Source organism: Dasypus novemcinctus, chromosome 10, assembly GCF_030445035.2.
Source record: "Dasypus novemcinctus isolate mDasNov1 chromosome 10, mDasNov1.1.hap2, whole genome shotgun sequence".
In the NCBI taxonomy this organism is placed as follows: Eukaryota; Metazoa; Chordata; class Mammalia; order Cingulata; family Dasypodidae; genus Dasypus; species Dasypus novemcinctus.
This window is the reverse complement of record NC_080682.1, coordinates 12779480-12915680: the sequence shown is the minus strand read 5'-3', so window position 1 is coordinate 12915680 and position 136201 is coordinate 12779480. Positions and strand designations below refer to the sequence as shown.

At 59.9% G+C, this 136201-nt stretch overlaps 5 protein-coding genes across 39 annotated transcripts; 3 read left to right on the top strand and 2 right to left on the bottom strand.

Moving 5' to 3' along the window:
* Positions 1-36770: 36770 nt before the first annotated feature.
* On the top strand, positions 36771-63920 carry DAGLA (diacylglycerol lipase alpha). Its single transcript, XM_071217988.1, is given in 21 exon segments — positions 36771-37003; positions 38018-38156; positions 38544-38755; positions 40108-40209; positions 40640-40778; positions 43615-43702; positions 45649-45783; positions 46312-46389; positions 48144-48268; positions 51502-51655; positions 52165-52248; positions 52359-52436; positions 52845-52925; positions 54622-54744; positions 54746-54765; positions 55130-55198; positions 55510-55582; positions 56735-56931; positions 57586-57715; positions 58223-58410; positions 60474-63920. Coding segments are annotated over 20 exon segments (3147 nt in total). The 5' UTR covers positions 36771-37003; positions 38018-38061; the 3' UTR covers positions 61450-63920.
* Positions 63921-68718: 4798 nt separating this feature from the next.
* MYRF (myelin regulatory factor) lies at positions 68719-101417 on the top strand. 28 transcript variants are annotated; one of them, XM_071217985.1, is made up of 27 exons: positions 68719-68871; positions 80910-81054; positions 81232-81489; positions 83710-83771; positions 84602-84887; positions 85844-86094; positions 86211-86334; positions 87942-88137; positions 89732-89808; positions 89940-90050; positions 90365-90455; positions 90801-91001; positions 91298-91409; positions 91880-91989; positions 92644-92804; positions 92878-92950; positions 93217-93305; positions 93568-93636; positions 93973-94053; positions 94231-94319; positions 94440-94631; positions 94781-95014; positions 96488-96575; positions 96789-96863; positions 97281-97386; positions 98687-98761; positions 98940-101417. In XM_071217985.1, exons 3-27 carry the CDS (start codon positions 81410-81412, stop codon positions 99018-99020), a joined length of 3114 nt encoding a protein of 1037 aa, XP_071074086.1. In that variant the 5' UTR covers positions 68719-68871; positions 80910-81054; positions 81232-81409; the 3' UTR covers positions 99021-101417. The 28 variants fall into 28 exon arrangements, 24 of the variants coding, with proteins under 24 accessions (XP_071074086.1, XP_058161317.1, XP_058161315.1 ...); XM_058305334.2 differs by having other exon boundaries at positions 68722-68871; positions 80910-80997; positions 94234-94319; XM_058305332.1 differs by having other exon boundaries at positions 68725-68871; positions 80910-80997; positions 94234-94319; positions 96473-96575.
* Positions 101418-102762: 1345 nt separating this feature from the next.
* On the bottom strand, positions 102763-105796 carry TMEM258 (transmembrane protein 258). The gene is made up of 4 exons (XM_004483036.4): positions 105674-105796; positions 104067-104176; positions 103379-103515; positions 102763-102876 (listed from the first exon to the last, which is right to left on the bottom strand). The coding sequence occupies exons 1-3, from the start codon at positions 105779-105781 to the stop codon at positions 103389-103391; spliced, it is 345 nt and encodes a 114-aa protein (XP_004483093.2). The 5' UTR covers positions 105782-105796; the 3' UTR covers positions 102763-102876; positions 103379-103388.
* Positions 105797-105862: 66 nt separating this feature from the next.
* FEN1 (flap structure-specific endonuclease 1) lies at positions 105863-111211 on the top strand. The gene is made up of 2 exons (XM_004483035.4): positions 105863-106148; positions 109315-111211. The coding sequence occupies exon 2, from the start codon at positions 109336-109338 to the stop codon at positions 110473-110475; it is 1140 nt and encodes a 379-aa protein (XP_004483092.1). The 5' UTR covers positions 105863-106148; positions 109315-109335; the 3' UTR covers positions 110476-111211.
* Positions 107688-125662, bottom strand: FADS1 (fatty acid desaturase 1). Of its 8 annotated transcripts, none has more exons than XM_058305350.2 (12): positions 125318-125641; positions 123402-123512; positions 122415-122612; positions 121633-121734; positions 121419-121547; positions 117563-117623; positions 116122-116198; positions 115177-115274; positions 114880-114976; positions 114518-114597; positions 114285-114427; positions 107688-107808 (listed from the first exon to the last, which is right to left on the bottom strand). In XM_058305350.2, exons 1-11 carry the CDS (start codon positions 125522-125524, stop codon positions 114331-114333), a joined length of 1257 nt encoding a protein of 418 aa, XP_058161333.1. In that variant the 5' UTR covers positions 125525-125641; the 3' UTR covers positions 107688-107808; positions 114285-114330. The 8 variants fall into 8 exon arrangements, with proteins under 8 accessions (XP_058161333.1, XP_058161329.1, XP_071074088.1 ...); XM_058305346.2 differs by having other exon boundaries at positions 114285-114410; positions 125318-125618; XM_071217987.1 differs by having other exon boundaries at positions 114285-114410; positions 122415-122716; positions 125318-125596.
* Between the last annotated feature and the right edge of the window lie 10539 nt (positions 125663-136201).

The window sequence follows — 136201 nt, the reverse complement described above, 5'->3', positions numbered from 1 at the left end:
AGAATTGGAAGGGACAGGGACATGACCTTGGAGATGCTGGACTTGAAGAATAGTGGCCTCGTGACATCAAGTCTGGAGGGACCTGACAGGGGATACCAGAACGAATTAGGAAAGGACAACTGTGAACCTCAGATGAACGGAGAGAAGGATAGGAGCATGTGCGCATCTGTGCACGGGGCAGCCAAGGATGGAAGAGAGTAGGTGCTCTTTGGAGTAACAGTGCAGGTCATAATTTCTCCTTCTCTGGGCACTTCTTCCCATTTGGAGGGGTGGGCCACCACATTTGTATTATGTGATGCCTTCTGCCCTGGCTATAGCCGATTCTCTGTGACTCAGACTAGACCTATAAGATTCTTTCTTCTGGGAATCCAATAAGAATCTTTGAACCAAGAGATATGAGTCTGACCCTTTTGAGCATGATTAATTGCAACGATCTAGAAAGACGGTCCCTAAACTGCTACTGCTGAAGTTAGTCCTCGAAGCCTCCCCTAATCTCTGTCCTTCTTGAGACTTGGGGCCTCAATTCTTCCTTGACTCCCCCGAGATATCCCAGTGTTGGTTTTTTCCCTACAAGTTTCCTTAAAAAAATGTAAAACCTAAGCTGGCTAGAGTTTGCCTTCAAAATAACCCTAGCTAAAACAGAGCTCCTCCCAAAAGGAGCTCCCACCCACTTGCCCAGAAAGGAAGGCTGTGCTGGACTCGGAGTCCCACTTAAAACCCAATTACCCGGGTAATTTTCCTTCCGAGTCTCCACCTCAAGCCCTCTTCCCCCCTTGTGCAGAGCTCCTGCTGTTCCAGCTGTGGTTCCTGCTGGCACTGAACTGCAGCCCCTCACCCTTCTTTCTTTCCTCTTTATTTTTTTAAATTTAAGTCATTGTCTATCCATGGTTGATATGCCACAATTAGAGATTCAATTCTTTAATTTATTCTATTTTTTTTTAAGATTTATTTTTTATTTATTTCTCTCCCTTTCCCCCCCTCCCCAGTTGTCTGTTTTCTGTGGCCATTCGCTGTGTGCTCTTCTGTGTCCATTTGCATTCTTGTCAGCAGCACCCGGAATCTGCCTCTCTTTTAGTTGCATCATCTTGCTGCTTCAGCTCTCGGTGTGTGCGGCACCATTCTCCGGCAGGCTGCACTTTCTTTCACGATGGGCGGCTCTCCTTACAGGGCGCACTCCTTGCGTGTGGGGCTCCCCTACAGGCGGGACACCCTTGCGTGGCACGACACTCCTTGTGCGTATCAACACTGCGCATGGGCCAGCTCCACGGGGGTCAAGGAGGCCTGAGGTCTGAACTCTGGACCTCCCATATGGTAGGCGGATGCCCTATCATTTGAGACAAATCCGCTTCCCTCACCCTGCTTTCCAGGACCGAGGAAACATCTAGGAGGCATTTCCCCTGCCGGGACCACCACATCCCTCTTCTTTCCTCTGGTGGATTTCTACTCACCCTTTGAAACCAGCTGGGTCATCACGTTCTCCAGACCCGACTCCCCCTCGCCCGCCAGGGCGTGCTTCCAGACCCTTCTAAGAGCCCTGCCAGCCTTCTCTGCCTAGGCCCTGCACCGCCAGGGCCCCCTGCAGTAATTGCACATTTCCGCATCTGGCTTCCCCAGAAGACTAAGCGCCTTGAGGGCAGGGCCTGGGCTCGGTTTTGCTTGTGCCCACTAGCCCCACCGCTCCCCACAGCACACGACACTGGACAGCGTAGTGCTCCCTGCAGAGAGCAGCTCTCAGGGAAGGTGTGTTAAGTGACTGATGGATTGAATGAATGGGCGTGTGTGATGCGGGATAAGAAGGGCTTTTTTCTTCCCTCACCGGAAAGAGAGCGCAGCTAAATTCAAAACTGACCAAGCACCCCTGTGGAGGCAGGAACGGAGTAGGCCACTGTTGCGGGAGGGGGAGACCCAGATGACAAAGACGTGCTCCCACCCCTCAAGGAGAGCTGTCACCCCGAGGAGGTGGAAAGCATCCCTCTCTATACTCCCCCGAAATGAACCAGTTCTTCTGTGATCCCACTTGCTTTTTTTCCTCTCCCACGCCAAGCCCGGTCACGCGGGGCCTGAGGGAGGGGAACTCGGGCGGCTCCCTTCCCCGCAGGCAGCGCGGCCCCTCCTGCCCATCGCCGCCGCCCACGGAGCCCCAGCCGCGGCCCGAACCCGCCGCCCCCACGAGCCCGGCCCGCGCAGGCGACAGGCTCGGCTCGCTCGGGCCTCGGCGCCGCTCCCCTCCCTGGCACCAGGGGGCGCTGCCGCCCCACGGCCGTCGCCATGGTCACCGCTGGCGGCGGAGTGGGGTTTACGTAAAGGACGCAGCGTCCCCTGGGGGGCGGAGGCGGCCTTCGCGCCGGCGCCGGCGCCCTGCGGAAGCGGTGTTAGTGAATCTGGGCCTTGGGGAGCCCAGGATGGAGGTGGCGGTCGCGGCGGCGGCGGCGGCGGGCCGGGCCCTGCGGCGGACAGGAGGTAAGGGGGACCTCGGGCGCGGCGGGCCGGGCCCCGGGCGCGGGCGCGGCGCGAGCGGCGCGGCGGGCTGGGCAGTGCCCTGGGCGCGCGGGGGCCGGCCCGACGGGTCCGCGGGCGGAGGTGCGGCTGCCACGCGCGCCCATGGCAGCTGTGAGGTCCGTGGTGCCTCTGACACCTACGCAGGGATAGCGACACCCGTGGCACGGGCGTGGGCAACGTGGGTCCGGCCCGGGCAGCGTGGCTTCCCTGGCATGGGTGTCAGAAGACTCCCCCCACCTCGGAGTGGTGGCGGCGGGTGCAGCTCTCTGTCCAGGTCGGTGATGAGCACGGCGCTGGGGCTGGGGCGCCAATCGCCAGCTTGTGGGGGCATGGTGGTGCTGCGGGCATGGGTGTAAAGAAGTGCTCTTGGCTTGGGTGTTGGGATGGTTCTGGCCTTGACATGGTCTGGGTGATGGCACCGGAGGCTTGAGAAAATTGGTGTTCCCGGCGTGACTGTGAGAAACGGCCTTGGCACTGCCTGGTGCCAGGGGCTGCCTGGCACTGGGAGGGGAGAATCAGTGGCCCTCCAACCATGGCGGACAGGAGGGGCGAATGGCTCATCCTCCCGCCCTGGCAATGATGAGGGGCACCGCCTCTGTCCTGGGGACCCACCTGGTGGATATACTGGAGCCCGAGGTGGGCAGAAGGCTGGGGAAAAGGTGGTGTCCTTTTTACGGGCACAAAAGAGAGAGGCCAGGGGATGGTTCTACTGCGAGGGACCAGATGGTGACCCAGACAGAGACCTCGGCAGGTACTAGCAATTTCCCAGGTTCATGGATTCATCCAGCTTTGAGGAAGAAGGGAGGACTAGAAGGTTCTCAGTGGTGTCACTGCCCCGAACTTGTGTCCTGTGCAGGACTGAGAGGTGACGGGTGTGGTGCATCAAGTATCTGTCCCCAGGCCTTCGCCTGGGGTTGATGGGTTGCTGCAGGGGGTCTGGGAGTTGCCTCTATATTTGAGACTTGGAATTGGAAGCCTTTGGGCCTAGAGAATGGTTGGGTTGGGTTGGGGGGTGCTTGAAAGAAGAGTCTGCAGCCACTGGATGGGTTAGGACTGCACCTGTCCCCATCCATCCTTCAGGAAGCTTTGGACAAGGGTCTCGCTCAGCATCACACGGCGTTGTGCTTCTCAGAAGAGGAATTTACAGACTCCCTGCCCCCCCAAAACAAGTCTTAGGATGTGGGTGAAATGGTCAGTTCTCTGTGGACCTCTTGGAGAGGAATCAGAGCTAGAAGAATAAAAGGGGGTGAGCTTGGGCTGGGTCTGGGGAAGGCATTTAGGAGTCCAGAAAGGTGACATTGAGGGTGTCGGAGATCAGCGTGGCAGGTGGGAGCGAATCTACCAAGGCGGTTGGTTGGAGATGCTGCCAAAGTTCCTTAAAGCCGGGGTCTGGCTGAGCACGTTTGGAGCCAGACAACTTGGACTCCAGTCTTGACTTTGTGACCTTCAGCAGGTGCCTTAACCTCTCACACCTGCATCACACTGGGGGGGGGGGTGGGGGTGGGACTGGAGTTGGGTTGATACTTGTAGGAGGAAGAAAGGAGATGGTGTGCCTGGAAACCCTCTGTGAGCAGTGAAAGCCTCTACGAAGATCAGGGATTCACCTAAAGTATAAGTCCAGGGTAGGGGGTGACAGGAAATGGGGGCACAGAGTGTGATTGGGGAGGTCAACGGCCTGTCATCGGGAATTAGAGACCCCGACAGGAACGCTCCCGAAGAGGGGGAAGGTGAGATCTGTTGACTCTCTGAGTCACCTGCTGGGCTGGAACCAGGCCCCAGGTCTCCCGAGGACGGTCCTGAGCCTGGCTGCGGCAGCGGAGGAGCCCTGCCTCGGTGGCTCGCCGGGGAGCCCTTGCTGCGGCTGCAGACGTGCCCAGTCGTCTGGGAGGTGTCTGGGGCTGGCAGATCTGGGGTACCTGTGTGGGAAGGAGGCTTGGAAGGCGTGTGTGTGTATGTGTGTGTGTGCTCTCAGGAATTTCCTTCAGCTCCAGCTTCTGAGAAAGGGGCTGGGAAGCAGTTGCACCAGCATTTTGGGGGCGGTGGCCGGAAGAAAGTGAAGTGGGTCAGAGTGTCCACAGCGTGGGCACGGGGCTGGGTGGTCCTTGAAGGGAGGTTGAGGCTGGATGGCACAGGGCCTGGGAGCACTGGGGGACACCCTCAGGCACATGGGCACCCTCAGAGGGATTGTCGAGGGGGGACCCATGTGGCAGGAATTTGTCCTCCCCCCGCCTCGCATCTCTCCTGTGGAAAGACCTTTCCGGGTTACTTTGTTTTTTGCTACCAGGGGCCTATTACCTGACAAAGACTGCAGAGTCCCCACCAGCAAACCCCCAAGGCTGGGAGGCTTTTTGTTGGAGGGCTGTTGCTCAAGCATTCCCTGGTTGTCTGCCTTAGCCTGAAACCCTTTTCCCAAGCTTGCTCCCGGCAGAAAGTTTTCCCCATTGTCGGGTCTGCAGTGTCAGGCCACATGGGTAGAAGGAGGACATAGCCCTGCCCTGCCCAGGGTGGTGAGCTGACTTTTCCATGTCGTGGGATTCTCCCTGTTCCAGTGGCTGCCGCCTGGGCACTGCCTGACATGGCAAGTGCTTCCCAGGCCGGTCCCAGGGATGCCCGAGGCCAATCTGGCACACTCTCTGCAGAGCCTTTACCGGCCACCCCCGGGGAATTGCGTAGCACCTCAGCTCCGGCCTCGAAAGCTCTCTCCAGGGCAGAGTCCATTACAAATGGAACCTCCAGCCTTCCTGTTGTGAATATTTAGTATTCAGGCCCCCTTGGCTCACCCTCCACACCTCCGCCTGTTTGTTCTGATTTGTGGCTCAGCCTTGTGGTTTGGGCTTCCAGGAGCCCTTTTCAGCCACCCCTTGCCATCTGCTTGGGCTGCTGGGACTCTGCATAGCAGGTGGGGCAGATCAGAAGCCACCAAGAGGAGGGGGTGGTCTGTGTTCCCAAAGAGCAGAGCTGAGCTTTCCTTGGGGCCGTCGGAGTTTGAGGCAGTAGGGAGCCCAGCCGGGCAGCACCCCGGCGTAGATGCTGATGGGGAGCAGATTCCAGCGGCGGGGGGGGGGGGTGGCACGGCTAGTACTGTCTGAGTGGAAATCACGGGCCCCTGGCTCTCTGGAGCTGAGGTTTTTCAGCTCTGGCCCTCACTGCGACCCCCATTTGCTTTGTCCATGTTTGTCCAAAAAGTTGCTTTACTCAGGTCCTGGCAACCTTCCTACCTTCAGCTTCCTCATAAGTCGTGGTGCCCACTGCTCTGCTCCAGGGGTGCCAGGGAATCGGGCATCTCCGGACCGGAGCTGAGCGTACCAGTCTAGATGGTCATGGCAGAAGGCACAGCCTGCCGGTGGAAGCTCTCCTACTTCTCTACAGCCCCTCTCCCTGGGACCAGAGGGGGACCCCAGGACTTAATCACCAGCTGGCCAGCACTCCCCCTGAGCTCCATTTCTCATTGCAATAGCTTTACGTTACACTCCTGTGGACTGGGCAAGTCGCTCTGGGAGAAATATCAATGAGCGTGTGGTCAGAGAAAGATAAATCTCTCTGAACTGTGGATCTCAGGACTTTGCAGGATGTGGGTACCACCCCAGCGAGCAGGGCTGAGCACTGCTGCTCTTGATTTTCTTTTTTTGCTTTCTGATGCTGGATCTCTTTGGATTGGCTAGGGAAGTGTGTGAGTAAAGATGGGGGGGTGGGTAGACGTGGAAGACCCAGAAAACGGCCTTACCGGTGGAGACCTCTGCCACCGAGGATGAGGATGAGCGAGGGCGGGTCTGGGGCAGTGACACAGAGGGGAGCGGCATGGACGTGAGTGAGGATGCCGCTTTCGAGGGGCATTTGCAGGAGCGCCCGATCCTCTGCCGGTTGGGCCGAGCAGGGCTGCGGGGCCGCCCGGTTTGCATGCGTGCAGAGCCACGTGTGCCCAGAGCGTCTCCGTGGGAAGTGCGGGCTGAGGGGGTGTGCAGCTCCTGGTGGCTGGGAACTTGTGGGCTCCTGTGTCTGGCTGGCCTGGTGTCGGTGGGTGTGTGGAGCGAGAGAGCCGCAGGGGGCAGGGAGGAGCCTGCCCGCCCTGGGAGGGTGGGAGGGGGGTTAACATCTTCATGTGATTCCTTCGGAGGAGCCTCTGCTTTCTCCGTATTCCTCCAAGGAAGCCCAGGCCGAAGGCGTGGCTCTCCAGTGCCTGAGTGTAAGCGCTCCCCGCAGGCGTCACGCACGCGCCTGCTTCCGTGTTTCTCCTCGCGCCGACCCCAGCGGGCAGCTGGGGACAGTCCACCCGGACAACAGAAGACAGCGACAGAGCCCGTGGGTGTGATGAGTTTGGGTCCTGGAGTCCAACAGACCTAGGTTTGACTCATGGCACCCGTCTATGCCTCGGTTTCCTCATCTTTTAGATGAGGACAGTCAAACCTTCCCCAGGGTGGTTGTAAGAACTCCACGAGGACGTCACGAGGTAGCGAGGTCGTGATGGAAGCAAGCGCTCGGATGTGTTTGCTGCTGCGGTTGGAGTCCTTTCCCTGGAAAAGCGGCCACAGCTTCTCTGCCCATCGGCCCTGGAAAGGCACCCTCCATCACGGTCCGCTTCCGGGTGAGAAGTTGCTCCCTCCTCCCCTTTGGGAAGGATTGAACCTTGTACATCGGTCAGCAGTGTCCTGCATAGGAATATTACCCTTGTCCCCAGGGAATGTTCCCCCTCTGACTCAATCCATCGTGCTTTCTTGAGCACCTACTATGTGTCATGCCTGGGCTGGGCCCAGGGAGGGCCTTGAAGATGAATCGGATCCGCCAGAGCTTGTGAGAGGTAGCGCCTGCTCTCGAGGTGGTCACGGTCTGTTGAGAAGATGTGAGGTGGACATACACTTCTGCACGGCACTATGGGGAGGGGGGCACAGTTGACTTCAACCAGGGAGATCAGGGAAGCTGGGGCAGCTGTGGAGCTGCTAGGAGTCAAACTTGGGAAGGTGGTTATAGAGGAAACAGCAGCAAGGGGGGACGTGGTTTGGGAAAGTGAGGGGCTGCCTGTTTGCAGCCTGGTTGAGTATATGTATGGTGCAGAAAAGGGAAGTGATGAAAGCTGGGGTTGCAAAAGTGAGTTGGCCCTGGGTCCCTGAGGGCCACAACTGTAGGGCTGAAGGTTTGGTCTCCAGTCTGTGGAAAACCTGGGCGGTTGCTGAAGTGCCCTAAACAAGGCTTGCACCACCCCCAGGCAGAGGCTTCTGGCGGCAGGTGCCAGGGACCCGAGGAACTGAAGGGGGCAAGCCGGCATCAAGGGCAGGTGCCCGGGTCTGGAGGGCTTGGCAGGGGCCGTGCTGGGGAGGGAGGGGGAGAGACACGCAGGAGACCTGTGGGGGAGGGTCGGTAGAAAGCGCGAGACTTGTCCATCTGGCGAAGTGGGCTTGGGCCTGGGGAAGGGCAGGAAATAAGACCCAGAATCAGAGCTGGGCCCGGAGTCCCCGCCCGTGGTGAGTCTCCCACACTTGACGTTCAGCTGGTTTGACTCCCGTCTGTGCCAGGCCGAGAGTGTGAGAGCGAGCCCTTCAGGAGTCCCCCAGGAGGCCGTTTCTCCAGCCTGCGAGGCTCTTCTCAGCCCCCAGGACCCACCGAGGGGCTCCAGTGTTCCTAGCACTTATTTCCAGGCATTTGATCATTTTCTCACCAAATTACCCCTTGAAATTTTGCCTGCCTGAGTTCAGCCCAGGAGGTTACTATTCTGGGAAGTTTCATCAAAAACCCTTTCAGCGTTTGAGAGTTTTCTGAGCTGGGGGGGGGCGTGTGGGAGGAGAACGGGGCTTATCTTCACCTACATTTTGGGGGCTGCTCCTGAGAACCAGTTCCTACACCTGGAGCCGCTCCTGGCACAGAGAGGCAGCCTGTGCGTCCGGGTGGGCCGGGCCTGCGCGAGGCGAGGCAGGTGCGGTCCCCGCTCCGTCCCCAGGAGGCCTCTGTCGCTGCCTCTCCTGGAGCAATTTAATTAATTTATGATTGATGTCCCTGGACTTACTTGAGGTTAATTTATTATTGATGTCCCTTCTTTATATACAAGCCACCCCGCACCTCCCCCACGCATGGCTGCTCCCACGCGGCTGGGCCTGCGGAAGGGTAAGCTCTGTGGCCGCCCCTCTGTCACACTCCCCACCTGCAGGTCCCAGAGCCCTAGGCTTGGCTTTTATCAAACTCTCTCAGGTTTCAGAGTCAGGGAGGGCAGCATGGTGTCTGTCCCCCGGAGGCTTTTCCAACATCATTTTCCCCTGCTCAGCGGCAAAACAACAGTAATGCTAACAAGTACTTCCCATTTTTCCAATGTCAAGGAACTGAAATGGACACAGGCTAGAGAGGAGGCGCTCATTCAGTCCTGGCAGCAGCCCTGGGTAGAAAACCCCAGCCCTGTCTTACAGGTGGAGACAGATTGAGTTACCTGCACAAGGACACACAGCAGTCAGGTGGGAGCCAGGATTTGAACCCAGAATGGTTTCATTTCCGTCTCCCTCACCGACGGCCCTCTCATCTTCCAGCCCTGCCTGTCCTGCAAGTGCCACGGAGACCCCCGCCCTCTTTCTTTGTGCTGCACTCCCCTCTCCCCGCACTCTTTTCTCCGAACTCCAGGACTGGCTTATCCCACTCGAGGGTAGGGGTGGCAGTAGAGGACAGAGCACTGGCTCTCCTCTGAGGCCGTGTGTGCTGGTAAATGTCCGAGGCGCGTTTCCCTCACTCATCCTTAGCCTTACCGAAGAAGAGAAGGGCACAATAACATGTGTGGAGCACAGGCTGCTATGCCCGGCCCTGTCTTTTCATACGTGACCCCGGTCAGCCCTCCTAAGCACCCCAAGAGGCAGGTGGTATTCACTCCTTTTCTAGACGAGGTTTAGAAACACATTCCAGGTCACTCGGATGATAAGTGGCTGAGCCAGGCCTTGAGCCCCAGCGGCCTCGAGACACAGGGTGCTTGTCTCATTCGTCCCTGTCATTGCCCTTGCTCCCACCTCCTTGGGCCTGGCCCTTTATGGAACACTGGATGCCCCTGCCCCTTTCTCCTGCATGGCCTGCACTATTAACCTGTGAGAGGGCCTGGCTTGCTGTGGGCGTAGGTGATTTTAGGGAGACAAAAAGGAACGTGCCAAGTGCTGGGCCTGGATTCTCTTCTGGGCTCTGCTGGGCAACTTCAGAGAAGTCACTGGGCCTTTCCGTGCCTCAGTTTCCCCATTTGTCCTAGTAGCAGCAATCATGTTTCTCTTCTACTGGTTGTTCCCATGCTCAAAGGCAATCCTGAATGGGAAAGGGCTTTGGGGAAAACCTGGTGCTAATCTGCAGTTAGAATTGCTTGTGTATAAAATTCAAGAGCTGGCCTGAAGTCCAGGAATATGTAAGGCTGGACTTGTAAAACCACCCTAGAGCGGCAGATGAATTCCATTGCTTGTAACTGGCAGGAACCTGCCCAAGGACCCTGCGTGGCCAAGAGTGGGGCAGGAGGCCCCGAAGGTGGGTACCAGTCCCCCCGTCTGGTTTCTCGGTTAGCCGAGCAATGCCTGGGGCCTTGTGGATGGTCCTGCCCCTGCCAGGTCCCTTTGGTTGCATGGAAGGGCAAGAGGCCTACCCGGGGTTCTGGGCCCTGCTTCTGCACACGTGGGCAGCCTAACTAGGTCGACTCAGGCTAGGTTTGGTGAGAAAGGAGGATAGCTTGACTAGCAGCTGCCCAGACCTCCCCTCACCCCTCAAAAGATGCAGAAAGCCCGGTGAAGAGGTGAGCCCCACGCCTGTTCCGGAAAGCACAGAGACTGTCAGCCTGTCGGTGGCAGGGTTCCCAGGGCGTTGCCAGAAATCCTCTGCTTTCTCCTCAGCCTCACTCCCAGGACGCTTCAGCGCCTGGCTGGGGCCAGGGAAGACGGTGAGCGCTGCCAGGGCTCCTCTGGACCTTGAAGGGGCAGGGCGCCCCGACCAGCCGGGGGCGAGGCAGGCCTGGCGGGCGTTGGAAGTCTGTGGCCAGGCTGCCGTTAGGTGACGTTCTGTTTCAGTTCCCAAATTCCCGCCTTCTGCAGGCCGGGATTACATCAGACTGGCAGGCACGCCCTTTAGCCACCTCGCCCTGCGTCTAGGCTCCCCCACTGCCCTGGGCCAGCTGCTCCGCCACAGTTCAGGGCAGCTGCAGTATCACAGGGTGGCCCTGACTCTGGCAACAGAGGGGAACACCCTGGCCCTTTTGGCTCCCAGCTGGCACCTGCTCACTTTGCCTACCCAGACCGCGTGCTCACCGAGGCAGTGCCAGCCTTTCATCCCTTGGTTGTCCACTTCTAGGTTGTCCTCTCTCAATTCAGCATAGCCTAGGCCTCCAAACCTGAGCTTTAACGCTGAGATGGGGCCACACTTGAGTGGGTGGTCACTTAACCTCTCCACGCCTCAGTTTCCTCACCTGTAAAACGGGGGTTATAATGGGACACGGCACATCGGGCTGTTGTCAGGATCAAGTGAGATGCTACAGGTGAAGTTTTCGCCGGTGCCAGGAATGTCGGCAGGTGTTCAGTCAACGGTAGCGACTATTACCAGCCATGGTCGTTACAGCTCTCGCTTGCCCTCTGCCAGCCCAGGCGTGTGCAGAGGCTGACGGGACCTCCCATCCCCGAGGCTGTGTCTCCTCTGCAGCCGGGCCACCCTTCGGGCTTCACACCCTTCAGAGCTGCCCAGGGCCCACCATCCCCCTGGCATCTCCCCCTACGCCTGCCCAGCCCTCTCGGAGTCTCCCTCCCCACACCCAGTTCCTTTTGCTCTGTCCGTTTTGGTTTCCTTCCCTTTGGCATCCCTTCTACCCGGCCGCCTTTTCTTTGTCTACCTTTTCCTCTCCTGAGGCCTGTGGAGGAAGCCAGTTTCTTCCTCAGGACCCTCTGACCCCTCTGTGCAAAGGGGCGGCCCCTCGGCTCGTCCGGCTCCCCCGTGGTTCTGTGGGACGGCAGCCTGGCGGTGAGACCGTCCGTCCCATGAGTGGAGGTCATGACTTGGCCTCACGGCCAAGAACGCCACCAGCCTTGACAGGTCCGGAGCCTGTCAGTCCAGGCAGCCGCAGCCGTGGCTGGAGAAGGTGGCCGGTGCTGCCAAGGGAGCCGGGCCCGTGGCCACGGTGCATCCAGCCCGGGGGACCCGCAGCCCCGTGGAGCTAGAGGCGCGGGTCCCAGCAGATCCTCTCCAGGTCCAAGGACGTGAAGGAGGAGGACCCTTCCTGCCTTGAGGCCAGTGTCAAGCCCGGCGTTCCAGGGAGCCAGAAAGCCAGCTGCATCGGGAGTCTCCTTCCTCCTGGGAGCTCAAGGAATTTTTTTTAAGAGGTTGTTTCAGTTTCATACCTTTGAAAAGAACTCGGTCTTCCTCCAACACCTTCTCTGGGACTGAGGCCAGGCTACTGAGCAACACTGGTTTTGCCAGTTGTCATTTCCTATCCTCCTGTTCTTTGGGGGACATTTATTGAGCGCCTACTGTGTGCTTAGCTTTGCCTCTGGAGCTGGGTCTCGTAAGAGGAAAGTTAGCGCTCTTTCCTCAGGGAGTTCCCGGTTAGTGACTGACACATAAACAGACGTCACAGATCTGACAGCAGCAGCAGTGACGACAAACACTCTGTCGTGAGTCCTGCCTGCCAGGCCCTGTTCTGCGAGCTTTATGCGCAGTGCCTCGTTTCATACAGAGAAGAGTGGCAGTTTCCACAAAGGGGGGCCCCCGCTCACGGCACTGCTAGGAAGGGGGCGCGTGTGCTTTCCCGACAGGTACAGGTCGAGGAGAACCGAGGGAACTTGCTAGAGGTCACAGCCTCACAGCTGGTGTGCTGGGGCTCAGACACCCCCGACTCGAGGTGTTCATTCTTGCTCTCCCCACCTAGCATCAGGTTTGGGGGCCCTGTGAGCCCCCCATTGCCAAGAGGAGCAGCCTCTCCCGCTCCACGCAGCCCTCGCTGTACCCCACATGTGGGTCTGTTGGGGGCTGGCAGCCGCCTTGCCACCTGCAGTTTTCCAACACGGCCCTCCTTGGACCCCCCACCCTGCCGGCCGTGGCAGGTGGCCTTCCGGCTCACAGGTTTGTTCTCATCTGCCACACCCCTGCGGGTGACGCCTGGCCATTTCGGATAGTTCTCCTTGCCGCCCGCCTGCTCTGCCGCACACGTTAATAAAGGGGTGAATGGAGGGCCTGGGCACCTTGGGAGCCGCCTTCTCCACTTCTTGGCCCCTATAGGGAGCCTGCACTCTCTCCCTCCCCCAGGTGAGCCCCATTCAGCAAGCTGCAGGCAGCGGTAACTAAGCCCAGCGCCCAGCCCTCCGCTGCTCCGGGCTTTGTAAGAGCCTAGCCTCAGCGGTGTAATGAACTCCCATCATAAAGCAGCTGGAGCAGTGCATCCTGGGATGTATAAATTATAGGTGCCCTCTGAAGTTGTAATTGGAAATGGCAGCAACTGGAAGCTTGAAAGAGGCAGGCCTGGTCGGGCCAAGCGCAGCTATTCTCCTCTTCCTTTCAAAAGGCTCACAGAACTGAGTCTGGCTGCAAAAGAAAGAATGTCCTCAGTCAAACGAGCTCCTGGTTCCGCCGCCCCGGCTCCCACTTCCTGCCCCCGGCTGTGTCTGCAGAGCCAGAGGCCTCAGAGGTGGGACCCCCACCCGGCCCTGTGCTTTGGCTGCAGGCTGCAGGCCGCAGACCGAGCAGTCGTGAGGGAATGGATGCGGGCGCAGATTCTGCCTTGCTTCCCGGGGCCTCCACTCCCCTGAGTCCCCGTGGTCTCATCTGTAAAGGAGAGAGAGTCCCCCTTGAGGAGCCCATGTGAGGCGATCATAGGTTCCTGGCCCTGCCTCAGATCCACTGATTCGGAATTTCCTGGTGGGGGGCCTGGGAATCTGCATGCGTCGATCTCCTGCCCATTCAGGTTTGAGCATTCCTGGGAATCACTGCCTTAGAGGCTGTGGAGAAGGCAGAGCACCCTCCCAACCTCACCCCCCCACACACACACCTTGTGCATGAAGCTCTGCCCCTGCCGGGGGGAAGGGGGTGGAGAGCCCTAGGCCAGGAGTCAGGGTCCCAGCCTCTGGCACAGTCCTGCTCCCAAAAGCCTGATGTCCCCTAGCTGCTCTGCCTTGGGCACAGCCGCGGGGATTTGCTCACAGTTGGAGGAGGGAGACAATCGAATGCTCACCAGTAGGAACTGGTAGAATAAGCTCACGTACATCGTGTACCCGGACGACTCCACAACAGTGAGGAAAGATGATGGTGGGGCAGTGTTTAATGAAGAGAAAAGCTCACCTTCTCTAGTTAAGCGAGAAAACAAAAGCAGTAGGTCTCAGAATGATCCCGTGTTTGGACAGAGGAAGAAAAAAAAGTAGGAAGATGGTACTGGTTACTAGTAACTTTCCTGGCGGGATCAGTGGTAATTTCTGTTTTCTATAGAGAATGTGCATTTTGTGATAATAGGGAAAAAATTAGTCTCTAGAAAAGTGCTTAGCCCAGGGCCGCCAGGTCCTAGAGTGCTCACCTGCCTATGGCTTGAGGCTGCCCCCAGCCAGCGGGGCGCCCCTCCTGTCACCTCCCCCCTGCCTTCAGTGCCGCCTGATGGCCACTGTCCTTCACATCTGCCCTGAGTCTTCTCTGGCAAGGGCAAGGGCACCTCCTCTTTTTCTTTTTTTAAAAAATTTCTATTGTAACATATGTAAAAAAGTCCCCATTTTAACCATTTTGAAGTGTCCAACTCAGTGGGATAAGTCACCATCACAATATTGTGCTACCTTCACCCACATCTATTACCAGAACAAAAATTCAGTACCCACTAAAGAAATACCCTCCACCTTCCTCCCCTGTCCCCTGGTAACCTCTAATCTCCTTTCTGTCTCTGTGAGTTTGCTTATCCTGTAATAGATATTTCTATCAGTGGAGTTATACAATACCCTTCCATGCCTGGCTTCTTTCACTTAGCATAATATCTTTGAGCTTCACTCGGGGTGTGGCATGTATCAGCACTTCAGTCCTTTTTGTGCCTGAGTAATATTCCATGGTACGGACAGACCACATTTTGTTTATCCGTTCATTGGTTGATGGGCACTTGGGATGGTTTCACCTTTTGACTGCTGTGAATAATGCTGCGATGAACATTGATGTACAAATATCTGTCCGAGGGATGTATACCTGGGAGTGGACTTGCTGGGTCATATGATAATTTTATACTTAACTTTCTGGGAACTGCCAAACTGTTTTGCACATGGATTGCACAGTTTTACATTCCCACCAACAGTACACGAGCACCTCCTCCATTTTCCATAAGAGGAAAGAGTGGGTAGGGCAGAGCTGAGAGACAGACGCCTACCAGCTTGCAAGCCTCTGGGGCTGAGTTCAGAGATTTCATCTGGGCATCACGTCGGTGCCTAGACCGAACTTCCAGAATCTAGGCACATACAAAGTGCTCAGATGTAATGGTTGAGTGATGAGGCTTGGCATTCAGCCAAGGACAGGGCAAAGCCCTGTAGCTGTGTGATCTTGGGTGGGTCGCTGTATCTCTCTGGGCTTTGGGTCCTCATTGCTAAAATTTGGGGAATTGGAGAGGCTTGAACTCTGATTCCCGAGGGCCCTTCCACCTGTGACCTTTTGGGGAGTCGCGTGCCTTCCCACTCCTGCCCCCTCGCCCGTTTTCTAAGCAACTCTTGCTGCCCAAGAGGACCCCACCTGTCTGTTCCAGCTGCCAAGTGAGTTTGTGCAGGAACAGCTGCTCAGGGCAGGGCCTTCCAGGCAAGGGCTTGGTGTAGGAGCAGTACTGTCCCAACCAGCCAGGCCTCCACATGTGTGGCAGGAGGAAGGGAGGCCAGTGGGGCTGTGGCCCTGGACTCTCCCCACTGCTCAGGAGCCCCTGGATCTGCTACTGTCAAGCCTTTGTGCCACCTGTGGTTAGGGGTTGGCTTTTCATCTCCTGGCCAAAGCCAGCTTTATCTGGTGTCCCCTGCTGGGACCTTTGCTTCCTCCAGCCCCCAGCGGCCCTGGCTCTCAGTGCTCTTTGGGCTGCTTTCTCATTGCGTGGCTCAGCAGGGAGGGAGGGTGGGAGCAAATCCATTCAAGCCACTTGTTTTAAAGTCATTTAAGTAAACCCTTGGGATTTGTGTGGCCACATGTTTTCAGTCTTCTTTCAAAGTAATTGATGGGTTTCTGGGTGTCTCCGGCCACAACTTTCTTGCCTGGGAAGCGCAACAGGTCTGTTCTTTCAGGAAGAGCCATGGAGTGGAGGGGGTGCCCCCCCGCCCCCATGCTGCATGGTCAAAGCTGTACGGGCTGACCAGCCTGTCTGCCCTCGCCTGGGGGATCTCCGTACCAGAGGGCTCTTGACACCCCTGGGAACACCAAGTGGGCATCTCTGCCTGTGATGCCGTGGAGGCGGCCCCCCGTGCCCGCTCGGTGCAGTCACATGATGTTTTTCCTGGGTCTGGGAGCCTGCAGAAGCTGCACCTTTTCCAAGCAAACCAGAGGCAGGAGCTGGGAGCTTGTAGCAATGCTCAGCCCAGAGCTTGCAAGGGCAGAGGGGTGGGCAGAGGGGGAGAGGAGAAGAAGCCTTGTTTCCCCCCATTATCTACCTGTGGTGAACTCCTATTCATCCTTCCAAACCCCGTTCAGCCACCCTGGCACCACCGCTCTTGCTGGACAGTGAGTGAGTTCCGTTTTGTTCTCTACCATGAGCAGTCCAGAGGATGGGGCTTAACAACTCTATAGTCCTTTTCCCAGAAGCTCCTTCATAAGTCCTGTTGAATGGAATGGAAGCTTCCTCTGGAAATTCAGTCCCTAGATTGCTCTCCTGCCCTGGTCTTGGACCCCTCCTATGCTTTCTCTGCAGAGCCCTGGCCACAGGGGCAGGGGTGGGGGTGGGTTGAGAGCACTGTCACCTCACTACCCCCACCTGCCCTCCAGAAGATGGCCTTACCTGGGCAGGTGAGCCCCACAGCCGCCCGGCAGCCTCTTGCCTGCTCTGCTTCCTCTCCTGTCCCCTCAGACAGCCAAGGCGGCCGCTCACGCCAACCGGTCTGGCAGGTTTTAGGGAGCTGGCCGCATTTCTTGAGAGGGATGTCCTGCTGTAGAGGCTTTGTGCCCCGGGGCCTAGCCTCTTTGTCTTTGCCCCCTCCTCCCCTCTCTGTGGCAGGGCGCTACTCCTGGCCTGCACCTGTGCCTGGGTTCCCTCCCCATCCTGGCCTTCCTGGGGTTCAGGGCAGGATGCAGTGGGGTGCAAGGTCCAGGCGGCACAGGAACCCTGGGGCAGGGGTCAAGGGGCAGGGACCCGCAGGACACCCTGCCCGGTGAGACCCTGGCAAGCAGGCGCCAGGCAGCAGCCTGCGGGGTCCTGGGGACCACTCTGCCACCGACGCACCAGCGATGAGGGAACAGAGGTGCAGAACTGGCAGCCATGTGCCCGGGGCCCCCCTACAGGTCCCGGGGCCCCCCTTCGGGGCCCCCCCGCACCGTGCCTCCTCCTCGCCCCACCCACCAGACCCGCGCTCGGAGCAGGAAGTGGGGGTGGGGGAGCCCTCCGTTGGGAGGGGCAGGGCGCCCCGCTACGCTACGTAGGTGTCAGCAGAACTGTCACCCGGCAGTGGGCGCCGGAGCCGGGATTTCCCTGGCTGACTCACCTCGGCCTGGCTGAGCCTCAGCCTCGGCAGGAGCTATTTAGGAAGGTGTCTGGGTAGTGAGAGCGGCTCACACATCTGTCGGGGCGATGGAGCCCCGAGCTCGGGGTTGGCCTAGGCAGGCTGTGGGCAGGAGCCCCCCCATGGAGCTCTTGGGCCGCCCTCCCTGGCAGACTCCGAGGCCAAGCGCTGCTGGCACGGCACCCCTTCTCCAAGCACTGGGGGTGCCGTGAGGGCTGAGCCCAGCCAGGGCTGCTCCCCGAAAGATCCCTGACGAGGAAGTGCCTGCCCTCCCCTCCCCTGGCCAGAAGAGGGGCGAGCACAGAGAAGCCATTGACTGCCCTGATCCCCAGGCACTCGAGGCAGGGCGACTCGGGGAGGCGGGCTGGGAGGGGCAGGAAGCAAGGGTCAGCCCAGGACTCCACCAGGGACCAAGGACCCCTGGGAGAAAGGGAGCGTTGTAGACCCTCCCCCCAGGAACAGTCACAGAAGCCTGTCCCGGGGGTCCATTGCTGCCCCCGCGTCTTGTGAGGGGTTAGTGGGGTGGGGGGCGGGCCCGCTGGGGAGGGCGTCGCCAGCTGGCTCCCCCCAGTCAGAGCAGGCAGTGGCAGGCACGTCAGCGGGGTGGTGCTGTGGCAGCCGGGGTGTGTGGGGGGGCTGGGGGAGGACGGAGGAGACAGAAATGTGGAGCGCGGCTTGTGAGCAGGCCTGTGGGGGCGGTGGCAGCAGAGCCGCGTGGGGCGAGCCGGGGATGGGGGTGCGGAATGGGATGTGCAGTTCTGGAAGGTTGGCCCCAGAGGCCTCGCTTTTGCCAGTAGGAAGGAGGGCTGCCACCTGACCTCATGGGTTTGAGTGGCAGGGGATGGGGCCCCGGGAGGCCAGCGGCCACGGCTTAGGGCAGAGGGGGACATTCCAGACTTGTCACCTCCCCCCCACCCGCCCGCCTTGCTCCGTGAGAAATGCAGCGGTTTCTGCCGGTCAGGTGCCGCCTTGCAGCTCTGGTGTCAGACATGCTGGCACCCAGCTCCTCGGGCACGTCCAGCCCCCACCAGCCACGGCCCCAGCCACGCAAATCCTTTTGTGGGCAGGCGCAAGGCAAGGTGACTGGGGAAGGAATGTGATCTGCGTGCCCAGCCCTGCCCTGGCCCTCAGCTCCTCCTGCTGCTGCGGGCAGGAATTCTGAGGCTGCACCGGCCACCACAGAACTGGGGGCGCAGGGGGGGGGGTGCCCCCAAGGCAGAGCCAGCCCCACCTCAGCCCTCTTTAAAGGAAATGCGTAATGCTGGCTTGGGGCTCAGCCTCCAGCGTGGGCAGGCCAGGCGTTGCGGAGGGTGAGGATGGAGTGTGCCGGGCCTGGGGCCTGCGCCCTGCCTGCTGCCCACCTCGGGGTGGCCTGGGGCAGGCCTCCGCATCCATGGCTTGGCTCGTGTCTGCACCTGGGCTGGCATCTTGGCCTCAGGTCTGCTGAGAATCACGAAGTCAGGCCAGGGCGGCCGAAGGGTCGGGGTGGGCAGGCGCCCCTTATTGCAGGGCCTCTGTGGGCTTGGCTGAGCCGCCGGCTCCCATCTGCAGAGGGGCGGCCCAGCCCCGCGCAAGTTGGCTGGGAGACCTTAGAGCTGAGGAGCGCGTGTTCTCCAAGCATCTTGTTCACAGCAGATGGCCGCCACAACTCCCTTTCTCCTGCAGTTCCGGGTGCACTTCCCTTCCCTGTGCTCCCGCCGCCTGTTAACTTTGGTTTCTGCTTTTGGAGGTGGGAGGCCGCCTGCAAGTCCCAAAGCCGTCTCCAGCTGTAGGTGAGGCTCAGTGCTCGGAGCCTGGACCGTGCCCCCACTGCCTCGTCGGGGATGCTCGGGCAGCCTGGGTTCCCACACACTGTCTCCAAGTCCCTGTAGACAAACGTGCAGCAGCGGGATCTGAGAGGGGCAAGGGAACAGGGCCCTGGGACCCTGACGCATTTTGAGCAGCCCCCGGGCATCAGGTGCCGTGCTGGGTGCCAAGGACACAGATAGAGGGAGTGCAGCCCTGCCCTCTAGGAGCTCCCGGCTGACTGGGGAGCCACAGTACCCACGGCAGGAATGGAGCGGCTCTGAGTCTGGGGGCCAGGCCCAAGCAGCCCCAGCTAATGTGCAGCACTGGGCTGTCCTTCGCAGCCGGCCGGCCCTGCAGCTCCAGCTTGGATGGCCGGGCTGGCCGTAGCCACCACGGAGGGGCTGAGGGCTGTGGTGCTGACGCCCACGGGGCCCCCGCCTCGCTCTGCGACCTGCCCTGGGCCCGCCCCACCCCCATGTGGACATCGCTGTGCCCAAGGTTCCCCCACTCGCCCAAGGTCACCCAGCCAGGACGTGGCCAAGCCGGTCGGCCTGACCCTCTCCAGCTTCCCTCCTCTCCTGCTGGCCCACTTACCCTGTCCCCAGGAGAAGGCTTGGGGTTGGGGCGGGGCAGCACCCAACCATAGGAGCCCCAGGCCTCCCCTCTTGCTGCCCCTTCACATTCGTCTTGGAGGGGCAGTGGGAAGGCCAAGTCATTCACCTCGGGGCCCCTCTACATGCTGTGGACCACGCGCTGGTGGGCCCCAGCGGGCAGCTGTACGGCAGCGGGCCAGTGCAGCGGGGCCCCGCGGTGTTTGCTTTGCCCAGCCCTGCGTCTGCTTGGGCCGCTCGCACCTGGCGGCCTGTTTGCCCAAGGATTTGCCCTTCTGGAAGGTGGGTGGGGCTGGGCGAAGGTGGCAGGGGGGTGGTCTGTGCTTCTGGGCATCCAGCCTTCTGCCTAGCCCAGGAGAGGCTGCACTGCCCCCGAGTGCCACACCCCGCAGGCCGCCTGGCTGCCCCCGCAGTGCCTGGCCTCACCCACACGCAGCAAGTGGCTTTGGGGCCTGGGCCAGCATGCCTGGCGTGCCAGGGCGGCCGCGGCAGCCGGACTGTCGGTGCGGAGCAGGAGGGGCCCGCGGAGCCCTAGGCTTGGGGCACTGGCCCGGCTGTGGGGGCGAGGGGCATCATCAATGGGACTTTTGTCTGGCCAGGGGGCCAGGAAGCACATGACCCACGCCAGGAGCCTCCACACAGTTAGAGCTGCGCCCCGCTTTCCTGGAGCAGCTGGGCCTTCCTCCCAGGGAGGCGCCCTCGCCTTCCTCCTTCAGATGAATCAGCCCCGGGGACTTGAACTGATTTCTCCTCCAGCCCCGCGGCCCGCCCGCCTGCCCGCTCGGCGGGGCCTTCCAGCCTCCTCTCCTGGCCTGGCAGTGTTCTCCCCTGCGCAGGCAGAGCCACCGGCAGGGACTGTGGCGGCGGCCCCCCGGGAGGCTGTGGCCCCTGTCCCCAGGCTGGAGGGGACAGTTTAGGTGAACAGAGACGGGATGGGTCTGGCACCCCAGGGAAGAGAGAGCCCGAACGGTCCCACAATTGGGACCCTGAGGAGGAGCCCGCATTTGCTGGGTAGGGGGTCCAGGCGCCTCCCGGTCTGACGGCCTGCCTGTGGCCAACCTCACAGAGCCAAGAGGAGGCCGGCGAGGACACAGGGATCAGAGGGCAGCCAGGGCTTGTTCCTGCTCGGGTTTGCTGACGTTTCCATGTGGGCGCAGCCGCAGGAGGTTGTCCTGGCCATGTGCTGGGGGTGGGGAGGGGCCTGGCAGCCTCTGGCTCCTGGAGGGGGCTGGCCCAGGCACTTAGCCGTCTCCCTCCCAATCACCACCTCTCGGTCCGGAGTGGGGCAGGCATGGGTGTGCTGGGCTCTGGTGCTTTGGAACTTGTGTAGGTCACTTGGCTGCCAGGCCCTGCACAGTCCCCACTGCTGGCCAGGGAGCCCCGGCCCAGGGTGCCGGCAGGGGTGGACCCTGAGTGTGCCCAGGCCCTGGGGCAGTTGACCCTGCAGCTCCCTGGTCCCCAGGCAGCAATGAGGATGACGGCAGCCATGGCTCAGGTGTTCCTTGCTGGCAGGAAGGCCCTGCCCGAGCACTTGGCTGTCGCTCCTCCCAGGAGTGCTGCAAGGCTGGTGCTCTTGTATCCCCTTTTACAGGTATGGAAACTGATGTCCAGGCAGCACTTTTAACCAGCCTTGCTCAGGGGCCCTTTTACCCGTCTTGGGAGCTCAAAGAGGTTGCAACTTGCCTACACCTGTGAGGTGGCCAAGCCCAGCCTCAGGCCTGGATCCTCTGACCCCAAGCCTCTTGTTTCCCACTCTGCCCCTGTAGCAAGCAGAAGTGCTAACAGACAAGTGCATTTGCACATAATTAATCTCATCTTGGATCCCTTTGGCCTTTTCTCTCCAAGGAGAGATGTCATGGGTCCTCCCAAAGCCCCGGAAGAGTGGAAAGGAGGCCCCGCTGCCGATGAAGGTGACAGACTGGCATGGGGGTGCTGCCTCGGTGGGCTCATGGAGACTAGAATCCACCTTCCTGCCTAACCAGGCCCCGGCCCCTTCCAGGCACAGCCCCTGCCCCTGGCCCACAGGCCCTCCTGGGTGGGTGTCTCTGAGCCTCCTGTTCTTTTCCTCTGGTCTCCTCTGGATTGTGCAGGTGTGAACAGAGAAAGGAGAGAAGCTGGGGCCATCCAGTTGAGCCGCCCTGTGGGGGTGTAGAAGCCCCAGGCTCGGACACAGAGGGACGTAATCATACTGCCGAGCCTTACCTTTAAGAAGCCTCCATTAGATCTTGCAGAGTCTCCTCAGATTCCTGGGAAGTTGACAGTGAGCGACCTGGGTCCTGGGCTGAGAGGCAGCGGGAGGCGGCGGGAGGCTCCAGGAACGGGCCCTTGACCGGCTTCTCCCAGGCCGAGACACACCAGGGTCACGCTGTGGGCCACTGACCCGAGGCTTTGGACTCAGGTCGGGCTCACTTGCACAGTGTGCCCCTAAAATGCTGGGCCCTGGCGGAGCGATCCCAGCCTACCCACCTCCAGGGCACAGGAGAATCAGAGGAGAAATGTGGGGACAGAGGGCCCTGGAAGAGTGATGTGAGCCGAATCCCTGCATCCTCAGGGCTTTGTGTCCCTGAGCCAGGAATGCAAAACCTTTAGAAATTGAGCATTCTGGGAAGGGGGGAATAAGGGGCTAGAGCAAATCCTAGGAAAAGTGGAGATCATCTGGTCAACCCCCTCATTTTCTGGCTGAAGACACCAAGGCTCTAAGGGGAAGCCCTCTCCTCAGGTCCTCCCTTTCCTTCTCGCGTATATCCGGGGATCCTCGGCTGAGCCCCCACTTGGCCCTGGGCTGCCACCCGCTGTGGTCCCACAGGAAGCCTGTGTCGCCAAGAGAGGGCTCAAGTGGCCTGGCTCCCTCCCTCTGAGCTCTTCCCCAAGAGGTACTCCCATACTCCCAAGGGAGGAGGATACCCCAAGTCCCCCTTCCTGAGGTGCACGGGGAGGACAGGGTGCACGGATTGGGAGTGGGAGAGGGGCTGGGCTGTGGGCGCAGCCAGACCTCCCGGATACCTGGTCACGGTCCTGGCCCCGCTGCACCCCACTGCACCCCGCTGCCCGCTGGGCCGCCTTGGGCACATCTCACACACCCCTTCTACCACAGTTTCCGCATCAGTGAAACGAAGAGGCCTCGTTTCTGCTCTGCCTCGCCCACAGGGTGGATGCCGGTGCCAGGGGAAGCCCGCTGTGGTTGTGGCCGCAGGAGAGCAGCTGGGCATCGGGCTCTGGGCCCCGGGTGGTTGGTTATCAGTGCCCTGGGCTGGAGGCTCAGCACCACACCAGCTCCTGCCCATCTGCCTTCTATCCCTCAGGGCTTCCTTTCTGCTCCATTGGGCCTGGGGCAGCACGGACTCGGTGGGTTCCTGCCAGGTGCCAGGTCCTGTGCTGGGTGCTGGGGGCCGGGCAGGGGAGAGGACAGGCACGTCCCCTCCCTGGGGAGCCATAGCCTAGTGGGCGGATATTAACAAATGAATGAACAGGAGGTGTTCGATGGTAGAAAGTGCTGCGAGGAGAACATGGCAGAGGGACTGGCGGCCTCCGAGGTCGGGCAGGCAGATCCGAGGAGGGGGCGTTGGCGCTAGGAGCCGAATGACACGAGGGGGCAGCCGTGCAGCAGTGGTTGTGGGTGGGGGAGAGCAAGGGCAAAGGCCTGGAGGTAGGACAGGCCTGTTTGAGGGACCGAGAGACGGCCAGCGTGTCTGGAGGGCAGTGAGCAAGGGCAGCACGGGGGGAGCTGCAGGCAGGCCGGCGGGGGCCAGGTCCTGCAGGGCTGGGCGGCCAGCAGGAGGGGCAGTTTGTCCTAAGTGGGATGAGTTGTGAAATGGGTGGGGGGAGGGATGACTGGCTCTGTGACTGATGGGCCGATGGACGGAGGGATGGTTTGTCCAGCACACAAAAGACATCCTCCCTTCTGGCCGCCGTTTGCTTGTGGGTGTGGGTTTACATCAGCTCTGAGGTCCCCTGCTGGGTTAAGGCACGTGGTCGTATTTGTGGTTGGAGCTGGGTGGCAGGAAGGAGGAACTGAATGCTCAGGGGAAAGGCCTGGAGCTTCAGGCACGTTGTTGGGAGTCCTCAGTTGTGGGAGCAGAGCTCCAGTGACCGCCCTGAGAGGCGTGTGGTCTAGTGACTGCTGTCCCCCCTTGGTTCCCCTGGAGACCGCCCAGCGCCTAGGGGAGTTCGGGAGCACGTGCTCACCAGAGGTCAGGCCCGGGCTGAGCTGAAACTCTTGGGGGTGCATCCATTGTGCTGGCCTAACCTTGGGTGGGGACCGGTGGCCCTGGGTCCCCGTGCCCATGGCGTTCCTCCCGGAGAGGCGTGGGAGCAGGGAGCTCCGCCCTGTGCCCCAGGAGGAAGGAAGTGGCCCCAGAGGCCACCCGTCTCCAGGGCACCTAGGGTAGGTGCCAATGCTGATGTCCCCCGCAGTCCCCACCCCGGCTCGGCAGATGTGCCCTCCACCCCTTTAGTTGCCCAAGCCTGATGTCCCCACCTGGGCCACCCGCTTGTCTCTGCCCTCAGCCCCACCTGGGCCCGTGGCTCCCCGCTGCTCATTCAGGTTCTGGGAGCTGGCGCCCGAGACCCTGCACAGGCAGCCGGCCGGCCTCCCCATGTGCCCCTGCCCTTCCGGGCCTCTGTCCTGGTGGCCTGCTGCCTGCGGTGGCTCCTCTGCTGTCAGCTCCCACTGCAGGCCCTGAGGCAGCGGCCCTCAGCTCTGAGCTCAGGCTCCGAGGGCACCCCCCGCCCACCAGCACGCATGGAGTTCTTGCTGCATGTGCGCTCGGGGCTGGGGGCTCTTGGGGCTGGCACTGCGTCGGTTTTATTGGTTGCTGTGTCCTGGCACAGAGTAGGCAGGCTGATTGTTGGGTGGATAGAAAGTGGCTGCGGGCTGGGAGGTTGTTATAGCCAGCCTCCACCCATGCTCCAGCCTGTTCTCCTCCCAGCCTGCCCTGCTCTCTCTAAGCCGGAAGCCTGGGCCCAAACCCGGCCTCCTGTGAGGGTGTCTCAGGACGGGCCACGCGAGCCCGGGGCTGGAGGGAAGGGCTCCCTCCCGGGGCTGCGGCCGAGCGGGAGAAGGGCACTGTCACAGCTCCTCGAACACCTGCCGCAGCCTTTCGGCAGGCCCCTGGCAAAGTAGAGTATGTCTCAAGGAGGCCTCCAGGGTGAGGAGTTTAGAAACCGGGCTGGACCACGAGCTACAGAAGGAACCGTAGGGAGGAGGCAAGGTGGGAGGGGCACGAGTGCGCAGGCTGTGCAGAGCCTGAGGCCGGAGGCTGCGGCGTGTACCTGGCGCGCCGTATGTCCTCCTTGCGGGCTGGCCCGGCCCTCGCTCTCCAGGAACCTGGCCTTGCTCGGAATTTGGGGTCTGGAAGCCACAGCTGCCGTCCTCAGGGCCAGGCTCTCCCAGGCCTGCTGCGGAGGGGGTGGGCGCGCAGGCTGCAAGGACGTTCTGTCAGGCAGCCCCGGTCAGGGAACGGGCGGGGAGGGGGCACCCAGGAGGCCTCCGCGCCCGCGATTCTAGGTCACCTCCTGCCACATCCAGAGACAGGAGCGGTATTTATAGCACCCGGCGGCCACCGAGGAGGGAGCCGGCAGCACGCGCCAGTGATGCAGGCCCGCGGCCCCGCCCGCCTCCCCCAGGGCTGCGCTCACGGCAACCCCCCCACCGGCCCCTCCCAGCGAAGGCCGGGGCCTGCAGGGGATGCCAGCCGCCGTCACGCTACCTCCCCAGGCCCCATAGGAGCCGAGGTGCCAGCCCTGCCTGGCAGGACCCTGCCTGGCTGGACAGCCCCCACAGGCAGCACGTTAGCACTCGGCATGGCCCTGCAGGTCCCCTCGGATGTCCCTGTCAGCCCCTTCATTAAAAGGCTCATGCCCTGGAGTCGCCGGCAGCTGTGCTGCCCTCCCTCCGGCTGGCAGGCGTCAGCGGGCGCCTGCCTTGTCGCTGCTGTGGGCGGCTAACGGGGCCAGCACACCAGCCCCGGGGTGGCAGGGAGGAGACCCTGCGAAACCCCCGTTACCTCCCCACTGTGTCCTTGTCACACGGGCGGGGCTGCCGCTCAGGGCTGGGGCTGTGCCACGCCGCCGGCCACACCTCCCTGCTGCCACACCGAGAGGGCAGGCTGGGAGGCAGGGGCCACAGAGTGACCGCACCACGAGGCGGGGGCCCCACGCTCCTGAGGCCCAGTCCTCCGGGAAGGAAAGCGGTGCCGGACTCCGCAGTCAGCGTCGCCAGGCGGCGCCCCTGCTCTCCCCCAGCCTTTGTCCCCCACCCCACAGATAGAAAGTGGGCCCTCGAGCTCTGTGCAGGCGCGGCGCAGGCGGCTGACTCGTTCTTGACAGCCTGACGGAACTGTCCCCTCGCTGCAGGCCTGTGCTCCCCTCCTCGGCACTCCCCCACCTCCCGTCCACACATTGCCCCATGCCTTGGGGCTTATCCTGGGTGCCAGGAGGGAAGCAGGGAGAAGGCCAAGGTCTCCTCCTCGGGGGCCTCCGTGAAACAGAGAAGGCGCGACCCTCACTGACCAGTCGCAGGCTGACCCACCCAGGGCAGGGGTTGGGGGCCAACTGGGGACAGACGCCCCAAGGGGGGCTCTCAGCTCTGGGGGGCGGGGCCTGGGGTAAGTGGGGCCGCGTGGAGGAGGAGGAACTGCCTGGGCTGAGCAGTGGGGACACGTGGATGTGGACGGGGCAGGTGGCAGGCTGGCCTGTGCGGTGGAGGTGTAGTGTCCGTGGTGGGCGGGCAGGGGGCAGCAGTTGGGGGGCAGCAGTTGGGGGCCAGCTTTGGAGCTCATGGCTAGGAGTTTTTGTTTTAGTTAAAGGGCATTTAGGAGCCCCGATGGGCTCTGGAGAGGGGTCGACAGCGAAAAGTGGATGTGCCTGCGGCGAAGGCACCTCTGCAGCCCCTCCCTCTCTCCGTCCTCCCAGCAGCCCTGGGAGGGAGGTGCTGTTCTCATCGTGCCCCATTCACGGGAGAGGAAACAGTGGGGGGTGTTAGGAAACACCCAAGTTGCACAACTGGCCAGATGGGAGTGAGATTAGAGCTGGGTGGTCTGGCGCCCACTTCCACGTTCCCTGCCAGGTGGTGCCAGTTGGGCAGGGCAGCGCAGGAGGGGACCCTGGTGTCCCGGCAATGGAGGGGAAGTGATGCAGCAAGTGCCGTGAAGGCAGGCCCTGCGGTGCGGGGACCGTGCAAGGTGGCTCCTGCTCCCCAGTCTTTAGGAAGGTGCTTGGGATCTGCTCCAGATGTTCCTGCCGGTTTCCCTCTTTAAACTGCTATCGGGTTCCTGGATACGGTTCCGGGGAAGCTGGATTATTGTAAAGCAAGTCTTGGTTTAAATGCCGCCGCTCATCCTGTCACTCAGCCACCGGCCGACGATGACTGACCACCCACCCTGTGCCAACATTGCAGGCAGAGAGGAAGAGTGGGGGTCTGCCCCGAGGAGTCCCCGTCCAGCGCAGTCACCTGAAAGCCAGCCTGACCGGCCCTCAGCCAAGAGTGTAGATAGCCATAGGGCCTCCTGGCCGACGTTCCTGAGAGGTGACGGATCCCGCGGCAGGTGACTCACCCTGGAAAGCGGCACCTGTGGTGGACTTTGTGGGTCTGTCCCAGAGCACACTCGTGTCGACAGAGGCACCGACCGGGCCCGAGGCCCTGCCCGAGTCCCTGCCCAGCCTTAGCAGGCCTCCCGAGGCCCCTCCCCTTCTCGGAAGCCTGGGTGCTTGAGCTTGGGTCCGGCTTTGTCACACCTAGAAGGTGGGAGTGGGGAGGGCTGAAGGACAGCAGAGCGGGCCACAGGCCCTGGAGTCCCTTTGGCCCCCCTGGCTTGAGCACCTGCATGGAGCCCCCAGAACTCTCCTCTCGGCTGTCCTACAAGTAGAACTCTAGATGTCAAGGCCAGAATGGACCCTGGAGCGCATCCCGTCCGGAGGCTTTCAAACACTTCTTAAGTGCCACGGCCATCTAGTTCAAACACAGTGTCACAGGGCACCCCCGTATGGGAATCAGGAAAGCTGCTGACTGACGGGCATCTGCAGGCCCCGAGGTTGCCAGCTGCGACCCCTCCCCTCATAGCGGAAACGCAGCTTACGGAGCCCCCACGGTGTCCTCGCTAGACACGAGAGGAGGGCCACCGAGGGGAGGGGACCAGCCCAAGGCCTGGGTGCCACTGGCTGGCAGCAGATGCCACCTCCCCCGGGGCAGAGGAAGCTGGTCCTTCCTGTCGCAGGGAGTTCTGCAGACCTCCTCCCTCCCTGGGGAAGGAGCTCACGTTACGCAGTCACCCGATCCCTGCCTGTTTCCGCAATGCCCAGGGACTGGCCGTCGCGAAACCCAATAGCCTCGATGTCAGGCCTGTGCCCTAGCTGGCTGCGCTGCCTGGGGTGGGGCGGGGCGGCACCTCCCAGGACTGGTGGCCATGAAGCCTCATGGGTGCACCCGCAGAGGCCAGAGCCCAAGGCCCAGCCCCAGACCGAGGAGGTACACGGGGAGGGGGGCTGTCCCCAGAAGGGAGGTGTCGGGCTAAATGTGCCCACTTAGCATCCTCATTAGCGGTCTCCTCAGGGGCTCCCTAATGAAGTGGAAGGTGCTAATTCCTCTCTTAGGTGTTGCCAGCACCCTAAGCTGAGAGTCTTCTCTGAGGAGGCTCCGGGAAGCGAGACCGGAACGCTGGGATTCCATCTGGGAGCTGGTGAACTGCCTGTGGGGCGGGGGGATGGTCAGGGGAGCGTGTCAGCTAGTGACTCCTAAGAGAGCAGACCCCCGGCGTGCGGGGCAGGGGGTGGGGCTGGGAGGGACACTGACCTTGAACCATGGGCCGCCACTCCTCCGGGCGTCCTGAGTTGAGCCTGCAGTTGGACGCCCTGACGCTCAGAGACACAGATGGACAGACAGCAGCGTGGCCCGGCCTCGGCGTGCCCGTGGCCTTGGACTAAGTGCTCTGGCCCCCATCTGCCCCGTGGGGTGGTGATTCCCACCCCCCCTGGCTTGCCGGGGACTGAGCAAGCTGGCACCCAGCAAAGCCTCAGCATGGCCGGGTGGCCCAGGAGCTGCCACCATCTCCACCTGAGAAGTTAGCTCAGGGAATTGCACAGGTTGGCAGGCCGAGGGCCAGCCCTGGCCAGCTGGGTCGCTGGGGATAGAAAGCAAGGCCTTTCCATTGGGAGGGTTGACTTTGGCTGCGGAGAGATTGGCACATCCAGGGGCCAGGGCTCAGGCAGTGAGGAAAAGGTCCTGAGCGTGTCCAGGAGACGCTTCATCAACAGTAACGACAGCAGCTAGTGCTCCTGACGGGCCGTGTGCTTTGCATGCATCGTCTCAGCGCATCCTTGACTTCCGTGAAGTGGCTGCCTTCATTGCCCCATTTTGCAGATGAGGAAACTGAGGCTCTGAGAAGTGAGGGTCCCAGACAGCTAGAATGATGGAGCCAAGATTCAGGCCCAGGGCTGCCCCTCTCCAGGGCCAGCGGGAAGGCAGCGGCTGGCTCCCTGGCTGGCTCCACCCTCTAGATCTGGCTGCACGGTGCAGGGAGGGCTCCGGGGAGAGCGGAGGAAAGCCGAGGCGGGGTGGGGGGGAGGCCACAGGGTGGTATGGAAAGGCCTCCAGAACTGACCAGAGGCGGGTGCCCCCCACCTGCCTGTCCTGCCCCAGACAGGCGGGAGGATGGGGCCCAGGGGCCCCCATGGCAGAAGCAAGCCAGCCCAGCCAGGGGAGGCCTGGAGGCCAGGGCCGCCGCGCCGCGCCGACGACAGAGGCCAGCAGGCCTGCCTCTCCGGGGCACTCCAGGCTCCTCTGCCCAGGCACCAGTGTGAGGGTGGGACAAGGGCCCATTCCTAGTTTTAGGCAAATAAATGGTTTCCAAGGAAGAGTTCAGAAATAAAACCTGAGCTGGCCAGAACCCGGGGAGCCCCTTCCTCTACTGGAAAACAAATCCAGTCTTGCCTAGGACAGTCCCTGTGGACAGAGCAGCCCCTGGTGCTCAACTCCAGGGGGGACAGGACCGGGGGTAGGGTCTGTGTGGAGGGGGGTGGGGGTGGGAAGCGGCCCCGGCTGCCAGGGAAGGGTCCTGCCAGCCCCCGGGCCCTCCCTCCTCGATCCCCAGCAGCCAGCCGCCTTCCAGAACAACCAGCAGGAACTGAAAGGCCCCACTTGATTCCCAGGGAGTTGGCTGATATCAGTGTCGGGGCCAGTGGCAGATGGCAAATTCTGCTGATTGTAGACGAGTGGAAAATAATTAGCGTGAGAACAAGAAGCTGGAGCCTCCGTGATGAATGGAGCCCTGACCAGGGCACGGCAGGGGGGCCTGAGAGCGTGAACCCCGGAGCCTTGCTGCCCGGCTCTGCCGCTCACTGGCTCTGTGACCCAGGGCAAGTCACTGAAGCTCTTTGGGCCTCAGTTTCCTCATCTGTGAAGTGGGGAGAAGAATAGCACTGACCTCCTAGACCTGTTGAAAGGATTAAATTAAACGAGTTAATGTTCATGAACTGTCTGCACTCGTCTCTGGCATATAGTAAGCACTGGATTCCAATTTTAAAAAGCAAACACAGAGCGAGTGACTGTTGATGCTGCCGGGTGCAGCCCAGGACGGCCACAGATGTTGCCCCGAGAATCGTGGCTGCTCCTCACCCTCCTTTCCCAAAACTCTGGCCTCTAAGCATGTGGACGTGGAGAAACACCAGCAGGCAGACCCGGCTTCAATGCCCGACCTGGCCACTCATTCGCTGGAGCCCTTGGCACTGTTGTTTAGCCCCTCGGAGCCTCAGTTTCCCCGACTGTGACCTGACCAAGCCATTCCTGTCTCACCGGGTTGAGGCGAGGCCCGCTGGGTGGCCGGCACGTTGGGAGGGGTGTAGGAGGTGCCTCCCCAGGTCCTGCAAGGCCTCACGGCAGGGACGGCCAGGACGGTATCGCCGGGACCCTGGGGCTGGGCAGGGGACAAGCGGCGGTAGCTGCCCACGCCCGTCCCCGGCCGCACAGGCCCCTGGTGAGCTAGTCCCGAGGCCTGGGCGTGCGAGGCCCCGCGCTGGGCAGGCCGGCCTCCGCCTTCTGCTCCGGCACAGCTGACGTGTGAAAAGCAACAGCTTTCAGGCCCCCACGTGGGGCTGCACACGCCCGGGCACAGGCTGGTGGCGCATGCGGCCCCCCGGCCCACACGTGCGTTCTGGGTCTCCTCCCTCGCCGCCGCCCCCTTCCCGTGCCTCCGCGGCCCCCAGTGGAGGGTGTGGGTCTCTGCGTCCACGTGTGCCTGAGGATAAGAAGGTGGACCGACAGGCTCAGGTCAGCTCTGCCGTCTGCTGATCTTCGGGCAGGTGATTGAACAGCTCTGAGCTCAGTTCTCTTCCTGCACAGAGCTGGGGTCCTGTGCCCCGCAGCCTGGCGAGGGTGCGGTAAGATGACATGCGGTTTCCAGCTTGGGCTCCCTCCCGGCTCCACCAACCAGGAACTCCCCAGAGCTCCGTTTTCCTCATCTGCAGAGGGGGACAGGTACCCACGCTCTCCCATGTTTGTGGTGCTCTCCCATGAGTCTGGAGCCAGATGCAGATCTGGAGGGGTCTTTCTGGAGTGTCAGGGCACAGGGAGGCCTGAAGCCAGCCCCGTGATAAAAGCCAGGCTTCTTCAGAACCCTGATCCTGCTTCTCTCAGGAGAGATTAAGGGGAGGGCTCTGGAGCCAGGCTGAGTGACCTTGGGCAAGTCACTTCACCTCATCAGATCTGCTGTGAGGATTAAACGAATGACCTTGGCAAAGGACCTGGGACATGGCAGGCAACTCATAAATGTCAGACGAAGCAAAACGACCCAGTCCTTGACTTAGAGGTGGATCGAGCGTTCCTTGTCCCCCCACTATCCTGCAGCCACCCTATAACTTCACAGTTACCAGGTAGCGCCTCCCCCTGCAGGTGTGCTCGCGTTTAAACCTGGTAAGTGAACTCAGAGGAGTTAACTCACTACCCACAGTTGCTCTGTTGAAAGGCAGAGTGGCTGGAATCTGAAGAGCCACAGAGCCCGTGCTCTGGACCCCTCTAGAGAGCAGGAGCCGCCTCTCAGCCTAGCCAGGCGGGGGAGGCCCGTTGGCAAGTCCACCCACGCCGCGGTGGAGCCTCTCAGGGTACCGCTCATCCTACAGGCGGCCCGGGGCCCCACCTCACTGCAGTCAGTCCCCCCAAAGTAAATGACTCCCTCCAGATTAGCCAAGCCAGCCGCTCCCGCCACAGGCACACCCAGCCAACCAGCCCTGGGTGGCAGGGCGCATGCCAGGTACAGGCCCACCCTTCGGCCTTTGTGGGTGCTTCCCAGGGTGCACAGCCCTTTCCCACAGGGGACCCCATTCACTGTGGATTCAGGACACCAAGGATCAGAAAAGCCTGCCAAGCTACAGGGACTCTTGCTCGGGACCCAAGGCCCCCTTTTACCGTGAGGTTTCCGGTTTAGCGTTAGGTTGATAAAAAGCAACTGTGCAAGTCTTGTGTGTTTGTAACTTATCTACCCACTCCCAACTTTCCGGTTTAATTTACTTTTTTCTCTTGAAGCTTTTACTATTATTTCTTTTAATTTACCTGCTACTTTTTCACTATATGTGGTTCCTATAAGACACATCCAACTGTTTATTTTGAATATAAATAATTACCAGCCTAAGTGAAAAATTGAAAGGTTCCCATGTAGCTCAGGCTCCTCACTCTCCAGACAGAGGAAAACGAGGCCCAGACGGGCCAGAACTTTCTGAGCCGGGGCTGCTGCTCTTGGTCCAGGCCCGGGCAGCTCCAGGTGCGGCCGGACCTGGTTCCCGTCACCAGCTTCTGTCAGATGGGGCCCGGGGAGGAGGGTGGCTCCAGCGGCCAGCAGGCGGTGAAAGCGGCCCGCGGTCACGCCGTCTGGAACCTGGAAATGATCGATGCCTCCTGGCAGATTTATCTCCACGAGGGAGCTCGTGTGGATTTTGCCGGCTTCTGCGAGGGCTCTGCATCTTCAAGAGTGTGAGAGAGAGGACATCTGCCTGGCTCCCCCGGGGACACTTGGCTAACAGAGTGTCTCCCTGTGGGTCCAGCGGGGCGTGCCCTAAGGACGGAGAAGGGACCGGGCAGGCATGGGGGCTCCAGGCGTGTGTCGGCCCCCCAGCTGACCCCACAGGGATGGAGCGTGGTGGGAAGAGCTGAGGGGCCTCTGAAGCCCGCCTCACGCCAGCTGGGGGACTGGGGCAGGCCTGTCCCCTCCCTCACAGCAGGGGCAGCGGGACTGTTTTTGAGGCCTTCTGACCCCACAGTCCTGTGTTAGGCGTGCGCCTCAGGTGGCGTCAGGAATGACTTGTGCCCCACTCTCGCTCTACAGATGGTACCAGGGCAGAGTTTCCTTGAGCTTCAATCTCCTCATTCTAAAATAGGAATAGCAACAGAGACGCTAGCACTGGTTGAGTACCTACTGTGTGGCAGGTGCTATTTAAAGTGTTTTACATATCTGAAGTTTTACGTATTCTGAAGTAGGTGCTGTCCTTACCCATTTTAGAGATGAGGACATTGACGCACAGAGAAGTTCAGTAACTTGTCCAAGGTCACCCAGCCAGGTGTCGGACCCAGGCTGTTTGTAGAGCATGCACTCTTTTTTTTTTTTTAAAGATTTATTATTTATTTATTTCCCCTTCCCCCTGCCCCGCCACAATTGTCTGCTCTCTTTGTCCATTCGCTGTGTTCTTCTGTGTCTGCTTGTGTTAGCAGCACCCGGAATCTGTGTCTCATTTCGTTGCATCATCTTGCTGTGTGAGCTCGCTGTGTGTGTGGTGCTACTCCTGGGTGAGCTGTGCTTTTTTCATGCTGGGCGGTTCTCCTTACAGGGCGCAGTCCTTGCACGTGGGGCTCCCCTACGCGGGAGACACCCCTGTGTGGCACAGCACTCTTTGTGCACATCAGCACTGCACATGGGCCAGCTCCACGTGGGTCAGGAGGCCCTGGATTTGAACCTTGGACCCCCCATGTGGCCCTATCCGTTGGGCCAAATCTGCTTCCCGAGCATGCACTCTTAACCGCACCTCACCTTCTCTGTGGGGTGACAGTGATGCTGTCCCTTCTCCATCCCTCTGCAAGGCTGGAAGCGGTGGTCCCGGGACTTGGGACACAGAAGGTGTTTGGCTGCTGTCAGACATGTCCCCGGGGCCCAGGCATGGCTGGCATTCCCTCCTTCAGACTCCACCTCAGACTCGGGATGCCTGAGGCCACCTCTGGCCAGGTGGGAAATCTCCTGGGCTACCGCAGAGGCTGGAGGTGGCACTGGACATCCTTCTGTCAGCACCTGACCTCATGGGGACCAGCAAGATGACCCCCTACCTCCTGCAGCCCCGGGCCGGAGCGCTCTGCGCTGGGCCCTCCTCCCTCTCCTTTGAGCTCTTGGCGTCATGGAGCCTGCCACAGAAGGGCTCTTCTCCCTGGAGCCTGCTCCGGGGGCCGAGGCCCAGCCTAGGTGGGGGGCCCTTTAACCAGCAGCTCCTGGGGCCTCAGTGGCGGCAGGTCCAGCCCTTTCTTGTCAGCCAGTGACAATCATGGGCAACCCCAGCACCTACCCGGTGCCCTCTGCCACAGATCACCCAGCCAAGAAGTACCTCACGCTTCCAGGTGCTGAGTTACTAGAAGGGACACCAGGAGCAAAGCCTCAGAGGGGGCCAGGTCCTGAGACCCCCCCCCGTCGCTTCTCCAGCCTGGGCAGGGGCTGGGGGTGGGCACCATTGCCCAGGTGAAGACACTGAAGTCACTTCCCAGGTGAAGTGAAGACACTTCCCAGGTGAAGACACTGAAGTCGCAGGGGCTTTGCTGGGCAGAGGAGGAGGACTGCGGGCAGGCAGGGCGAGGCGTTCCCCCGAGGGGAGGGGCCAGGCGCTGCTGTCTCCAGCCTCCCCGTGGGGCAGGGCAGGGAGGAAGGTGCTGGGCCACTGGTGCCTCCGCCGCATGGGTGGCGTGGCGGGCTGAGGCTGCTCTGGAGGAGCGGGGCTGGGCCTGAGCTGGGATGTGCTCCGCCTCCAGGGGCTGGTGTCCGCACCATGTGGGCCCCACGCGGGCTGGTGAAGACTCGTAGTTGAGCAGAGGCCGCGGCCTGGGATTGTTGGGTTTAGCATCAGACTATGGCTGGGCTCGCACTGCGAGTCTGGGCCCAGGGATCCCAGAAGGGGGCAGCCTGCTCCCCACGAGGAGGGGGCTGTGGATAAGGGCTATCAAGGAGGGCTGCAAGGAGGAGGTGACCTTCTGGGTGGCCTGGAGAGAGGAGGATATTGCCTGGTGGAGAATGGACCCTTCCAAACAGGTGTTTTCAGGGAGCAGCAAGTCGAGTGGGGAAGTGGGAGGGCTAGGGGTGGAAGCGGGGGAAAGGCAGGTGGGGCAGTGTGATGCGGAGCAGGTGGGCCCAGAGCAGGCCCTGTGCTGGAGGCTGCTTACACCGTGGTCCTGCCTGCTGGGAGCATCTTCCTGCTCCAGGAGTAAGGAACGCACAGGCTCAGAGAGGGTGAGGCATGAGCCCAAGGTCACACAGCCAGCTGCCAACTGAGGCCCTCAGCCATCCACCTAAGGAGCTTGGACTGAATCCCGCAGGCCACCGAGGGCCTTGGAAGGTTTTCAAAGTAGGGGACTGCGTGTGCATTTTAAAAAAGGGTTCTGCATTTTTATAAAGGGAACTCCAGGAAGAGTATTTAACCCAGGGGACTCATCCACCAGCAGGGAAATAAGGACCTGGTGGGTGGGTGAGGGAAAAAAAGAGCCCCCTCCCCAGAGTCTCTAGTCATTCTGTTCACATGGGGGAGCCTGGTCCCCATTCACGTCTGTCTGGGCTCATGGGAGCCCCCAGCAGTGCCTCTGCACCTCCCTGCTGGGGGGGGGCATCTGCCTGCCCCGTGTGCCCACCGCTATATGGGGGGCACCGATCCGGGGTCTGAGGGGAAAAAAAGCGGGTGGAGGTGCTTTGTGGCAGCCCCAGGCCAGGAAGTAACCTATGCCCCCCTCCCTCCAGAGACATTTCCTCCAGATGAAATCAGCCCCAGGGGAACAGGCCCCATTGTGGCAGGCTGGGGTCTCAAAAGAAAGGGTGCCTTTCAAGCCCTTAAAAACAGCAGCCCGGAGATTTATGAATCTGACAAGAGAGCAGGGCAGCGTGTTCTCCCCCAGCGACACAGCCCTGCCCCCCACACCCCGGGCTGTGACCTGCTGGAGACCAGCTGGAGGGGCGGCCAGCCGGGGGGGAGGGGCAGCACCTCCTTGGGGGGTCCCCACGCCCACCTCTTCCTCACCCCCAGCTACAGTAGTTGCTGCCGTGTGTCCTGCGTGGCCAGGGCTTCTGCCGAAATGCTCAGGAGGTGGGGATAATCCACGTTTGACAGGTGTGGAAACTGAGGCACAGCTAGTAAGTTCCACGGTCAGTGTCTGGTGGAGCCGGGTTCGAAGCCGGGCAGCCTGGCCCCAGGGCCTGCGCCTCCACACTGCACTGCCGGGGGTTCTTCAGGGGCGGCCTGGCCCTGGGCCACACCGCGGTCCGGGTGGGCATCGGCGCTGACTGTGGCCGTTGGTCTCGGGCCGGGGCCCCTGCCCGCAGCCCTGCAGCTGGAGGAGGCCCCCCCTCCCCCGGCGCAGGGGAGACGAGGGCTGGGGGCCGGGGGTCAAGGGCTCCCACGCAGGGCTCAGCGCGTGCGTTGGGGTGTGCCCGGATGGGTCCTTGCATTGAGGGCATGCTGGCCACTCTGGTCTCCAAGAGGTGAGCAGTGGGGGTGAGGGGAGGCCCCTCAAGGGACTGGGATGTGGCCCACCTGAGCATGACCTGCTCGGGCTGCCCCCCACCCCCACCGCCCCCCGGCCTGAGTGCAGTGTGCGGCGCTCCAGCGCCCGCTGCGACCGTGCCGGCTCCGACCGCACCCGCCATGCCCTGGTGTCCCCGCCTGGCCCTCTGAGCCGACCCCAGATGGGGAGGGGGCTGTGGGGGGCCAGCAGCCAACCGGCTGTCGGCAGCCCATCCCGCCCCAGCCGGCTGCTGCCCCGGGGCCTGGCCCCTCCCGTGCCGTCAGGTGGAAGCTGGAGCTGCCCACCACCTGTCCCAGGCGGTCCCCGAGCCCAGGCTCCTTGCCCAGCAGAGCCTCCTGCCCCCGACCACCCCACCACCGCTGCCCCTTGCTCGCCATCCTTCTCCCGGATTCCCAGAATCCACGTTCCGACTCCTCCTTGGAGAGGGAGTGGGATGATGTCACTTCCTGAGGGTGGGGGGAGGAGTAGGCACGACCCCAGCAGGCCGGCCCGCCCCGAGCTGCCTGGTGGCAGCTGGATGAAGTGGCTGTCCCAGGGAGAGGGAGGCGCGCTGAGCCGGTCATGCCGGCCGGCCACCGGGCCCCACACCCCCGCATCCGCCCCGGGGACCCTGCCCACTGGCTGAGGAACACTCGGCAGCTTCTTTCCCGAGCGATGCCAGTCTCCGAGGACACACATTTTCCCCGGAGCCATCCCCCCGGAGAGGAGGACCTGCCGCCTGCCCCTGGACCAGGCGCCGTGTAAGCCTCTGCCAGCCTGGGGCAGCGGTCCCCAGTAGGGTGCCAGCCCCCACAGCGGGGCCTCCTCTGCACAGTTCAGCGCAGAGCTGCCCAGTAGCCCCCGCCGGTGTCTCCCGGGACCACCCCCTCCCTGCCCCCGCCGCTGTCCTTTGTCCTGGGGGCTGGGGGCCCTGATTCCTGGACACTCCTCTCTAAACTCGCCGGCAGCTAATTTGAATCTAACTGCTTCAGAGAGTTGGGAACCAGGGTCTCTGGGATGCTGGGCTCGGGGTAGAGGTGGGAGGTGTGGTTGCCAAGAGGGTGGGTGACCCTGCAGGGGCTCACCTTCCACCTCCCAGCAGTGGTGGCAGATGGTGCCCCAAGCTGCCCTCCGCGTCTCAGCTGTGTCCTTCCCTCCGGGAGGAGCAGCTGTGGCAGGGAGTCCTGTCCGACGGGTGCCAGGCTGAGCCACAGATCCCGCTCGCGGGGCTCCGCCCACAAATGCTTGCTGAGCACGCACCCTCCGAGGCCATCAGTCCCAGCCCCCAGCCCCACCCACGCCCTCGTCCCCTCTTTCCCCGGGCCCTGCAGCCCTCCACTTGCCTGGCCTGGCTCGTTCTGGGTCTGGAAGCCCCTCCGCTCCCCCAAGAACTGTGCACCCTGAGCCAGGTCTCACCGTGGAGGGAGTGGACGCCGGTTCCCGGGAGGGGGAAAAGGAGTGCACCCTGGTCTTGAACGGAGCTGGGCACTCGCCGTCGGGTAACCCAGACAGAGGCCGACCCCAAGAGGCCAGGGCCAGTCCTGGGGGCGGGAGGAGACCTCCAGGGTCAGGCTGATGCCAGTGTCTGGGTGCTGAGGCCCTTTGCGTTGCCTCCAGGGGGTGGAGAGGCTGGGAGGCCGGTCCTGCCCAGGGATGGGCCGGCGTTTCCCGTGGGCCGGAGGCCCCTGGGCCGTGGGAGCCGGGACTGGCCAGTGCTGCCGGCCGCACCCGGGCAGGCCCCGCAGCAGCCACCCGGTCCTCCCGCTTTCTCGCAGGAGGTGAGCGCCAGGCCCGCTGAGCCTCCGCAGAGCCGCCAGCCATGCCCGGGATCGTGGTGTTCCGGCGGCGCTGGTCTGTGGGCAGCGATGACCTTGTCCTGCCAGCCGTCTTCCTCTTCCTCCTGCACTCCACCTGGTGAGTGCCAGGGGCCGCAGTCTGGGGAGGCAGGGCTGGAAGGAGGCCCCCCGGCCGTCCGCACCTCCCCGCCCCGGCCCCTGTGTCCTGCCTCTCTCGGGCGCCCAGCTCCAGCAGGAGCTACCTGAAACCCCCCCACCCCTGGGCTGAGACCCCCGTGGGCTGGGCCGTCGCGGGGCCGACCCCAGCACCGGGAGGCATTGCTGGGGCCGTCTCTGCACGCCGGCCGCTGGGCTCCCTGCGCTCGTCTCCCCATGCCTGAGCCTTTCCCTCCTGGGTCCTGGCCACCCAGGTTCTCCGGGGAGAGGCACCAGAAAGTGCTCCTGTGCCCGAGGCCAGGCCGGGGCGGGCTGCGGGGGTAGACCTCTCACCCGGTGCCCCGCGCAGGTTCGTGATCCTGTCCGTGGTGCTCTTCGGCCTCGTCTACAACCCGCACGAGGCCTGCTCGCTGAACCTGGTGGACCACGGCCGCGGCTACCTGGGCATCCTGCTGAGCTGCATGATCGCCGAGATGGCCATCATCTGGCTGAGCATGCGCGGGGGCATCCTCTACACGGAGCCCCGCGACTCCATGCAGTACGTGCTCTACGTGCGCCTGGGTAAGGGTCGGCCGCAGGCCGGGCCCCGTGCCAGCGCTGAGGCGGCGGCAGGACAACAAAGCAGACCCGAGGCCCAGCCTGCAGGGGCCGGCGTTCTAGACCAGGGGTGGGCACACGGCTGTCCCGGGGCCACGGCTGGCCCCACCGCCTGCTTTTGTAAATAAAGTCTCTTGGGAACACAGCCACGTTCCATTCCTCTGTTGTCCGTGGCTGCTCAGGCACTACAGCCGCAGGGTTGAGACGGCGACGAGACCACGCGGCCCTCAAGGTTTAAAATGTTTACTCTCTGGCCCTTGGCAGCCGAAGTTTGCCAGCCCCTATTCTAGATCATTCCCATCTCTTCAACTGCTTTGTGAACCTTCTCAAAGAAGCCCCGAGGGGGCCCGGACCAGCTCCCCAGGGCACCAGCCTGCATCCTTTCCTCTCCCTGGGGCCTGGGGTCGGGCTCCAGACTTGGCCTTGCCGGATCATTCACAGCCAGTGCTTCTCTTGGGCCTGCCTGTCCGTGCATTAACCTCATGGGGAGGAGTCTCCAGTCGTCTCACTTTACAGGGGAGGAAGTGGGAAGGTTTGTTAGCTCCCTCAAGGTCCCCCAGCTCGCCAGGGTGAGTGTCAGAGCTGCGGTCAGACCCCAGGCCTTGTGGCCCTGAAGCCTGACCTCTCGGCCACCGTGCAGCGCTGCCCGTGGAGCCGAGGCTCCTGAGGCCCCCCGGGGGCTATGGCCCCCTCTTCGTCACCCGCACCTGTTTCCGCAGGCCCTCCAGGTCTCCCTGCCCCGGCCCTGGCCACGGGGTGCACACCTCAGACCTGCTGGCCGGCCTTCCTCCTCCCTCAGCTTCCACAGGCCTCTTCCTGGGGGCAGCTGTCTCCGTGAAATGAACACGCGCTCACCTAACGTTTCACGCTCCCGGGACATAGACGTTGTCACCCCCATTTTACAGATGAGCAAACAGAGGCTTGGAGAGATTAAGTAACTTGTCTACAAATAAAGCTTTCTCATTCCAGACTTCCTGCATGTAATTCCAAAGTCCTGAGCGAACAGGGAAATACCTCTCCATCATCTGCCTTCCCAGTCGCCTTCTCAGGAGGCATCGAGGGGACCAGGGGTGGGCACATCACAAGGGATCCTGCAGGGGCCAAGGGGTCGAAAGTGGGGATGGGACAGCCCTGTGCCCTGGGCCCCTCAGCCGCTCGGCCTGGGGGGAGGCCGCTGTGTGGGTAACACCGACCCACCGCCTCCTGCTGCGCTGGTGCGGAGGCCTTGCAGGACGAGGGGCCAGCCTGAGGCCCTGGGCTCCCTCCTGGCGGCAGGCGGGTGGCCGCCCTTCAGCCGGGCCCTGCTCTCCTTGCAGCCATCCTGGTGATCGAGTTCATCTACGCCATCGTGGGCATCGTCTGGCTCACTCAGTACTACACCTCCTGCAACGACCTCACTGCCAAGAACGTCACCCTCGGTACGTGCCTCGCTGGCCCCCGGGATGGAGGGGACGGGGTCATTTCACAGTGGGGAGGTTCAGGTGCTGTCTGTGAGGACAGCCAGCAGGGCGGCCGGAGAAGCTGCTTCCTCCCTCCTCGAGGTCGGCCCCCTGCCCTCGGGGTCCCTGGCCTGGGGTGGGCACAGAGCTGCCCGAGGCAGCAGTTGAGGCTCCTCCTCCTGGGCTCCCCAGGCCATCTGGGGATGTGGCCTGGACATCTAGGCCACAGCTGCCTGCTCTGTGCCGAGGGTGGCCTCAGCGAGGGGACAGCCCCCGGCCAGAGGCTGGGACCAGGGGCTGCTGAGGCGTGTTGCCAGGCCCCAGAAGGATTAGGGTCGGGAGGCTTCGGTGCCCCCTAGGAGGTGCCCCCAAGGTCTCCACTTCTCGCTTCTCCCTGCCGCCCCTGCAGGGATGGTCGTCTGCAACTGGGTGGTCATCCTCAGCGTCTGCATCACCGTCCTCTGCGTCTTCGACCCCACGGGCCGCACCTTCGTCAAGCTGAGAGCCACCAAGAGGCGGCAGCGCAACCTGCGGACCTACAACCTGCGGTCAGTTGGCTGGGCGGGCGAGCCGAGGCGAGGCCCCTGCTCTCCAGGAGAAGGGGCCCCCACCTCCCAAACTGCGGCTCAGCCCATCGTGAGCCGTGGGCGTTGTTAGCCAGAGGCGCAGCCTTCCCGTGCCCCCGTGTCCTTGTCTAGGAAGTGGGAATGATAACAGCTCCTGCCTTGTGAGATTTAAGTGAGATGCCACATGCAGAGAGGTTAGTAAGACGCTCCTGTCTGGGAAGTGATCAGTAGCCCTCATCACCGTCATCATCATCATCGGTGCTGTCCACAGCTCTAGTAGTAGCAGGAAATACTTACAAACTGAACCAAGCACAGTGTGAGTGCATTGCAAATATTAACTTTCAACAATTTCATGAGGTAGCTCTTATCTTCACCCCATACTACTGATGAAGAAACTGAGGCACAAAGAGGTTTTTGTGACTTGCCTGGGATCACACCTACACAGCTAACTACTAGGTTAGTCTGCCAAAGGATTAAGGGGTCCAGAAGGCTCCCTGGAGGTGGTGAGTTTTGCATGGTGTTTTGAAAAGGAGGAAATTGGTAGCACGGCAGAGAAAATGGGGTGGGCCTCCAGACAGGGCCACAGCTACACCTGCTGATGAGCTCTGCTGTGAGTTAGGCCCCGCACTGAGTCCTTCACACAATTAGTCCATCTGGTCCTTTCACCAGCCCTGGTACAGTTGGGATACCCATTCGACAGGTGAGGACCCAAATCCCAGAGAGGGCCCAGAGGTCATGCCCCTCGCCCTAGGTTGTGTTGGCGAGGCCTTCCGTCTCCAGCCCAGAGCTGCTGGGAGCCCCCAGTCAGGGGAGCAGGTGGCCCAAGTCCCACTGCCCAGCAGGTGGCTGTCCCACCCCCCCCTCCTGCACCTCCGTGTCCAGCTCATAGAGTCACACCGTGCAGGGTGTGGCCACTTCCCAGCCCCAAACACCAGATCTGGGAACCAAGGCCCCTGAGCGCCTTCTCTCTCCAGCTGCAGCTGGCTACCACCCCCCCCCCCCCCGCTGTGTTCCCTCTGAGCGCACGCCCCCACCTGACCTGGTTTCTGGGCTCCCTGGGCCCTGGAAACTACTCTTCTCCCAGACTCTCGTCATCGCCTCTGGGGCCCAGGCCAGCCAACGCCTTTGCAGTTGGCGGTTGGCGGTTGCTGTCATTTTAATTAGAAAGCTTTCCTGTGGTTTCTGGGCCCTGTGCAGGTGAGTAAGAGACCTCAGAGCTCCCTGGCTCCCGCCTGTTGGGTTTTCTCCAGCTCTTGGGCAGGGCTGAGGAGGGCAGCCCGGGCCATTCTCCCCATTGGCCCCTGAGACAAATAAGGAAACTCGGAAGCCTGCAGCCTGCAGGTTTGAGGACAGCCCCCTGCCCTCCCCGCTGAGCCACACTGGTAGGTGGGTTGAGGTTTCAGAAATGGGGAAGCTGGCCAAGTCCTGGGCCCCTTCTCCTCCCAGTGACCTCTGGTGGTGGTGGTAGGTGGGTGCCCCCAGCACTCCTCCCTGGGAGCCTCGGCCTGTGCAGGAGGAGCAGCCTTCTGCCACCTTAGCGAGCCATGGCACAGGGGCTAGCAGGGTCCGGGAACCTTCTGTCCAGACTTGGTATGCTTGTCCCTTTCTTCCTTTCTTGGTCTTGGGAGCCTTACTGATGCACTAGGCCAAACCCGTCTCCCACATCACTCCCTGGCGTGCATAATGGGTCCTGCAAGGAAGGGCAGAGTCAGCGCTCCTGTCAGGCCAGAGGCCCCGCTGGCAATTCTCCTTGAATTTTTGAGAGTCCCGTTAGGTTAGAAGGGGTTCAAGAATGCAATGCTCTGGGCATCCAGCTGGGCCAGCACCGGTCCCTTCATCAGGGCAGATGGGACACTGGGTTAGGATCTGTAAGGCTGCACAAGTTCCTCCAGGCTGGCAGCTCCCAAGGCAGCAGTTCCCTTGTGCCCTTTTCCAGACCTTCCTGTGGCCCTGGAAAGCTCCCTGGCCTGGCCCTGCTTGCGGCCAACGACTTTGTGGAGCCAGGGTGGGGGGCAGGGAGACCGCCCGAAGGAGGGCCCGGCCTGGCATTTCGGATGCTGCTGAGTGCCTCGGGGGCATCTGAGGCCCCCCCTTGCCAACCCCTCCTGACCCCCAGTGTCAGGCTCTTCAGGGACCAGCAGGAGGCTGGGCGGCACCAATGCAAGCCCCTGCCTGCTCCGCTGGGAGATTTGCGTTTTAGTGCTGGGTGGGCCATCTCTGTGCCCCAGACCCAGACTTCTGGGCCCCCAGCATTGGAAGAGCCTCCGTGGAAGAACTGACCCATCTCAGCCCTTTGGCTGCAGGCGCCCAGACCTGGCCCCCATGGGGCCTGGAGAGGGGATGAGAATGCAGAGGTCCAGGCCTCTCCCCACTTCCGTAACAGTCCAAAGGGAGGCGCAGGGCATCATTCAGCCCCGTAAGCATCCCGTGGGCACAGAGGCTGTGAGTGTCTGAAATCCTTTCAGATGAGAAGCAGGCATGTCCATGGGGTCTGTTCCAGGCCTCGGAACATGTCAGCAAAGAGGCTTGGCACCCTGCTGACGTCTCCCAGGGCCCTCGCTTGAGCCTGGGGACACCCGGGCTGCAGAGCAGCTCCCACTTGGGGCTCCCAGCTTCCGAGGCCCCAGCCTCGGCCAGTGGCTCACCGTCTTAGCCAGGGTGCAGGGGTGCTCCCAGGGTCACTGGCCACCCGGCCCCGACAGGGCCCCTCTGGTGGGGTCCTGGGAGCAGGGCACCCCGTCTCCATAACACCCAGGCCCACCCTTCTGACCTCTGCTCCCGACCTCGCACATTCCGACCCTCCCTCTCCCGCTTTCAGGCACCGCCTGGAGGAGGGTCAGGCCACCAGCTGGTCGCGCAGGCTCAAAGTGTTCCTGTGCTGCACACGGACGAAGGACTCGCAGTCAGTAAGTACCGGAAGTCGCTCCCCTCAGGCCTCGCGCCTCGCTGCCAGGCCTTCCAGGGGCCTTCGGCTCCCTTGGCCACATCGGGTGCCGCGAACTGGGCAGGGCTGGCGGGGGGGACGAGCAAGGGCATGGCCCGCTCGGGGGAGGGTTGACAGGCTCACACCCCGTGTGAGACGGCCGCCCACTTGGTTTTCAAGGGAACAGAAAGAGTTACAGACCTTGCATCGGTCCCCTTGCAACTGACAGTCTAGTTTAGGAGAAGAGATGCTCAAAAAACCCAGGGCCACCTAAAAACCAAGGTAAGCAGCACGTCACTGGCTGCAGCCTGATCTGGAAGCGCCGTCCCAGGCGGAGGGGGCCGCCGGAGCTTCGGGTGGAAAGCGCCCCGAGCACTCCTAGTCGGCGCGCAGTCAGCCTTCAGCAGTTGGGAGTGCCAGGGCGGCAGGAAGGTGGGGCCAGCGTGTGGGTGGTCCTGAGGGGGGGAGGCCTGGACGGGGAGGAGAGGCCAGGGCCCTCACGGTCCCCGGGTCAGAGCCCTGCAGCGCCACAGGGACCTCAGAGGTCCTCGAGTCCCACCCCTCGTTTTGCAGATCAGGCAGCTGAGGCCCAGAGAGGTGGAGTGACTTGCCCCGCGGCCCACAGCTAGTTAGTGGCAGACCCAGTGAGGTCAGGAGGCGGCTCCTCACTGAGCCAGACAGCAGAGTGCGCTCCATGGAAGCCCCCGAAAGGCCTCGAGTGGCTCCTTCCCACCAGCAGCCCCTGCTGAGCCGTAGTGAGTAACTGAGTGCGAGAAGGTCCCGAGGCTCCCCGGTGGGTGGGGAGCACCCCCACGGGTCCCTCGCGGGGGTCTGGAGGGGCCCACAGGCGGGCCCTGCAAGGTGGCCAGCGGAGGTGGGGCTGCCAGGCCTGCAGGGCCGCGGTGGCGCCTGGCAGAGAGGTGCCCATCCCAGGTGGGGCCCCAGGGCCTGGTTCCCGTCAGACCCTGTCGGCCCACGGGTCCGGTGCAGGCCACAGCCAGTTTGGCGCCTCGGCTGTGTTTCTTAGAACTTTCGCCTTGGATGCCAGCATTTAAAAATCAGAGGTGTTTCAAAATTCGTCTCCATTTCTGGCTCTGGCGACACAGGCCCCCTTGCAGGGGCAGTGGGCTGGGGCTGAGCAGCAGTTGGCCCCGTGCGGGCCCAGTGGGCATTCGAGTTTGCCCTCCTGGGTTTTTTCTTTCTTACGAGTGCCAGACCCTGGAGGCCGAAGCCCAGTGAGAGAGACCCCAGTCACCCTGAGTTTATTCCTGCTGCAGCCTCCCCTGCGGGGCCTGGGATCCAGACGCCCAGCTTAGCGGGAGGCAGGCGAGACTTGAGGACAAGGATTTGGAGGGAAATCAGAGGGGCCGTGAGCCCAGAGATCACACCCCCTCTCCAGGCACACTGGGGCGGGGGTCCCCGAGTCGGCGGCCCCGGGTGGCAGCAGGAGGGGGTCCTGAGACCTGGGACGCTCAACGGAGCCACGCTTCTGTTGCCGGGAGAGCCAGGGCGCGGTCCTGTCCAAGGTCACAGCTGGTGGGAGGCTGGTGGGGAAGCAGCCAGGAGCTCAGTTTCGGCTTCTTGGCTGGAGAGAGAGGCTGGGAGAAGCGAGTTCAGGCCTTGAGTTGCAGGGTCTGGGGAAAGAACAGGAAGTGGCTCCAGTTGGCATCTGTGCGTGCTGGACAGCGAGTACCCTAGGAGCTCCCGAGGAGAGCGGAGGCTCCGTGGGCGGGAGGTGGAGGACGGGCCCGAGGGGTCCAGGCCTGCAAGGCCGCAAGAGGGCAGGCGCTGCGGAGGCACCAGGCGAACTCACGAGGGGCCCACGGCAGAGAAGGGCCGCCTCCCAGCCCCCCCGGGGGCTTTAACGCCCGGCCTCTCGTCCTCTCTCCTGCTCCCCGCCACCGACTCCTGCCTCCCCGGGCTTCGTAGGATGCCTACTCGGAAATCGCCTACCTCTTTGCCGAGTTTTTCCGGGACCTCGACATCGTGCCGTCCGACATCATCGCCGGCCTGGTGCTGCTCCGGCAGCGGCAGCGGGCCAAGCGCAATGCCGTGCTGGACGAGGTGAGCGCGGCCGGGCCCCTTGTGCAGCCCACCGCCCCCCGCGCAGGCCCGTTCCTGCTGCCTCCGCTGCTGTCGGGCCCCCAGCCTCTACCCCACCTCTTGGGCTCTGGGGGGTCTGCTGCGGCTGCGTCCCTCCCCTTCCCCAGTTCATCCCTGGCATGGCTTCTGTGGGCTGGGCCTGCGCGGCTGCGGCAGGGGCACTCTCCACCCGCACCTGCCTGTCTGCCCCACCGTCACCCGCTCCAGTGCACCAGTCAGGGTCTTTCAGTGTCTCCTACGGTGTCAGCCTCGCCCGGGCTGGGCTACAAGCCTGCCCACCCCAACGCCTTGAGGCTCCGGCCGGGAGGGGAGCAGCTGCAACTGAGGCACCCTTGGATTTTGGGAAACTGTGACTGGGCCCTGGAAGAGTCAGAAGCCACAGGCTTCCTTGGGCTTCTCGGGCCGAGCCCAGGGCCCGGCACCCCGTTTCTCGGTCAGGTGGCCAGGCCGGGGCCAGCCAGCGGCCATCGCCTCTTGCGCGTTTTGCAGGCGAACAACGACATCCTGGCCTTCCTGTCCGGGATGCCGGTGACCCGAAACACCAAGTACCTCGACCTCAAGAACTCGGTGAGTCGGGGCCCGTGCAGGATGCCCCGTCGTCCTTGGCCTTCAGCCCTCCCTCTTCGGCGGGATGTACAAGCACCCACCCGCCGGCTGCCCCGCAGGTGTTGGCCGCACCTGCTCCTTCACGGGCCTCATTCTCATCTCTGCAGAGGCCTCTCTGCTCAGACCAAGACCCCCTCCCAAGAACCCCCCACCCCGCTGAGCCCACAAGCAAGAGCCCTGAGTCCCACTAACCGGTGCCGGGGTGTCTGGTCCTGGCCTCTGAAGATTACAGCCCCTGGGTTTGCAAACATTTTCTGGTAGCAGAAATCCCGTGTGTGGACAGGTAAAGGCGGTGCCGTCTGGTGGCGGGGTGGGGGTGGGGGTGGCCCAACGGCCTGGCACAGCCCAGGCTGAGCCCCAGCCTGCGCTGGGGAGAACGGGCCTAATTCAACTCTGCTGCCTGTAGCGTGACCTTGAGCAAGTCCCTCACCCCCTCCAAGCCTGTCCCCTCTGTACAGTGACTCTGGGCTCCCCACCACACACACACACAGGGCCATTGGGAGGTCCAGAGTGGGGGTCCCATGAGATGTCTTGGCCTAGTTCCCAGCACAGGGCCAGGGAAGGATCGTACAGGGAAGAAGCTGCTAGAAAGGATTCATTCCCACGCATCTGAATCCATGAAAAGACCCCACTCGGCAGAGCAGGCATCGGGATCCTCTCCCACCAGGGTCCGCCCAGGCTGGCCCGGGACCACCCCGCCTCCTTCTAGGCCGCGGGGTCGGGGCCAGTGGCCGTGGGCCGAGGTGCTGGGGCGCACACCTGCCCCTGGCAGAGGCTGCTGCGCCCTGTCCACTCCTGGCCCCACACAGGCACGGAGGGGACGAGGCCTTCCCCAAGCCCTCCGCATTCCTCAAGAGCAGACGTTTCCGGCCCTCTGGGCCCTGATTAAAGCGCTACCTGTTTCACTGCACGAGATGACTAATCACCCTCTTTAACTTTTACGATGTGACTAATGCCCTCTAAGAACCCGCCACATCCTTGTGTCCTCCGGTGCCTGGGGCTTCGCGGGGGACACCTGGGCCTCCTGCCACCCCCCTGCCCCACCAGGCCGATAACAGCCGTGGTGCCGGCAGCAGCCCCTGCCGCAGACACACGGTTTCGACCTGGCTCCTTCTCCAGAGAGATGCCTATCTCCCCCAGACGCACCCCCTCCTCCTGGCCCCAGCGCCCCGGGACTCGATGAGTCAACCCAGAGTCTCCCTGTGTTTCGGACAAAGAACCTGAGGACTCGAGGGCTGGCTCCTCCGGTCAGGCCGCCTGCTGACACCCCCAGCCCCAGCCGCCGCTTTGGGGGCCTCTCGTGGTAAAATTGCAAAAGCCATCGCAGCAGCCAAGTCCCCTCCTGATCAGGGCCTGGTGGCTGAGGCGGCCCGACGGCCCCTCTCAGGCCTCTCCTTCCTTCTCGGGAACACAGCCTAGGAAATCGATCTAGTGCTCTGAGTGCTTTTCTGTCCCCAAATCATTAATTCTGAGACTGGAGCAACAGGACAGATCTCCGGGGAGTTCGCGCCCTGGTTGCATGGAGATAATTAGGGAAATGCAATTATCGTCTGGAGGAACAGGTCCTCCTCCAGGGCCCCCAGCAGCCCCTCCCTGCCGGGGGTGGAGCGGCGGGGGCACACACAGCCTCCTCCTCCCATGGAGGGGAACGGGGGGCCCGGGGGCCGCAGGCAGGAAGGGCGGAGCTGACCCCCCTGCCTCCCCATCTCTTCCAGCAAGAGATGCTCCGCTACAAGGAGGTCTGCTACTACATGCTCTTCGCCCTGGCCGCCTATGGGTGGCCCATGTACCTGATGCGGAAGCCCGCCTGCGGCCTCTGCCAGCTGGCGCGGTCCTGCTCGTGAGTACCCCCACCCACCCTAGCGAGGCCGGCCCGCCCGCGGGAGCCATGCCGCCGTCAGCCGGGCGCCTGCCGTCCTGCCCCTCCCTTCGGCCAGAGCTGCTGCTCTTCTGCCTCTTCCTGGGGCCTCGACCTTTCTAGCTCTGCCTTCTCCCAGTGCAGGGAAAAGCAGGGGCTTTGGAATCACACGGCTCTGGGGTCCAGCCTCAGTTTCCTTATCTGTGAAACGGGGACACAGGCCTCCTGGGCGGTTTTGAGAGGGTTAAATGAGACTGCCCAGCGCCTGGCACTGCTGGTCCCCTCCCTCCCTTCCGGCTTCGCCCCCTCTGCCGTTCTGGACCATCCCTTCCTGCCGACACTTTCCCTGCTCTGGGATCCCCTCCTGGGTTCCGCCTTTCAGCAAGAAAGAGGGTTTCCTGGGAGAGGCCCGATCCGTTGAGGACTCTGGAAAGGAACCAAGGAAGCCCTTTAGTCGGAGGCTCCCGCCCGATCTAGTCAGCCCGAGCTCCGAGCCCTGGCCTGCAGCCTGGCCCCGCCCACCATCGGGGACGGGGTGGGCACCCCTCTCCTAAGTGGGCCAGGTCAGCGCCCTGCTTCCGGAAGCTCCCCTCCCGGTCCTGGTGTCTCCGCCCTCAGCCCGGGCAGGGTGGAAGGAGGACAGCTCCCTGGGCACCTTGCTCCGTGGAAAAGGCTGGAACGCTGGGCAGGCAGCGTCTGCCCTCGGCCCACAGCAGCCACGCCCCTTCCTGGAGAACACTTCCTCTCGGCCTTCTGCTCCCGGCAAACGGGGTGGTGCGGGGGACCTGGTTCTTACCCTCTGGATCCCCAGCACCTGCTCGGAGAGAACTAAGCACAACCCCCCACCTTTTCTGGCCTGCCCATGGCTGGGGTTCCTCCCTCCATCCGTGGGAGCCCTTGCATGACGGAGAAGCTTCTCAAACTGAGCAAAGGCTACAAAATGAGACCTGGGCTCGACCAGGCCCCACTCCATTACCCCCTGGCAGGGTAGAGGCATCTCTCAGGGCCTCAGTTTCCCCATTTGTATGGGGAGGAGGGGCATCTCTCCTGCCTGATCATAAACATTTCAAAATCCAGGAGTCACTGGTAGGTTTCAGGAGCAGGCAGGGCTGGGGTGCTCAACAAACAGGAGGGATATTGGCGTTTGTATCAGGCTTCTTGGAGCAAAGAGAGAGCCCACCATCGCTAGACCCTGGGAGGCCAGGTGCCTGCTGGGAAGCACCAGGTGCCCTAGGGACAGAGGGGAGGCGGGGCCAAGCCCAGGCCATGCAACCAAGGGGTCAAGACTGTCCCCAGCAGCGCTGGGTCCCAGGTGCCACCGGAGGGAGGGCCGTCCTCCCTGGGGGGCGCACGGCAAGGGAGGACTGCCCGCTGCCCTGGGGAGACCCCGCTCAGCTGCAGCCTGTCCTAGCCATTGGGCCAGTCTCCCCCTCAGGGCCAGTGCCATCCTCAAGGACGCTGGGGGGCCCTCCTGCCCACGCTGCTGGCCCTGTCACCCCAGTTGTTTCCCTTGGCCCCAAGCACCAGCTCAGACAGCCCTGTCCCAGGAGAAAGGGCCCCCCTCCCCCTGAGCTCCTGTTGTTTTCTGGCCCTTTGACCTCTCCCAGCCTTGGGAAGGAGCCTGGGACTTAGAGCCTCCAAGCGCCCCTCCAAGCCCTACATCCCAGAGTGAGGGTCCAGGCTCAGCTCTCCCACCTCCGCAGGCCACGCCTTATGGCCTCCCCTCAGCATTAGAGGCGACACCTGCCTGAGCACGGCAGGTGCGGGTGGGCAGGGGCTCCCCCATGGGCCCGTGGCCAAGGCTCTACCAGCGTGCGTTGCCCACGGGTGAGCGCTCTAAATCCCAGGACCCGTGGCTTCTGAGACTCAGGTCCACTCTGAAGTTTCTCAGCGAGGCCTCTCACCACTGGAAAGCAAGTTAACAGCCCTGCAGGGGCTGCCCTGAGCAAAGGCAAATCTCTCCACCTCACCGAGATCGAGGTTTCTTATTCAAATCTCAGGGTCCTGTCATGACGCTGGGTCACCAGCCCGGGCTCCTGTGCAGATCTTTGAGTGCTGGCGCCCTCTGGTGGCCCGAGGAGCAGCTGCACCCCCGGGCTTGCTCTTCATTCCTTGGGGGAGCCTGCTCTGCCCGGTGGCGCCTTGGGCACTGGAACTAGCAGTGAACTAGAGACAAAGCCACGCCCTCTAGAGCTCCCGTCTAGGGGGAGAGGCAGCCGGTACCCAGGCACATAAAGGCAGAGCATGTCGGAGTCGACAGGGGCTCTGAAGCAAATAGAGGGCATGTGTCGTCAGGATGGGAGACACAGGGGCGGAGAGACTGGGGAAGGGACTCGTGACAGCAGGTCAGGGGGGCTGGGGGCCAGCTGGGAAGGAGCCCTCGGCCCCTGTAAGGATGCTGGCCTTTCCAGCGGGCAAGAGAGGAGTCACCGTTGGGTTTGAGCAAACAAGTGGCCAGGGCTGACTTCCATCTTTTGAGGCTCGCTCTGGCTGCTGAGTTGAGAACTGGGGGCAAGTGTAGAAGGGAGTGACCCTCCAGGAGGGCGCTGAAAGCTTGCAAGAGAAGGAAAACAGCCTCTTGGTCCAAGGCGAGGAGGCAGTGGTGGAAAAATCTGTTGGGGTCTATCTCTGAACTCAAAGGCAGAGCCGGCCGGATGTGGGCTGTGAGAGGGGAGAGAAGCCAAGGATGGCTCTAGGCTGAGCACCTGGAGGACGGGGCTGGGGAGGCCCGCGGGGCGCGCGCTGGGGCCGGCTGTCGGTCTCCGGACTTGGGGCCCGCAGAGGCTGAGAGCCTGCTGGGTGTCGAGCAGCCCCGTGGGGTAGGTGGTTAGATAGACAGGCATTTGGAGTGGAAATAGAAATTTGGGATTTGTTAAACATCGATGGTATTTTAAAGCTCAAGGCTGGCCGAGGAACCCTGGGAGCAAAAGCCCGAGGGCTGAAGTCTGGGCCTTGCTGACAGGCGAGCAGATGAGGCGGGCCTGGCCTAGAGGCCCAGGGGGTGTCGGGGAGGCCTCCTGCTATCCAGGAGAGTGGCTTGGGGGGGACGGAGTGGCCCACTGGGCCACCTGCTATGGAGAGGTCAAGGGAGATGAAGGCCGGGAACTGGCCGTGGACTGGGCAAGGCAGAGGCCTCTGGGATGGGGCTGAGAGGCCGGCTAGAGCCAGTTCCGGAGAGGTCCCTGGCCCTGAGCCCCCTGCCCCCCCGCCCCCAGGTGCTGCCTGTGCCCGGCGCGGCCCCGGTTTGCCCCTGGAGTCACCATCGAGGAAGACAACTGCTGCGGCTGCAACGCCATTGCCATTCGGCGCCACTTCCTGGACGAGAACATGACCGCCGTAGACATTGTCTACACCTCCTGCCACGATGCGGTGAGACCCCCCCCCCCAGTGTCAGGACAGGCCAGGTGGGAGGGCCAGCAGGAGCCCTTGGCTTTCTGGACGCGGCCGGCTGTTGCCTCCAGGCCTCCCCTGGTGGGCAGACCAGAGAGGGGCCCCTCCTGCTCTCCACACCCTGACCTGCACCCCTTCTGGGCTGGGAAAAGCAGGCACCACCCCTGCACCCAGTTTGGGGTTTCCCCGTCCCAGCCTTTTGGGGAAAGTGGGGGGTAGGAAGCAGTGGGAGAGGGGACACGTGGTTGGGGGGCAGTGGCTGTGGGTGGTGGTTGCTGCTCAGGATGGGCCACAGGCCTGGCAGCAATCCATCCAGGCTCAGTGGGTGGGAAGGTGGAAGAGGGGTGGGCAGGGGCAGCTGGGGAAGGCAGAGGTGGGGCCAGGCGGGCAGGTCAGGACTAGGGGGGCGGTGGGAGGAGGGGGGAGTGGGCAGAAGCAGCGTCCTGGCTGGGGAGGGGCCCCTCAGGCTCACGAGCCACTGCCTCCAGGTGTATGAAACCCCCTTCTACGTGGCTGTGGACCATGACAAGAAGAAGGTGGTGATCAGCATCCGGGGCACCCTGTCCCCCAAGGTACACTGCCCCTGGGCCCCCCACCCACTCGGGACTCCCTCCCACTCCCTGGAGGCGCCCGCTCCCCTCCCCCACCCTCCTCAGCCCCGCCCCCATCTCCTCTCCCCCAGGACGCCCTGACGGACCTGACGGGTGACGCCGAGCGCCTCCCCGTGGAGGGGCACCATGGCACCTGGCTGGGACACAAGGTACCCCTCCTGGCTCATCCTAGGGCCCACCTTCCCTCCCCCCACGCCGTCAGCACGCAGACGGGCAAGCTTGCTGGGGAGACCGCACAGAGGGCTGTGGGTGAGCCCGGGAGGTCCACTGCAGCCCATCTGCGGGGACCCCACAACCCTGCCTGGCCCAGATCCTGTCCCCAGAAGGCCCCGAGGAGACTGCTGGGAAGAGGGCCCCTAGGTTTCCTGTAGACCCACAACTCCTCGGAGCCTCAGTTTTCTCACCTGCGAAATGGAGATGATCAGAGTGTCGGCAGCCCCACACCCTGGATTGTGGTGGGGGACGAAGGGGAAATGGGTGGGACTCTGGGAGCTGAGGGCCGCTGTGGGCACGTTGGACCCCCGTAATGCCCCGACGCCTCCGCTCCTCCTCCCCAGGGAATGGTGCTCTCGGCTGAGTACATCAAGAAGAAGCTGGAGCAGGAGATGGTCCTGTCCCAGGCCTTTGGGCGAGACCTGGTGAGCATCTTCCAGGCCCCTGAGCCCTCGCCATGCATGGCTCTCCCCGCAAGGCAGCAGGGGTGGGGGGGATGGTGGTGGAGGCCACCCAGCCCCGCTCCTGCCCGCTCAGTCCCTCTGACCCTCTGTGCTTTTGGACCAGCTCCTCAGGGTACCCCTACCCGGCCCACCCACAGCTGTGGAACTCCTGCTCCGGGCCAGGTGCTGGAGGCAACCGAGAGGATTCGGGTGTGGGTTTCAGAGCTTCTTAGAGGCACAGGCCTGTGTCAGAAGGACATCGCAGGGAGAAGCTCCAAGTACCGAGAAGCGTGACATAGAACATAGCACAGGCGGCAGACTTGGCCCAGTGGTTAGGGCGTCCGTCTACCACATGGGAGGTCCATGGTTCAAACCCCGGGCCCCCTTGACTCGTGTGGAGCTGGCCCATGCGCAGTGCTGATGTGCGTAAGGAGTGCCGTGCCACGCAGGGGTGTCTCCTGCGTAGGGAAGCCCCACACGCAAGAGTGCGCCCTGTAAGGAGAGCTGCCCAGCGCAAAAGAAAGTGCAGCCTGCCCAGGAATGGCACCCTCCACAGGGAGAGCTGAAACAAGATGACGCAACAAAAAGAAAGACAGATTCGTGTGCCGCTGACAACAGAAGCAGACAAAGAAGACGATACAGCCAATAGACACAGAGAACGGACAACCAGAGTGGGGGTGAAGGGGAGAGAAATAAATAAATAAAATAAATCTTAAAAAAAAAAAAAAGAACAAAGCACAGAGCAGACAAAGGTGCTGCCCCGGGTGGGGTCGGTCTGAGCCCTGCCCACCAACATCTCCCTGCGCAGGCAGCTCCTGAGGCACTGCTGACTCCCCTTTCCAAAGCAGAGCAGTTCCTGGCCTCGGGAGACTCCAGTCTAGTTGTTGAAATACAGGGATAGGGACAGGTAAGCAGATGACGATCATACAGTATAATCACTGTGACAATGGGTCTCTCCCAGGTAAGATGCAGGGTCTAGGATGGTGGGAGCCTAGCCTGGAAAATCAAGGGGGCTCCCCACGGAGGTAACTTCTGAACAAGGTTTTGAAGAATGAGTAGGAATTTTTTTTGTTTTTTTTTTTTAAAGATTTATTTATTTCTCTCCCCTTCCCCACCCACTCCGGTTGTCTGTTCTCTGTGTCTATTTGCTGCTGCTTCTTCTTTGTCCCCTTCTGTTGTTGTCACCAGCACGGGAATCTGTGTTTCTTCTTGTTGCGTCATCTTGTTGTGTCAGCTCTCCGTGTGTGCAGCACCATTCCTGGGCAGGCTGCACTTTTTTTCGTGCTGGGCGGCTCTCCTTATGGGGCGCACTCCTTGCGCGTGGGGCTCCCCTATGCGGGGACACCCCTGCGTGGCGTGGCACTCCTTGCGCACATCAGCACTGCGCATGGCCAGCTCCACACGGGTCAAGGAGGCCCGGGGTTTGAACCGCGGACCTCCCATGTGGTAGACGGACGCCCTAACCACTGGGCCAAGTCCGCCGCCAAGTAGGAGTTTATTAAAATCATCTCCCTCAAAAGCCGCTATGGGGGTACCTAGCTCCTCCCCTCCCCCAGTGGCCATGTAGACGAGCTGTGACCCCAGGATTCTGGGAAGCGCCCCCTGCCTCCCTGGCATCAGCTGAGATGGTCAGCTTGGCAGGCAGGGGGTGGGCCCTCAGGCGTCTCCCTGCCCCCAGGGCCGTGGAACCAAACACTACGGCCTGATCGTGGTGGGCCACTCGCTGGGCGCGGGCACCGCTGCCATCCTCTCCTTCCTCCTGCGCCCGCAGTACCCGACCCTCAAGTGTTTTGCCTACTCCCCCCCCCGGGGGCCTGCTGAGGTGAGCAGCCTGGGGCTCAGGGCTGGCGGGGGAGGCAGACGGGCCTGGCTGGAGCCAGGACTGGCCGGGGCTGGGGCTGGACGGGGCTCTCTGGCTTCGGGTCCCTTCGGGGCCTGGTGGCAATGGCCGGTCTACACACAGGCTTGGAGCCTGTGTTGCCAGGGCGAGTGGAGAGCGGAGGGGGCTGGGGTCAGGGTCTCCCGCTGGCACGTCCTCACCGGCAGGAAAGGTGGGGAGCGGGCAGCCCCGCCTGGTGCCTGGGAGCGCCCAGAGGCCTTGAGCCAAGAAACAAAGCCCGGGAGCGCTGGGCAGGGCCTGCGCCCCGCTGCCTGGGGCCCTGTTCTCAGCCTGGCTCCCCCTGCAGCGAGGATGCCATGGAGTACTCCAAGGAGTTTGTGACAGCCGTGGTCCTGGGCAAGGACCTCGTCCCCAGGCGAGTCGCTCCCCTCCTTCCGTGGTCCCCTGCAGGGCCGCCCCTCCCTCCTCGGGCCATCCTTCCCAGCCCCCGCGTCCTCCCCGCACCTTCCCACCCTCAGCTGCCCACTGACCCGACGAGGCGCTCACAAGCGCTGGTGCCTGCCCTGCCTGTCGCCTCCTTCCCCCAGCCCTGCTGATCTGCAGCCCCCTCCACGCGCCCCATGGCCCGGCCGACTCGACCTCCTGCTCCTGGGGCCCCGGTTCCCCCACCCTGCACGCCTCCCGGGCCCGCAGGCTGACGTCCCCCGCCCTGCGCCCGTCCCCCAGGATCGGCCTCTCGCAGCTGGAAGGCTTCCGCAGGCAGCTCCTGGACGTTCTGCAGCGGAGCACCAAGCCGAAAGTGAGCTTCCCCGGCTCCCCTGCCCGGGCACGCTGGCCTCGGGGCCACCACGTCCACCCCGGCCCTGTCCCCTGCCTGTCCCTTGGGGCAAAGCCCCAGGAGCCCCAGCCGTGGAAGGCCAGGACTGGGCTGTGGCTGGTGTCATAGGGACCTCAAGCCGTAGAGCTTCAGCCTCTCAGAGCCCACCCCTTCCAAGCCTGGCCTTGCAGAGATGGGGAAACTGAGGCCTGGCGTGGGCAGGGGCCTCGCTTTCGCTCACACAACCGGGTATGACGCGCCAGGGCTGGAAGCGAGGGCTCCTGGGTCGTGGTGGCCATCACACAGGGCTGGGCAGTCAGGAAGGTTCCCAGGCGCAGGGAGGGCCAGGATCGTCCATGCAGGGGGGCCGGGTGGGGTTGTTCTCGTCTCCCCCCCGGGGCCAAGAGGAGAGGGCCAGCCCTTCCCAGCCTGCGTCAGTGCTTGGAGGAGGCTGGGCGTCTCTTCCTGGGGCACGTTGCCTTCAGTGTGCGGGCTGGGGGGTGGGATGCTGGGCAGGCGCCCCCTGAAGAGGTGGGCAGGCCCTGACCCCCACTCAGCCCCAGCCCAGGTGCAGCAAGTCCCAGCAGGGGCCCACGGCCCTCTGAGGCAGGGCTCCCAGTGCCGGGAGGCTGGCAGGGCAGCGGAGCCTTTGGGGACCGCCTCTGCCCAGAGGCACCTGGTAAGGGATAGAGCTGCCCTCACCAGACACATCACCCGCATCGCCAGGCCCCGCGATGCACAGTCGAGGACCAGCCCCAAGACGCCCAGCCTGGAGGGGCAGCTGGACAGCTCCGGGACCTGTTCCGCCTTGACTTGCAGAATGATCTAGAGCGATGCCCTTCCTCCCGCTGGGCCTGTTGCCCTGTCCCCTAGATGATGGGCTCACTGGGTCTTCCTGCCCTTTCCAGCCCTGAAATTCAACCCCTGCGTGTCCTCTGAACTTGGCACGTCTTTGGCCATGACGGCCACTGTCCACTTCAGTCGCTCCCCCTTCAGCAGGCACCGGCCTCTAATGCTCTGGCCGCTGCCCGCCCTCTGCCCCTTCACCGTCCCAGCTTCCACGGCTCACCTGTCGAGACGGTGCCCCCCCGCCAGCCCTCCACCTGAGCAGCCTCTGCCCCCACCCCTGCACAGTGGCGAATCATCGTGGGGGCCACCAAATGCATCCCCAAGTCGGAGCTGCCCGAGGAGGTGGAGGTGACCACGCTGGCCAGCACCCGGCTCTGGACACACCCCAGTGACCTGACCATTGCCCTCTCGGCCAGCACCCCGCTCTACCCACCCGGCCGCATCATCCACGTGGTCCACAACCACCCTGCCGAGCAGTGCTGGTAGGCGCCCCCAGGTCCCAGGCCAGCCGCTGCGGGCGGCAGTGTCCAGGGCACGGGAGGACAGGGCTGGCGTCCGCTCACTGGGGCTGGGGCTGGGGGCAGAGGCTGGGAGACGGCGGCCCAGGGACCCACACAGGGCCACGGAGGTGGAAACAAGGGCCAGCCCAGAGCAGGGCTCTTCCCCCAACATCACCCCCTTCCCTGGCCCTCCCCTGTCCTCCGGGGCAGCAGCTGTGGTTCATTTGAAAGCGGATCCCTCGAGGGGCTCACCCCTAGGGCCCTGGCCGGCTCATGCCTCAGTTGTCCCTTGGCATCTTCACAGGGATTTGTTGGCTGTCAGCTGCCAGCAAGGGTGGGGGCTGGGGCAGGGGAGAAAAAAAGAGCAGGCAAGTAGACAGACTTCTCGTAGCCAGTGGTCTTTGAGAGGTCACGGCAACAGAGGTGTGAGCCAGGCCTGCCCAGGGCCGGCCTCCCCGGGCCTCCGTGTGGCGCCACAGACGCCCATGGCTGGGATGGAGGTGAGGGCCGAGGGCCGGGCGAGCACGACGAGGCAGGCCCGGGAGTCTGGGAGAGCAGGGGGCCGCCCAGTCCCCCCCCCCACCCTGCTAAGCAAGGCCCCCCTCAGCGTCCCTCTGGGCCCTGGGCCCCCCTCAGCTGCTGCGAACAGGAGGAGCCCACGTACTTCGCCATCTGGGGTGACAACAAGGCCTTCGATGAGGTGATCATCTCGCCGGCCATGCTGCACGAGCACCTCCCCTACGTGGTCATGGAGGGGCTCAACAAGGTGAGCCGGTGGGCACGCCGCCTGGACGCTGCCGCCCCCTCCCAGCCCTGCACGCCCCCCGCAGGGCTGGGAGGAATTGGAGGCATGGAGAGGTTCGGTGGCCCAGCCAGCCTTCCCCAGCTGGGCTGCGGTGCGGCCAGTAAACCCCACTCAGTCCTTCAGCTCCACCCATCAGCTCTCCCCACCTCCCCCTGTGGCCCCGCGGTGGGGGTCCAGGAGCCTCCCAGGCTGGGCGATGTCAGGACCCAGGCACCTTGTCCCTGCCGCCTGCGCTTGACGGGCGCACAGCCGAGCAGGGCCAGCCTCAGCCAGTCACCAAGCAGCGGAAACGAGGCTTGAGGCCGAACCCAGGGGAGGAAGACTCCAGCCTGAGGGCGTGGGGGGGCGAGGCATGACCTCAGGGCCAAGCCCAGGATCCTTCCCGGGGCTGACCCCACGAGGATCGGTGGCCTGAGATGGGTGGCCCTGCCAGCCCCACCCGCCCTGGCTTTCCCATCCTGTGCCTAGGTGCTGGAGAACTACAACAAGGGCAAGACGGCCCTGCTCTCCGCCGCCAAGATCATGGTGAGCCCCACCGAGGTGGACCTGACCCCCGAGCTCATCTTCCAGCAGCAGCCGCTGCCCACTGGGCCGCCCATGCCCGCCGGCCTCGCCCTGGAGCTGCCCAGCACAGACCGCCGGAACAGCAGCGTCAAGTGAGTCCTCCCACCCCTGCCCCCGCTCCAGCTGCCCCCCACACCCCATCACCGAAGAGGGCCCTTCCAGAGGTTTCCCACCTGGGCTGTGGCGCGTCCAGGCACACACGGGCCCACAGACCCACAGCCACAAACACATGGCCTGACCCGTACCCGTTCAGACACAAACAGGTGGACACGCGTGCACTTACGTACGTGCACACAGACACGCGTGTTTGCACTCCAGCTTTCACATGCATGACCCTGTGCACATGTGCACGTTAGTTCTTCTTTCCTTTTTTTTTTTTAAGTATGGAAGCTCAAATATAAAATGTAGATTTTTTTTGTTTGAGCTTTACAAAAACAAGAAAACAAAACTTCTTTGCGGTCCATAAAAATTGACGGGAAAGCAGTTGGCCAGAAGAGCAGACGGGTCAGCAGGGTCCCCCCACCAAACGTGGTCTCCGTGGGCCGGGCGGGCCTGCGCAGGACAGTGCCGAGGGCGGCCTCTCCCTCCCAGAGCCGTCCCCTGTGTCCCAAGCAACTCCCAAAACGCTGTGGAATCAGATTTCCAGCTTGTCTTCTATCTTTTACCAACCACAATTATTTCATAGAAATTTTTTGTTTTGCCTTTTTTTTTCCTTACGCCAATGTAACAAGAAGGTGGGAGAGAAGGTAGACAGTGTAGTGTATCTTATGCCTATAAATGGAGGGAGGGCAGGAAGACAGGGGCCTGGGGCGACCAGTACACGTGTACGGACACACATGCATGTAGACACATGTGTACACACATGTAGATATATACGCACATGCTAAGACAGGTGGAGACATGCTTAGGGTGCATTTAGACAGGCAGACACGTACCCAGCCTAGACCTAGACCCACCCAGATACACAGATGGGCACATAGCGACTGACCCACACCCTGCACAGGTGTCTAGTTTACTTGCTTGTACACGTGAACATGGAGGTGTGCACGCATGCTTGGCAGTGTGCCCCTGTGCAGGCCTGAGATGCCCCCGTGTTCACACCCACGCTGGGGGCTCAGGATCCTCCTGCCTTCCTGGAGCGCCCCCCTCCCCAGGTCCTGTGCCCTTGGCCATGGATTTGGCCAAGGAGCTGCTGAGAAGGGCCTTGGGGAGGTCCTCGGCCTGGCTGCTTCCCAGCCCTCGGCGGGGACACCTGGACATCTCTCCCTACCATCCGTGCCTCTCCTGTGGCCGCAGCATGACCAGAGGGGGCAGCCAGTGTCCGGTTGCAGCGACCTGTGTCCACCCCCTGCCTGTCCTTCACTCCCTCCCTGTGGGCTGATCTGGGGAGCCCAGGGGTAAGGGGGGCCACCACCCTTACCTCCAGGACCACTCACCCAGCAGGTGGCCACCCTGTGGGAGACGTAGGAGGAACCCCAGAGCAAGGAAGGAAGTGGTGGGGTCCTGGGGGCATAGAGGGGAGCTGGCCTGGAGGAGTGGGAGTGGGGGCAGTGGGGGCAGCTCTGGACAGGGCTCCCTCCTCTTCCTCCTCTTCCTCTCCCTCTCTCCCTCCTCCTCTTCTCCCGCCTCCTCTTCCTCTCTCCCTCCTCCTCTTCCCCTCTCCCTCTCTCCCTCTTCCTCTCCCTCCCTCCTCCTCTCGCTCCCACCCTCCTCCTCTCCCTCCTCCTCTCCCTCCCTCCTCCTTCCCCCCTCCCTCCTCCTCCCTCCTCCTCTTCTCCCTTCTCCTCCTCTCCCTCTCTCTCCTCCTCCTCTCCCTCTCTCCATCCTCTTTTCCCATTGCACCATTGCCTCATGAGGGACCTGGGGTGGGATAGCTCGTCCCTAGCTCTCTGGGCCTCAAGCTCCCATCACTGCTGTGATCAGGGTCCCCAGGAGGTATCCCAGCGACACTCCTGCAGCCCTAGTGTTCCCAGCAGCAACCCTTTCATCTTTCATCTTGGGTTCTTTTTGAGTTGTTTTTTTAAAGTAAGGGTTCCCTGTCCCCAAGCAGCTTCACACCCACCCTAGCTCCCACCCCAAATTCCTTCCAGCCAGGGAGCTGGGATGGGTCTCTACCCCGCTGAGCCATCCACCCACCTCTCCCTGCCCCCTGTAGGAGCAAGTCCCAGTCTGAGATGAGCCTGGAGGGCTTCTCGGAGGGGCGGCTGCTGTCCCCCGTGGCCACGGCAGCGGCGGCGGCGACCCGCCAGGACCCCGTGGAGCTGCTGCTGCTGTCCACCCAGGAGCGGCTGGCAGCGGAGCTGCAGGCCCGGCGGGCACCCCTGGCCACCATGGAGAGCCTCTCGGACACAGAGTCGCTGTACAGCTTCGACTCGCGCCGCTCCTCGGGCTTCCGCAGCATCCGCGGCTCGCCCAGCCTCCATGCGGTGCTGGAGCGCGACGAAGGCCACCTCTTCTACATCGACCCCGCCATCCCCGAGGAGAACCCGTCCCTGAGCTCGCGCACAGAGCTGCTGGCGGCCGACAGCCTGTCCAAGCACTCACAGGACACACAGCCCCTGGAGGCGGCCCCGGGCAGCGGGGGCGCCACTCCCGAGCGGCCCCCCAGCACGGTGGCCCACGGCGAGGAGAAGGAGGAGGAGGAGGGGGTTGGCGAGGGGGGCGGGCCGGCGCCCTGCGGCGAGCTGGCACTGCACGATGGGCGCCTGGGGGACTCGCCCAGCCCCCAGGTGCTGGAGTTCGCCGAGTTCATCGACAGCCTCTTCAACCTGGACAGCAAGAGCAGCTCCTTCCAGGACCTGTACTGCATGGTGGTGCCCGAGAGCCCCACCAGCGACTACGCCGAGGGCCCCAAGTCGCCCGGGCAGCGGGAGATCCTGCTGCGCGCCCAGTTCGAGCCCAACCTGGTGCCCAAGCCCCCGCGGCTCTTCGCCGGCTCAGCCGACCCCTCCTCGGGCATCTCGCTCTCACCCTCCTTCCCGCTCAGCTCCTCGGGCGAGCTCATGGACCTGTCGCCCACGGGCCTCAGCAGCCAGGAGTGCCTGGCAGCCGACCAGATCCGGACTTCCACCCCCGCCGGCCGCGGGGCCAGCCCCGCCAAGCAGGACGAGCTGGTCATCTCGGCCCGCTAGTGCCCCGGGAGCGCGGCCAGCCGAGGCCCAGGCCAGCACGGGAGGGTCCCCCCGGGGCTGGGCAGCTTTAAGGAGAGGCCCCCAGGGGCCAGCCTAGCCTCAGGCCCGGGGCCTGGCTGCCGAACTGGGGGTCCGATTCCCTACCTCAGCTTAGGGCCCCCAGAGCCAAGGCGGGTGGGAGCTGGGCCTCCAGACGGGCAGGGCTTGCCCGGGCAGCCCTCAGCCCTCTGAGCCGGACCGCCCCCACGGGGGCAGCCTGGCAGCCCCTTCTCCGGGAGCGGCAGCAGCCAAGCTGATGCCCCATCACTGCCCTCCGGCTGCTCTCCTGCAGCCGAGGGGAGTGGAGAGCAGCCCCCTTCCCACGTGTTCTCATCCATGGGCCAGGCTGGCATCGGCCCTGGCCAGCCCCCCAGCTTTGGTGCCTGCTGGCCAGCCCCCTGGGGTGACCGCCCACCACGGTGGCCCGCAGTGCTGTACATGTTTACAGAAGCTGCTGGACTTGGCTCAGGATTTGCCCTGGGCTTGTGAGCCTCCCATCCCCCGACTCCCCATATCGTGTTCAGCGCCCCCCGCCGCCCCCCCCACCATGCCGAGCAGGGCAGGGGCCAGTCCCCACAGGGCCCAAGGCTGACCTGGAGCCTGGAGGGGCTGGGGGGCTGGTCAGGGCTGCTGTCTCTCTGCTTGGTGCCCCTCATGCTGACCCCTTCATCGATGGGCCCTGGGCACCCAGGTGTGCCCAGCCTGCCTGCTGCTTCCTGGCTCCCCTTCTGCCCCCAGGGATGCTGGTGCTTGGTGGGTGGAGGGCACCGGTGTGGTCACCCTGGCCACCCAGCCAGCACCCCTGGAGGAGGGAGGGCACCCAGAGGCCCCTTCGATGTCACTCCCCCATGCCCAGGCAGCCCCAGGCCCTGGGATCTGCAACCAAACATGCCTCCGCCCCTGCCGGCTCCGCCTCCCGCTGGCCTAGGCTCCAGCTTCCTTCCCTCCCAAGCCCAGCGTCCTGTCTGCAGGAGGCGGGGCCAGGAGGCAGGAACTGGGGGGCCTGGCCAGAGACCCTCTGCCCACTGCCCAGGCGAGGGACCAGGAGGGCCAGGGGCTCTGAGGATGGCCCTGCGCAGCCAGAGGCCCCCCACAGCCCTCACTTGAGGGGCTCCTTCCCCGCTGGGTTTAGGAAGCAGTGGGGAAGCAGAGCCCTGGCAGTCCCCAGAAGCAGGGAGGGGGAGGTCGTGCATGCGCGTGTCGGGCGTGTGTGTGCATGTGCATGAGTGTGCACCATCCTGAGGAAGGGGCTGCTGGAGCGCCCCCTGCCCACCTGCCGCCCCTCCCGGCCTGCTGAGAAGTCAGCGAGCCAGACGGCCTGCGCGCTGCGCGGCATGGGCTCCGGAGGGAGACGGCCTGACTGCAGGTGCCGGTCGTTCCCGGGGGCCGCTGCGTGCCGAGGCGCTGACCGCCTGCTTGTGCCTTCGCCCCCTTGGAGGCATGGTCCCCCCACTCCAGCCCCCGCCCACCGCCTCCCTGGGTCCGCCAGGCTCCCTGGACTGGGACCCCCCACTTCACTGTCATCCTCTGTGGGCCAGAACCCCGCCACTCACCCCGTCCCCTCAACACGCACCCAGCCGGTCCTGGCCTGAGGGCTCCCCTCGGCACTCCTGCCAGCCCTGACACCTGGGGACAGAGACCGGGGAGCTGGGCCTCCCTGCGCTCTCCATGCCCCCACCCCTCTCCGTCTGCAGGGACACCCCTGTGGAGGGCCCTGCTGGTGGCAGAGCCTCAGCCCAGCACAGAAGCAAGACAAATACCGTGGCTTTTCAGAGTTTAACCATCGAGAAAACCTTAAATCAGAGTATCAAGTCCCAGTGAGCACCCCAGCCAGTGGCAGGGAGAGGCTAGGGCTCTGGCCTCTGCATCTCTCCCCTGCCAGGGCAGTTTCGGGGCCTCTCAGGCAGTGGGTAGCCCGCCCATGCCCAAGACTGAGCCTTCAGGGACAGACCCCCCCTCGCCCCCAAGGCTGCAGCCACACGGTGTGCCAGGCTTGGGGCTGGGGCAGGCTCGGACTCAGCCCTGGACATCCCAGGGTGGGCACCCATGCCACCCCCGCAGCCCTGCCCCCCTCCCCCAGCCTCCGAAGGTTGGGCCTGCTGCACGTCTCTCCCCCTTCCCCACACCACACTGGGGGGTCTGAGCCACCCCCCTCAGCCCGGCTCAGACCGACCCCAGCTGGCCTGTGTCCCCAGGGCCTGGGCGACCTCCATATGCAATGGGTAGCGGAGCGGCCGGGCCCCACGGGCACCCGCCCTCGTGACGTGCCATTCTCCCGTGACTCTTTTTGTACTCTAATGTATGAAAGATCCAAACTAATATTGCTGTAAAAAGGAAAGACAAATTAATATAGCTTATTCTATAAATATATCTGTATATAAGGGTTTCTGTATATTGTATAGAGCTGTGTATAAACTGGATGTAGAAGCACACTGGCTGCCTTGAGTGACCTCTTCTCCCAAGTGGGTGGGCACAGTGGGGGGTGGGCAGCTTGCTGTCGGGGTCTGTGGCAGAGTGGGGTGGGGTTCTCTGGATAAACCAGAGAACCTGCAGGGGAAAGTAAGGTGCCTGGGGCCCAGGACCCGGCCCGACACCAGAGACCCAAGGTATGCTCGGGTGGTCTGGGTGCAGCTCGCCGCGCGCATGCCTCCCCCAGGGCTCTGGTTAAAATGCAGGCGCTGGTTCACCGGGGCTGGGGTGGGGCCGGCTCTGGTCCAGGACCACACTTGGAGTCTCAGAGAAGCCCCCCAAACCTTCCCCCCCCTCCCCATGAGAGCAGCCATGCGTCGAGTCCTGCCTGTGTCGGAGATGTCCCTGTGTTCCTGTGTTCCTGACACCGAGATGATTGTGCCCTTGACAGATAGAGCCCCTGCCCCTTGTCCTCCGGGGCAGCCTGAGGTTCAGGGAGGATAGCGTGTGCCCGAGACCACAGAGCCAGTGGTGGGCAGAGCTGACCTTCACCCCCAGCTCAGCTGACGGTGCCACCCTCGCCCCAAGCTGAGAGCTGGTGTGTGTGGGGGAGATCCCACCAAAAGCCCCCAGGGTGGAGCACTGAAATGCTGTGGCCACTGCAAGTCTTGGCCGAGGGCTTCCCTAGGAAGGTGCAAAATACCTGACCAGGTGCAGGGCTCCCTGGGGACCCCAGCCCAGCCTGGATCCGAGACCCTGAGCCCCGGGGAGGGGGCCGGCTGGGCCTCTCGCCAGCCTTGCAGCCCCGGGCCTGCCCCCTCCACCCAGCAGGTGGCGCTGTTCTCCCAGCCAGTCCCGCCTGACCCGCGGCGCCGAGCCAGCCAAGTTTCGGCCTCACTGTTGAGCCCCCTCCCCGCCCCCCCCAGTCCAGACAGGCCGTGCTTGGTGAGGGGTTGGAAGGGGGGAGCGAAAGAACAGTGCCGTCGGCCTTAGAGCTGGTCTTCGCCCATGGCCTCTTTGGGCCGAAGACGAAACTGAGGCCGGGTAAGGGTGAAGACGGGCTCCGGGTCACACGGGAGGTGGGGGAGGATCTAGCGCTCTGGTCTCCACCCTCAGCTAAGGGTCCTGAGAGCTTCTTCCCGCTCTCTGGTCTCGTTCAGTCCACAATCTTCTCTGTCCAGTTACCGGAGCAGCCGCAGAAGAAAGTGAGGGCCAGGGAGGCCTTGGGACGTGCCCAAGGTCACACAGGCGACAGGCGGAATGAGGAGGGGACCTCGGCAGGGGCAGTGCCGGGGGCGCTGGAGGGGCGCTCTGCCTCCCAGGGCCCACTTGGGACCCTGCCGCCTCAGCTCTCCCCGCAGTCTGGAGGAGGAGCCCCCAGGCCAGGGAAGCTGCACCCCGAGCCCCAGATGACTGGCGGTGGCATTCACACTCACCAGCCTGAGGCCTTGCTCCACCTCTGGGAAATGGGGCTGGTGCCAGGACTGTACGGGGACTGCGTGGGCCGCTGGGGAACCCCGACACCACGGCCCGGGAGGTCTGGGCTGGGGCAGAGCCCCCCTTCCCCATTACCCATTAGCCCTCAAGGTCACATCGCTGTCCCCAGGGGCTGCCTTCTGTCCTGCCGCCTCCTTCTGGCCCGCCTGCCCCTTGAGCTCAGTGGTGGGCCCTCGGTCAATGGACCGGAATCCTGGAAGGCTCCACTGACGGTGCCCACTTACCCGGCGCCTGCCGCTCACCTGCCTGGTGAGGCAGGAGTCTGGGCTGCCTTTTACAGGTGGGGCCCAGAGGGCTGGCCTTGGAGAACAGACAGAGCCTGGGGGGCTTAGGGGCTGGGGAGGGGGAGGGAGATGAAGCTCCCTAGGTCTTCCGTGTCAACCCCAGTCACCCCTGGACCCTCGGGTGAGCCCTTGAGTCTGGGACATTTCGGCCACCACCCTCCCCTGGCCCAGAGATGAAAACCCCCGGGGGTGTGTGAGCCTTTGTTCTGTGGCCTCGTGGAGTGAGAAGAGACTGCAGGGCCTGAGTCCCTCAGCTGGACCAGCCCCCTACCCATGTAGCTCCGGCCCACTCCCTCCAGTTCCAAGACTACCACACAGGCTTAATTATGTAGTCTTAGGAGTTGGAGTGATGGGAACAAAATAGAGATATGCCCACCCCCCCACCCCCTGGTGGCCAGGGCAGGGGAAACGCTGCCCCTGGGGAACCCTCCTGGGAAGGCCCCAAATGGTGGTTATTTGGGCGCCGTGGTGGGAAGTGGAGGAAAGACCTGTGGGTGGACAGAGGATTGTAAAGAAGCTGGTTTCCCAGCTGGTCCGGTGCAGCTCCAAAAATAAGTACATTTTTAACAAATCACACCGTGCATGGATGTCTGCTCTGTCCACAGGCAGGCCTGACCCCCGCGGGGGCGGGGGCAGAGCAGAGAATAACAATTGTCTTAAGGGAGTCTGCCGAGGGAGAAAAAACCTCTGGGTGTTTCAGCTGGAAAGAATAGGCGTCTCAGTGTGGCCCCCCCCCCCCCAACTCAGCCCGGCCCCTGCGGGGGGAGCAGCGGTCAGCACACACAGCTGGGGCCTCCAGCAACCCCTTTCTAGAGGCCCCCGCAGGGACAAAACCTCATTGTGAGGCCGCCACCGGCCTGGGTGCCCCCTCCCCCAGCCCCAGAACTGTCGTGGCATTGACCCTCCTCGGCAGGCCACCGCGGGCTGCTGACTGGGCCACATCTGGGGCTCGGGCCCTGGCTGCCCCTCCCCCACGGCTGGCCGCTCAGGAGGGGGAAGGCTGGGGGCGGGGGTGCCAGACAGGCCTCCGGGGACCAGGTTCACAGGCTCTCACCCCCATCCCCACTGGGCAGCTCCGCTCTACCCCCCCTACCCTCCTGCACTCTGCCGGGCAGAGTTGGGAGCTGTATTCCGGCCAGGTTGGCATCTTGGTCGGCCGACTTGACCCAGGCCCCACCCCCGTGGGCCTCAGTTTCGTCCTCTGTCAAGCAGGGGTTGGGTGGGGAGGGGAAGGTTTCTCCAGCTCTGCCTTGCTGAATCTGAGGGTCCTGAGAGGCTGCGGGTTGAGCCATGCCAAAGTGGGATGGCTTTCCGGTTCTAGGATTCCAAAATTCTGTGCTTCCGAGATTCCGGAGGTCTAGGACTCTATAGTTTGACGATGCCGTCAGCCATTCGTTCGACACACATTTACTGAGTACCTACAGTGTGTGCTAGTGTCCTCAGTGTGATTAGGCTAAAAGCCATTCATTGAACACCTTGGATGCATTGGTTGTAAAATGTGAATATATCTCAATTAAGTGGCTTTTAGAAAATCCCTTGCCCTCACAGGGTCTCCATTCTAGAATAAGGAGAAGGATAAAAATCTCTTCTTCACCTGTGAGAAAGAAAGACCTGGGCAGAAAGGAAGGCCTGGGTAGGGGGAGCTGCTTTAAGTAGGGTGGTCAGGAAGGCAGGGTGTGAGCTGAGGAGCTGATGAGAAGGAGTGGGCCATGTGGGGATAAGCATCGCAGACAGATGGAAGAGCATGTGCCAAGACCCTGCGGCAGGCAAGGACCTGGCCTGTTTTAGCAATGGCAAGGAGGCCTCGGTGGCTGTGGCTGTGAGCAATGGAGAGAGAGAGAGGTAAGAGCTGAAGTTATCAGGACAGGTAGGGGCAGACCATACCAGGGCTCGGAGACCAGATTTTTTTTTTTTTAATTTTCAATTGTGGTATAATATCCTATAACATAAAATTTACCATTTAAATCATTTCTAAGGGTACACTTCAGTGGCATTAAGGAGATAATATTGTGAGTACAAAAGGCAACCACTGGCTTTAGCCAAGGAAGGATGTGGCCTGATTTATGTTCCAAGAGTGATGTGGGAGGACTGAGCAGGAGAAGTGGGAGAGAATCTCTGTGGTTGGACAGGAAAGAGCTGAGGAGGTGTGAACAAGGATGGGGAGGGGGGTCAAGCACCACAGGTTTCTCCAGGACACACTTGGAGGCAGAACCTGCAGGTCTCGCTCTACCAGACCGCAGCAGAGATGGAGTGTGGACTTTGGCTCTGAATGCTGGCTTTGACCCTAATTATCTTGGAACCCTTGGATTTGCGCTGTCCGATACTGTAGCTACACGGGGCTATTTCAATTTCAATTTCAACTGAGTAAAATGAAATAAAATGCAACAAGTTAGCTCCTTAGTCTCCACAGTACTTCTTGTGCTTAATAGTCACATGTGCTATTGGCCACCACATTGGACAGAAGATATTTTCATCATCGCAGAGAGGTCTAGCACTTCCTTTGTTTCTCGACCTCAGGAGCCTCAGTTTCCTTATTTGTAAAACGCAGAGAGGGCTGAATGAGATAATGCCCGGGGCTTCCTGCGGGCCTGGCACCTACCCAGTTCCTTAAACTCAGGTTGCAATTGTAGAGATTGGGGTGGGGGGGAGGTAACTGAGGATTCCGGGAGGCCGCTGAGGTTTGGTTCTGAAAAGCCGAGATGCTGAATCCCGCTGTTTCCGCGGCCGAGGGGGAGGACCAGGACTGCGGAGCCGGGGCACGGGCGCTGACACCAGCCCCAACCCACGGCGGCCCTGGGCCCCAGCGCGCGCACCCTTCCCTCCGCCCGCAGTGGCCGGCGTCCCTGCGCCCCGCAGGCGCGGCCGGCGCCGAGCCGAGCGCCGCCCGGAGGAGACGCGCGCCCGCCGCCCGCCGCGGGGCTGCAGCGCGGCGCCGGTCGGCAGGGGGCGCTGGAGGCAGCGGGCGGGGCGCGGGGGGCGGGCAGGGGCCGGGTCAGGGCGGCGCGGGGGGCGAGAGCGGCGGCGGGCCGGGCGGCACGGCAGCGGGAGCGGAGCCGGGACTGTCGCGCGGGCCGCGCCGGCGATGCCGCGCCCCCGGGCCGGGCTGTAGCGGGGCCGGGGCCGGAGTGCGCGCCGGGCAGGCCCGCCATGGAGGTGGTGGACGAGACGGAGGCGCTGCAGCGCTTCTTTGAAGGTGAGGGACCCCCCATTGCGCCGGGAGCCCCACAGCCAGCCTCCCCCGGGGCTGGGACCCCCCGCTGTGCTTCCAACACGCCGGGACCCCCCCAGAATGCCTCCTGTGGGCCGAGACCCTCTTCCGGGCTGGCACCCGCCTGGGGGGTTGTATGGTTCCCAGGGCTGGGGGTCCCCTGGAGGATCCTGCCCACCTCTGCCCACCCCCAGCACACAACTTCCTTGGGCTGTGTCCCCACTCCAGGCTGAGACCTGGGACCTCTCTCACCCCTTCCGGGACCCGAAGGTCCCGTAGATTCTGACACTCCCCACCCCCAGCGCACTTCTCAAGTCCGGGGCCACCCCCACCGTGCTTCCTTGGAGCAGGAACCCCTTTCCAGGCCGGGACCCCCAGCACACCTTCTGGGATCTTCCAAACCTCTTGAGGCTGGCACCCCAGCCCTCCACCCCACCTCACCCCGGCAGGCTTTCCAGAGTCTGGGACCCCCACCTAGAGAGTCGGACCCCTCCAAGCGCCTTTCAGGATGGCACCCCACCCCCACCCCGTCTCCCAGAGCCCTCCCTGCTGTGCTTCCCTGAGACTGGGACCCACTTCGAGACTGGCACCCGCCTTTGGCAATGCTGCTCCCACAGGCTGAAATTCCCCTGGAAGCAGCTCCCCTTCCTCACCCCGGGCTGGGACTCCTCCCCAGCACGCCTCCCCGGGAGGGATCACAAACACCCCGCCCCCACCCCCACCCTCCCCCGCCTCAAGCTCTCCTGGGGCTTGGAACCCTCTAGAGGCTGGCATCCCTGCAGCCTCCACTCTCTGCGACCCCCCAAGGCTGTGAGCTGCATCGTGCCGCCCTATGAGGCCCCTAAGGCTGGGTCCCCAGTACCTGTCCCTGGACCTGTGCCTCTCTGGGCCCCCAGGAGCGGCCTCACCCCCTTGCGGTGACCCTGATAAGACTCCCCAGGGCTAAGATCCACGCACACCCCACAGTACTTCCTTCTCCCTGCCCGCAGGAGCTTGTCTTTTTTTCCTCTACATCTAGAGGACCCACACGGTAGTTGGTGGGACCGGTCCCCAAAGCTAACTTCTCCTTTTCCCCAGTGGCCCCTGCCTCCTCCAGGACTGCCCCTCCTCCCTGGGTGCTGGATTCAGGATGGATGGGATGGGGTGTGGCAGGGGGAGGCAGAGGTGCCCGACCAGGGGCTGGCATCGCCCAGCCCACTCTGCTGCTCGGACCCTCTGGCCTTTTTCTGTGCCCCTCTCCACCCTGTGTCTGCTCCGCCCTCTTCCCAGTCCCTAAGTCCACAGGCTGTTCTCAGAGCTTCAGAAGCTTCCATCAGTGCCCTAGCCTGCCCCTGGGGTGCGGTGAGGGTGGCCAGCTGTGGGGCAGGGAATCGGGGCCCAGGTTTCAAGCCCAGGTCCCTCCAGAGTCCCACAGGAGAGAGAGAAAGACCATTCTCTACCTCAGTTTCTCTCTCTGTGACTTGGGGGCAGGAGCCTTTGTCCGCTCCTGTATGCCGAGCACCCAGGTAGGGGCAGCCCCAAGCCTCAGGCCAACCCAGAGCCTGGAGACCTCTGCAAACCAAGACCCCGAAAGACCAGACCTGGCTGGATTAAATGGTTGGTTCTGGTGCGGCTGGGCTGCTCCAGGGGGCTAGAAGCCCCCATCAGTCCCTGGCGCTCCCGTTCTCCCCAGGTGCCCTTCATCCTTCAGGAGCCCTCCAGCAGCCTTGTGGGGGCTGGGCTCCCTTGGGGAGGAGGTGCTCCGACCCTCCTGGGCACCCCTGGATGTCCTCTGGCCCCTCGCCTCCCTCAGCCATCCCCACGCTTCCCGGGCCCTGGCTGGAAGGGTGGGCCCGCCTGGCCTGGGCTCCCTGCCCCTGAGCCAAACCTTCCCTCCCGGCCGCGCTGGGGGGGCTGGGCTGACGCCACGGCTCAGCCATGCGCCTGGCCTGGCTGGGGAGGCTGCCCTGCTCCCTCCAGAGATAAGGGGAGGCTCAAGAATGTCTGTGGGGAGCAGGGGCGGGTGGAGGGCCCTGGGAGGGAGGTCTGGGGCTGGGGGCTGGAGACTGGAGGAAGTTGTTCCTAGAGCCTGGGGAGAGGCGGGAGGGGGTCGCTGAGGACTGGGGATGCCTGGGCCGCTGGCGAGGGCCATCGGGCCTGGCCAAAGCATGGTGAAGTCCCAGCGTGGTGGGAGGAAGGGCCTGGGAGCTGCTGGGCTGCGTGTGCTCACGAGTGTGAGTGTGCAAGTGACAGGGATCTGTGTTTTGGTGCCTGGGGGCGACAGGGCGCCCGAGTTGTTCCTGCGGGCGTGCGTGGGAGCCCCGTGTGCCCGCGGGGATGGGGACACTTGCCTTCTGATCCTGGGCTCCGTTGGGCCTCGGTCATTCCCTCTGGACAGTGGGTAGAAGGGCCTAAGCCGGTGGCTCTGGACTGGGTGGCTGGGGAAGGCCCCTCGCCTGACACGGTGCCCTCTCCCCCTGGCATCAGGCACGTGTCTTCCGTCCTGCCCTGTGTGGGTGGGCCCGGCTGGGCCCTGCCCCCGGGGTAGAGGGGCAGGGGGCTAAGGCGCTTTGGGACTTGGGTGGGAGGCTGGGACAGGGCGGCCCCCTTGAGGCTGGTACAGCCAGGCCCCCGTGACCGCCTGGCTAATCCCCGAGAGGAAGGCCAGGGCTGCCCAGAGCAGTGGGCACAGGGGCTGCAGGGGACCCGCCGGGCACGATGCACTGGCTCCCAGCAGGTAACTGGCCACGACAGTGTCCTCCTCCTCGCCTCCCTGGTCTGGGACCTCAGACTCCCAGAGGCCGGTTGGGCTGGGGGTGGGGCAGCACCCAAGGAGCCTGCCAGGACCCGAGAGTCCAGGCAGGGCCACCGAGGGCTCTGGGAGCCTCGTGGAGCCCTCGGCCTCACCCTCCCGGCCCCTGCCTCATCTGCAGAGCAGGAGGGGCTGGCGGAGTAGGTCTCCCTCAGCTCCGACGAGCCAAGACGGGGTGGGCTCCCAACCCTGGAAAGAAGGACATTTTGGGGCATGGATGGCCGAGAAGGAGAGGGTTGAACGCTGGCCCTGGCTCGAGGGGCGTGAGGGTGAGCAGCCCGGTGACCCCGGAAGGCAGGTGGGAGTGAGCGGCGGAAGTCCAGAGGTGCTGGAAAGGCCGAGAGGTTGAGGGGCCTCCATCCAGCCCCTCGAGCCCCCGCCCCCACCCCCAGGCTGGAGGAGGAGCCTGGGTTCTTGCTGGTCCCGGGTCTGATGGGTGACGTGGGCGCGTCAGGACCCTTCTCTGGTCTCGTTTCCCCTCCTAGAGCAGGTGGGCTGGACAGGAGCAGGGGCTTCCAATGAGATTGTTGTGAGCCACCAAAGACAAACTCATGTCCCCTCAACAGGACATACGCAGTGGACTGTGGGGGGCTGGGCTCCCCAAAGTCCCCCAGGGCACCGGGACCCTGCTTAGAAAGCCCTTCTAACCCTACCCTGCCCCTTTGGGGTGGGGGAGGGGGGGAGTGGCATTGCCCCACGTCCAAGACGCTGGTCCAGAGTCATCCAGGGCTGGCACCCAGCCCCCGGCACTCTCCCCTGCCACCGGCCTGTCAGGGACCAGCATCTCTGCCTCCAGCGGGCAGGAGGCCCCAAGGGGAGAGGCCTGCCGGCCTGGGGGAGAGGACGCCCACCTTGGAGGGGAGCGATGGGTGGTGCTGTGCCGCGGGGGCGGGCAGCCAGGTGCAGAGTCCTCCTAGAACCCACCCCCACCCTAGGACCCCTGTCCCAGCCCATTCCATTGAACTGAAATGGTCTGATTGCCAGACACCCCCCCACACCCACCAGGTGGGAGGGAAAATAGTAGCGGCGGGTCTGACTCACCCCCCAGGTGTCTGGGACACCCAGCGCAGGGCCATGGGGGTGGGTGGGGAGGAAGTGTCCTCACGGTCAGTGGAGGCAACAGTGGATTTGTGAACAGAGGTGGGGGGCGGGGGCACCCCAGGACCGCGACTCTGGGGAAGGCTGAACAGAGAGCAGGCTGACCCCAGCTGCTGGCCTCAGGGCCTCTCCGGGGTCTAAGACGGAGTGCCCCCTGGGACTTTCGGGGGAAGATGACCCCCTCGGAGCAGAGTGGCCTCCTCCCTGGGGACCTGGCCGCCACTGCCCGGGCTCCCAAGGGGTTGCAGGGTTGGGGGGGCCCTGGCAGCAGAGGCTGCCGGGTAACAGCGCAGCTGGGCTGCTGATTGGCTGCTGCCCCTGGACTTTGCCCTCTTGATAAGGAACCGGGAACAGAAATCATTAACTGAATCATTAACCGGGGGCGGCCGTGCCCCGCCCAGCTGCCCGTCCTTTCCTCCTCTCCTTCCTGTAGCCCCTGCCCGTCTAGTGTCCTCCTCTGGGCCTCAGTTTCCCTCGCAGCCTGGGGTGCCGGGGGGTGTGTGTGGGGGCTCTCCTGGGCCAAGGTCTGTGGCTCCTGCCCCTGGTGGGGGGGGGGTGATGGGATGGTTTTGTGCAGCTGGGCTGCCAGGGTCTGCTCCGAGCTCTGCTGCCTTCCCAGGCCCTGCTGGGCTTGGCGCTGCGCCTCTTTGCGTCTCTGTTTCCTCGCCTGTAAAGGGGATACGTTCGTAAGGACAGCGCCTCCTGTCGGGCACGGTGGGGGCGAGGTGAAGGGGCGCCCGTGAAGGACCCAGGCAGGGCTGGCATGAGGGGGCGCCCCGTAAACATCAGCCTCGGCCTTAACCCCGGGCTCCCCGGCCCAGTCTGCTCTTTAAGGATTATTGGTCCACGGCGCAGGCGGGGGCCCCCACGCTCCAGCTGGCACCCCTGGCGGGTGCTGTGTGCCTTGGGGAAGCCCTTCGGCCTCTCTGGGCCCCTTCTTCCGGGGATAGGGAAACCGTCGTCGGTGCGGAGGGCCCTCTGGATGCGCGGCCTGTGTGACAGGTCCGGCCCTGGCTGCTTGTGAGACGCGTCCACTGGGCCTGCCCACCCTCCCCCTCAGGGATGCAGAGGCGGGGAGGGGAGGGGGCTCCACCGCGCCTTGTCTTTGCATATGTTGCCTGCCAGGGGTCCTGGCACCCTGGCTGGGAGGGGCAGGTGGCATTTTCTTGTTTTGGACAGCAAGGAGCCGTGTCAGGGCCACGTGACGCCGCTGCATCCTGGGTCTCCACGGCCCGTCGCCGTGTGTGCCAGCTGGGGGTGGGGCAGGGGCGTCTCCTTGTTGCAGGCAGGGGGTCCTCATTCACCACCGGTGGCTGGGTGCTGGCAGGGTGGCTGCGCTAGGCAACTTTGGTCAAGCCCCTGGACCTCTCTGGGCCCTCACTCAGACGGTCAGGGGTGTGTGATGGAGCAGCAAGGCCTGGTGGGAGCGGGGCAGCTGGGCCCAGAGCCCCCCCTGGCCTGGACTCCCCTCCCTGGAGTACAGCACCACAGCCTCCAGCTCTCCTCTGTGGGATTTGGGGGCCCTCTCTCCCCCAGGTCCCTACCCGATGCCCCTCCTCACCATCTCCATCTCCTGCGTGCTCTTCTCCCCCATGGCCCTGGACCCTGGGCTGGGGCTCAGAGCTCTCAGGGTCTGTGCAGGCCTGGGGGAGAGGGGAGCCCCCCTCCTCTACTAGCTCGGAGGCAGGGTCTGCCCCTGGGGGATGGCGGGGGACCTGGCACTCAGCTGGAGGCTGAGGGGCCCTGGCAGCAGCCTGAAGCTGGGGGTGGGGTGGGGAGGGCAGTGTGGAAGTTGGAGGGAGGAAGAGGAAGTTCTTTCTGGGTTTATGGCCCCAACCCCGGTGCATGAAGCCGCACCCACCTGTTGGGAGGCCTGGACCTGCCACGGGGTCAGGGAGTTCTTGTGTGCATGCGTGTGCAGGTGCCCCAGCCTGCGAGGTGTGCTGAGACACGAATGCACGGGCACGCTCCTGCCTCGGGGCCTTTGCACTGGCTTTCCCGAATGCTCTTCCTTCACACCTCCGTGTGGCTCACCCCTTCACCTCTTTGCTCAAATGTCACCTGCTCGGTGAGGCCTTCCCTGACCAACCTATTTAAAACTGCAACTCCTCCCCGCTCTCCTGGCCTCGATCGCCCTCCATCCTTTATTTCCTCTGTAGCACTTATCACCTCCTGAAATGCGATGGACTTTACTGATCTAGCTTGTCCTCTGGCTCTGCCCCCTCGAATCTCAGCTCCACCCGGATAGGGGTTTTTGTCCATTTTGTTGACTGTTGTGCTCCTAGAGCAGGGGTTCTTAACAAGGGGTCTGTGAGCTTGAGCTGAAATTCAAAACAACATTCCTGTGGGGATGTGTTGGTGCGGGTGTGATCTAGTTATTAAATCATACACAGGAGAGTGTGGACTTGGTAAGGGGTCCATGGTTTGCACCTGACTGGCAAAGGGGTCTGTGGATCAAAAACGGTTAAGAACCCCTGCCCTAGCACGGTGTGTGACGTGATAACTAATGGTTAAACAAGCAAGTGAACGAATGAACCAATGAACGGATGTGCCCTATGGGGTGTGCCTGTGTGTCAGGGCATGTTAGCGTGTACCTGAGTAAGAGCTCCATGGGTGGGGGGTGCCCTTGTGGGCACACACATATGTCAGAGTGTCCTGGGTGTGGGGCAGACTGGCGTGTGAACACAGGGTGTGCCCTTGTGGACACACACGTATGTCAGAGTGCCCTGCACGTGGGGCAGGCTGGCGTGTGAACACAGGTGGGCACGGGTCCCCTGGTGGAGCCCTGGTGCCCACCCCCAGCTGCAGGGTCCCTGTTCTGCACCTGTGGAAGGGGCCTGCCCACCTGCCTGCCCTGGTCCCTGTGGAGCTAAGTCAAGGCCCTGCAAGTCAGGGCCAGGATCCCCTGGGAGCCAGCGTGGGTGCCCCAGGAGCAGATCGCAGCTGCCGGGCTCATTCTTTTAGACCTGGCGTGGGGGAGCCTTGGCCTGTGACTTCAGCCTTGTGGCGGCCTGAGGACATGGTGGCGGCTGTCGGGGTCAGGAGAGGGCCTAACCATGAGCCCGAGGTGGCTAAAGATTTTGGATGCCCTGGAGAAGAGGCGTCTCCTCAGGCAGGCCGTGGGGCCCTTCCGGGTGTCTGGCAGGAAGTTGGGAGGGAACAAGGACAACTGTGGCTCAGGTTTAAGGACCCCATGGACAATGGCTCAAGAGCCAGTGGGCCCGAGGTAACTGAGGATTTGATGCAGAGATGCAGAGGGTTGCTGTGGAAACAAGCATCTGCCCTGAGGGCACTGGGAGCAAGACGAAGCCCAGACGTCGGGGCGGCTCGCGAGTTATGGATCATATTAATAAAGAGAGAAAATCCAAATGCAAGGAGGTGACAGCCCCACTGGGCCTTGGCGGTAGTTTGAAGTGTGTTGATTAGCTAAGTCAATGTTGAGAGAAGAACCACACGCGCTAGGGGCTCTCCTGTGACTAGGGTGACAGACTGGGCTGCTTGGGCAGGCAGCAGTCAGTCTCAGGCTTACCCCAAAGGGGGTGCCGGAGCCAAGGCCTGGAGGCCGGACCATGCCATGCACGTACACGTGAGACTAACGGCATGGTACTGGGCGCGCTGCAGCAGGGCTCAAGGGAAGGGGCAGCGGCCTCCTGGGGAAGAGGAGCAGGAAGGTGGAGAGGTGCAGCCTGGGCAGAGGCCCAACAAGGTGAGTGTTGTAAGGGGCATGGAGGGCACAGCTGCAGTGGATGAAAGAGTGGCCTCTTGGGGGTCCGGAGCTTTCCCGTGATCTCGCTTAAGGCTCAGGACCACCCCAGGAAGGCAGGATCCCTGCTCTACTTGGCAGAGAAGGAAGTCGAGGCTCAGGGAAGCGAGGTCGCTTGCTGGGGGGGTCACACTGCTGTGACGTGGGGGGCCTGTGTTAGGAGCCAGGCCTCTCTGGTTCCAGGGGCCTCCGGGCGTCGGGGAAGTGCCAAGGAGGGCCGCGCCCTGCCCCCTCCCATCTGGCCTCCTGCTCCTGCCCGGGGGCCGGGGTGCCCCTTGGACTCAGGTGCCTGGGTGGACACCCGGGGCAGCCGGGGGCCCCAGGACCCAGCCCCAGGGCTCAGCTCGACTCGGCCTGGCCCGCAGCCTCAGGGCCTGGCTCGCCCTGCCGTGGCCACGTGGCCGACGGGATTTCCGCCATGTTTGGGGCATGAATTGACAAGTGCCCCATTGACGGGCAGGGGGAGGGGGTGGGCAGGGCACAAGCCTCCCACTGTGCCCTGTCCCCACCCTCCCCCCGTCCCCCCGGGACAATGGTCGAGACTCAGCCAGCGGCCACAGCTGGTGGGGGTGGGAGGTGGGGGGCAGGAGCACGCGGAGGGGCGGAAGAGAGGTGTCCCGGGTTGAGGGGCCACCTGGGGGCCGCTTACCCTCAGCCCGCACCTGGCGGAGTCCCCTCAGCTCCTGTCCTGCCCGGCTAGGTGGCCTGGAGGAGAGCAGGGGAGGGGAGGAGAGGGGGCTTCCTCCCTCAGCCCAGATCCCAGGACCCAGGGAAGGGACAGCGTCTGGCTCCTGTTAGAGGCAGGTAATAAAGGGCCTCGTTAACGAGGAGCAGACAAGGGGCACAGCTCGGTGGGGCGGGGCGGTGCCTGGACGGGCCCTTCTCCAGCCCTGGACCCCCAACCCCAGCATGGCCGGGCTGAGGTTCTCAGCGCCAGAGACAGGTCTGGTTCCTGTCCCCGCTCTGCCGCTTGCTCATTCATTCCGGGGACATTTATGGCGCCGCTCCTGTGTGCTGGGCGCCGCTGAGATGCTCCTACCCCCGACAGCCAGGTGGGTTCATACCCAGCTCCCACATCTGGAAGCTTCCTCCAAGCCTCCGTGGAGCAAAATGGAGACAAAGGAGACCACCTACCCTCAGGGGAGTTGGGAGACTGCATGATGTCAAGTGTGTCGGGGGGCCAGCCACAGAGTGTCTGCTCAGGGAGTATGAGCCGTGGGTGGGCAGTGCGCGGGGAGGCCGGGGAGTAAGGAGGGACCCCGTCATTGGGAAGGAGGGCGTCCGAGATGGCCTCTTGGAGGAATTTTCGTGTGAGCTGAGACCGCAAGGGAATGGGACTCAGCCAGCCGGGGAGGGTGGACCTCCTGCAGCAGGGGGTGCGGCATGTGCAAAGGCCCTGCGGTGGGAGGTTTGCTCCAGGGTGGGAAGGAGGCTGGGGCTGGACCATGGAGAGTTAAAGGGAGGGAAACGGGGGCAGGAGAGGAGGCTGCAGGGCAGGCAGGGCTGGCCAGGCCGGGCCTCCGGCTGCGGGGGCAGAGTTTATCCCAAGCCAGGGGGAGTTGTTGAGGGGTCTGAGGAGGGGGAGGCAGGGCTGCTGGTTGATGGCCTCGGGTGCCACTTTCCGTTGTGGGAGCTTGGTGGGCCTCTGGTGGGCCCGGCCTCCCACCTCCAGGGAGGTCTTGAGATCAGAAGGAGATGAGCTCATTCAGCTTCCCGCCAGGCGGGGATCCGTGGTTGGGGTGGCAACGATGTTTCAAGGCTCCTTTGGAAGCAGCGGAGGAGTGGGGACCCCCCGAGAATGAGTACAGCAGGCCCCGCCCCAGCCTTGGTTCCTGGGGTGCTGCCCCAGCCTCGGGCATCCGGCAAGCCCCCACCCCTCCCCTCTCCTCCTGGGAGGTTTGGTTGGAAATCTCGAGTGGGGCAGGCTGGGGGCATTTGCCTGGAGGCCGGACCCTTCCAAGCCGGGTGGGGTGGGGGAAGGAGGAGGTGGGCTCCAGGAGAAGGAGAAGGTGTGGGGTCGCTGTTCCCAGTCCCCAAACCTCTCCCCCACCCACTGGCCCACCCATACCCCGCCCCAGCGGCTCCTCCTCCCTCCCCCGTCCGCCCGGCCCCTGGCACGGGAGAGTCCTGCCTCCCCCAGCCACATCTGGTTCTCATTAGGGTCTCCCAGGATGCCGCTGCCCGGGGGCCCCCATCCCGGGGGAGGTGGGCAGGAGGATTAGGGGGCGATTAGGAGCACTCCTGGCCAGGGTGGGAAGTGGAGGGGAGGCTGGGGCCAGGCCTGTTATAAATAGAAACACCGTGACTGCATCAGCCCATCATTCACTGTAAATTCCAAGTTCAGTCTCAAAAACCTGCAGCTTCAGCGGCCAGGGTGGGGGTGACGCGCCAGGGCCTCCTCCCTTCCCTCTTGCGCTTGACCCCTGGGGAACCCCCAGCCTGTCAGATGGGGCAGCCCAGGAAGGTCAGGCAGGCACAGCGACCGCAGCTTGCCCCTTGGTGGCAGGCCTGGGTTCGAATCCTCCGCACTGTGTGCCGTGGGCAAGAGAGCAGGCCTCTCTGAACAAGGGGCGCTTGGGAGCAGCGAGTGACATCCAAGGTCCATAGGGTGCAAATGTGCCAGGGCGGGGGGGGGGCGGTGGTCGGCCAGGATGAGCCGCTGTCACCCTCACTGTCTCCGTCACAAGTGTCTTGGTCGCGGGTTGAGACATGCGCTGCCGTCACGGCCACCAGGATGGAGAGGATTACGCGACACAGTGCCCACAAAGGGCACGATGTCCTGCACAGAGGAGGGCTCAGAAGGGCCCAGCCGCAGTGGGCGCTCAGCCAGTGGGCGCCCGGGCTATGGGGGAGGGTGGGCGGAGGGCCTTGGGAGGGTCGGGAGTCCTGGGACCCCGGCCTGCTGGCCCGTCGCTCCTGGCTTGAGAATCTTCTCTTGCTTCGGCCACTCGGGGCCGTGGATGGTGTTGGCCGTAGACAGTGGGTGTCCCTTGTTTCCGGCCGGGTGAGCTGGGGGTGGGGGTCAGCAGGAGGGCCCTGGCCTGTCCCAGGCAGCGCGTGACTCCCAGGAGGGCTTAGCCGCTCATTAATCACCCAAGCGGGGCTCAGCATTCTTGAAATGCCGGCCAGGGCCAGGAAAGGGCCCGGGCGGGGGGTCCCGGGGACCCCAGGGCTCTGGGGGCTGGGAAGTGAGGACAGCTGCTCTCTGTGCTGAGCACCCACTACCTGGGGGGCACTTTCCCCACGACAGCCCTGGCAGGCGTTAGCTGTTCACAGGCCTATTTTACTGATGGGGAGACTGAGGCTCAGAGGATCTGTGACCTGCCCAAGCTCACACAGCAGGGAGAGGCTGAGCTGGGATTTGGAACTGGATCTAGTCTGACCTCTGTTGCCAGGATAGCAGGGGCGGGGCATGAGGTGCAGACCCCAGACTCCAGGCTCCAGAGGTCTGTGGGAGGAGCCCCTGCTGCCTCCGAGGCGCTGGCCAGCCCAGGTCAGCCGTGTGGGTGGGGTGCGGCCGTCCTCCATTATCGGGGCTGACGCATCTCCCACGTCAGCCCCCTTATCACCCCGCCCTCCGGCTCCCCCCGCAAGGTGACCCCGGGAGGGGAAAGGCCAGTGCCTCCCGCCTCTGTGCTGCTGCCCCCGCCCCCTGGGCCGCCCATTCCGTGAGCCCCTCCCCCTGGGGCCAGGGCCAGTGGGGAGGACTCAGGAGAGGGTGGGCCGCAGGACCGGCGCCCAGGCTGTCATCGCTCCCGCCAGGTGACCCCGGCCAGCCCTTACCTTACCGGGCCTCCAACTCCTCCCCTGGAAAATGGGGCCAAGCATCCCACCCCTGACACGAGGCAGCGGGCAACCCAGTGAGGGTGGGCTGGGCTGGCCCCCCTGATTCTGACTCCTCACCCCTCGGCCTGGGGTGCAGGAGCCTCCCCCAGCACCCCGGACCCCCTCCCCAGTTGTGTGGTCCAGCCTCGGCTCCCATGTGCCCACCAGCTGGGCCATCCCGGACTGACCGCCACCGGACAGGGCGGTTTGCAAGTCAGAGCCAACGAGGGTGCTGGGCACCCACCGAGCACTCGGCTCCTTGGAGCACCCCACAGGATAGGGGGATGAGAAGAAGGGGTGTGCTCACGTCCTGCCGCTGGGTAGCAGCAGGGGCAGGGAAGGGAGTGGCCTGTCTGTCCCCAGGTCTGCCCTGCAGGCCCCTCCCCTCAGAGGGCCATGGGGGGCTGGGGAAGGCAGCTGCCCGTTTCCTGGACCCTCCCCCGACGCGACATGCAGATGGGGAGAAGCGGGGGGCAGGGAGAGCCCAGCCCGGGAAGCTCGCTGGGAGCCAGCCTCCTGCCCAGTGCGCCTCGGTCCTCCCTGCAGGCCACGACATCAACGGCGCCCTGGAGCCCTCCAACATAGACACCAGCATCCTGGAGGAGTACATCAGCAAGGAGGACGCCTCCGACCTGTGAGTCGTCGCTGTGCCGCGCCCCAGCCCTTCTGCCTCCGCCTTTCACCTGGGAGGGTGAGGCTTGGCCACAGGGGCCGGCCCCACCTCCGAAGCTGCTCCCCATCCTTTCCCAGCCGCTGCCTCCTCTGCCACCTCCACACCTGCTGGCAGGAGATGCGCCTTCCCTGGGTGGGTCTGGGGAGGGACAGGGGGGCCCTGGCGGGGGGCTGAGCCTCCTCCCCTTCTCTGCAGCTGCTTCCCTGACATCTCGGCTCCGGCCAGTGCTGCCTCCTACCCCCATGGGCAGCCCGCGCTCCCCGGCTCCAGCGGGGTCCACCACCTGAGCCCCCCCGGACCCTCCCCGGGGCTCCATGGCCCCCTCCCACCCCCCAGCTACGGCGTCCCGCTCAACTGCAACAACAACAACGGCATGGGTGCCGCGCCCAAGCCCTTCCTGGGGGGCTCTGGGCCGCCCATCAAGGCAGAGCCCAAGGCTCCCTATGCCCCAGGGTGAGTGAGAGAGCAGGGGAGGGCTAGGATGTAGGGGTCCCGAGGGCAGGCGGGGGGCGCCTCGGGGAAGGGACCAGTGGCCCTGGAAGGTGCTGGCAAAGGCCGGGCAGTGGGAAGGGCGGAGGGCGATGCGGGCAGGTAAGGAGCACTCCCAGCATGAGGAGAGGCTCATCTGAGCGGCGGGGAGCCACGGAGGGCTCGGAGCAGGAGCTGACGGGGGCGGGCAGAAGTGCTAGGAAAACCTGAGAGCTGGGAGTGGACAGGAGGGGGGCGGCGGGAGAGCACGTAAGCTCACGCACAGGCACCGCGATATTTGCTGGGGCCCCGGGGAGTGCGCCCGTGGCTAGTATGCGGTCCCCGCGGTCCCCAACCAAGCTTCCTGGAGCCCGAGACCTCTGGGGCCCGCCTTCACATCTCCCCAGGGAGGAGGAAAAAGGGTCCCAAGGTCACCGGCCCAGCCGGGCTCCAAACGGCCCCCGGGTACATCTCACGGGGAGATACCTGGGGTCTGCTGGCTCTTAGAGATGTTCAGAGAAAGTTCCAGTCTCCCAGGAGGAGGGGTCCTGGCCCTGGGTGGAAGAACAATAAAGCACGGGGAGCCCCAGCATGGTCGGGACGGCCTGGCTCCTCTCCAGCTCCAGCCACTGGCCGTCCACCTTGGTAACCCTCAGCCAGTCTGTAGAGCGAGCCGGAGAGGGCTCACCCGTCCAGGTTAGCGCGGAGATTAGTGAGAGGCCACACGGGCCGAGGGCTGGGGGGACACTAGCCACGGATGGGTTTGTGGAGTGTCTGGACTCCTGGCTTAGCAGTGGAGGCCGGGCTGGGGGTGCCGGGGCGCAGCCCTGGGGGGCCAGGTGCACCGTCAGCTTGAGGCTGTGGGGCTGTCCCCAGCCACAGGCGCCTGAAGAGAGCTGGCCCTTAACCAGCGCCTGCCCATGCAGGGGGCTCTGCTGGTGTGATCTCACCGACCTTCCCAGAAACCAGCTGGGGGGACCCCGCGCCCACCTTCGGATAAAGCTGTGCTGTTCCCCACGGCAGGATTCTAGCAGCACAGCCCGAGACCCAGGGACAGAAGGGGCTCGCCCCGGGTCAGGCAGCTCCAGGGAGGGCCCAGGGCCTTTTATTGCCCCACTTCCTCCCAGGCCCCGTTCTCAGCGGGCACCTCCTCTGACGGTGGACCCGATGGGAGGAGAGCTGTTAATCCATCACCTAATGGAGGAATATTTTTGAGGGAAGACTGCCAGGCCTGTGAGCGCGTGTGCCAGGACCCGGGGCTTCCCGTGGTGGGGCCTGCAGGGCGTGAAAGCACGCACGCGCCCCAGAAGCCCAAGGCCATTGTCAGGGAGGTGCCGGGAGCGTAGGCCGGGGTCGACACATTGTGGGCTGTGCGAGTTTAGGTCTGAGAACGGGTCCCTGTTCACCACCCTTGCCCCACCAGTGGGGTTCCCGTTAGCATCCCCATTTCGCAGGTCTGTAAACCAAGGCGCCGAGAGGTTGGGTGGCTTGGCCAAGGTTGCCCTGGGAACCTGCAGCCAGCTGGGGCTGCATCCAGTGACAGCTTGGTTGCCTGCCTGGCGGCTGCTGGGCCCCACACTGGCCTCCAGGCATGGGGACCGGGGACAGCCCTGGAGCCGGCTCCCCTCCCGGCCACCCCCTCGCTGGGCGAGCACAGGGTTCACTCAGGACGTGTTGCCTTCTCGGATTGAGTTTGTTCTTTTGCCCGAGAACCACTGATAAAACAAGACCTGCCAGAAAAAAATAAACTCGGTCCCAGCGGAGCTGGCTCCCTGCCCAGTCCACACCTGCCCCTGGCCGGGCAGCCCCCCGGGTGACCTGCTGGATGTCCCCAGGTCCAGCCCCTGGGGGCACCGCATTTCCAGGAAGTAGGACCACGGGCGGGTCCAGGAAGGGCAAGGCAGGCCTGGCCCCTCAGGCTGGGGAGGGGAAAGGCCTAGAACCCCGTGCCATCATCAGGGACACTGGTTACTGGTCCCCAAGGGCCTGCAGGTCTGCGGATCCCCACCCATAGCTCAGGCCCTACCAGGCACCCTGAGTGGGGGGGCGGAATGTGAGCACGTCTTAAGGCCCCCAGCCTCTGGGGTCTCAGGAAAGCCCCATCCAGGCCTTGCTGACCCCTGCAACAGGGGACAGCGCCCCGGCTGAAGGCAGCCCCGGGGGCCGGGCAGCCGGGCCCACAGCCCCTTCCTCCCGCTCCCGCAGCACGCTGCCGGACTCCCCCCCAGACTCGGGCTCTGAGGCCTACTCCCCCCAGCAGGTGAATGGTGAGTCCGGCGGGCACCGCCCTCCCCTGCGGGGTTTGGGCGAGTGGTTGGGGCAGCCTTATCGGGGAGGGAGGGAGCGAGGGGGCCAGCGGCCGCCCATCGGGCCCAGATTATCGCTGGTCAAATACTCCCCGGCGCTGGCTATTGTTTCCCCACGGGCGGGTGGGGAGCCCAGCCCTGCCTCGGAGCGAGCGTCCCTGCTGGCCATGCCACCCGCCTGCCCGCCTGCGCCATCATGGACGCGCCCTTCGGCGGTAAGTGGACGGCTGGGGAAGGCCGCGGGCGCAGCCTGCATGTGGGCCGGGCCCACCTCCCCTTAGGGGGGCTTCTCAGGGTGCCGTGGCCCCCAGGTGGCCAAGAGAAGAATGACGGCGGGCGGCCGGCTCCCCGCAGCGCAGAGAAGGGTCAAGAGTTCTGTTTATCTTACCAAAAACATGCCTGGAATGCCTCCTGGGGAACAAAAGGAGCTGGGGCCTCACCCCCTCGGGATGGGGGGCTGGCGCTCGGGAGCCTGGTAGAGGGGCTGCCGCCGAGGGGAAAGCTGCCTCGGGATGGGGCTGGGGGTCTTGGGAGACTCCTTGAAACCCAGAGGAGGAGCGGCCCGAGGGAGGAAGCATCCAGAATGGGGGGAAGGGCTGTCCACCCCCTGGGCAGGGTCTTGCTTCTCTGCCCGGGGTCTCCGGGGCCCACCTGGGGTTGGTGGGTGGGCAGCCCCCAGGCCTGGCTCTAGAGGGTGGGTGGGAAGCAGGGGGCCTAGGGGAGGCCAGCTGCCCAGGGCCCTGAGCGAGGCTGGTTTCTGATGCCTGCCTCTCCCCCCATCTCTCACCCAGACCCCCACCTTCTGCGCACCATAACTCCTGAGACCCTATGCCACGTGGGGGTGCCCTCCCGCCTGGAGCACCCGCCCCCACCTCCGGCCCACCTGCCGGGCCCGCCACCGCCACCGCCCCCGCCGCCCCCACCCCACTACCCTGTCCTGCAGCGGGACCTGTATATGAAGGCCGAGCCCCCGCTCCCCCACTATGCCGCCATGGGGCCGGGGCTGGCGCCCGCTGAGCTGCATCACACCCAGCAGTCCCAGATGCTGCACCAGCTGCTGCAGCAGCACGGAGCCGAGTAAGACCCGGGCGGTCGCCTCCCCAGGGCGGAAACACTGGTGGGGAAGGGGACGAGGGCAACAGTGGGCAGCCCAGAAAAAGGTAGGGAGGTAGGGGCAGGGCTGAGCCCAGGAAGGACAGGAGGCTCTGTAGAGGGGTGGGAGCTGACATACTTACACGTATGTGCGTGCGCTGGAGGAATTACAGCTGTGGCTGATTGCCCCCGTTACGTTAGGGGGTACCACCGCATTGCACAAATAGGTCAACTGGGGCTCTGAGAGGGGGAAATGCCCTGCCCTGGTCACGGGACTAGGAAGCGGCAGAGCCGGGATTTGAACCTAGGCCTGCAGGCCTCGAGGTCTGTGCTCTCACCAGACTCCAGGGACTTGCCAGCCTCCCCTGAGAAGGTTCTAGGCTGGGCCCAGCCTTCTCACTCCAACTCCAGTCTGCACAATTAATTCTTTTTTACCTCGTTTCCCATTGGGATTTCATGAAAGATGAATTCAAGGAAAGGTTCCACTGCCAGGACTTTGTGTAAACTAGAAGGGGTGCTATGCAGGCACCCCCGGCCCAAACTCTTGCCCACTAGGGAACTCTCCTTCCCAAGGCCCTTTGGACCAGGCCCTCTATGGCTCTTTTCCTAGAGCCCCCACTCTCAAGAGCCGAGAGTGGCACCACAAGGAAGAGGCGCCCCGTGCGCCGCGCCCCGTGCAGGCACAATGGGGGCACACAGTGGCGTCCACAGTCAGGTGGGCGGGAGAGAGGGACAGGAGCAGGAAGTGATAATATGGAGTAATGGGGAGCATGGGGGCTGGGGGCCCACGGGGCCAAGTCCCAGGACCTCCCTGCAGGAGGCATCCTCCGGGCTGGGCCCACCCTGCTGAGAGAGAGGGGAGGGGCTGCCGCTCAGTGGGGAGGCTCGGGGTGAGTGGCCGGGGACAGCCAGCCGCCATGGCTCACACTCTGTCCCCCTAGGCTCCCCACACACCCCTCCAAGAAGAGGAAGCACTCCGAATCGCCCCCCAACACCCTCAATGCCCAGATGCTGAACGGGATGATCAAACAGGAGCCCGGCACAGTGACGGCCCTGCCCCCGCACCCCGCTCGAGCCCCGTCCCCTCCCTGGCCTCCGCAGGGCCCGCTCTCGCCAGGCCCCGGCTCCCTGCCCCTCAGCATCGCCCGGGTCCAGACACCGCCCTGGCACCCACCGGGTGCACCCTCACCAGGTACATGGCTGGCCAGCCCCTGCTGGGGTCAGTTCTTCCAGGTGGCGAGTGGGGCCCAGGGCCCAAGGGGGCCAGTGGCCCAGGCCAGGACCCCAGCAGACGTTCTCCCACCACAGGCCTCCTGCAGGACAATGACAGCCTCAGCGGCTCCTACCTGGACCCCAACTACCAGTCCATCAAGTGGCAGCCGCACCAGCAGAACAAGTGGGCGACACTCTACGACGCCAACTACAAGGAGCTGTGAGTGATCGGGGCCACCCCAGCCCCGGGATGCTCTCGGGTTGGGCGCCTGGACCCCCAGCCCTGGCATCATCGTCCCCAGCATGGCCCGGCTGGTCACTGGGTACTAGACGGTCCCATTTCACAGGACAGGAAGTGGGCTCGGGGCAGAGCTGGGCCGCCTTGAGGAGGTGGTGTCCCCCGGGAGAGGCGGCGGCCCGGCCTGGCCAGGGAGAAGTGGGTGGATGGGTGCCTCCAGCTCCTCCTTCCCCTCCTCCTCCTCCTGCATTCCAGGAAGGTAGCAGGAAGCTAAATGTAAGCAGGGCCCTTCCAGCAGCCCCCTCCCTGCAGGGGAGGGCTGGGGTGGGGGAGGGCCTGGCCAGAGGCTGCCCCCGGCATTCCTAGCTCGGGCTCTCCCTCAACACCCCGTGGGCTCAGCTCCCCCGGCCCCGGGCCAGGAGCCCTGTAGGAACTCTTCCCCTCACTCCCCCAGAAGGGCAGAGGCCGGGCGAGAGGGCGATTCCCCGCAACTCACTTTGGACATTGGCCGGATCTAGGACAGGGACCCACTGGAGACCAGCCTCCTGGAGACTGAGCCAGGAGCCCTCAGGGCTGGGGGGTTCCAGCTGCTGTGGTGGCTGAAGGGTCCCCTGAGGTCCTGCCAGGACTGGCGGGGCAGGGCTGTGGGGGTCTGGCCCCTGGGGTCTGGGCAGGAGTCCCCATGCTCCCACCCCATTCTTGGGCCAAACCCGCTGCCCCCAGTGCCCGAGGCCAGGAAGCCTGCGATGGAGCTCCTGCCCTGCCATGGCCCAGCCGCTTCTGGGTGGGGGCTTGGCTTAGGCAGGCAGGTGGGGGGAAGCCTGGGGGGGCAGAGCTGGGTGAGCCCCGGGCCTTCCTGTAGACATTGGCCAGTCCAGGGCCTCTTGCTACGTACTTGGAAGCGCGTGGGACCAGCAGGAGCTTCGCTGGGGCCTGGGAACCTGGGCATAAGCCTGCAGTGCTGTCCCTTCTCCTGCCACCTGGGTGCCCCCACCTTGGGGCCAGACGTGGGGCACCATCCCCAGCAAGAGATGCAGACTGAGGCAGAGTGTGAGGGCGAGTGCCTGCTGCCCCGAAATGGCCCTGTCCCTACCCGGGGAAGTCGAAGAGTCAGAATGGGGGCGTTTGGGGGCTTGAGCCAGCCGGTGGGCAGGGGCTGGGCCTGCGGCAGAGCCGGCGCCTGGTTCCACCGTTTCCACGGCAACCGGCTGTCAGGAGCAGTGAGGCTCCCCAGATGCAGCCCCTCTCACCCCATCTCCCCTGAAGGAGGGGGCTTCAGGCAGGGTTCTGGAAAGGAGCCAAGTGGGTAAGGAGGCCACCAAGCCCCCTCCCCAGTCCCTCCTGGACTGGTGGGCCTCAGGGTCTGGCCCTGACTCCGCAGTCACCAGGGCCAGGCCGTGGGGCCCACGCATTTGGAGGCAAGAATATGGGCTGCGGGCTTGGTGGAATTCTCCCGGAGAGCCTGTTTCCATTTCTGGGACGTGGTGGGAGGGTCTGGGGGTACAGGCTGGGCAAGTGCTTTGCGAGGCAGCCCCCGGGGGTGCTGGCGTCCCCGGCCCGGCTCGAGTGCCCTCGCCTTGCCCCCACAGGCCCATGCTCACCTACCGCGTGGACGCCGACAAGGGCTTCAACTTTTCCGTGGGCGACGACGCCTTCGTGTGCCAGAAGAAGAACCACTTCCAGGTGACGGTGTACATCGGCATGCTGGGCGAGCCCAAGTACGTCAAGACGCCCGAGGGCCTCAAGCCCCTAGACTCCTTCTACCTGAAGCTACACGGAGTAAAGGCAGGTTCTGGGGCTCGGCAGGGGGGGCCGGGAAGGTCAGGGGCATTGCCAGGCCCCCGGGGACGTGTGTGAGACCTTTGTGGCGCTTAGTCCCGCCGCTCTGCGCTGGCTGTACCCCCTGCCCATCTCCCTCCTCAGTCTCTCTCTCAGGCTCCTTCCCTCCACCTGCCCCCCAACATCCGGGCCCCTCAGCTCTCTGCTCTCGCTCACTCCGTTTCCTTCTCTTCCCTGAGACCCCCAAGTCTGTGTCCCCCAACCAAGACCCCTTCTAACCCCCTTTATCAAATGCCTCCTGGACCCACAGGCCCTTCCACTCCCAAACTGAACCCCCTGTGAACGTACCCATCCCGGGGTCTCCTAAGGGAATGGGGCTCTGGGGCACTCATCACCCAAGTCAGAAATTCAGGGGCCCCCTCATCCTCATATCAAGTACCTGGCCTGGTCCCAGTCCCTTCTCTCATCCCCCTCTCCTTCTCCCCTGGTCTGGGCCACCTCTCCTCCTTGTAGGAAGGTAGCAGCAGCTTCCATCTGACCCTCATCTCCTGTTCCACCTTAGACACTCTCCACCCCCACCCTTCCATAGCTCCCCAGGGCTCTCCTGGCAAAGCCTTGGCTTCTCGGCTTAGCCCTCAAGGGCCGCAGCGATCCAGCCCTTCAGTCCAGCCTTGCCATCTGCTGTGCTCTCATGCTGGGTCACATCCCTGCTCTCGCTCTCCCTGGAATGCCCTCCCAACACCCCCTCTCCTGGCTAACTCTGCCCCCACCTACTGGGGCTGCCCCCTCACAGCCCTTCTCTGAGGCCCTCGGTGGCTCAGATGCCCTCACCTCTGGGCCCCACAGCACAGCCACAGTGGTAGCGGATTTTGTTTCCAGGCTGGGTGGAGCCCCAAGCCCCCTGGGGCCAGGGTCGGTGTCCCCTTCAGGGCTGGGTGCTGGTGCTTGAGAGGTGGAGGGGGTGCGGGTATGGGTGGGGGGAGCTGGGCGGCTTGGTCATGAGTGGGTGTGGGTGGCGGCTGGTGTGGGCTGTGGATGTGGATGTGTGCGAAGGTAGGGGGAGGGCAGTGGGTGTGGATGTGAGGGGGCAGGGCTGTGTGTGCACACGTGGACCTGGAGGAGTGTGCGGGTGTGGATTGGAGGAGGTGTGGGGGCTGAGCCGGGGCCTAGGCGTGCATGCGGGGGTGGGGAGTGGTGTGGGTGTGGGGTGGGGGCAGTGAAGGTGACTGAGTGCGTGTGTGAGTAGGTGGAAGGAGGTGCTGCGGTGGGGGGGGGCGGCGTGTGTTCATGGGAGGTGAGGGGCCAGGGAGGGCGGCTATGGGGTATGTGCGCATGTGCATGCGGAGGTGGTGTGGGGTGTGCGCGAGGGGGTGGGCGTGTGCAGGGGCGTGATGCCATGTGAGGGGCGAGGGGCCATGGGGGGATCTCTGGGGGTGTCTGAGAAGGCACCTGGGCATAGGGGAGTGAGGTGTGAGGGGGTGGTGCCTCGGTTTCCTCCCGTGGTCTAGCTGGGCCAGGCCAGAGCTGGGGGGTGGAGGTGGGCGGGCCTGAGTGGGGAGTCCTGACCCGGAGGGGTCCCTGGACCCCGCTGCTCCCCCAGCTGGAGGCCCTGAACCAGTCCATCAACATCGAGCAGTCGCAGTCAGACCGGAGCAAGCGCCCTTTCAACCCCGTCACGTGAGTGGCCGACCCCGGGGCTGGCCTGGGAGCCGTGGGGGGTCAGGAGGCTCCCGCAGTGCCCATCTCCTACGCCGTCCTGGCCTGGGTGCCCCTCCCTGCCCCCTGAGTGCTCTGCCTCTCCCCTGCAGGGTCACTTTGCCACCTGAGCAGGTCACCAAGGTCACGGTGGGGCGGCTGCACTTCAGCGAGACCACGGCCAACAACATGCGCAAGAAGGGCAAGCCCAACCCTGACCAGAGGTGAGCCGCCGCCCGGCGCACCCGGCCGTGGGGAGGGGACCGGGAGACCCCTGCCAGGCGCAGCGCCCCGCAGACCCACCCATGGGGAAGCCGAGCCCTTCGTTGGCTTAAGGGTGGCTTCTGCGTTTTAGCAACAGCGCCTTGGCTGCCCCCTAGTGGAGACTCGGGGACCGCCTCTGTCCTGTGGGTGCTGGGAGCTGAGTGAGACCCCCGAGGGGGCAGCTGTGTGCACTGGACCTCCCAGCCCAGGAGGGGTGGCGGGGGGGGGGGGGCAGGGCAGGCCCCGGGCACCTCTGAGACCCCTGTGTGGCCAGGTACTTCATGCTGGTGGTGGCCCTCCAGGCCCACGCCCAGAACCAGAACTACACGCTGGCCGCGCAGATCTCGGAGCGCATCATCGTGCGGGTGAGGGTCACCAGGGGTTAGCCCTCCCCAGAGCTGGACGAAGCAGCCCCCCGAGAAACACTGGGCTACTGGGGAGTGCTGATCCTGAGCACTGGCCGCGTGGCCTAGGGCCCAGCTGCCACCCTTCCTGGGAGCCAGTGTCTCCTTCCCAGCCAAGCATGGAAGTGGACAGACCTGGTAGCCCACAAGCCACTAAAAGTCCCGAGGGGAGGGACGGTTTAAATTGGGGCCTGGTGGGACGAGGAGACCAGGCTGGAGCCAGAGGGGTGGCCATGGGGTTTCCCCCTTTCCCAGAGCGCTGCAGTCCCTTCCCCTGGGACTGACCCCCGCCTCAACTTGCCCTAGGCCTCCAACCCGGGCCAGTTCGAGAGCGACAGTGACGTGCTGTGGCAGCGTGCGCAGGTGCCCGACACCGTCTTCCATCACGGCCGCGTGGGCATCAACACGGACCGGCCGGATGAAGCGCTGGTGGTGCACGGCAACGTCAAGGTCATGGGCTCGCTCATGCACCCCTCGGACCTGCGGGCCAAGGAGCACGTGCAGGAGGTGCGGGCGGGGCTGTCGGCGAGGGGCCAGGGCGGGGAGGGGGTGGTGGTGGGTGCAGGGCCACCAGCGGGGAGAGGCTGCTGGTAGGGGTGGGCCACTGGGGGTGCGGGTTTCTCTGCATGGGGGTGGCTTCCGGAGAGAAGGGGGGCTAGGTAGAGGGCAGGGGGCGCTGGGGAAGGAGGAGGGGTGGCTTCCCCTCTACATTGCGGCCTCCGGGTTGCCGTTCTCCCGGACCCCCGGGGCCGGTGTGGCCCCAGGCGGGGAGGGATTCAGTCTTGACCACTGCTGCGCTGCAGGTGGACACCACGGAGCAGCTCAAGAGGATCTCACGCATGCGGCTGGTGCGCTACAGATACAAGCCCGAGTTCGCCGCCAGCGCGGGCCTGGAGGCCACCGCGCCCGAGACCGGTAGGGACCCTCCAGGCGCGCACTGGGGCTGGAACCCGAGACCCTGGCCCTGTCCCCGGCCTCACAAGAACCCCACCCCTGTATTCCTGGGACTCCGCCCCCAGATAGCCCCACCCCCTGGCAGCCTCCCAGGTCCCTTGACCTTGGGAACTAGCCCTGGGATGCTCGCCCCTCCCGCTCCCCCCATGAATCCCACCTTCATCCTCCTGGAATGCTGCCCCTTTCCCCTGGGATCCATACTCCCAGTAAGCCACCTCTCCCCGGCTGGGTAATCCTCAAAACCCTGACCCCTGCCTGGAACTGCGATCCTGGCACACGTGTTTCCTGGGAGGCCCGGAATCTTCGCCCCCTCTGAGCCCTGCTCCGGGGCTCCTTGGAACCCACGTCTCTAGCCCCCAGATCCTTGCCCTCTCCATTTCCCTAAGTCCTTCGTTATATCCGAGTGCACCCCCCACCTGGCCCCTCCCTAGGCGTCATCGCCCAGGAGGTGAAGGAGATCCTGCCCGAGGCGGTGAAGGACACTGGGGACGTGGTCTTCGCCAACGGGAAAACCATAGAGAACTTCCTGGTGGTGAACAAGGTCTGAGGGCTGGGGGGGCTGGAGGGGAGTAAGGGGCAGAGGGCGGGCCAGGCGGGGGCTTGGCGGTCTTCCCTCCTGCCGCCTCCAGAGCCCCTCCCACCCACAGGGTGGCGGGGCGGAGACCTGGCCGCTCACTGGCTGTGTGTAGGGCAAGAGGAACCTGGTGGAGGGTCACTTTACCCCCATCAGATGCGGTCCCCAGCAGTAGCCCGTGTTACGTTCACACGGCTACCGCAAGGCCTGGCCCCGTTGCTTGTCGTGAGGATGTGCGTCGCTTGCCTGTCGCGAAGCTGAGACACAGCAGGCGTGGGCTGTGTTTTAACCACAGCTGAATGCTCAAGGGCCCCCAGACCGCGCCATCACGTTAGTCAAGAGGGATGTGCAGAGGCCGGGGGCCCTCAGGCTTTGGGGGCAGGGGCTCTGAAGAACAGAGGGTCCTGGCAGGGAGGGGCGAGGGCGTCCGGGTAGACGGGGCAGCTGAGCAAAGGTGCAGAGGCAGTTTAGCAGTTTGCAGGCGGCACTGGGAGCCGCGGTTGCTCAGGCTGGACCGGAGGCAGCAAGGGTGCCCACGTGGCTGCTCCTTGACGGGTCTGGAGCCTGGGGCTCCCGGGGGCTGACCGCCGCGTCCTCCCACTGGCCCATCGCCCGCGGCAGGAGCGCATCTTTATGGAGAACGTGGGTGCCGTGAAGGAGCTGTGCAAGCTGACCGACAACCTGGAGACGCGCATCGACGAGCTGGAGCGCTGGAGCCACAAGCTGGCCAAGCTGCGGCGTCTCGACAGCCTCAAGTCCACTGGCAGCTCGGGCGCCTTCAGGTGGGGACGCGGGGTGGGCGAGGGCCGGACCCCCTTCCCGGGGGCACCTCTGAGCCTGGCCCTCTCACCGCAGCCATGCCGGGAGCCAGTTCAGCCGGGCCGGCAGTGTCCCCCACAAGAAGCGGCCCCCCAAGATGGCCAGTAAGGTGAGGGGGGGCAGGGCTGGGAGGCCCATCCCCCCGGCCTCCTTCCGCAGCTTGGGCCTCCCCAGCCTGACTCACTCCAGCTGCTTCCCCTCCGCTCCCGACCCAGGAGCCCTCCCGGCCCTGGCTGCAACCTTCTCTGCCTCTGCCCCTCTGCGGGATCGGGTGGACCACAGTACCCCCAGCTCCTGGGCAAGACCAGGGCGCCCTAAGTCTGGGCCAGACTGATGCCTCTTCTGCCTCTGCCCCCCCTTCCTCACTGTCCTCAGGCATCGTCGGTGGTCCCGGACCAGGCCTGCATCAGTCAGCGCTTCCTGCAGGGAACCATCATCGCCCTGGTGGTGGTCATGGCCTTTAGGTGACGTGGCCCCCAGGCTCTCGGGGTGGCTGTGGGGGGAGTCGGACTGCCCAGTGGAGTCAGCTGCCCCTAGGCCCAGGCCTCGGGAAAGAGGAAGACGTGGCCTGGGAGGTCAAGGGGCTGAGGGCTTGGGGAACAAAGTGGGCGGCCTCCCCCTGAGCTGGGAGACCACCCCCTGGGACCAAGGACCACAGCTGTGCCTTAGAAGGGGGTAGGGGGACAGTGGCTCCCTCTCTAACCTGCCCTCTCCCGTGGCTCCCAGCGTGGTGTCCATGTCCACACTGTATGTGCTGAGCCTGCGCACTGAGGAGGACCTGGTGGACACCGATGGGTAAGTCCCGGGAGGCCTGGCTGCTGTGGGGGGCCTGGAGGAGGTGTTTTCTGAAGGGGACCCAGTGTCTGCTGGGAGCTTAGGGGGGCAGTTGGGAGGGTCTCCCTGGACGGTGGGCAGCTGTTTCCCAGTGTCTGCTAAAGCCAGTGTTTCCCTCCAGCCTGCTCCGTGCTCCTGGGAGCTGGTGGGGATGGGGGTGCGGGAAGGGGCCAGGACAGGACCCTGGGGTTCCGTCTGCCCACTGTCGCCTCAGCATCTGGGTCCCCTCTGATCGTGTCTTTCTCTCTCTACTTTTTTGCGCCTGTCTCCCCCTTTCCCCTCTTTGCTGCCCCTTAGCTCTTTAGCCGTGTCTACTTCCTGTCTCCTGGCCCTGCTCCAGCCCCAGCATCCTGGGGGGAGTGAGGCCATGTGCCCACGGTACGTGTCTGAACCAAGCGTCCCCTTCCACCTCTGGCTCCTGCTGCCATCCCCCTCCTTCCTGCCTCCTTCCCACTCACCCTCTCCACCTCCTCCCACCCGCCTGCTTCTCTGAGACTCCCAGGCCTCCCTGCTCAGGCTCTCCTAGCCCTGCTGAGCTCAGACCCCCTTCCCCAGCAGGTCTAGCCAGAGCTTTGGGACCACTCAGCTTCGACAGTCCTCCGGGACCCCGGGGCTGCCCAGCACGCAGTCCTCTTGGCTGCTGAGTGAGTGTCTGGGGTGGGTCTGGAGGTGGTACTCAGGGAAAGGAGGGGGGGCCACGGCTGTGCTCTGGGTGGGGGGCTCTGCTGACCCCCTCTGGCTCAGACAGCCTCTGGCTTCCTCAGTTACCACCAGCCTGACCGGCTCGGCCCCAGGCCCAGCCATCCGCACCTTGGACCTGTGCTCCCGCCACCCCTGCCCAGTCGTCTGCTGCTTTTCGCCCACCCCCAGCCCTACCACCGGCCCTGATCTAGGCCCCAGCTCCAGCCCCGGCCATGCTCTGAGCCCCAGGCCCAACCCCACCACCAGCCGCTCAGGTACGGCTCTCTCAGCGCCAGAGCTGGGGTTGGGGGGGCTCACCTGTGTCCAGACAAAGGCCCCAAAGACTGATTGGGGGGATGCCTGAAGGGGTCCAGGCAGACTAGTTCCCCTCCTCTTCTCAGCCTGTCCCTGGTTCTGTCCACAGGCCCCAGCCAGATGGCCCTGCTGCCGATTACCAACATCAGAGCCAAGTCCTGGGGCTTTTCAGCCAATGGCATCGGCCACTCCAAGCACCCCAAGAGCCTGGGGCCTGTGGCCAGCCCTGCAGTCCCCTTCCTCGGGGGGCAGGGCAAAGCCAAGAACAGCCCTGGCCTCTCTCTCCTGGGCCGGGCCCGCCGCCGCCGAGCCCCCCAGCCCACCCTGGCCCGGGGCCAGCCAGGTAGTCACTGCTCCCTGGAAACCTCTCAGCCCATCCCAGCAAGGCTTCTGGGCAGACCGCCAGGTGCCTGATTAGACTGTCTCACTTAATCCTTACAACATGCCTGCAGGAAAGGAACTGTCACCCTCATTTTTCAGAGGAGGAAACAGACTCAGACAGGTTTAGTGCCTTGCCCAGGGTCACACAGCTGGTGGGTAGCAGAGCTGGAATTCCATCCTAGGGCTGCTGCACTCCAGAGCCTGGATCTCTCCTCCTTTAGCCAGGGCAAGGGGCGTGCCATACAGGGTCCCCGGCAGCCTCAGACCTTCAGTTTTGGCAAAGCCAGAGAACCTTTCACTGTGGAGTTTTCAAGCTGGGCTCCTCCCAGGTACCCTAGGGGCTGCCATGGGGGTCGAAGAGGCGGCCAGGAGCCTTCCCCGACCTGGGCAGCTCTGCTCCAAGTACTGTGCCTCCCCATCGACTTTCATTTGAAGGGCTTTGGAAAGGAAAAAGAGCTAGGGAACCACGGCTTTGCTCAGAGTGCGGGGGATACGCCAGGTTTGCCCACTGGGCCCGTTCCCTGGGTGCTGCCCGACCTGCCCGGCCCCCCAAGAGCTCGCCAATGTGAAAACACAGCTGCTTTCATGGCTCTGAGGGGAAGCAGGCAGCTTTGGGCCTGGGGGGGGGGTGCCTCACCCAAGCTAAGGTGTGGACGGCTGCCCAGGAGGAGGCCATGGTGGAGCTGAACTTGAAGGACAGCCGGAGTTTGCTCTGAGGAGAAATGGGGAAGGCACGTCCATCTTGCCTCTCTCTTGCCTGGCCGTGGCCCCTCAGGGCGTTCTGGACCCAGCAGGGGTCCTTGGCTCTCTGGTTGGGCCTCATAGAGCTGAAAATGTACCAAGTGCAGCCAGTGGCTGGTGTCCCCAGCTTCCCCAGTCCTGGGTGGAGTGGCAGTGGGTGAGCTGCACAGGGAGAAGAGAAAGCCTTGTCTCCTTTGTCCCCATGTCACAGTGTGGGAGTCGGCAGTCCCACCGCCACTCAGCCTCGGTGGCCCTAGGCAGGGTGTGCGCTAAATGTTTAACAGCTACCTTGGGGTGTGTGGGGGGACCCCGAGTGTGTGTGATGTGAATACTCGCGTTATGATGGATTTCAGGCTACCAGCTTGATGCCCCTGAACCTGGAGCTGGGAAGAGATCTGCAGTCAGGAAGAGGTGCATGGGCTAGGGCGAGCGGGTCCTGTACACCAGTGTCCCTGCACTTGGGTGCTATAGTCCTGACAAGGGGACAAGCCTCAGGCTCAGGGAAACTGGCTAATTCCAGGACTGCTGGGGAAGAGGGTACATGAACCCAGCCATTGCAGGAATCTGGAAAGAATAACTAGAAACTTATTCTTACTAAGGTGTGAGTGACTGATCCAAGGCTGGCAAGGAAAGACTTGGCTGCTTCCCACTTGTGTCCTGCCTTGTCATCCTCCAGCAGCCTTTCTCTTTGCAGACCCAGTGCCTTCCCTGACCTCCATCCAGGTGCTAGAGAATTCGATGCCCATCACATCCCAGTACTGTGCTCCGGAGGACACCTGCAGGTGGGCTTGGCTCTCTCCCTTCACCTCCAAGGGCAGGTCCCCAGCTGACAGGACCCAGGGCAGGGAGGAACGTCCCTCACAAGGTGGGACAGCCCTTCCCAGGTGCTCGGGTGTTGGTCCCTTGAAGGGCGCAGGACAGGCCAGGACTGAGAGTTCATGGGGGTGGCTTTGGCAGGGTGACCAAGGGCTAAGGAGCCACCTTTGCCCCTTCAGGCCTGGAAACTTCACCTACCACATCCCTGTCAGCAGCAGCACCCCACTGCACCTCAACCTGACCCTGCAGATGAAGTGAGTGTCGGGTGGGGGCGTGGACGGATGGTTGGGATCATGGACAAGTGCCACCGTAGAGCCTCCGAATGGCCAGGCCTGAGGACAGGGCCCCTTGCAGCCTGGGGGATGGGGGCCCAGGAGGGAAGTTGCGTTTCACTGCCTGCTTGTGGCTAACTGGCTGCATGACCCTGGTGGTCTCCGGGCTTGTTTCCCATCTGTAAAATGGGGATGCTGCTCGCAGGGCCGGAGGGAACCAGATGGCATGGTAGAAGGGGAAGCCGTGTCCTGCCCCGGCTGCTACACTTTTGTCGTCAGGCTGTGTGGGGACCAGGTGGTCTGTTTCTGGAGAGGGGCTGGGGTGGAGGGGCACTGGGGGTGGGGGCTGGGGTGGAGGGACTCCGGCATCCCTTTCCCCGCTAACTGGCTCTTCCCCAGCTCCTCCTCCCCCGTGTCCGTGGTGCTGTGCAGCCTGCTGTCCAAGGAGGAGCCGTGTGAGGAGGGGGGCTTTGCTCAGAGTCTCCACACCCACCAGGACACCCAGGTAGGGGGAGAAGTGAGAAGCTGAGGGCCTGCTAGACCCCAGAGCCGCCTCTCCTGGCACAACTGGGCCCCCAAATGGGAGAGAGTTCAGGGTCAGAGGTCAGCATCTCCACAAGGGACCCGGGCCTCTGTGCCCCTGGGGGAGGGGACACGCATATGCCTGTGCACATGTTCATTCATTCCACTCACTCTGAGCACTGCCTGTCCCTGTCCCCGCCCTCACAGAAAGCCCTTCCCCAGGGACCGACACAGGAGTGCTGTGCCGGAGACGGGCAGGGCGGGCACCTGCCCTGGGAGCCCGTGGTAGAAAGCTCCGCTAGTCTGGCCAAAGGGCAAGGACAGCCACCCCGAGAAAGGAATGTGTGAGATGAGTCTTGACAGGGCGACTTAAGGGGACGGTGTCTGGGGGTAGGGGACCGGCATGTGCAGGGACGTAGTGGCCAGGGTTGCGAGCCATGGGGGAGGCAGAGCGTGTTGGGAAGCACCTGAGAGGCAGGAAGGAGCCTGGTGCGCTGCACCAGCTGGTGAGGTGGCAGGAAGAGCTGCAGTGCTGGAAGCGCCCTTAGGTTCTGTCCGGGGCTGGGAGACTGCTACTTCTCCTTGGGCCTGAGTCCATGGGAGAAGACTCAGGACATGTGAAGGGAGGTAGTGATGTTTATCGGGGCGTCTTCTGTTGCAGGGGCTCAGCTGTGGGGGGATAGACTCAGGCCTTGCTTTCCAGGAGGCAGGCTCCAGCCAGGGAGAAAGGATGGGCAGAAAGTAACTTGAGTAGGGGATTGAGCAGGCAAGTGCCCAAGAGAGGCCCAGGTCTGGGGTCCACAGTGGAAATGGAGGGAGAGCCCGGCCACGTGCCTCTCAGGTGTGGCGCACAGGCCTGAGCCCACAACACTGAGGCCAGAGCCTCAGGGAGATGGGGACGCGCCCTAGGGCCGGGCCTTGTGCCACCCTGAGGCAGAGCCCCAGCTCTGCCCCATCCTGCTAGGTACTTGAGGCAGGTGGCCAGGTTCCGATGGTGACAGCAGCAGCACCCACCTCACCCAGCCGTACTGCAGACAGGGGTGCTGAAACACTTCCTTGTGCCGGGAGCACAGTGGGTGAGAGGAAAGCAGGGCGACACCAGACTGCAAAGAGAGGGGGGGCCAGGTGTGGGCGGCTGCCGTGTTGTCTCCCGTCTCCCTGCAGAGCCCCTCTGCTTTTCCCCTTCTTAAAATGTGCCACGGACCCCAGGGCAGTAAGCGAGGGGCCTGCTGGCTGGCAAGGGGCAGGGGGCTGTCCTGACCCCTCCTCTCCCCTCTCTCCAGGGCACCTCCCACCAATGGCCAGTAACCATCCTGTCCTTCCGCGAGTTCACCTACCACTTCCGGGTGGCACTGCTGGTGAGCATGGGCACCCTGTCCAGGCACCTGAAGCTGCCCGGAGGCCCTGGGGCGGGACAGAGGGTTTGCAGGGCCCTGGGTGGTAGGACGGGGCGGAGTGTCAGCGAGGTCAGCAGGAGGCTCCTCCTGCCCCGTGCGCCCAAGCCACCTCACCTGGTCCCGCTCTCCTCCCGCCCAGGGTCAGGCCAACTGCAGTGCGGAGAGCCCGGCCGGGCCGGCCGCAGACTACTACTTCCGCTTCTACCGCCTGTGTGATTGAGCTGCCCTCCCTGAGCAGCGCCACGCCAGCACCAGGGCACCGGCCCCCTGCCACACTGGACGAAGACTGTCACACTGGATCTGCGCCGGCCAGCTCTCTATTCACTGGAATTCCCTCTGGAGAGGCTACGGCCAGGCCCCGGCCTGCCCCGCGACTGGTGAAACTGGAAGTCCTCACACTGGAGTTGCTGTTCCTGCTGGTAGCCCCTCCCGCACCACAGAGGCAGCGACAGGGACTGCCCAGGCCTCCCCACCTGCCCCCTGCCCCCCAGCCAGGGCAGGGCCGATTCACACCTGTCCAGAGATGGTGGGTGGAGGGCTGGCTTTGGGTGCCCTGGAAGCAAGGGGAAGCCTGCAACCTGGGTTTTTCCAGAGCCCACTCTACGGTACCTACTGAGAGACCAGGAGCTGCCCCTCTTCTGGAGAGAAGAGCTGCCTGCCTTCCAGGTCAGCTAGGGGCTTAGACCCAGCCCTTAGCGACTTGGCTGTGCCCACGAGGGCAGACAGCCCTCACCCTTGAAGCTGCTCCCTGGGGGCAGCTTGGTCCTGGACAGCTTGGTCCTGGACTTTTTGGGGTTTGACTGTTACGCTGGACTTGAACTTCTAAGCTTTAAGCATGGCTCAGGGGGGTCCTCTCCCTGGGAGAGCTTGGCTCCCGAGAGCCCCCAGGGTAACTGGGGCCAGCCTTGGATGGGCTGGGAAGATTGACCATGTGCCTTACATACCTTAGTGCCCGGCCGAAGCCACCCTCACAGGCCTGAAGATTGGGGGCTGGGGGGCTGGGTAAGCCTTGGACCCTTGGAGTACCCCGGAAAGGGACGTTCCCTTGCAGCCCCACAGCCTGTGCACACCTTCTGGAGCTCACAGTGGGTGTTGGAGACCCCCATACTGACTATTCTCTCTGAGCAGAGGAGCAGGAATCCCTGCAAGGCAGTGGGCTGGTCTTGGCTGTGGGTGGGTTCAAATAGCTTTTGCTGTTATTAATGAAGTAATTACTAAAATGCACTTAAACCAGGACAGGAAGGAGTGGGAAGATGGAAATGGAAAGCCCAGAGGAGGCAGAGCCCTGGGGGGTCTCTGGCCTCCCCTGCCACTCGTCTGCTAGTGGCCTCATCTCCCCACATCCGAAGCTCCCATGCTGGACTTGGACAGCCAAGCTGGAGGCACCTGGGCTCGGCACTAGGCCCTACTGTGCCCAGCCCTCCTGGGAGCAGAGTGGTGGCTCGGGTTGGTGAAGACATGCCATCTCAAATGCCAACTTTAATCTCACAGTGGGTGCCTGGGGCATTCAGGGGCCACATCCAGACTCATGGAAGGAGTGTGGTCATTAGCTAGCAACATCCGTCCTGGGTTCAGAACTGGGGAAGGGCTATGCCAGTCTTGCCCTTTTGGGTTTTGCCACCCCTTGGGGGCCAGGCCTGGCCTCCCTCCTACCTCTCATTCATTCTCAGCTTTGAATGGGAGGCCTTACTGTGGGGAAACCGAGTCCTGAAGAGGCCTCTGAACTGCAGGCCCCATCTGATCTGGATCTCCAGGCACTTATCCTCAGGCTGGGGAAGCTGGGGGGAGCAGGGATCCCTCGCCTCCCTCCCTCCTCCCTAATTTGGCTCTTCTTCCTCATTCTGACATAGGAATTATGTGCCCCTCCTCCCAAACCTTGCAGTGGGCCAAGACTTAGGATGGCTCTGTTCCTTCCACTGGGGAGCCCTCCCTGATGTCTTAAAACTTCCGAGCCTGCTCCTTGGGATAGGATTCTGGGGCTTCCTCAGCCCTAAACTGGAAAGTGACCCTCTGCTGCCCCCTGGAGCCCATCTGGACACAGCTTACCCCCAGTCTGGTTAGCAGCTGGCTCTGTTTCCAAGCCCGGGGAGGAGGTCCTCGGTGCAGGGGCTCCAAGCTGCTTGAGGGGGTCAACCTTGGACCAAAGTTGCCTTCTGCCCAAGGTAAAAGGGCTTCAAGGAAGGCAAATGGGCTGCCTGCTGGAGGCTGCCAGCTGCCTGGCTGTGCTGGCAAGTGGGTCTCGGCTCTGTTCCCTACCTGGAGTCTGGCAGCCCATCCTTCCTCCCTCCCCTTTGGCGTTTGTTCCTGTAGCCACCGGGCTAATCTCCCCCAAGCTTCAAGCTGTACATAGGGCCTCCTAGTGCACGAACCTTCTACCACACCATATCCCCCTTAAAAGCCTGTGTGCATAGAGCGTGCCCCTCCTTCCCACTTAACTCCCAGTTCCTCTCCCTGAGCTTTGACTCCTATTTATCATGTACCAACTTTGACTCTTGGGTGGGCAGAGAGGGAAGCAGCTCCAGGCCTGCTTGCTTCCTGCCCCCTGAACTGTTCTTTTTTTTTTTCTGGAGTAAATATACATATATAAATAAATGTATAAATACTGCTTTGTACCTGAGCTTGCCTCCCCATCTCCTATTGATTCTGTTCTGGTGCATGAGGGCTGGGACCAACTGGAGCTCAAAATTTTTCCTGAGAAGTCTGGGGCCTCTCAGCCAGAGGGACGCTCCATACTCATTAGTGTTCCATTTCATACTAGGATTGGGAACACGACTCAGCAGCCCCTCCCCAGGAACAACTCCCCTTCCTGCAGATCAGAGCTGTCCCATGTGAGTTAAAAGAACCCCCTAGGGAAGCAGATGTGGCTCGAGCAACTGGGCTCCTGTCTTACCATATAGGAGATCCTGGGTTTGATTCCCAGGGCCTCCTGGTGAAGACAAGCTAGCCTGCGTGGTGAGCTGGCCCAAGCGGAGAGCTGGCCTGTGCGAGAGTGGTGGCTCACAGCAAGATGACACAACAAAAAGAGACACAGAGGAAAAGACAATAAGAGACAGAACAAGGAAGTGGGTGTGGCTCAAGCAGTCTACCATACAGGAGGTCCAGGGTTCGATACGCTGGGCCTCCTGGTGAAGGCAGCTAGCCCACATGGAGTGCTGCCCCACATGGAGTGCCGGCCCACGCGGAGAGCTGATGCAGCAAGACGACATAACAAAAAAGAGACACAGAGGAGAGACAATAAAGAGATGCAGCAAACTAGGGAATTGAGGTAGCACAAGAGAATGATCACCTCTCTCCCACTCCAGAAGGTCCCAGGATCAGTTCCCAGAGCTGCCTAATGAGAATACAACAGACACAGAAGAACACACAGCAAATGGACACAGAGAGCAGACAATGGAAGGTGGGGGGAGGAATAAGTAAATAAATCTTTTTTAAAAAAAAGAGACAACAGCAGACCAGGGAGCTGAAGTCGCACAAGACATTGAGCGCCTCTCTCCCACTCTGGAAGGTCCCAGAATTGGTTCCTGGTGCTGCCTAAAGAGAAGACAAGCAGACACAGAACACACAGTGAATGGATACAGAAAGCAGAGAGAAAGCACAAAACAATGGGGGGTGGAGGAGGATAGAAATAAATAATAAATAAATCTTTAAAAAAGGAGCCCCTAAAGGGAAAAACCTTGGAGGACAAGCTGAGCCTTGCGAGAGTCCCCCCCAACCCAGAACAAGCGGGCTCCTTTTAGAGAGAGGACTAGCTCAGGGAAGAATTGACTGGTGAGGGCTCCTAGAGAAGTGAAGTTTGCTCTAGAAGCAGAAGAGGGCAGGCCACAGGTGAGCTTTCCATTCCAGTTCCACAGACGACCCTACAACCCCCCTCTCCCCGCAGGGGTAGAGCAGGGTTTCCTGGCACCAAGAACCCTCGGGCTGCCCAGAAATGGGAAGGGGTGGGACTGGGGAAGTCATGTATGTTTAGCACTGTCACACATCTGCCTTTATTGGGAACAGCAGGTGGGACACTTCCAACAACAGTAAAAAAGTTAATTTACAAAAGCAGGGAGTCAGTGAAGCCATCTGGTTGGTACCTAGAAGAAGAGAGGAGTATCAAAATGAGGCCAAGGACCCTTCTTTCCACCTTTTCTCACTGAACCCCTATGGGGCAGGGGCTGATGGGCACACTGCTTTGAAGATGAGCAACTAAAGCTAATTCTTGACGACTTGTTTGGTAGATTATCTGTGGCAAGTTTTAAGTCCTAGATCCTGGCCCCTCGCAGCCAGCCCACTACCAGGCAGCCTCTCCAAGTCATTGAACACACGTGCACAACCATGGGAAGCCTGTGCCCGCTTCCCTCATGCAGATCGAGAACTCATAACTGACAGAGCAAGTGGCACTGGGCTCAGACCCGCCCTGGGGATAGGCAGGAAGGCACACACACCTAGTGTCCCCACCCGTTCTGCTAAGCCTGTCTCCATTAACCAAGGGGTTGTGCAGGCCAAAGCCCATGGATCCCACTGACGCGGGTATGGGGGGGCTTTTCCAGGCTGTGCCATGGAGGCTCGAGCGTCCCTTCCTGTCACGGCTCTTACCCTTGGGAGCTCACACGTAGATGCCGACCCAGAGCAGCAGGAAAAGGACTCCAAAGCCCATGAAGAGTGAGGCCACCAAGGAGATGAGGAGCTCTTTGTAGATATCCCGCGTGTACTTGGTGGAGGTAACCTCGTACCTGCGCAGGGCTGTTAAGGAGAAGCAGAGGGATGGACTATGGGGTGCAGGGACCCTGGCTGATAAAGGCATGGCCTGCAGGCTTTCTGGCAGGCTCATCTGACTCAGTACAGCCAGGTAGAGGGGCCCGAGGGATGACCTGGACTCTGGTGGTTCATCTGACCCCTATACCACCCATTCAGAAAATGAGGCCCAGAGAAGTTAGCCCACTTGCCTCAGGTCACACAGATAATGAGTGGCACAGCTCTCCTGTCACCTGAGCACACATTCTGTATACCACCTTTCCAACTTCAGATCCCCGATCCCCAGCCTCCATTCCAGCCAGGTCCTCAGCTCATTGTCCTGGAAATCTGATGAGCAAAGTAAGCTCAGCTGCACTTGGAAAGCAAAGCCCACCAGCTTGAGCATCAACAGCCTTCCTTCACCCTCCTCATCTCCTCCCTGTCCCCAACCCAAGGTACAAAACTGGCAGGGCAATGTGCTCTATGTGGTTTCTCCCTCAGCTTCTCAGGTCCCTAACTCTGGCCCACTGGCTGCTCAGAGAAAGGATACACGAAGAACCAGGCAGTGAAGAACATGCCAATGGCCAGTAGCACCACGGTCAGATGAGGGAAGACGGCCGGGTTCACTGGGCTGGTGTACCTGCTCATGGCTTCGAGCTCCTATGAGGAAAGCATGAGATCAGAGCCACAGAAGAATCCCAGGACTTCAACCTCAACTCTGAGGCTATCAGGAGCCTCATTAGCAGGAGCCTCCTTCTATTGTGACTGCTAGAGGCATATTTTACCCCGGGGAAATGTGGATAGCCTTTAGAAACAACACCAAGTGATTCAATTTGGGAATGACAGCAATAGCAACAACAGTTATAATTACATCCCGACTAAGGTAGCACTTTGTCTCTTCAATGAATCAGGAAGGACAGCTGTGGGTTACAGGCTGTGACACAGAGATTGGTTGGCTCTAAATCAATGATACTTAACATTTTCTGAGGCTGACCTCTATGAAAATGTGAGAAAAGGAATGAACTCTCTGCCTGGGAAAAAGCACACAAAATCTGCCTACAGCTTTAAGACCTGGATCTAGAGACTCCAGGCTAAGAATCCCTACTATAAGTCTCAGAGAGCCTGGGCTTGTATCCAGATCTCAACTTCTAATTCAGTATTCTTTCCACTAGATTATTGTGGAATCTCAGATCTAAAGGCAAAAGACATCAGTCAAAATTCTGGCTCTACTGAATAATCTGAATCTCAGTAAAGTGGTTACAGTATCTATCTCACAGGGTTGATGATGACTTAAGAAAGATGAATGTCAAAGCATCTAGCTCAATGCTTGGCATAGAGTAGTTGCTCAATAGGAGTTTGTTTCCTTCCTAAGGTTATCGGGGAGATTATGAGATAATGCCTGTGAACGAGGGCTGTAAATGTAAAGTTCTGTACAAATGTTAACTTCCATTGTCACCCACCAGCCAATGTTTCTAAAATCCAGAACACAACAACTCTACAGAAGTAAACTGACCCCATTGTTCTAAGAGACACTGAAATTCAATTCAGTAAACATTTACGCCCCCCTAAAAATGATAAAGACAATTGCTGCCATTTATTGAGTCTCGAATTGCAGGCCCTGTGTGGAGCACTGGGAATACAAAGATGAATAGACATCATCCCAGAGTGAGATGCACGTCAGATGGAAGTCACTAGGAGGCGTGACAGTTAACAAAGAAGTTCACGACACGAGGCAAGAGCTCTGTACAGAGGCTGTGGGAGCTACTAGGAGAGAGCGGCCAAGTTGGAAACGGTTCACCAGGAAGATGTCTTTATCCAGAGCCTCGTAGGATGAGAACGAGTTCGGCAGGGGGGGAAGCTTTCAGGATAGAGATAACAGCTTGGATAAAAGCTCAAAGGTATTAAAAATGCACTCCACGCTCCCTACCCTGATAAATTCTGATCTCAGCGAGATCAGAAGCCAAGTGTGATCAAAGCTTCAGCCCAAGCCGTCCGCGGCGAGGAGCTTCCCTTCCCCGTCCCCCAGCCCCGGCCGGAGGTTCAAGTCTCCCTCCCTGAATCTCAAGCGCCAGAGGCTTCCGTGAGAGAAGCGGAGTGAGGGACGGGCCTCGAGGGGTTCTCCACAACCCGGTCCTGAGCTCCCCTCAAACCTCTCACCATTTCGACCCGCACAGAGTAAGCCGCCTCTCCGCCACCGGAAGAACACGTCGGCAGGAGCAGGCGCCCTATTCGACCGGAAGGGGAAGCGCCTCTTGTAAGATGCATTATGGGATTTGTAGTCCGGTGGTTTGGGCAGTACAGGGAGATTGGGCCGACCGGGGCCTGGTTTGGAGTGGGAGGACGTAGCGGAGAAGGATAAGCCGGGGTCGCTGAGAGAGTCCATTCATCCTGGCAGGATTGCTTGCTGTGAGAGAAGCTGGCTGAGGGCGCTGGGACCGGGACTACACTCCCCAAGAAGCTGTGCGCGGGAGCAGGTCACGTGACCCGAGCGCGGGCTTTGGAAGGCGGTGAAGCGAGAGGCGACCCGCGAAGGAGTTGAGGTGGGAGAGTGACTTAAGACACTTCTGGGCAGCGTCCTCGGTGGACACCGAACCGAGCGCTAATTGCCGAGGCTTAGCGCTCCACACCCCAGGTGAGACCCTACAGGAAGCGCCTCCTGGAGCGACGGGGTGCGTTTGGCGCCAGGCGCTGAGCGGATGTCAGAGCGCGGGGTGCGCCGGCCGGCGGTCCCGCCGCTTCCCCCTGCGAGTGTTGGGCCATTACCGTGACCTCGAGCCTCTCTTTATCTCTGGAGAGAGGATAATAGCTTTCACCTTATGGGGCCGTTGTGTATTTTACCAACATGATAACCTATCCCTTCCTCTCCATCTCTTTTTGTCTTTCACTTGGAATATACAGAAGGTTCAGAATTGGGGTCTCAGCCTGCAGTCTTTCTTTCCTTCCTTTCTGCTGCTAAGGTGAACTGCTTGGACTCCAAGCCTGCCAGCGCGCTACCTAACCGAAACTTTTCTGTGGCTTCCTGTTCCCATAGGATGAAGTCCATTTTCCTTAGCATGGCATTTAAGGGAGATATTTAATGACTAGTCTTCTGTACCTCTCTAGCCTCACCTCCCATCACTCCTTGCCCTGACTTCTCTCCAGAATTATTGATATTTCTCCATGAGCTCTGTGTTTCATGCCTCTGAACCTTTTTTTCTTGTTCCTTTTACTTGAAAGCTTTCTGCTTCACATTTCATCAACTGGTTAAATTTTTTTTAAAATTTTAACTTTTTATAATTTTACAGAGATTCTCCTGTCTCCCTTCCCCCAGTAACCTCTAATCTGACTTCTATCTCTGCGAATTTGCTGTTCCTTGGCATCTCTTATAAGTGATACCATTCACTTTTTGTTCTGTGTGTCTTGCTTGTTTCATTGGGCATAATGTTTTCAAGCATATTCCATGTTGCAGTATGTCTCATAATTTTATTTTTTCTAATGACTGGATAATAGTCCACTGTGGGTATGTATCACATTTATATATATTTGTTTATGGGCGTTTAAATGGTTTCCTTCTTTCGGCCAGTGTGGGTAATGTTGTTATAAACAGTGGTGTAGAAATATCCATTTACAACCCTGTTTTCACTCTCTTTGGGTATATGGATCAAATGGTAATTTTGTGTCTAACTTTTTGAGGAACTGCCATCTTCCCATATGTGGCTGTACCATTTTACATTCCTACCAACAATGCACAAAAATCTCAGTTTCTCTTTATTCTCCCCAACACTGGCTATTTTCCATTTTTTAAAATAATATCCGTCTTTATGGTGTGAAGTGGTATCTCATTGTGGCTTTAATTTGCATTTCCCTAATAGCTAATTGCGGCGGCTTGCTCGGTCGGTAGAGGTGGGGTCTGGCTGCAGACGAGGGGTCGGTCCAGCTCAGGACGAGGGGTCGGTCCCGCTTGGGACGAGGGATCGGTCTCGCTTGGGACGAGGGGTCGGTCCGGCAGCAGACGAGGGGTCGGTCTCACAGGGGTTGCGCGGTTCGGCTGATGGGGTCGCCCGGCGAAGCCGGCGACGAGGGGGTCGCCCGGAGAGGCAGGCGACGAACTGGGGACAAGGGAGGCCAGGCCCTTGTCGGGGGCTCTCAGGACTGGAGGGCGCACGGCAGAAGAACTACCGCGGAGACAAGGTAAACACGCAAGTCCACTTTATTGAGGGAGAGGCAACAGTTTTATAGGGACTGGGGAAGGCTGATTGGTCGAAGCCACGCCTTGTTCTGATTGGTTGCCGGAGAAAGGTCGGTGGGAGGTACTGGAAGGGAGAGGGGTGGTGGTTAGGGATTGGCTGTTGCTGTTGCTGGGGGAAGTGGCAGGGTTTAGTGATTGGTGGCTGCTGTTGCTGGGGTAGAGGGCAGACTTGAGTTTCCCACCTTGCGCCTGGCTGTTGCTGCTGGGGGGGGGGGGGGGAGGCAGACTGGAATTTTCCACCCTGCGCCTGCGCAGGGAGAAAGAAGAAGAAGGGTGTTACCTCATAAGGCATTGTGTGGCGCTATCCGGGAGGAGGGGCGGCCGCGGAAGCATGGCTGCCAAGAAGGGGAGACCCGAGGGCACTCTGCGCCCATGCCGAGCTCCCTTCAGGGGTGGTGGTGAGTCCGACCAGCCACCCTATTATGGGGGCAGCGGAATTAGGCCTACTGCGGCTGCTCCCCCGCCAGGCCAGCAAACCACACTTCAGCCCGAGGGGTGACCGCAGCTAATGATGTAGAGCATCTTTTCATGTATTCATTGGCGATTTGTATATCTCCTTTGGAAAAATTTCTATTCGTCCTCTGTCCATTTTTTTAACTGGATTGTTTGTCAAGTTGTGGTTCTTTATATACCCTGGATATGAAACTTTTACCAGATAAATGGTTTCAATCAATTTTCTCCTATTCTGTAGGTTGCCTTCACTTTCTTGATAATTCCATCTATTGTTTCTTTTGGTGTCATATCTAAGAATCCATCCCTGAAACCCAGGTCATGAAGATTTGCCCCTGTGTTTTCTTTTCTAAGAGCTTAAGGCTTTAGATCTTGATCCATTTTGAGTTTTTTGTGTATGGTGTGAGGTAGGGACTTAACTTCATTCTTTTTTCTACGTGTGGATATCCACTTTTCCCGACGCTGTTTGTTGAAGAGTTCTTCTTTCCCCACTTTATGTACTTAGCACCCCTGTAGAAAAGCAATTCGCCATGGATATGTGGATCTATTTCTGGACTTTGAGTTCTGTTCTACTACTCTGTTTGTTTCTTAGTACCACACTTTTTTTTTTCTTTTGGAGGTATAAGGATTGAACCCAGGACCTTGTATATGGGAAGCAGCCACTCAACCACTGAGCTACATCTACTCCCCAGTGAGAATTGTTTTTTGTTTTTTGTTTTTTTAGGAGGTACTGGGCATCAAACCTGGGACTTTGTACTTGGGAAACAGGAGCTCAACCACTTTAGCTATATCTGCTCCCAACCACAGTTTTGACTGTTGTCACCTTGTAATACAAATTGAAATAGGGAAGTGTGAATCCTCCAACCCTGTTCTTTTACAAGATTGTTTTGGCTATTCGGGGCTCTTTGCAGTTTCATATAAATTTGAGGATTGGTTTTTCCAATTCTGCAAAAAATGCCACTGGGTTTTATAGGGACTGCATTGAATTTGTATATTGCTTTGCGTAATACTGACATATTAACAATGTTAACTCTTCCAATCCATAGAACATGGGATGTCTTGCTATTTATTTAAGATTTAGGTCTTCTTTAATCCTTTTTTTTTTTTTTTTTTTTTAAAGCTGCCCCTCCTCTGTGTTGCCATGGGAATTCAAGGGCTGGCCAAACTGATTGCCGATGTGGCCCCCAGTGCTATTCGGGAGAATGACATCAAGAGCTACTTTGGCCGCAAGGTGGCCATTGATGCTTCCATGAGCATTTATCAGTTCCTGATTGCTGTTCGCCAGGGTGGAGAAGTGCTGCAGAATGAGGAAGGTGAGACCACCAGCCACTTGATGGGCATGTTCTACCGCACCATCCGCATGGTGGAGAATGGCATCAAGCCTGTGTATGTCTTTGATGGCAAGCCGCCACAGCTCAAGTCGGGTGAGCTGGCCAAACGCAGTGAGCGGCGGTCTGAGGCAGAGAAGCAGCTGCAGCAGGCTCAGGAAGCTGGGGCAGAGGAGGAGGTGGAAAAGTTCACTAAGCGGCTGGTGAAGGTCACCAAGCAGCACAACGATGAGTGCAAGCAGCTGCTGCGCCTCATGGGCATCCCGTACCTTGATGCGCCCAGCGAGGCAGAGGCCAGCTGTGCTGCCCTGGTGAAGGCTGGCAAAGTCTATGCTGCGGCCACTGAGGATATGGACTGCCTGACCTTCGGTAGCCCTGTGCTAATGCGGCATCTGACTGCCAGCGAGGCCAAGAAGCTGCCCATCCAGGAGTTCCACCTGAGCCGGATTCTGCAGGAGCTGGGCTTGAACCAGGAGCAGTTTGTGGATCTGTGCATCCTGCTGGGCAGCGACTACTGTGAGAGCATCCGGGGAATTGGGCCCAAGCGGGCCGTGGACCTCATCCAGAAACACAAGAGCATTGAGGAGATTGTGCGACGGCTTGACCCCAACAAGTACCCTGTGCCAGAGAACTGGCTCCACAAGGAGGCCCAGCAGCTTTTCCTGGAGCCCGAGGTGCTAGATGCGGAGTCTGTGGAGCTGAAGTGGAATGAACCAAATGAAGAAGAGCTGGTCAAGTTCATGTGTGGTGAAAAGCAGTTCTCCGAAGAGCGAATCCGCAATGGCGTGAAGCGGCTGAGCAAGAGTCGTCAGGGCAGCACCCAGGGCCGCCTGGATGATTTCTTCAAGGTGACCGGCTCGCTCTCTTCAGCTAAGCGCAAGGAGCCAGAACCCAAGGGATCCGCTAAGAAGAAGGCAAAGATTGTAGCAAGGAAGTTCAAAAAGGGGAAATAAACATGTTTCTCCCCATTAGATCTCCTTGGCCCCAGAATATTTGCCTTGTACCCTGCAGAGCGAGAGCTAGAGAAAGTTCCGTGGGAATGGGGAGGGGATTCCATTGCTTCTCTAGCCTTACTCAGTAGTGCTTTTCCCTTTTTTACTTGATCACATGGCAGGAAGTCCACAAAAGTGGTTTGTTCTTCTTGCTTTGTTAGCTCAGGAAAGTGTCTGCCCCAAACCACTTCTCAGACAGTTGAGTGGACACTGAATCCATTGTTATATGAAAGTGATAGCAATGCATTTTGGAGAAAGGAGAGGGAGAGGAATGGGGGAGACAAAAGCCTTAGGGGAAATGATTTCCTTGATGGCCAACTGGTGGCTGGTGGGATGTGATGGCAGAACCAGACTGTACTTCTCTCCCTAGTTCATGTTTGACCTACCCCGAATTATAGCCATCAAGAAGTCCAGTCTTAAGAGATTGGAAGAACTACTGAGAAATAAGACAGGAAGAGAGAGAGGGAAGCCCTGGAGTTGGCAGCAAGGTTTTGATTACTGGCCATTTGTCTGGGGATGAGTGGAACTTGAACCTGCTATGTAACTTGAATCTACAGTGCGCACTCAGGAGTAAGATGGAGATGGCCTCTCTGAGGCAACCAAGTTGAGACTTTTGGATAAAATGCTGACTTCGTGTGTTGTTTTTGTTTCAGAGGTATGAGATAAAAAGTCAATAAAATCCTGAAAGTAACCAGAATATCATGTTCTTTGAGAATGTTTGAAAACATCCAGAGTGCCCTAGGCTCCAGGCAGAATGTAGTATTCTCCTTTTTCCTCCAGAGTAGCATTAGACTTGTGCCTTAACAGTTGGTGGCTTGAGTGGCCACAAGATGGCACCCTATCCCCACAAAAGGGCCATGGCAGTTCTTTAGCCATTTGGAGAATGCCTTATTTTATCTAGCTGGGAAATGATTTTTAATACATTCTCGTCTTCCACCTAATCTGTATGAGATAAAGGAAGTTACCTGAGAAAACCTCACAATTTAGATCAACTCACAAACATCTAAACATTGACCAGTTTGGTGAATCATGAAGGCTACCATTCAAACATCACTTTATTCTTTTTGTGACATTAAATTCAGGTTTCTATGTCTGATAGAGATGGGATGTTTTTGTACTGTGAAAGATTTATAATTCTGATGAAGCTCAGTGGGCAGCTGGCCCATTTGAATTTTTATTTTAGTATTCCTACCACTTACTACTGTTACTTGACATTAACAAGGACAAATTGAAATTTAAGGTGATAATGTCTTGACAGGTTAAACAAAACTCAAGACCACTGGTTTTCAATCTTTTAGCAGAACAATGTCTTTTCCAAGTAATCGTGTGGAAACTTAGGCTATACAAGCTCTTCTGGTTGAAGGAGGGGGTCCCTTGCAATCCCATCATAACTAGACTTTGAAAACCACTGATTTGGACAAAAGTTCTACAGAATATAAGGTCCTGAGGGCAGGGATCTTAATTATGTTCACTTATGTATCTTCAACAGTTGGTGATGAGTGACTGATTTTTCCAATTTGAACCACACAATCTGAGGTCTTGTTTCTTTCTTTACCGCCCCCCCCCCCCCGGCAGTTGTCTGTTCTGTGTCTATTTGCTGCGTGTTCTTTTCTTTCCACTTCTGTTGAGTCAGCAGCACGGCACTCCTTGCGTGCATCAGCACAGCACATGGGCCAGCTCCACACGGGTCAAGGAGGCCTGGGGTTTGAACCGCGGACCTCCCATGTCGTAGACGGATGCCCTAACCACTGGGCCAAGTCCGCTTCCCAAGGTCTGTTTTCTGATGCATGTAATTTGACTCTAAGTGATGGGGTTCAAAGGTGGTAAGTTATAACTCTTAACTTTGGGTACATTCTAGGGAAAATCAATCCTGTGTATAAAGTTTTACTCAACACATTCCAATATTGCTCTTTCTCAGAGAGGAGAGCTGTTGGAGTTGAGAAGGCACTGTTTTGCAGTTCAGCTGTAAGACACTGTGCCTGCAGAGAAAGATTTAGACAAGACTTGCAGGGAGTACCCATTCTGAGACTGGAAGTGAGTTTAAAAGACAATACAAAAGGAAAACTGAAGGACAGAAGGGTTGCCTCATAAGAATGAGAAAGGTGGTGAATCAAGCCTGGTGATCTAGGCATTGGCCTTGGAATATATGGGAAAGAACTTCATGACCCACATGTATGGGGGGTGTCATGGATTACAAGTGAAAGCCTTCATAGGGTCAACAGCAACTTTATTTTTCAGCTTTACTTCATCGCAATGTAGTAACAAAATTGGCGCCGATATCAGGCCTAATTAAAGAAATACCTCTGGGCCCATGGTAGGAAGATATACCAGAGATAAACATAGAAGTCGGAGTTTTTAAGTGAGTTCAAATATTAGTTCTACCATAACCTGCGAATGGAGGTCACTTCTTTGTAAGCCTCTTTCCTCTTATGTCAGGCTTTGGACTTGTGAACACTCGGGTGACCACTAACATTCTAAGCCTTTTGTCACAATGTGTCTGTGGCCATGTGAGAGACTGGTATAGGCCCAGGAGAAAAGGTCACAGTGGCTGAGGTGCCTTGAGGACCTGGTTGTGGCTCAGTACAGCCTCACTGGTGTCTCAGACTGGTGCCACCAACTCTGCACCAGCTGTTTTTTTGGCAAGAGCCCAGGATCTAATGCTCCCTCTGTACCCAGATACAACATGAGACCGGAATCAGTGGTGCCACATTCCCTTGGGGCTGTATGTCTCCAACACCACAGTCCTAGTCTCTGCTCTGGTACCACTGAGGTTGAGCTGGCTACTCAAAGCCTGAGGCGTACACTCTGTAGAAGCAGGTCACAGCTGGACAGTGACCAGAGCTCCCAGGTGCTGGGTTGTGCCAAGACTTAGAATTATGGGGACGAATGCTTCCTTTCTAAATCTTGCTCAAAAGGCTCAGCTATTGTCTCCCACTAGCTTATAAACAAACCTGCAAGTTTTGCAATTGAGGGTGGAGACAGCAGTGAGAAACAGCCTGGAGAGAAGACCTTAACGGTTGTGTAGGTAAAATCTCAGTGCTGAATCTTCCCCTGATGCTTCGGGGCTCGGTAGGTCTTCCCTGTTCTTCTAATGCTCTCCTGGCTCCCTCTGCTTATCAACCACCCACAACTGCCAAACAGGAAAAAAAAGAACCAAACCCTCATCCCTACCCTCAACAGCCCCTTCCCTCCTTCCACAGGCTTGCATGTCCCCCCACCCCCTTTGGGTCTTAGTGTCTGTGCCTAAAAGATAAAGGGGAGAGGTGGGAGTCAGAGCCTTTATCTCCCCAAGCCCCTCCCCCTCTGAGTAGAATTATGGTGCTGCCCTTCAGCCCCCTCTGCTGTGACTCCAGAAGCTCCCCTTGTCCTCTTCCCTATGGGTGACTGTTGCTACTGGTGAAGGTAGGCATCTAGCCAGAGCTGCCCCGACTCCTTCAGTGAGCTGCCGGGGCAAAATGGGAACAGACGGTGAGGGAGAGAGGACCGAGTTAAGCCAGCAAGCCAAACCACCCAGCAAAGGTGTGATGGGTTCTTGCCAAGATGTGAAGGCTGTCCATGGCTTAAGGCCCCCTTCCATTTGAAAGCCTCCCTCCCGTTTGCTTCTGAGAAAGAGTCTGGGCAATGGCACTAAGGCAAGGCCCAGTGAGAGCTAGGCCTGATTTGGCTGCAAGACCGGCTGAGTGCCAGCCTCTGCCATTCCACCACCAGTCCCACTGCCTCTGCCCTCTCTTCCCAACCCAGCAGCCATCTTCCCAGGCTCTGATACTCACTGGATGATGTCGGCAAAGGCTGCAAGCAGGGGCTTGCACTGGTACTCTATGCCGTGCTTGGCACACAAGGACTGCACCAGGGGAGCCACTTTGTGGTAATTGTGTCGTGGCATGGTTGGGAAAAGGCTTGAGGAAGAGCAGGCCTGAGTCAGTGGCTCCTGCTCTTCTGCTCCCACCCGCCAGCCACCCTCAGGCCCTCTGCAGGACTCTGCTCCCCAGGTCTCCCGACTCACTGGTGCTCGATCTGGAAGTTGAGGTGTCCACTGAACCAGTCATTGAAGGCAGACTTGTGGACGTTGCATGTTGCCTGCAGCTGAAGGGAAAGGTCAGGTGAGAGCAGGTCTCTGGGTGCCCAGGTGGAAAGGCCCACCCGGTCTTCTCCAGGTAGAGCTGGCTGGGAGGAGGGGCTGTAGGACAGCCCCCGCTAGTCCCTTCTGCCCGTCAGGGTAGGAGAGATGCCTCGCACTCCTGAGGTCATGCCGTGCGGGGAAGTTTGATGTGTTCTTGTCCCTCCTCCTCGCCATTACCCCATGCCTGTGTCTTTTCACCCTTTTCTTTGTGTTACGTCTGGATCTTCCCAGTGAGCTTCCCTTACCTGGGTGGAGACCCAGTCCACGTTCTGATCATAATCAATGTGCATGGGGATGTGGTTCATCTGTGTCACCCACACAAACCAGTTGCTCTCCAGGAACCTGGTGGGCATGGCACAAGAGGAACAGTACAAGCTGAGCCAGGGACTTCATCCCTCACTGGTAACTGCTCCAGCCTATCCTCATCAACCCCCAAAACGCCCCTGTGACCCAAAGCTCCAGCACAGCCCCTGGACCAGACCGGGTGCTCCCAGATGCCTGTGCTTTCCTCCGCCAGTCCCTCCTCCCACATCAAATACTACCTGACCACAAAGAAAAGACCCAGGAAGCCTTTCAGTCCCAAAAGCGGCACGTAAGTGAGGAAAATGCGGGCGTAGAAGGTGATCATCCAGGCCAAGTCCTGCAGTGAGAAGAGCAGGGGGCATCTTTACTGGCACCAAGCAGCTCTTCCGTTGGCTTCCCCGGTTTGCATGGTGCAGCCCTTCTCCCAAGCGCCCAGCCCAGGCCACTCAGCCGTCCTCAGCTTCTGCGCTCAGCTGCTGGGCTTGTAACATCGAGTCCCGCTCTCTCCTTTCCCTGTTGCAAATGCCCACTCCAGCCCTTCTTGCCTGTTGCCTTCACAGGCGCCAGGGTGTCCCTACCTCCAGCTCCTTGCCAACCCATCTAAATCCTTCATCCTGTCATCTCAATGCCAATGAATCCAGACCATGGCTCAGTCCTCGCCAGTGCCCAGAGCCAATCTCCTGAACCAAGCCCCATACTCCTCCCCCCACATGCCTAAGTCCTCCACAACAGGTCTGGAGGCCACACTCACCCTCCGTTTGCTACCTTCTCTGCTTGGGGTCTATCCTCCCACCCCCTCCAAGGCCAGCTGAGAAGTGACTCCACAAAGCTGCTCCTGAAGCTTCTTAGCCAGCCAGATGCTATCAGGACCTTTCTGGAACCACCAGAACCATCTACCTATACCTGTTCTCTGGTATCATTCGCACTCTTCATCCAAAGCTGCCCGAGCGTAGGTGCAGTTTCTTAGCCACCTTTCCCACCCCCTGCACCTGGTATGCCCAATGCAAGACCCTCAGGAGACCACGGCTGAATAGAATTAGGAAGAGAAGGGAGGAGGGGCTCTTCCCAGTTAGTTTGCTTTAAATTCAAGCTAGAGAAAACCTCAGTGTCTTGGAGAACCCCTTTTCCCTCCCTCAAGGTACTGGAGACAAAGGACATGGGCCTCTTGGGCCACGGATACTCACCACCCACTTCTTGCGCTGGATAACAAAAAAGAAAACATACCACTGGAAGTAGAGAGGCAGCAAGGCTGGGGGCCCAACTGGGGAGGAAATGGAGACAGGGAGGGGGTGAGCAGCACCAAGGCCACTAGAGTGCTGGAGAGATGGCCTCCAGCACAGCCACCCCACCAGCTGCCTCAATGCTCCCTTATTCACTGGAACCAGTGGGCACTGAAGGTGACATGAATGCAAATTAGGAGAAAGCAAAATAATCTCCCAAGAGGATGCTGGCGAGGCTGAGAAGCAGGAGTGGCATTCTTTCCTGGCAGAAGAGGGAAACTCCAGCACCATATATGGAACTTGCTCTGCTCCCACACTTGAGTGGGCGTTGCCAATACATCCCAATTTGCCCTGGCCCTTCCAGGGGCCTTTTTACTGGCCCGAGTCAACAGGTCATTTGAGTTGAGGCAAACTGTTTCCTCCAATCCACCCTAGCTGCCCTGTCCCTGCAGTCACCCGCTATTTGCTGGGCTGCTTTACCTCGCAGCCACTTCATCTGGGGCAGGAGCAGGAAAGTGGGAGGTGGAGCACCTGCTGCTCCTTCACCGGCTAAGCAGCTCATTTCCTGGGACTAGGGAGATGGGCTGTGCCACCCCTGCCTGAAGCTCTGGAGGGAGGCTCGGGGGGGCGGGGTGTAAGGAGTGGAGTGGTTTCTTTTGGGAGGTAAACCCCTGGGAGTGGAAGAAGTGGCTCCTGTCCCAAATGGTGTCCTGTTTTCTTTTCTGTATCCCTTCTCTTCACGTCCTTGATGCTCCGTTCCAATGCCCACCCATGGTTCCAAGTCCTGATGTGCAAGGGATTCTGAAATTCCTTCTTCCAGGTACCACTGCACCACCATTCCACCCCATCCGCATTTCTCCAGCAGGGCTGGCTGGTAATAGGCAGTTAGGATAAGCTCATTCCCACTAAAATGGGACCAAAGGAACCCTTCCTTCCCTCCCTTTGTGAGGCTTTTGAATTTTCCAAGGAGTTTTGAAACTTCCATTTTAGGTATTAGGTACGCAGCCAAAGCAGGGAAGATACAGCAGTCTTCATGACCATGGAAAACGGTTTCTCCTTCTCCACCCCCACAGCTCTTCCACTTCCTTTTTGAGTCCAACCTGCTGTAGCCGTCTGTCCCCTTGGTCCCCTGGCGATGGGACCACACTTCACTGGGTCCCCTTGGCCCAGGTGTCTGTTTTCCAGGTTTAAAGTTTAATCAGGAGGCCCACCCCTGATCACTCGGTTGTGGAAGCTAGGGTGGGATTGGAGGAACTAATTTGCCTCCAACACAAATGACCTTTAACCAAACATTAGCCAACTGCTCATGAAGGGCTAGGGGTGAGGTACTTCCAGCTCCCTTTCTGGAAACACGGTAATCCCTCAGAGGAGCGCTCCGTCCCTTGAGCCGCACAACGACACTCACTCAGAAAGAAGTATTTGTGCTGGTGGTTGTACGGCATGTACTTTTTCTTCTTCTTTCCCAGCTGCGAAAATAAGCACAAATTAGCACCCACGCAGCAGTCACCCACTCCTCTCCCCTGTGGCCTTGGCTTTCCTGGGGCTGTCAGCTTGTTGGTGCTACTAGCAGGTTCCAGCAGGCTCAGCTTCACCTCCAGCACAAGGAGGCTAAAGCCTGGGCTGCGGTGTGGCTGGGCGCACCTGCCAGGGCACACCGGATGGTCTCCGGGTCCTCAGGACTGCCCAGGCCCCCCACCACCTCACCTTTCTTTCTCCAATTTGGTACTTTTTTGACATCAGATTCTCCTCAGACAACTGCTTTTACCCCTGCACAGGTAACTCTTCCCTTACACCCAGCCTCCAATCCTCTGCAACAAAATCCTTTGGTCTCTTGACTTCCACATGCGCTTCCTAAAATCCCTCAAAAGCTGAACAAAGTTTGTGCAAAAGAACCCAGAAAAACCTGGCAATTTCAAGGGTCTGGCAGGGCTTTTCCCCTTGGTGTGGATTTTGTAAGCCTTCGTGCTGAGACAGCCTAGGGCTGCCAGGCCAGGAAGTCAGCCTAGAGCCTTGTGGGGGAAGAACCCCGGTGTGTGGGCTCCCAGGGCAAGACCACAAAGTTCCACCTATGCCTCTCGCCCCAGTTACTTGTAGCAACTGGACAACCAGAGGGCACCGGAGGCGGACTGTCCCCCAGGGCAGAAAGCAGGCTCATCCTTAAACCATGCATCTACTCAGTTTTGACAGGTAATTTACTGAAAGCTCCTGTGCAAGGCACTTCTGCTAAATGAAGTATTCTTTCTGGTTCAGTAAGTATTTATTGAGCATCTACCATATGTCAGGCACCATTTGTTCTAGACGCTGGGGAAACAGGTGAACAAAACAAACCTCCTACCTTCATGAGGCTTAGAATCTGAGGCTAAGAAGCTATTGATAAATTTAGAGATGGAACTCATGGTAATTACAGGTTAAAAACAGAAGTATGACCTAAAGTAAGGGAGGCAGTATTTTGGCTGTGGCCTCCACAAGTTGCTGGCATCTGAACTGAGACCTGGATGGTGAGGAATCAGCAAGATTCATGGGAAGAGCGTTAAAGCAGAACGAGGTCCAAGGGGCAGAGGCCAGTGTGGCTGGGGACTAGTAAACAATGGGGAGAATGACCGCCAAGGTCAGAAACCTAGGATGGGGCCAGATCACATGGAGCCCCAGAAAGCCCTGGGAAGGCCACAGTAAGGAGTTTGGATTTTATCCAGTGGTGACGGGACGCGCCTGGAGGGTTTTCAGCCAGGGTGTGGCGTGATCTGCTTCAGCTCGCAAAGGTTCCCTCTGGTTGGAGGTGGGGAGAATGGACTGTAGAGAGCAGACAGAGCCACAGGGAGGCAGGGGAGGAGGCTGGAGCAATATTCTACACCAGAGATGGCTCGGTGCGGGGAAGGGAAACACTGGAGATGGAGAAGGGCATGGATTTGGGGTATGTTTTGGAGGCAGTGTAAAGAGGCTTCTGATAAACTGGATGTGGGGCGAGGTTCATCCCATCCTGAACATTAACTGAGAAGGGAGAACTGGAAGAAGAGCACCCCTCAAGCCTGGCAGGTGGGCGGGCAGAACACTGGGCCCAGTTCACTGCCCAGCGGTTAAGCTGTACCCATGGGATCTCAGCTAAGCCCCAGGCAGCCTGCATCCCAGGCATTTACTAGCAACACTGAACACTCTGTTCTTAGCTTGTGGAGACTTCCATAGCTGTGCCAAAAAACAAAAACACAACCAACCAAACAAAAAAGCAATGAGGGAAGTGGATGTGCTCAAGTAACTGGGCTCCTGTCTACCATATAGAAGGTCCAGGGTTCGATGCCAGGGCCTCCTGGTGAAGGCAAGCTGGCCTGTGTGGCAAGCTGGCTCATACGGAGCGCTGGCCTGCGCAGAAGTAATGGCCCATGTGGACAGCTGGCACAACAAGATGGTGCAACAAAAAGAGACACAGAGGTGAGACGATACAAGACACAGCAGATCAGGCAGCTGAGGTGGCACAAAAGAATGAGCGCCTCTCCCACTCTGGAAAGTCCCAGGATTGGTTCCCGGAGCTGCCTAATGAGAATACAAGCAGAACAGAAGAACACACAATGAATGGACAGAGAGCAGATAATGGGGTGGGGGCGGTGGCAGATAAATACATCTTTTAAAAAAACACAATTGAAAAGCAAAGGCTATTTTGGGCTTTAGATCTCTTCATCCTCTATTTCTGATATCTGCAGACAAGTGATCCTCGAAACCCTAATGCCAAGAAGCAATAAGGTGGAGTAAGAAGGAGCTCTTCCACTGAGCCTTCCCACCTTTTTCTCAACCCTCTGTGGTGACAACACAAGTGCCAACAAGTAAGAGCCCTGCACTGCTGCCCAGTAAGTGGCCTACCCCAGCCCCGGAATAGCCACCTGAGCCAGGCAGGGGCCAGGGCTGGCTAATCAGCTGCACACTGCTGGCCAACAGGAGTAAATCCATGCTGAAGGGGCAGGGAAACCAACACTGTGGACAGGGAGGGCTTAGGCTTCAAGCTGTAAGTGCCTCCTGCAGGACAGGCACTTGAGGGGAGAAGAGAGCTGGGCTACCTTGAGCTTGTGCCTGGAACTAGAATGTGTTTAACAATGGTTTAATTCCTGGCATGTTGAAAAATCACAAAGTTGGGGAGGAGAGGAACTTGGCAGAACTGACTGCAGCCTGATGCCCTGGGTCAAAGGGTTTTAAATTAATTTTTCAAAGCATTCTGCTGACCTTTCAAAGACTTCTTGGCTCTCCACCCCAGGCATTCTTCCTTTGGCAGCTGCAGTACAATTTTTGCTCACAACCTCAGATGACAACTCAAACCCAATGCTGACCAACCTGAAAGTCAGACTGGCATCTGGCAGGTGGGAAAAATTACGCAGTGAATGCATATTCCAGGCCCTGGGCTAAGGACGAGGCATCAAAGAGGAGTAAGAGAGTCCAGCACTGATGGGGGCTGGAACATAGCTGGTTATGTAAGCAGGAGGAAAAAGGTAGTGGGGGAAGGACCTCTTGGGATAAGGGTATCAAAAAAAGCACCCCCGGGGAGGTGACATCCATCACCTTCAAGAATGAGCAGAAGTTTGGACTGTAGCCTCCTGGTCCACATTTGGATCCTCTGTAGCAAGCCGCTGACTTGGCCTGACGAGGAGGACGTGTGACCCCTGCTTCCTGCCTGGTGCCTCTCAGAACTTAACAGGTGGGGGAAGCGGATTTGGCTCAACAGACAGAGCGTCCACCTACTACACAGGAGGTCCAGGGTTCAAACCCAGGGCCTCCTGACCCGTGTGATGAGCTGGCCCATGTGCGGTGCTGATGTGCACAAGGAGTGCCCTGCCAAGCAGGGGTGTCCCCTGCATAGGGGAGCTCCATGCGCAAGGAGTGCACCCCGTAAGGAGAGCCGCCCAGTGTGAAAAAAAGTGCAGCCCACCCAGGAGTGGCGCCACACATACGGAGAGCTGATGTAGCAAGATGACGCAACAAAAAAAAGAGACACAGATTCCCGGTGCCACTGACAAGAATGTAAGCAGACACAGAAGAACACACAGTGAATGGGACACAGAAAGCAGACAACTTGGGGGAGGAGGGAGGAAGGGGAGAGAAATAAAATGAAAATAAATAAATCTTAAAAAAAAAAAAGGAATTTAACAGGTGGCAAGGGCTCCAGCCAGCCCTGCCCGTAGCCGTCTTTCCCACACTGACCAAATCGTGACCATTTCCCCCAGAGCCCTCTGTGCTGGCTGGTTCCCATTTTCCCAGACCTTTCCACTGATTCCTCTGCTCACCTCCACTGAGAGGATCTTCCCCAAGGCAAAGAAGAAGGGGTGCATGTTGATATCTGGGTCTTTGTGGAAGCAGTTGGGCTTGGCGTGGTGCTGGAAATGCAGGTGGTTCCACCAGCTGGCAGGGCCCCCCTACACAAAAGCAGGGGTGTGGGCATGAAAACCGAGGCTCCTGCTCTCACTGGCGTTTCCAAGAGCCCCACCCCATCCTAATGACCTTCAGGTGGCCAATGACAAAATGATGGAGCAGGTGGTTCCATGTAGAGGTGCTGAAGACGGACAGGTGCCCAAAGTCATGCTGCAGCCAGCCAGCCTGGGCCTAGGAGAGAAAGGGGAGCCCTGAGTACGGCCCCCAGCCCAGTGCCTCAGCAGCTCCTTCAGCCTCCCCCTCTCCCTCCATCCTCCCAGGCCCAGGGCCGCAGAACCCTGGCTGTGCGCAGCGGGAAAGGAGGCAGGAAACCTGAGTTCTGGTTCTGCTTCTGGCACTAACTCGCGTTAAGATCTGGGCAAATAATTATCCTTTCTCTGTTCTTCAGTTGCCCCAGCTCTGAAATTCAGTGACTTACGATGGCCTGACTTTCAGAATATAGGATGTGACAGAGCGGGGCAAGCTCAGAGGTGAGTAGGAGGATTGGCAAATGGGTTCTCACAGCCAACCTTCTCAGCACATGGGGCAAGGCTGGCGTTGGGGAGGAAGCCAGGCTTGCCAGAGAAACCAGAATCTCGGTTCTGGGCACACTTGGGCTGCGGCAGCCACTGAACATGAAATTTCAGAGGAGACATTCCATAGGACAAAGGGAAGCCTGGGAGAAGCAGCCAGAGAGGAGTGTGAGAAATGCAGCTGTGTGTGCGGCTAGTGACGGATGGAGCCCGGCAGCGGGCTTGCTCCTTGTGTAGCACTGCCCGGGTCGGAGGCTCCTCGGCCTCCTGCAGGCTCTGGAGGGCTCTCTCTGGGGATGCTGAGTGGGGCCATGCACACGCCAAGCCGAGGGCTCTCACCTGAACCGCGGTAAGCAGCACCGCACAGAGGAGGAAAGGCACGAGGGACGTCCCAAAGACCCAGAGAGTGAGCCAGGCAGCGGCGTCCAGCAGCAGGATGTGCAGCAGGTACAGCAGGAAGAAGGCCCGGCTGGCCTTCAGCAGCCCCATCTGCTCCACCGTGGCCCGCAGCTCCCGGAACTCATCAGTCAGCTCCTTCTGTGGACGGTGGGGAGGGGGTGGTCCGTTATTCTTCCCAGCTGCCATCCAACACTGCTGGAGACTCCGGTTCTCTTTGCCTCAAGGATGCCCCACCGAGGTACCTGTGGCAAGTCCAGAGTCCTAGGCAATGATGCCACATATTGAGGACAGAGGACAAGAGGAGGTGATAGGGGTTCAAAGAACGTGGAGTCTTTGGTGTCAGGCAGACCTGATTCAAGTCTCTGCTATTTAATGTGTGAGTCTCGGCCGAGTTGCATAACCTCTCTGCGCCTCAGTTTTCTCATCTGAAAGTGTGTGCAGATTATTTGAGGTTATGCTTGGCACATAGTAAGTGCTTACCAAATAAGTCTCACCTTAATGGGAAGCGGATTTGGCCCAACAGATAGGGTGTCTGCCTACCGTATGGGAGGTCCAAGGTTCAAACCCAGGGCCTCCTGACCCATGTGATGAGCTGGCCCACACGGAGTGCTGATGCGCGCAAGGAGTGCCCTGCCACACGGGTGTCTCCGTGTAGGGGAGCCCCATGTGCAAGGAGTGCTCCCCGTAAGGAGAGCCGTCCAGTGAGTGGGGGGAAAAAGTCTCACCTTAATGATGACAGCAGTGGCCCTGGAAAAACCATCATTCCAAAGCCCTGCTCCTTGGGCCTGTGACCCAATACTGCAGGAAAGCAGGGACCTCAGCGCTCCTAAGAACTACCGCCATGGTCACCAGTGATTGCATCTGGGCCTTTCCTCTACCCCCAGCCCCTCAACAACCAGAGTGTCCAAGCAGCAAACAGGGTCTCACATTCTTGGTGGGCTCAGAGCTGGGCTCCTCCGGAGACAGTTCTCCAATCAAGAGAGCATTCATGTATTTCCTCACGAGGCCCTTGTCGATGTGGAATGCCATAAAGGGGTCCTGCAAGGACAGGGCGGGGAGGTGGAAGGGTGAGGAAGCCAGCCCCAGTGGCGGACTCCTGGAGGGCTCACGCCAAAGGCCACCCTCCTGCCAGCAAGGAGACTGGAGTTCAAGAAGCAAAGACCACTTCTCTGTGGCCACCTGCTCTTTGGGGGTGCTGAGACTTTCCCCAGGTACCACAGCTCAAGCCCACCCAGCACCTGTGTTCTAGTAAGAAGGGTATGCCTGGAGGAGTAGGAAGCGGACTGGGGAGGACCAGCCGGAAAGACCAGCACCCAGCCCTTCCCCTGGGCGTGCCTAGGGACAGCATTTGCACATGATTTACATACAAATGAGAAATAACAAGAAGGACGGATGGGACTCAAGACTTCCCTGTCCCTTGTAATGGGCCTTTTAACAAGGCCCTTCCCTCTCTGAGCCCCGAGTTCTCCAAAAAGTGCTTCGAGAATGTTCAAACTTTTGCACTTGACCCTCCCCACACACCCGGGTGGTGGTCCAGACTTTCCCCAGGGCTCTAAGTACCCTCTGCCCTAAGCATCTAATTTTGGTTCTATGAAGTGTTGTTTGGCGATAAGATCCACATGTGTGGATCCGGTGGACCCCCGGCTCTAAGCAGCAGCGTGCGGGGCGGAGCCAGAAGGCGGTGGCGCCACACATCCAGACCAATCAAGATCCCCGCCGCGGCCATCTCGGGCCCCAAATCACACAGTGGGAAGCCGGCGTGGCGGTCCCTGCTCCCTCTGCGCAGGCTCAGGCCTCCAGCCCGCCCCGCCAGCTGCATCAGAGGGAGCGAGTCCCTGCCCCGCAACACAGCGTTTGGACTCCGCTGCGAACCCTGGGAGTCCAAGACATTCTCGGAATGACAAGGACAGAGGGTGGGGCCTGTGAAAGGAGTCACACCGCTGGGCGCCCCGCAGTATAAGAAAGGGTTGCAGGGGAAGGGGACACGATCCTGGCAGCCAAGGGGCCAAGGCGGTGACAGGAAAGACTCAATCATCGGGTGCAAGGGGTGGTCCCCGGTGCTCCAGCCCAGCAGGGAGGAGCCGGGTGCCCTTAGCTCCAAGGGCGAGTGGGCTAGAAAGCAGCCGCAGGTCCTGTGCTAAGTGCACGCAGACCACACAGAGAGAGGCCAGAGGGAGGAGGGATGCGGCCCCGCACTGTTCTATCGGCCGGGACTGCAAACGGCTGCCCGCGGCGGCAAGGAGCGGGAAACCCCGCTGGCTCGCGGCTCAGTGACCTCCCTGGGAGGATCCGCGGATGCCTCTGGGGTTCCCCGCTAATGCAGGCACCCCGTGTGGCGCCCGCAGCAGCGTGTGCACTTCGGCCGGCGCCGCCCCCTTCCGCCCCCCGCCAGGCTGTCTTCACCCCGCTCAGGGCTTCCCGGGCAGCGGCGCCCAGTGGCCTCTCCTCTCGGCCCCGTCTCCGAGAGTGGTCCCTTCTCCTGCTCCCTTCCAGCCACCGAGGCAGGACGTGACTGCCTCTCCCTGCCGCTGACCCCTCCGACGCCCGCAGCCCCGCTCTCCTCCCTCCGGCGCCAGCTCCTGGTCCAGACCACGCCGTCTGGGAGCCCCGGGCAGCACAGCCCTTTGTTTGCGTTGGCAAGGCCTGGCCTCCTTCCTTGGCGTCCATGTACCCGCCGCCCTCCCGCCCCCCGCGCAGCAGGCAGGCCCCGGCGCCTCCCGGCTCCTTCTGCGCATCTGCCGGTGTCGGGCCCGGGATGCCAAACTTCCTGCGCCCAGCGCACGCAGCCTCCGGCCGCGGCCGCCCCGGCCCGCCCCCCGCGCGCCCCTCCCGGCCGCGCTCACCGTGGCATCCTGCCCGGCATAGTGGCTGATGACCCGGGAACCCCCCGGGTGCCGGCGGATGAACTCGCTGATGTTGTACACCTTGCGGTCGATCACCAGCCACCGTTCCTTCTCGCGTCCGGAGCGCAGCGCCACCTCGTCCCAGGTGAAGTAGCGCGGACTGGGCCGCGCGGCCGGCGCCTCGGTCGCCTGCGGGGCAGGGGCCATCGCGGAGCAGGGGCTGCCAGGCGCGCGCTGGGACCCTCGAGGAAACGCGTGCCCGGGTCTCGGGGCTGTGGCGCGCGCCGCGTTTTCTGCACCCGCGGTGAGGACCGCGGAGCCTGGCAGCGCGCGCTCCTATTGGTCGAGCCGCGTGGCGCGGGGAGCGAGGCCCCGCCTTCCCTCCCGCCCCGAGCGCGCGGGCGCAGCCCGGCGTCCTCGCGCAGCCCGGGGTCCTCCCGCAGCGCCGGGGCGGGCGTGCGCCCCCTCGCGGGCTGCATGTCCCGGCGTTGGCTCGCAGGGGGCGCCCCGGCGGAATAACGGCTCGGGTGGACGCTTCTGGGTGTGCGGCCCCCGAGGCGGCGGCCCCGAGGGCGCGGGCAGCTCAGGCGCTCCCGGGTGGGGGGGTGGCGGGAGCGGCGGCCGCGCTCGGGAAGCCGGCGGATGGGGCGGGCGGGGGCGTCATCTTTAGGCTCTGGACGTCCTCTCCAGTTTCCCGACTCCGACCAGCTGCATCATCTCTCGCCTCCTCGCTCCACCTTTTGTGCGTCATGAACTCACAGTCTGAGAAGCCTTGTAATTGTCTTGAAAACAGCACAGGTCCGGTTTATTGGGCTTGGGGTGTGGAGGACTTAATGCTCGAATTTGCCCAATGTAATATTAGAAATGACCTGCAATTTTGTAACCCTGCTTGCCTTTTTTTTTTTAATAAACCGGGGTCCGTAAATAAAAGTGACCAGCATCTCCTGGTCTCTCGGTGGCCCTGTGTGAAAAGCCCTGGATCGTCAAGCTGAGAAGTTTCCACTCCACCCTGGGGGCCAGAGGAGGCTTGTAAGCAAAGAGGTTTGGGACTCAGATCTTAGGAATTTTAGGAAGGGGAATGTGGGGAGCCACCGAAGACTGGGAGTGCCCATGGAAACGCTCCCATTCAGGTGGGAGAAGAGATCCAGAGCTTAGGTGCTAAGTTTTCTTTATTCAGCCAACACTTGAAAGGCCCTTAAGATCTGTTAGGCCTTTTTGTAAATGCTTTACAAATATCAACTCATTTAATTCTGACACCCCCATGAGGTAGGAACTGTGATGAACCTCACTTCCAGACAGAAAATGTGCCGTGGAGTCTTTAAGTATTTTGTCATACAGGTGGGGAACGGCAGGCCTGAGATTCGAACCTGGCCGGTGCTCTGAACTGCTAGATTCTGCTGACTTTTCTCTGACGGCGGTAATATTGGGCCACTTTGATGTGACTGCACCCAAGGAAGAGGAGCCTGACCTTATCCCAGGGCTTGAGCTAGGGTCTGAGCCTCTAGAGATCAGGAAAGGGAAATACAAAGCACACTAGGAGAAATATGATGGGACTTCTAGTAGAAAAGGACCTGAGTCCATTAGACCCAAATACCTCATTTAATAGATAAGAAAATTGAGGCTCAAAGTGAGGAAAGGGGCTACCCAAACTCCCATGAGGGAATCTGGGTCAGAGTGCAGGTGTCCTGGCTTCCAGTTAAGATGCCAGGACAGATGGTCACTATTCGTGTTTTAACGCCCCTTCCCCCAAATAATATCACCGGGTGGCAATAATAGTATGTGTTTTAAATTTCTGTTCATTAACATTCATATATAATGAATGCATGAATATATTATTGATTTTTTTCGGTGGTGCATAGGGCAGCAGCTTTTCTTTCCTCTTCCTGGTTCCATTGACCTCCAGCTTCTGGCCACTCACTGGGGCTTCTTCTCTGTCCAATTTCCTTTGCTTCTAAGAACTTCAGCCATATTAAGTTGGGGCCCACCCTCGTTCAGTTTGGGCTCACCTCGCCTAATAACATCTTCCAGGGTCCTATTTATAAATGGGTTCACAGCCCCAGGCCCAAGGGTTGGGACCTGAACATGCACTTTGTGGGGGACATGCTTCTATCCCCAACAGACAGTAGTTCTGTTTCTTTGGGGGATAGCTGTGGGGGGTGGGAGGGGAAGGTGAGAAGCAACCTTGCATGTTTTACTCTTATAGGTGTCTGAAATTTTCAAAATTTTTTTAAACTTTTTTTTCAGATATATACTTTTTTTTACAGATTTTTACACTGTTCAAAAGACAATAACATTGAGATATATTCACATAATGTATGATCTATCTAAACTGTATAATCAATGGCTTTTATTATAATCACAATGTTGTACATTCAGTATCTCAAAAATTTTAGAACAATTTCATTACTCCAAAAAGAAAGATTCCATACCTCTTAGCATTCCTTCCTTAGCCCTACATAACCACTAATCTAATTTTATCTTTGTAAATTGGTTTATATTTACGTTTTATGTAAATGGAATCATACTATATACATATATAAAAAGACAATAACGGGCCACTCAGTTGTTTTTTCACAATATTTTAAGATGTGCCAGGCTGCATCACCGTGTGATGGAAAAGCCAAAGGACCCCCAAAATTGCCGGCCAGCCAGCAGATCCCGACCCCTGGAGGAAACAAGCGTCCAGCCTCTGAAATGTGAGCCAGTAAATTACTAGGTCTGTTGTTAGGCCCACCCCATCATATGGTCTTTGTTTTAGTAGCAGGGGAAACTAATATACCCACAGTTAGCAGTTCCCATGTATCCTTTCAGAGCTTTTTCTTTGCATTATTCTCAGTATAGAGATTAACATGTATGTACTACTGAATTCCTTTATGAAACTGAAGTGAAAGTGAATAATTACAATGTTTTATAAATTTCTGTAGCTGAAAAAATCAATAATATATTCATGCATTTAGGGCAATTAACACAAATAGAACCTGACGAAGCTGTTGATTTGATTATTTTCTCAACCCCTCAATCTTCTACAGCTTTATTTTGCAAGAAGGTATATTGGAATGGGTTTTTTTTTTTTTTACCTAATAATAAACAAAAGAGATTGCAGACATATCTCCAAAAAATTATTTCCATTCTAGCAAAAGGCCGTGTTAGAGTATCACAAATAAAGGGATCTGATCCAGACAGGATTATTTGTGATCTTTCTCATGAAGAAACTGAACACTTATATATAACTAATCCTCAATGGCAAATTGCTACTAGTGATTTTCAAGGCATTATTATTATTATTTTTTTTAAGATTTATTATTTATTTAATTTCCCCCCCCTCCCCTGGTTGTCTGTTCTTGGTGTCTATTTGCTGCGTCTTGTTTCTTTGTCCGCTTCTGTTGTCGTCAGCGGCACAGGAAGTGTGGGCGGCGCCATTCCTGGGCAGGCTGCACTTTCTTTTCACGCTGGGCGGCTCTCCTCATGGGCGCACTCCTTGTGCGTGGGGCTCCCCCACGCGGGGGACACCCTTGCGTGGCACAGCACTCCTTGCGCTCATCAGCACTGCGCATGGCCAGCTCCACACGGGTCAAGGAGGCCCGGGGGTTTGAACCGCGGACCCTCCCATATGGTAGATGGACGCCCTAACCACTGGGCCAAAGTCTGTTTCCCACAAGGCATTATTGATAATCATTATCCGACTTCCAAACTGTTAATGTTCTTATGAAGAACCACTTGGATTTTACCAAAAATTGTGAAAACTGTTCCTATTGAAAATGCTTGTACAATATTTACTGAAGGTAGTAGTAATGGAAAAGCAGCATACGTTACCTCTCAAAAAGAACAGGTTTGGCAGACTCCTTATTTGTCTGCTCAACGCACAGAGCTTTCAGCCATCATTAAGGTTTTACAAACGTTTCAGGAGCCCTTGAATATTGTTTCTGATTCTGAATATGTGTGTTTAACTGTAGCTCATATTGAAACAGCTCATATTTTTATTACTGATGAATTGTCTCAACTTTTTGCTGACCTTCAAGCCCTCATTTGGCAAAGAAGTCAGCCCATGTATATTACTCACATCAGTCTCATTCTTCCTTTCCTGGTCCTCTAGCTACCCAAAATGCCCAAGCTGATCAGGTTAGTGGGATGTTTGCAGGATGCAACTAAATATCATGCATTGACTCATATTAATACTAAGGAACTTAGACTTAAATTTCCTCAATTGACAAAACATCAAGCTCAAGAAATTATTTGCACCTGTCCCACCTGTAGACCCTTGGCCACAGTGCCTTTTCAGGCTGGAACTAATCCCAGAGGCCCTGGCTCCTAATCAACTGTGCCAGATGGATGTTACTCACATACCATCATTTGATAAATTACAATATGTTCACGTCTGTATTGACACTTACTGTCATTTTTTGTGGGCTACTGCACAAAGTGGTGAACGTTTTCATCATGTTTGTTCCCATTTGTGGTCTGCTTTTGCTGTGATGGGATGCCCCTTGAAAATTAAAACTGATAATGGCCCTTCTTACACCAGTAAGCCTTTTGCTTCCTTTTGTTCTATGTATGCTATGAGCATGTTACTAGTATTCCTTACAATCCTACAGGTCAAGCCATAGTTGAACGCAGCCATCATACCCTAAAAACTATGCTTTTAAAACAAAAAGGGGGGCGGCAGACTTGGCCAGTGGTTAGGGCGTCCGTCTACCACATAGGAGGTCCGTGTTCAAACCCTGGGCCTCCTTTACCTGTGTGCAGCTGGCCCGTGCGCAGTCCTGATGCAAGCAAGGAGTGCTGTGCCACGCAGAGGTGTCCCCCGTGTAGGGGAGCCCCATGTACAAGGAGTGCACCCCGTAAGGAGAGCCGCCCAGCACAAAAGAAAGTGCAGCCTGCCCAGGAATGGTGCCACACACACAGATGGAGAGCTGACACAACAAGATGATGCAATAAAAAGAAACACAGATTCCCGTGCCGCTGACAACAACAGAAGCGGACAAAGAAGCAGCAGCAAATAGACACAGAGAACAGACAACCGGAGTTGGGGGGGGGGGGGGGAGAGAAATAAAAAATAAAAATCTTTAAAATAAAAAAAATTTTAAAAAGGGGGAGATGATGGTATAACACCAAAAGATTGATTGGCAAAAGCTTTATTTACTTTAGATTTTCTTAATGTTTATAATTAAGCAACACCTGCGGAATGTCACTTTGGAAAATGTCAAACATCTACAGTGGACACTGGAAATGAAGATCAACCAATATTCTGGAAAGATATTTTAAGCAATGAATGGAAAAAAGGCAGGATTAAAATATAGGGTTGAGGCTATGCTCTTGTCATTTCAGAAAATGGAGAGCAAATTTGGCTACCTGCGAAGAGGATTAAGTGACGGAATGAAGAGATGGGGTCTCCTACAACTTCTGATGATGGTGATCATAAGTAATGAGGAAGCCGTGGGTAATTACACCTATTGGGCCTATATACCTAACCTCCCATTACTCAGAATGTTAACCTGGAAAGATCCGTCCTTTCCTATTTATCTGAATAAAACCCCTATATTCCCTGGACCAATTGATGATAGGTTACCAATTAAGCCCCATGAAGAAGGACAAAGAATCTATAATCTCATATTACCATTTGATTATCAACCCTATGCATTGGTAACCATCCTCCATGTATGTATGTTAAAAACCCGGACTATGATTATCTTAAAAAAAATTACTAAGTCTTTAGTGATGTTATTTCCTTCTTATAATTATATGGTGACTAAAAACCTACCTATAACTGTCTGCAAAGAGATATTGGTCATGAAGAAGGATGGCAAGAATGCCATATTGGAAGAGGATCTGTCGTTTTTAATGATCCCTATGGAATAGTGTGGAAAAGTGCCCCTATGGGGAGTCCCACCGAATATAACAGCAGATTTGTTTGGTATGGTCTAAATAGTAAAGGACAGCGAATTAGTAATATGCAATATCCCTTTCATGAATCCCTTGATTTGGATGAAAAAATAATTTTTACCAAAAATAATAGTATTTGGAAATATAAAGGGAAATGAATCCCTTCTCCATGGTGTAATATTACATCTATGCATAATCAAAAGAATTTGTGGAAAGTTTTTCTGGGAATAGCACCTACTATAGAATGGATTGGGAATAATAGTGAAAATGGTCACTATTTGCATTTAAATCAAACTCATCACTTTCAATCGTGTGTAAGAGATCCTTATGTGTTTGTGGTTGGAAAACTAACTATAACTAAGAATGCTCTATTTTATAAATGGGGCATTGTGTACCTGTTTGAGAATATTTTAAAGAATGGAGATTTCATTACAATGGCTCAAAGGCAGCGGGGAGTGTGGATTCCAGTGCGACTGAACTGAATTTGGCAATCATCACCTGAGAGTCAACTGCTGTTCCATATGGCTAAAGAAATCCCGAAGTGCTCAAAGCGATTTGTGGGACTGTTAATAGCTGGCATATTGGGACTGATTAGTGTTATTGCAGCTGCTGCTATTGCTACCTTGGCCTTGCATAAGACTGTGCAGACTCAGCAATATGTGCGTGATTGGCATAAGAATGCTAGTAACTTATGGCATAGTCAAGAGCATACTGATGAAGAATTAAACAATAGAGTTAATGATCTAGAATCAGCAGTTTTACATTTTGGAGATCAAGTATATAACTTAAATTTACTCAGAAGATTAAAATGTGATTGGAATGAGAATAATTTTTGTATTACTCTGCTTGCATATAATAATTCTATGTTTGACTGGGAAAAGATTAAAAATCATTTGATAGGTCATAAGAGTAATGTGTCATTAGAAATAGAAGAATTACAGAAAAAGATATTAGAAATATCTAATACTCAGATTTATGTAGCTGATGATAAGGATATCTTTAATGATTTGATTTCTCATTTCAATAAATTTAATCCAGTAAATTGGTGGAAGTCTCAACATTTTTTATCAGCATTAGGAATAGGACTTTGTGTGTTAATCCTTGCTCATTGTTGCTGCCTGCCTGGGATGAGGTATTTGCCAAAGACTGCACCATGTGAATGCTCTGGGACAAGCCAATAATTTGGTACTTGCAAGAACATTGCAATGAGATCCCCATGGTCAGTGTGCTTGGCTGGTAGTCAGTGATGGGTAAGACTCTCAGAGGAGGGCAACCTAAGACAGGCACAGCCACCCTGACTAAAACAAAAAGGGGGAAATATGGGAAACAAAGGCATGTTGTTTCCATGGAAGCAAGTTACTTCCTTGACCACCGAGTCATGCTGTCTCCATAGCTATACGTGCAGGCCATAAATCTAGCAAGGAGATGTGTACATTCAGGTGGAATGAGGACTAGGTAGAATGAGGCAACCTGAGCAACAAGATTTATGGGTATGCTTTCTCAACAATATAATAGAACATTGAAATTTTGTACTTTGAATTATAATCATAGATTTTGATCCATTGTGTTACACAGGTTGAGGTAATGGGAATAGTTAGCTAGGATAGTTGCTGGGTCTCACGACTGCTTGGAGTATATAAAGAAGCCCTTGAGATTAATAAACTTGTCTGATGAGCTTGAAGCTTCAATGCTCTCAGAACCCCTGATCCCAATCTCTCTTTGTCTTTCATTCCTGATACCCTTCAGGTCCGCGACTCTGACACTTATGGTTTTCTGTTTTTTAAATAATAGCCAGTCTATAAAGCATGAAATGGTTTCTCATTGTAGTTCTTATCTGCATTCATTTCCCTAATAACTTGTGATGTTGAACATTTTTTCATGTGCTTTTTGGCCATTCTTATTCCTCTTTGGAAAAATGTCTGTTCACATCTTTTGCCCTTTTTTAAATTGGGTTGCTTGTCTCTTTATCATTGAGTTCTGTGATCTCTTTATATAACATGAATATCAAACCCTTGTCAGGTGGTTTCCAAATATTTTCTCTTGACTAGCTGCCTTTTCACTTTCTTGACAAAGTTTTTTTTTTTTTTTAAGATTTATTCATTTATTTATTTCCCCCCTTCTCCTCCTCCACCCTGCTGTTTTTGCTGTCTGTGTTGTCTTCTCTTCTCATTTTCTCTCCTCTAGGATTCATTGGGATTCTATCCTGGAGACCCCTGATGTGGAGAGGGGTTCCCTGCCAATTGCACCACCTCAGTACCTGGTTTCTGCTGCATTTCACCTTGACTTTTCCCTTATCTCTCTTTTGTTTTATCATCGTCTTGCTGCATGACTCCCTTGCCCAGGCACTGACTCACTATGCAGGCACTCAATGGGCACTGGCTTGCCACGCAGACATGCTTTCTCTTCTTTTCACCAGGAGGCCTCAGGGATCAAAGCTGGGTCCTTCCATCTGCTGGGTGGAAGCTCTATCACTTGAACCACATCTCCTTCCCTTGACAAAGTCTTTTAAAGAATGAAAGTGTTTACTTTTGGGTGGTGCTGATGTAGTTCAGTGGTTGAGTGCCTGACTCCCATGTATAAGATCCTGGGTTCAATCCCCAGTACCTCCTAAAAAAAAAAGTATTTACTTTTGAGGAGGTCCCAATTATCTATTTTTTTTTCTTTAATTGTTCATGCTTTGGGTATAAGGTTTAAGAAACTACTGTTTACCACAAGATCTTGAACATGTTTCCCTACATTTTCTTCTAGGAGTTTTATGGTTGTGGCTTTTATATTTAGGTCCTTGATCTAAATATATTTAATTATCAAAATAAATAAGGGGAGCAGATGTAGCTCAAGTGGTTGAGTGCCTCCTTCCCATGTACAAGATCCTGGGTTCAATTCCCAATACCTCCTAAAAGCAAAACAGACAAATGGAAAACAAGCTCCCATTGTGGAGCGGATGTAACTCAGTGGTTGAGTTCCTGCTTCCTACATATGAGGTCCTGGGTTAAATCCCTTACACCTCCTAAAAAAAATTAAGAATAATAAAATAAGAACTCTGTGCCACTCTTTGAGTCTGAGAACATGGCAGAGCAGATGTCCCAGCCAGCACTGTGTGTATGTCTACATAACATTCGTCGATCACCCATTGCAGAAGGAATTTTCTGAAAACTTGTAACTGATCAAAATATTTCAGATAATTGGGGGATAGACAGTGCTGCAACATCCACATATGAGAAAGGAAACCCTCCTGATTATGGAAGGCAAAAGTGTGTGAAGTAGCATGGTGCTCCTATGAGTCATGCCAGTAAATTGCTTATTCTACCTGGCAATTACTGGCACCAGTCCCCCCCACACACACACTTGTGGCAGGCAACAGGGGGAATCTGGCCCCTGGTGTAGTTTGCTGGTGCTAGAAAAGGACAAAATAATTTCAGAAATTCACTTCCTCAAGATCCGACATAGGAACAGGCCAGTTGCTGACCATGGCTTTTTTTTTTTTAACAAATCAATTTTATTGATATATATTAATAAAGTATGCAATTCATCCAAAGTGTACAATCAATGGCTTTTAGTATAGTCACAATGCTGTACATCCATCACCACAAAAAGCCCTAGAACAATTTCATTACTCCAAAAAGAAGAACCTCACACCCCTTAGCAGTCCTTCCTGAGCCCTATATAAGCACTTAGTCTAATTTCATCTAATTCATCTAGACAGAAGACCAATCAGGAAGTACAAGCTTGAACAATACTTTAAACCAGGTAGACCTCACAGCAGCAGAATCTATATTCTTCTTAAATGCACATGGGGGGGAAGCAGATGTGGCTCAAGCATTTGGTCACCTGCCTACCACATGAGAGGTCCCAGGTTCAGTTCCTGGTGCCTCCTAGAGAAGATAAGCAAGAAAGCAAGCTGACCCAAAGGCCTGGTGCAATAGCTGATGTGGCTCGCTGAGGCAACAAGATGATGCAACAAGGAGACACAAAAAGGAAACACAATGAGAGTCACAACAAAGCAGAGAGTGGAGGTGGCACAAGCAATTGAGTGCCTCTCTCCTGCATGGGAGCTCCTGGGTTTGGTTCCCAGTGCATCCTAAAGAGAAGACAAGCAGACACAGAGAGCATGCAAAGAATGAACACAGAGAACAGACAGTACAAACAATGTGGGCTGGGGGGTAGGGGTGGGGTGGGGTGGGGGTGTGGATAAATAAAATACCTTAAAAAAAATAATGCACATGGATCATTCTCCAGGATAGACCACTTCTTAGGTCACAAAAGTCTCAATGAAGTAAAAAAATACTGAAATCATACATTTTCTCCAATCACAAGGGATTGAAGCTAGAAATCAACAGAAGGAGAAATGGAAAACAAACATGATCATCTCAACTGACGAAGAAAAGGCATTTGACAAAGTCCAACACACCTTCTTGATAAAAACACTGAGAAAACTAGGAGTAGAAGAAAACATCCTCAACATAATTAAGGACATACATGAAAAACTCACAGCTAACATTCTATTTAATGGGGGCAGGCTGAAAACTTCTCCTCTAAGATCAGGAACAAGACAAGGATGCCCACTGTGACCATGTTATTCAATATTGTACTGGAACTTCTTGCCAGAGGAATTAGGCAAGAAAAAGAAATGAAAGGCATTCAATTCAGAAAGTAAGTAAAACTTCCCCTATTTGCAGATGACATGACACAGCATTTCAACATAAATGCTGAAAAATCCCCAACAAAACTGCTGGAGGTAATAAGTGGAATCAGCAAAGTGGCATGGTTCATGATCAACACCCAAAAGTCAGTAGGGTTTCTATATACTAGTGGAGCAGTTTGCTATTATTGATGAATTCCAAAAAGAAATATTGGATTATGTTTGTAAACTGGTCTTCCCTGGGTATATTAGATTATATTGGATTCATAGGTTTACTTGATTAAGGAATTATGTAAACCTCTTGTGCTTGTAGGGCATTGAGTCCCCACCCTTTGGTAGGTGGCGACTCACAGATAAAAGGCATG

Coding starts and splice junctions, on each gene's coding strand:
- TMEM258 (XM_004483036.4), bottom strand. CDS start 105,781: ATGCATCTTACAAGAGGCGCTTCCCCTTCCGGTCGAATAGGGCGCCTG. Junction 104,177..105,673: donor ACTCTGTGCGGGTCGAAATG/GTGAGAGGTTTG, acceptor CTTTCCTCATAG/GAGCTCGAAGCCATGAGCAG. Junction 103,516..104,066: donor TTCACTGCCTGGTTCTTCGT/GTATCCTTTCTC, acceptor AGCCCTGCGCAG/GTACGAGGTTACCTCCACCA.
- FADS1 (XM_058305346.2), bottom strand. CDS start 125,524: ATGGCCCCTGCCCCGCAGGCGACCGAGGCGCCGGCCGCGCGGCCCAGT. Junction 123,513..125,317: donor ATGCCGGGCAGGATGCCACG/GTGAGCGCGGCC, acceptor CTGTCCTTGCAG/GACCCCTTTATGGCATTCCA. Junction 114,977..115,176: donor GGTCTTTTCTTTGTGGTCAG/GTAGTATTTGAT, acceptor CATGCCCACCAG/GTTCCTGGAGAGCAACTGGT.
- MYRF (XM_058305318.2), top strand. CDS start 80,519: ATGTGCCCACCAGCTGGGCCATCCCGGACTGACCGCCACCGGACAGGG. Junction 90,456..90,800: donor CGGAGCGCATCATCGTGCGG/GTGAGGGTCACC, acceptor AACTTGCCCTAG/GCCTCCAACCCGGGCCAGTT. Junction 92,805..92,877: donor GGCAGCTCGGGCGCCTTCAG/GTGGGGACGCGG, acceptor CTCTCACCGCAG/CCATGCCGGGAGCCAGTTCA.
- FEN1 (XM_004483035.4), top strand. CDS start 109,336: ATGGGAATTCAAGGGCTGGCCAAACTGATTGCCGATGTGGCCCCCAGT.